The following is a 144,179-nucleotide window of genomic DNA, read 5'->3' as shown; positions in this document are numbered from 1 at the left end:
TGTGCAATGTAGATGTTAGTATACTTGTCGTGTAAACCTAATAATTCGGCTCTGACTTTTACTTGGTAACTAACTTTAGTTTTTACTCTAATTTTAAAATTACTCTTTTAATTATATCGAACAGCGTAATAATATTATAGTAAAACCAGTAATTTATAAAATCTAGAATATATTAATAAAGATAAAATATTGATTACAAGTTTTTTTTGAACCTCTAATCAGACGTTTTGCTCTTACGCACCTCAAAGGCCCTAAAGTTTATAATTTAGTTTTATTTTCTTTAGTATAGTTTGAGTAATTTGTAAGGCATTTATTACAGAGCGAATTTCATGTTTATGTGTAGTGTATGTGTATATATGTATTCTTCATTATATTATATTATATTATAACTCCACATTATAGTGGTTATCTTATATTAGAGTAATGAATAGTGGACTAAAACCCTTTTTTAAATTATTTTATTTCCAGACATATGTTTCGGTGTATAAACCATCATCAGTGTATAAAAGCTATTAGTAAAATAATTATTTTTAAGGTTTTAGTTGACCATTCATTATTCTAAGGTATAATTCAATTTACAGGATAAAGAATGTAAAGAGATATTGCTTCTAATACTTCTGTTTTATACTTTTAAATATACATATTTAAATATACATATCATTGTAAGCCTGACCATTTCGCATTATTATTTATTGATAATAGAAAGAGATGTTAATAAATAATTTTAATACTAGTGTTATCGCAATAAACTAATTTTATATACTCGTGCAAAGTTGGACTAACAATATACCTCAGGCCTAAGTGTATCAATCAACAGTTTAATACTAGTGTTATCGCAATAAACTAATTTTATATACTCGTGCAAAGTTGGACTAACAATATACCTCAGGCCTAAGTGTATCAATCAACAGTTTAATACTAGTGTTATCGCAATAAACTAATTTTATATACTCGTGCAAAGTTGGACTAACAATATACCTCAGGCCTAAGTGTATCAATCAACAGTTTAATACTAGTGTTATCGCAATAAACTAATTTTATATACTCGTGCAAAGTTGGACTAACAATATACCTCAGGCCTAAGTGTATCAATCAACAGTTTAATACTAGTGTTATCGCAATAAACTAATTTTATATACTCGTGCAAAGTTGGACTAACAATATACCTCAGGCCTAAGTGTATCAATCAACAGTTTAATACTAGTGTTATCGCAATAAACTAATTTTATATACTCGTGCAAAGTTGGACTAACAATATACCTCAGGCCTAAGTGTATCAATCAACAGTTTAATACTAGTGTTATCGCAATAAACTAATTTTATATACTCGTGCAAAGTTGGACTAACAATATACCTCAGGCCTAAGTGTATCAATCAACAGTTTAATACTAGTGTTATCGCAATAAACTAATTTTATATACTCGTGCAAAGTTGGACTAACAATATACCTCAGGCCTAAGTGTATCAATCAACAGTTTAATACTAGTGTTATCGCAATAAACTAATTTTATATACTCGTGCAAAGTTGGACTAACAATATACCTCAGGCCTAAGTGTATCAATCAACAGTTTAATACTAGTGTTATCGCAATAAACTAATTTTATATACTCGTGCAAAGTTGGACTAACAATATACCTCAGGCCTAAGTGTATCAATCAACAGTTTTTTGCCACAAACCTGGCTTGCAATGACATGTCTTGTACTATAAAATGTTCAGACTTTGAAAGTCATCATTTTTTTTTGTTATTTGAAATTTATATTATTAACATAACAATAACTTGTTATTTCAGCTTACAAATTCTGGGAATAAAATTGTATTTGTTAATATACAGCCTTGTTATGTGTTATAGTAGTGTCAACAAGTCGTAATAAATTTCAAAATTAATTATATTAAAGGGTTTATAGCCTATTAGAATAGAATAGAAAACTCTCTTTATTGCAGGAATATACAAACTCAATTTCAAATGAAATCAAACAAATAACACATGATTAAAACAGTTCATAAATAAGCAATAATTACTTACAACTAACAATAATTACTACTAAAATATATACTATAAATATATAAATTCCCGCAAAAGGTAGCCCTTACAGGCATAAAGCCCAATTATAAGGGAACCCTATGCCAAGGTTTACCTCCCCGGTAAAACAAAACATTAAATTAAATCCTTATATCAAATTGAATAAACAACAACTTTCATAATAAATCTAATATCTATGTAAAAGAGTCTGCCAAACTACAAATAATGAAGGCCTATTAATAGGCATAAAATTCAGGAAACATTCACACTTACAAATTTGTATCTAACTACATATATGTAAGAGGATCTCTCTGAGGACAGGAAACCATTAGCCAAGTAGCCCTTTCCTCATGTTTAAACGAATAAATGATGTCATGGTTTTCAAGTCGTCTGGGAGAAAATTAAATGTGTTCGAGTCATAGGTGATACTCTGTTCGATTTTTTGAAATATATATACAGAGTGTTCCAAATATTATGCACACTAAATGGATTTTGGAAACTAATAGAGATACAGCAATTATTAAATTATCAAAGATGTGCTTACACAAATATAACAAATCTATGTTGTCAATATAATTATTGGTTACATCGTTCACTCGCTGCGCTCAAAAAAAGTTTTCAAACTGTCACAGATCTCTTGTTAGTACCTACAATAGAACGTTTTTCACACGCTATTTGTACGAAATTTATTCTATTTAAAAAATAATGTAATAAAAAAAATTTCTAGGCCAGCAAGCAGGAATATTTTTAAAATTAAAATTCAATAACTCATGTTTCACTTAATAGAAATAAATTAAGTGTTTTGCTGATTTCTACAATACTACATAATTTTGTTGTGGGTTTTGTCAAAGAATGCATATAATTCCGTTTTATAATGTAGTTTTAAGGGAATTTGTATTCTCCCATTTGGATGGTTGGTAAAACTGACTTATATTTCACTGCACACAGTGTTCGAATTAGCTGTTTAGTGAAATATAGAAAATATCTGATAAGGTCAGTCTCGCTGTTACCGAAATGTTTGTGTCTGATTAGCACAATAGAATTTTAGTTTCAAATTGTATAATATTTTATAATCTTATAAAACATAAACAGAAATATCATCATATAAAAAATAATTGTATAACCTAATAAAATTTCACACAACTTATTTTACTTTAACTAAAAAAGTTCGTTGCCTTGCACATTCATAGGTCTTGACGCCTTGAATGTTTTATTTGGGAACAAGTCACCAACAAAGTTTATAGGCGCAGAGCAACATACAGTGTTAAAATCATTGTAGGATGTGCGTGATGTAGAGAACATATTGACACCTTTTGTACATGAAAAGTTACTTCAAAACGGAGTTTTACATTTAAAGTTTTACATTTAACGTTTACATTTATATTACACTAAACAGTTATATTAATTATTATATTACTTTTTAGTTAGAATAAACAGATTTGCGTTAAAAATTTAATTAGGTTGTTTTTATATGATAATTGTTATGAAATTATAAATTATCGTACAATATGAAACTAAAAATATATAATGGCTAGCCGCCAGTTTATATGTTTTATAAAAAAGTATTATCTTTAAAATTATTTAAGCTAAAGAAATGAAATTTTCCTCATAGGTTTGGATAGTTATGTAAAAAAATATTGTCTTCAATTTTGAGAGAATGGCGACTGTTGACAATTTTTAAAGTCAAATAAAAGAACAAACTAAAAAACAGTACAGTTATAACAATTTAATAGATAACAACTATTTTGAAATCTTTATAACAATTCCAAGGGTACTTTTTCCAACGAAATCCGTCAACGCATAAGCGAACACGACCATTTTAAAGATGCGCTTGTACAAGGCGAGAGCAACAAATAACTGATACCTCTCAACTACGTTATGTTTAACCTATCCAAACCTATGTGCCAAACTTAGTTTCTTTAGCTTAACTAGTTTTAGAGATAATAATTTTTGTACAAAAATACAAAATAGAGGCTAAGCGAGACATTTCTCGAGCCCCCCCCCCGTATATATTAATTGTATATATCATTCATCTGTGTTGTGTGTAGTAAGAATGGTTTAAGGCTGAAAACACATACTTATTTTTTAAAAGAAAAATTAAGCTATTTTACTTTTAAAAACAACGGTTTACATTGTATTAAAACTACCGCGATACCTATTATCCCAAAGTTAAAGTGATTTTCTAAGCCATTAACTTTAGAATTCCTTTATTTCAGATTAACATCCAGAAATATTACCTGAAACCTTAGAAGAATTCTCATTAGATATTACGAAAAAGGAAATTGTTCTGTGGTAAGTAGTTTTTTATGTCTGCGCTAAAAATTTAAATGTGAGAGTTTTTTTTAGAAAACCTTATTGTTAGAATACCATTTTACAAGCATGTTAGACATGGTGGTTAATATTTCCCAATGAGAATTACATGTTTGTAAAATGTTTTTTTGATTATAAGTAATTTTTAGTTTGCATTATAACTATAACCTATTATGATTTATGATTTACTAACTAAGACATCATCAGGGAAGTAAAATATTAACATCAGTTTAACTCAGAAAAGTTTTGCAATACCAAGGGATTAAATTCTATAATGTCCTACCTAATTTCTTTCAAACTATGCCAGTCAATTTGTTTAAGAAACACATGAAAAAAATTTGATAGAGAACTATATCTACAGTGTAGAAGACTTTTTAGATATAGGTGACCTTTTAAATTAAGCATTACGTAGCTTGGCAACATTTTTTAAGCATTACGTAGCTTGGCAACATTTTTTGAGCATTGTTATAATTTGTTATTAATGTTTTTGACGAATAAAGATGATTTCATTTTCTGCGTTGTATACATGCTGGAAGTCACCAGATTTTAATATAAAAGACTTTTTTATTCCTTCCACAATTTAATTTATTATTAATTATGAATTAAATTGTAAAAGGAATAAAAATGTCTTTTATATTAAAATAAAGATTGTCTATTGATACAGCATCAGTTTTACTCAGAAAAGTTTCCAATATGAAGGGATTCAATTATATAATGTCCTACCTAATTTCATTCAAACTATGCCAGTCAATTTCTTTCAGAAACACATGAAACAAATTTGATAGAGAACTGTGTCTACAGCGTAGAAGACTTTTTAGATATAGATGACCTTTTAAGTTAAGCATGACGTAAATTAGCAACATTTTTTGACCATTATTATACATTTTTATTAATGTTTTTGGCAAATAAAGATTGTTTTTCATTTTCTGCGTCGTATACTTGATGGAAGTCACCAGTTTTTAATATAAAAGACCTTTTTATTCCTTCCACAATTTAATTTATTGTAATGATAAAGTATTTATTACAAATTAAATTTTGGAAGGAATGAAACAGTCTTTTATATTAAAATAAAGATTGTTTATCGTCTAATGGTACAACATTTTCTTAATGGACAAGAGCAAAATCACACAGATCTTTGAAATACCTGAGAAATAGTAGATGTCAAAAAACGGAGTATTAGGGCATATTAATTAAGACTAAGCATACCTCATAACGAAATCCAGACCCACCAACATTTATCTGAACACATGAGTACGATGATGCACTTTTTGTTGATAATGCAATCTCTGGAAAAATTAATCAGATGTTGTGATCTTGAATTAAATTTAAATATAACATAAAAACAAGTCTATGTCTGCGACAAACACTGAACTCTGAAATACCAACAACTAATAACGGTGAGCTTACTATTAGTTCGAATGACGTACGATAGGGCATTTTTGTAGATCAGGATCTTTAAATTCAACACGTTCACTGTCAAATCATACGTCACCAGTGCGTGGTGGGACTTCCAAGGTCACTTACTACGTCCCTCGATCAGAGAGAATGGATGAAAAGTAGCTACTGTAGTTTTTCCAATACATACTCACCGCCTGGATCGTGAATACTTACTTTGCAACAGATTTATTACCTAACAATAGCGTGTCTACTTTATCACCTTTGTATATTTTGTTTTAAAGTAGTGATAGCTTACATACGTGTAACGCTATAACCCATTGTCATTTTATTTCTTTTGTTTATTTTACTAATAAATCACTCCATCTTGATTTAATATTAGGATACAGTAAGGCAAAGCTTTAAAACCCCAGGGTTTTGATCACATTATATCTTACTAACTGGATAAAATGTATAGAAATTCCAGGAATCTGATCTGATTATGCAGAATGTAAGCATGGCGTTCCCCAGGGCAGCATTTTGGGACCATTACTCTTCATTGTTAATAATAATGAGCTTGCTGTTACAACTTTCAAAGATACAACTTTCATGTTCAGAGGTCCTCAGTCCGATCTCCAGAATAAAGTCAGTGTCGAAATTTAACAATTGGCTATCAGTCAACAATTTTATGCTAAACTCAAACAAGTCTGGTTTTATGCAATTGTTGCAACAAATTCCTGGAATAATTTCCTTAGAGGAATGTGAAATCAAAGAGTGCTCTTCAGTTAAATGTTTTGAAATAACCTTACATGGTAGATTATCGTGGTTCAATCAGGTATCCCAGTTTTGTTCCACCACTTCTGCTGAAAATGGTGGTAAGATTGATAAATAAAAAGTACAGTTTCGTTATATTAAGTGAAGTGTGGACCAAGTATGAGGACTCGGAAATACCAGCTCCCAGGCTACATTTTACCTCAGCCACCCGTCGCACTCTGGACCTTCTTGTCCTTAACAGGTTAAGTCCCAGACTAAATTTGATAGTACTACCTATGTCCCATATGTATCACTTTTGCTTCACGCTTGAATTATTCTATATCCCATGTGCAGCACATTTGCTCACATTACACATCCTATCAGCTGCATGAATCAGATAGGATGCATGTTTATAGCTTTCTAACATATACTGCCTTGTTGCCTGGGACATGGTTACTGTCCACAAACTATTGGGTTTTGAAAGTTGGCAACCCTTTCCCCCTCCACCACGTTCACCCACACCACTCATTGAGCACATGGTCAGTGCTGTGTGTATACATTGAGGTTATGTGACTTGAAATACATTGATTATTGATAGGAAACTTGATCTAACACCTAGTAAGATATATATTGATGGTTATGAGAGTAGTAGCAGTGAGTATGACAGCGACGTCGACCCAGAATTTAACCCTTCGTAAGAGAGCTGTGTTGTTTTCCCAAAAATGTGCATAGACGAAACAATGGTGCCGTTTCAAGGCAGATTAAGCTTTCGCCAATACATTACCAATAAAAAACACAAATATGGTGTTAAACTATACAAATTGTGCATTGATGGAGGAATTACTCATACGGTCAAAGTTTATGGGGGTAAAGACACTTCCATTTAAAATGCCGGATTGATTTCCAAACATGTTGTATGTGAGATGGTAAAGAAATAAATAAAAAAAAGAAATAGACTGACTATGTTTTGTAGAAACAAAATTTGTGACACTTTTTAGTACTACTAAAACAGTACATTGACTATGTTTTATTGTGGTTTCTACTACTATAAAAACGTAATTTACATGGTATTTGTTAATAATTATGGAATAAATAAAAATTATTTTGTACACTATTTTGAGCATGGTTTTTATTTATATAGGCCTACCAAAATATTCCAAATTTAGGCATGAAGCAATTGTGATCACGAAGAAATTACTTCAGCGTCCCATGTGCAGCAAAAATGTTCACATGTAATTTCTCAGTCAAATATTACACAAAACAATTTTTTTGTTTATTAATAGGTTTTATTGGCCAATAAAAAGTCAAATGCAAGGTAAAAGGTTGTCTGGGATTTGGGAACATTTCTTCATGTAAGGTCCGGGATGTGAGAGTAGTCAGCTGTGAAGCTAATGTGCTGCACATGGGACTTAACCTGTTAAACGTGGCCAAAGATGGATAACTTTTAATTGAACCTACAACATCAACATTGGTATAGTTGTTAAGCTGATAAATTGACACTTCTGATCGTGTAAATAACCTTTTCATGGTAGGTTCTGTAGACAGCTGGTTTCTACCAGCCAGTAGTGATTATGTTCTGCATCCTAACTGCTCGTAGTTAAGGATTAATTTTTCTAGGTCTATGATTTTCTATTTAGGGTCTGTTTATAAATAAGATACGTATTTGAAAACCCCTAACATTTGGCTATTTCTTGTTCGGGTGGAGCATGTAGGAGGAGAAATATTATGTCTAGAATAAGTATGTGTCACTCAAAGTATTCTACAGGTCCTTCGAGCCGGGAGTTAAAGATTATGTTGTTGTTTGTTCAACACTTCAAACAAAATTTGAGTTAATGTTGGCTACAGAATCATATACGTGACAAAAAAACAAAATATGGAGCCTTGAGGAATCCCAGATTTAACTCGCAGCCGACTGCTTGGGTATTCTCCACGATTAGACGAAGTCACCACTTGCTGACACCAGGCAAATAAAACATTAAAGATAATGCTCCTCCATTTACCCTATGCATCAGCAGTTTTCTTAAAAGAACTGAAAGCTCGATGCAGTCGAACTCTCTGTTTTATTTCCAACGATACTAATAGCAAATATTAATTACTGAAAAAAGTGCTATTCTTGAGTTAAGATGTTATAATTATGGATTTATAATTAGAATATTCAAAGTTTAAAACATATCTCCTTTATCACGTAATAATTATTTTGATTTTGAATGAATTTTTAAACTAATACTACACTCCCTAGAGATTTCTATAATATCGGATGGATGAAATAAACTGAAACAATGGTAAAGTAATAATGAATCCAGACAAAACAAGAATCAATTCATTAGACGCCCAAAATTAGTACACCTAATAAACCACTGTCCAAAATAGTTGTTAATTACTATACAGGGAGAACATAAACCAATATCACATAACTGTTATAATTAAAGCCGGCCACGGGAGGCCACTGTTCAGTAAGTAAAATTCCAATATGAGCATTCCGTTATTATCAACAATCGAAACCAATACCCAACGGAATTTGTACATCTATTGAAGCAGTTTACATGCGCGGGCAAAGTTAATACATTGCAGTTTGATTCCCGATCTCAAAGTTACAGAAATTGATAATGATAAGTTGTTTTTAGTTATTTAGGGATAATTTATCATGGGAAAAAATGAAAAAAAGTTTTAGAATTAAAATAAAAATTTTTCTGAGTTTGCAGTAAACATCGCCTCGATCTTTACCCGGAATTAGTAATGCAATGTCGTTAGTAAGACATTGTAAGTTTAACTTGATAATCTTATTTACGTAAAGAAGGAAAGGGACAGGTCCCTGAGTTTATAGAAGTAAGTATTGATGACGGTGTTATTAACGTAATCAATAGTGTCTACCCCACCCCTCACTTTATAGACTAAGAACATTTATTTAGTCCGTTGAATCTTATAACTTCCAATTTGATGTTGAAGTTAGGTATCAATAAGCAATTTAGCCTGGTAAAATGATAGTCAAAGAACCCAACACATTACATTTACATTTAGTTTTTAATTTTGTGACAGTGTGACACGACCCCAACACAACCTAGAACCTAGGAGGATTGGATTTGATGACAACTCAGCTGAACATGTCACACTAACACAGATCGTGGGGCAGCGTGGCACGACCCCATCATGATCTACGATGACCGGAGCTAGATGACGGCATAACCAACAATGCAACACTAACACAGATCGCGGGACAGCGTGATACAACCCAAACATGATCTTCGAGGACCGGAGCATGATGACAACACAGACGACAATGCAACACTAACACAGAACGCGGGGCAGCGTGATTCAACCCCTAAACATTCTGTGAGGATAGGAACTGATAACAACTCAGCCAACACAAATCTCGGGGTAGCGTGATACGACCCAAATATGATCTACGGTAATCGGAGCATGATGACGGCATAACCAACAATTCAATACTAATAAAGATCGCGGGGCAGCGTATTACGACCCCAACATTATATACGATTACCGTAGCATGATGATGGCATAACCAACAATGCAATAGCAAAAAAGATCGCGGGGTAGCGTGATACGACCCCAACATGATCTACGATACCGGAGCATGATGACGGCATAACCAACAATGCAACACTAACACAGATCGCGGGACAGCGTGATACAACCCAAACATGATCTTCGAGGACCGGAGCATAATGACAACACAGACGACAATGCAACACGAACACAGAACGCGGGGTAGCGTGATTCAACCCCTAAACATTCTGTGAGGATAGGAACTGATAACAACTCAGCCAACACAGATCTCGGAGTGGCGTGTTACGACCCCAACATGATCTAAAAGGACAGGAGCGTGATGACGAGGCAACCAACAATGCAATACTATCATAGATCGCGGGGCAGCATGATACAACCCTAACATAATCTACGAGGACCGGAGCGTGATGACGAGACAACCATCACTGCTATACTATCATAGTTAGCGGGGCAGCGTGATACAACCCCAACATGATCTACGAGGACCGGAGCGTGATGACGACACAACCATCACTGCATTACTATCATAGATCGCGGGGCAGCGTGATACAACCCCAACATGATCTACGAGGACCGGAGCGTGATGACGAGGCAACCAACAATGCAATACTATCATAGTTCGCGGGGCAGCGTGATACAACCCCAACATGATCTACGAGGACCGGAGCGTTATGACGAGGCAACCAACAATGCAATACTATCATAGTTCGCGGGGCAGCGTGATACAACCCCAACATAATCTACGAGGACCGGAGCGTGATGACGAGGCAACCAACAATGCAATACTATCATAGTTCGCGGGGCAGCGTGATACAACCCCAACATGATCTACGAAGACCGGAGCGTGATGACGAGGCAACCAACAATGCTATACTATCATAGTTCGCGGGGCAGCGTGATACAACCCCAACATGATCTACGAGGACCGGAGCGTTATGACGAGGCAACCAACAATGCAATACTATCATAGTTCGCGGGGCAGCGTGATACAACCCCAACATAATCTACGAGGACCGGAGCGTTATGACGAGGCAACCAACAATGCTATACTATCATAGATCGCGGGGCAGCGTGATACAACCCCAACATGATCTACGAGGACCGGAGCGTGATGACGAGGCAACCAACAATGCAATACTATCATAGTTCGCGGGGCAGCGTGATACAACCCCAACATGATCTACGAGGACCGGAGCGTGATGACGAGGCAACCAACAATGCAATACTATCATAGATCGCGGGGCAGCGTGATACAACCCCAACATGATCTACGAGGACCGGAGCGTTATGACGAGGCAACCAACAATGCAATACTATCATAGTTCGCGGGGCAGCGTGATACAACCCCAACATGATCTACGAGGACCGGAGCGTGATGACGAGGCAACCAACAATGCAATACTATCATAGATCGCGGGGCAGCGTGATACAACCCCAACATGATCTACGAGGACCGGAGCGTGATGACGAGACAAACATCACTGCTATACTATCATAGTTCGCGGGGCAGCGTGATACAACCCCAACATGATCTACGAGGACCGGAGCGTGATGACGAGGCAACCAACAATGCAATACTATCATAGTTCGCGGGGCAGCGTGATACAACCCCAACATGATCTACGAAGACCGGAGCGTGATGACGAGGCAACCAACAATGCAATACTATCATAGTTCGCGGGGCAGCGTGATACAACCCCAACATGATCTACGAGGACCGGAGCGTTATGACGAGGCAACCAACAATGCAATACTATCATAGTTCGCGGGGCAGCGTGATACAACCCCAACATAATCTACGAGGACCGGAGCGTTATGACGAGGCAACCAACAATGCAATACTATCATAGATCGCGGGGCAGCGTGATACAACCCCAACATGATCTACGAGGACCGGAGCGTGATGACGACACAACCATCACTGCTATACTATCATAGATCGCGGGGCAGCGTGATACAACCCCAACATGATCTACGAGGACCGGAGCGTGATGACGAGGCAACCAACAATGCAATACTATCATAGATCGCGGGGCAGCGTGATACAACCCCAACATAATCTACGAGGACCGGAGCGTGATGACGAGGCAACCAACAATGCAATACTATCATAGATCGTGGGGCAGCGTGATACAACCCCAACATGATCTACGAGGACCGGAGCGTGATGACGACACAACCATCACTGCAATACTATCATAGATCGCGGGGCAGCGTGATACAACCCCAACATGATCTACGAGGACCGGAGCGTGATGACGAGGCAACCAACAATGCAATACTATCATAGTTCGCGCGGGCAGCGTGATACAACCCCAACATGATCTACGAGGACCGGAGCGTGATGACGACACAACCATCACTGCTATACTATCATAGATCGCGGGGCAGCGTGATACAACCCCAACATGATCTACGAAGACCGGAGCGTGATGACGACACAACCATCACTGCTATACTATCATAGATCGCGGGGCAGCGTGATACAACCCCAACATGATCTACGAGGACCGGAGCGTGATGACGAGGCAACCAACAATGCAATACTATCATAGATCGCGGGGCAGCGTGATACAACCCCAACATGATCTACGAGGACCGGAGCGTGATGACGAGGCAACCAACAATGCAATACTATCATAGATCGCGGGGCAGCGTGATACAACCCCAACATGATCTACGAGGACCGGAGCGTGATGACGACACAACCATCACTGCATTACTATCATAGATCGCGGGGCAGCGTGATACAACCCCAACATGATCTACGAGGACCGGAGCGTGATGACGACACAACCATCACTGCATTACTATCATAGATCGCGGGGCAGCGTGATACAACCCCAACATGATCTACGAGGACCGGAGCGTGATGACGACACAACCATCACTGCATTACTATCATAGATCGCGGGGCAGCGTGATACAACCCCAACATGATCTACGAGGACCGGAGCGTGATGACGACACAACCATCACTGCATTACTATCATAGATCGCGGGGCAGCGTGATACAACCCCAACATGATCTACGAGGACCGGAGCGTGATGACGACACAACCATCACTGCATTACTATCATAGATCGCGGGGCAGCGTGATACAACCCCAACATGATCTACGAGGACCGGAGCGTGATGACGACACAACCATCACTGCATTACTATCATAGATCGCGGGGCAGCGTGATACAACCCCAACATGATCTACGAAGACCGGAGCGTGATGACGACACAACCATCACTGCTATACTATCATAGATCGGGGCAGCGTGATACAACCCCAACATGATCTACGAGGACCGGAGCGTGATGACGACACAAACAATCACTGCATTACTATCATAGTTAGCGGCGCAGCGTGATACAACCCCAACATGATCTACGAGGACCGGAGCGTGATGACGACACAACCATCACTGCATTACTATCATAGATCGCGGGGCAGCGTGATACAACCCCAACATGATCTACGAGGACCGGAGCGTGATGACGAGGCAACCAACAATGCAATACTATCATAGATCGCGGGGCAGCGTGATACAACCCCAACATGATCTACGAGGACCGGAGCGTGATGACGACACAACCATCACTGCATTACTATCATAGATCGCGGGGCAGCGTGATACAACCCCAACATGATCTACGAGGACCGGAGCGTGATGACGACACAACCATCACTGCATTACTATCATAGATCGCGGGGCAGCGTGATACAACCCCAACATGATCTACGAGGACCGGAGCGTGATGACGAGGCAACCAACAATGCAATACTATCATAGATCGTGGGGCAGCGTGATACAACCCCAACATGATCTACGAAGACCGGAGCGTTATGACGAGGCAACCAACAATGCAATACTATCATAGATCGTGGGCCAGCGTGATACAACCCCAACATGATCTACGAGGACCGGAGCGTGATGACGAGGCAACCAACAATGCAATACTATCATAGATCGCGGGGCAGCGTGATACAACCCCAACATGATGTACGAAGACCGGAGCGTGATGACGAGACAACCATCAATGCATTACTATCATATTTAGCGGGCGCAGCGTGATACAACCCCAACATGATCTACGAGGACCGGAGCGTGATGACGACACAACCATCACTGCATTACTATCATAGATCGCGGGGCAGCGTGATACAACCCCAACATGATCTACGAGGACTGGAGCGTGATGACTACACAAACAATCCCTGCATTACTATCATAGTTATCGCGGCGCACCGTTAATCAACCCCAACATGATCTACGAGGACCGGAGCGTGATGACGAGACAAGCAAGCCATCACTTCTATAGTATCATAGTTCGCGGTGCAGCGTGATACAACCCCAACATGATCTATGAGGATCTTTGTTTAGCAAAGAAACAAATACACTCATCGACAGATACAAGTGTAATTGAATTGGCATTGAGTACAATAATAATAATATACAGCTACACATAATCATTTTATGTGTGACAAGTAAGTGAAAAGACTTAAGTAAGTGAGTGATGTGACAGTGGACTGTAATAACTAAGGTGTTAAACCGACAATAAAAAGTACAAATAAATGGTGTTGTCATTGAAATGTGTATTGTTAACTAAACAGTCTTACCGTATGCTATTAATAAACAAATACCAACACATTGATATAATAAAACTATAAAAAAAGAAAAGTTGGTACATGAACAATATAAAATCTAGTGGTATTGTCATCAATTATTAAACAGTCAATGTGATATTGTGGTCTTGTAATCGAACAGTGCACTACGGTGTGTTAACCCCTTACTAATATTTTATGAAGCGTTCTATGTGATAATAAAACCTTAAGGCTTAGTAGATGTTTTTCAACATAAAATTGGCAGTAAGACGTGATTGTAAGGTAATGTGTAACGCATGGAGGTAATGCGAGATAAGTTGTCCTGTATGACCATCACGCAGTACATATACTGAGAGATCTATGCACCTGGGAAGTACAATTGTAATGTACATAAACATAAACATAAGATAAGTTTGCATTGATATGAAATTCAAACTACAAACAAACAGTTATATACTTTACGTTATCTTTAAATTTAATTAAATGTGCTCAATTCCATTTAAATTCATAACAATGAGAAATAAGTAAATTCATGCTTGATAACTAATTTTGTTTCAACAATAAATTGTGTTTTGCAGTTTTTCAAAAGAATATTCTTTTGGTTTATTAAAATATGTTTATTCTAATTGTGATTTGCATAATATACATAACCACTTGTATTATTTTACTACTATCAGAATATATTATTATAAATATTTAACTACTAATAAAACTTTTAATATTATAATATTAATAACTAGAATACATAATTATGTCAATTGGATAAGAAATTGTATATCATTGCTATTATTAAAATAACAGTATACTGTATTATATGCTAATAGAATAACACACATAATACCATATAAGAACAATGTTTTGCATGTAAAGTTGGTAACTAAGGTGTTATTTTAGTTTCGTCGTAATAGGAGGTTGTACTAAAATAATAACGTGTTATAATTCTGTTATGTTCCAATACATTATTTTATCATATCTTATCTTATCATTATTCTATTAAGTTAGATCATATATTGTATTGTTTATGAACTTTAAAACTATCTGTTATGTGTTGCTGAGAGAGGAGAGAGTAGTACTGAAAGTTTCAAGCAATAACTATAAACACGTTTAGATTTATAAAATTTTAATTGGGTAAAAATCATTTGTATCAAACTATTTTGTTACTTTAGTATTGTTAGAAGGCCACTTCTTTGAGAGGGCTTTTTTTACCGGGAAACTAAAAAGACTACATTATTAGAAAGAACAGACTTTATTTTACTTATTGTGAAAATTACATGTCATTGTGACCATTGGTTCTTGTTTTCTGCCTCCCAAAAGTAGCCTAAGCGATGTCGGTGATAAGGAGGTCTTTCTGTCCCTATCTACCATTTGTTAGTACAGTATACTATATGAGTAGGCAAATAGTATATAGGTACGTATCATAAATATACAAAGTTAAAGTTGACATTGACGAGTGCTCAAGTGATCTCGAGGGAAGAAGCCCGCACTGATGGCCAGGGGCATTTCCGATGCCTGTCCAACGTGACATCAGAAAAGTTGGATGATCTGGGACGTGATCTGAGATGCCCCTGGCCATCAGTGCGGGTTTCTTCCCTCGAGATCACTTGAGCACTCGTCAATGTCAACTTTAACTTTGTATATTTATGATACGTACCTATGTACTATTTGCCTACTTATATAGTATAATGACAAATAGTAGATAGGGACAGATCGTTACTACCATGTTTTCAAAATAAAAGTGATAATTTAAAATGTTAATTCGGTAATTCCATCAAAGTAAATAAATTTAATTAAAAAAAAATTGAAAAAAAACTATGCTCCATAATAAACTTTGATGAGCAACCAAAATATTATAACCAGATTCGTTGATATTTTAATTGGTTAACTTGTACTACATATATACCCACTCTGTAGTGTTTCTGTTTGTGTTTTCGTTAAGTTTGAGTTTGTGTTATGTTTATGTTGTGTTATATTTATTTTCAGAGCTTACCGAACGATATTAATAGTACAAACTGGGAAAAGGTCTTAAATGTTTCTATTTGAATTTTTATGCGTTTTGTTTGTGATTTTCAATATATATCTTGGTATGAGTGACTCAGAGTCTTATTTCAGTACCTGTCCTTGTCATGATGATTTGTCTCTTGATATAGCCTTCAGAGGTTATAACTTCACTCCCTGGGAAGATCTCCTTAAATAAGCAAAATCAAAACATAGCCTAGTGGAAATTTAAATTATTGAAATGGAACTGAATACGTTATTTATAAAGTATAACCAATGGTGGCCAAAAGAAAACTATGTTTATACAAAGTTTTTAATTGGATGAATTAAAAAAACGATTAATTAAATGAGTGAAAAATCAATATGTGCACCTTATCATAATTATTTAATTATTATATCAATAAAATGAAATTTAACAAACCGTCACAATTTTATTAGGCTTGATAAAAATCGTTTTATTCAATGCATAAATTGAAGTATCAGGAAAACTGTTGTTAAATAGGTGTATAAATTAACGTAATTTGAGAGTATGGTTAATCATATTATATTTAAAAACTAATACAAGTAGCTCTAAACACAGGAGCCATTTGTTGGCAGAACTGGAAAATCTTAGGAGGCAGGTGGGCCAAATACTTTTACAAGTATTTTATTGGAAGACAATATAGTTGGATATGTACGAATATACTATCAAGCATTCTACAGAAACCGAGCCAATTTAGTAGGTTTCTTTAAAACCGTATAACATTTCCATACAAAAAACGTTTATTTTTACCAACAATGTATTTATGTATTTTTACTATTGCAGACAAAACTGGCTATTGTTAAAATAACAGTATATTAGATGCTAATAGAATAATAGACATAATACCTTATTATATTATATAATCTACTATATAGTATATACTATTAATATATATTTAATATTATAGAATATTTGATTATACTTATTTAACTACAAATAAAACTTTTAATATTATAATATTAATAACTAGAATATATAATGATGTCAATTGGATAAGAAATTATTTGTCATTGCTATTATTAAAATAACAGTATATTATGTGCTAATAGAATAATACACATAATACCTTATAAGAACAATGTTTTGCACATAAAGTTGGTAACTAAGGTGTTATTTTAGTTTCGTTGTAATAGGAAGTTGTATTAAAATAATAACGTATTAAATTTCTATTATGTTCCAATACATTATTTGATCATATCTTCTCTTATTATTACTGTATTAAGTTTTATCACGTTTTTCTATTGAGCCATTCTTTGGCTTTCTTGTGTATGTGTGAGACTTGTGCTGTTTATGTTGATCAACAATGTCAGTTTATCTTGGGTCAAAAACCTTAAACGAACAATCCAAAAATGCGGATATGTAACAACTTGCTGGTTGAATATTAATGAAGTATAAATAAATGTTATTAACTAACAAAGCTATATTATGAAATAAATTTGAAACTCTACCTGTACAATGGAAGACGCTCTGCATTCTTGCAACAAGAATAATCGATGTCAGCAAAAGCAAATTCCTCCCATAATTTCACAATGGTATCAACTATAAAATTTTACGGGAAAGGCACAGGGGTTTCACCAGGAAAGTTTCAAAGTGGTCCTAAATCGTTTCTTCCAACGTATGAGTATTTTCACAGAGAGCCAGATATGTTATAAATACTTTCACATGTTGGGTCAAATAGTTTGCAAACCATTTTCCGCATTGAGGTTTCAAGTTCAAAAACTTGGGTACTGGTAAAATCTACTGCATATGCAAGCTTCCAAACCCAGTGATCATCTGGAAGTTGTTATACAAGTTTGACCTGTTCCATCATGAGCATATCAATATTATGTATTTAAAAAACGTTTCTGCAGCAATTTCCCTCTGCTTAGCCTAAACACTTCAAAAATATATGCACTTTTGGTTTAGGGAAAAATTCTTGAACTGGCTTTGTTTCAGAACGTGATACGCAATATAATTCACCGACTTAACAAAACTCTTCATTATTTCTGAAGCCTCGACGTTTTTTACGGTATAAGTCTTATTGGTATTAATAATAATAATCATCTATTTATTACATTTTTTTACAAAATATTATTATATAAAAATCGACAATTTGTTAACCCTAACATGAAAATCTACCCACAGTCGAACTTACAATGCCACACATTCGTTGAAACACATTTACACTAACCTCAGATCCAGCCTTTCCTTATATCATGTATCCCAGCGGTTCATCATGAACTCATCAACATAGTAAAACGTTATGGAAACCAACAGGCGTTTGAGACGAGTTTTAAATTGATTTTGAACTGTTGATCAATCTGACATGAACTTGTTGAGGTAAATGTTGTGACAACGTCAATCCAAACTGTTGAATTCTACAGTTTGAATTCCTCGCCTAAAGTGTCATATCGGTGAACGTCTCCGCCATGTATCAAGGAACTTCCCAGATCTGGAGTACAAGATCACCTCACATCCTCATACACAACTTCCATATAATATCACTTCATACGCAAAACGAGAATGGTGAGGCCATAGTACGCTATTTTTAAACTGTTGGGGAACAGAATTTTGCTAGATGGTGCAGAGTATATATGTCTAAGGAAACCCTAGCAGAACAGTTACTGATATTTTCCCGTAATGGACAGAGAGTAAGGCCCCATTTTGTTCCTTAAAATGCTCTTGACTCGTTTCTTTGTTGAGAACATGTTTCAGCAGTACATGTCAATAATACTGAATTATTTAATTAATACTAATCGTTTACTAAAAAAACTATTGAAAACATTGACCGGGGAGGGTCCAGACCCCTTGGATCTATGTATAATATGGGTTTGATCACAAATGTATCTATAATCTACAAGAAACATGGAAAAATTGAGCTAGAATTGTATTTATTGTAGTAACTAATTAATGATATAGTTTTTAAGTTACATATGCACTATGAAGGAATCGGTTCTTCTCGTTCAGTTAAAATGTTAGAAACTGTATAATAACTGTAGCAAAAACACAATTTATAAAATAAATAGGTGATAGTTTGCCTATAACTATTAATAACAAAACTAGATTTATAACGTATTCTATATCGTCATATATTAGCAATCCCTATAATCTAAGAATTGTATTGACTATACATTTAATACACATTACCAGTAGATATCATATATTCAGATTTATTCAAGGAAATTAAGTATTCATAGTCCAGTAATTAAGTATGTCCAATCCAGAAATCAAGTACAGTATACTCCATTTATCAAAGCAACGACATTTATTTTACATCCAGTTAATTTGTACGATGTTCTATATGGTATATCAAATCTGTGCGGTAAGACTGGGAAGTTCTGGAAATACGACAAATTGTTCTACAGAGTAAGAAATTTTACAATTACGATATATAAGGTCTGAGCTCAGAGAAGCTGCGTAGCCAATTGATAACCACTATCCTGAATTACTAGAAGCCTTAGACCGAGTTCTGGAACACATGTCAGACACTTTGACAAAAGCTTATATCACAGTAGTCAGTATTTCTTTCATTTTGCGTTAAAGGAAGAGGTTCATATTTCTTGAAGTACAAGTAGGTCTAGTCAACGATCTTGGGGGGGGGGGGGAATAAATGTTTTAAGAGACTTGTTTATGAACGTGAAGTAGTCTCAGAATGATTGAACAGCTCACCAACATCCGAAAAAAGAAAAGTATGCTTAAATGCGCGACCCTCTATACCAGTTTTATCGACAACCAAAGCTGAAAAACACGTTTGTGTTTGCTGTTTTAGATAACTCAGTGAAAGGCTTTATGTCAGACAGAAATAGCTTGTATGAATGTCTTTTATTCTACTCTAAACTATCACAAATTAAAAGCAAAAGCTAATGTTTTCGCTGAAACATTCAAGAACGGCTTGGATATAATCTTTGTTCAGGGAATAGTTCACTTGAAATATGTTTATTCAGCCGTGTTTGAATCTAATTGAGAACTACTGAATGGTATTTTTGAAACATTGGTTGAATACGATTTCATGATGTTAGAATCAGAATTTTTTTATTTTTGTAATCACACATTGCAAGAGTAAAGAGCCACATGGGACGAAACCTGTGCGTGGCTTTGAGTTCTACTACAACATTGTGTACTTACTACATAATACATAGAGACAGAGAGAAAACATCATAGCATTAAAAAATAACAGTATGTACGTCATATGTATATATATTGTATATATATATATATATATATATATATATATATATATATATATATATATATACCGTATTGGTTAATATAAATAAGTTTATACTAACACTGTTACGAAATATTTGTAACCACACTTTATTACATAGATTGCAATAATTGACTAGCACTGAAGAAATATTTTCCTGATATATATATATATATATATATATATATATATATATATATATATATATATATATGTTTACTTACAGTAGGGCACTTGCCTTCATTGATATTTGCCTTATGATAGTTGAGGACTTCTTCAGAATCTTTCTTTGACGTTTCGAAGAATTCATTCCTTCATCATCATATACGAAGATATGTGTGGGTTTTCGACGTGTAAGAAATAAAAATAAATAAAATCAAACTTAGAATGCAACAAAACAATGCGCACACAAAAATATCGCACCTACTTTCGGACTTATTCTGTGGAAGTGAAGCTGTTTATCGTGAAAGGTGTTGTGCTGAGAGGTCTCATCCCGATACAGTAACCTTTCACGTATGAGGAGATCGCGTAGTGTAGCGGGTACAACGGTTATGGCAAGATAACCGGATCAAGCACCGTCGAGCGTGGCTGCTGCTTGGATGGGTGACCGCTGAGCGATCCTGTCCTTGCAAGCAGCCCGCCTGCCCAACAATTGGTGGTGGTTTAAAAGTCAACTTTAAGCCGTTGGTCCCCAGGTTAAGTGTTAGAGAGGGATTCTTAGCCCTAAATTCGCCAGGTAAAATAAAACATCTTTACTTTACTTTCTACTGCGGTTACCCAAGCCTCAGGGCATCGTGAATCATACAAATAGTTTCCGTCAGAAGCATGTTTAGTTCATCTCTAGTCTACAAGAAGACACATGGTTAAAATACTTCAGGCATAAAATAAAGCGTAATGCAGAGTTCTGAATCCTTTGTATTCTTTGCGTGTCTTTCCTTGAGATATTGTTTTCGTAAGCCAGATAACAGTAAAAACACTTTAAAGACTAGACATTGCATGGGATCCAGATTTACAGATGACACGTGGTAAAAGCGCTCAGATCAGATTTCTGATTCTAGACAGATCTCTCAGCCTGGCATTTAACCAGATAACACTACCTCAAAAAATAATGGCTTATGAAAAGAAATTATATTTACGCCTTATTCAGCTTTTTAATTTCAAAGATACATAGAAAAGCACAGGCATTTTATAACTTAATTTTCTGTACAAACATGAACGCAACATTTTACAAAAACCTGACAAAAAAGACATTTTATGAATTCACCTGTATTATATCCGAGTCTGTGAATATTTACTCCGTTAAAAGTGGACAGTAGAAAGTGATAACAAGACACGATACTACACAGTACAGTCTTTTGTTGGCCACACAAGCCTGCCTCATCATTTGTAACTTTTTGCGTTGTAGGAATGTTTTGCCTTTGGAGGCGCAATTACTATCATTTTTAAAATAAAACCATACATAAAGTTTTATTAGCCTATATTAAATTATTTCAATCTGAATCTATATCAAGGTAGGAGTACGCTACACCAAGTGTCGCGCCACAGGCTTCGCTGATGTTGCATGCAAAATTTCAAAGCTTAGCTTATTTTAATATCGAGTTGTCCTCAGGAGATATAGACAGACTGACATCAGAAGATGAATTTTTAACATCTTCCCGGCAGACGAACAAAAAGAAATTGTGCCATCCCACTGAGTAGGTTTCTGCGAGACTCAGATTCCACACTTGTACATGCACCATCATAAAACTCATTGTTCTTAATGTAGAATTTAAGTTTATGCAAAATTTAAAATCTGTAGATCTTTATCGAGATAAGCTCAAAGCTCGATCATTGACTTAGGTTTTATAGCAGTGTTTAAAAATAATAAAAGTTCCTGTGAGCTAGGAAGGATACTACAATGCAAAACGACACTGAAATCAAATCTTGTCACCATCTTTTAGTTTTCCTTTCACTCAATTAGTTTTTATCTTCGCTGTATAAATAATCTAAATGTGTTATATCTCACATTTTAAAATGTCATATAACTGTACACAGCTTTTTTACAAATTTATTTATTCTGATATTTTATTGTTCTACCATAAGATCAACCTAAACATATTTCTAACGTTCAACCAAATTCTAATGAGTGACGTACCCCTTCATTAGAACTCAGTGTTACTCGAATAAAAATGAAGCTTCATGCAGAATTTCAAGTCTATGGGTCACTTCGTTTTCGAGATGCCATGCGGACAGACAGACAAATAGGCGTATTTTTCAATCCCATGTGTGGCTTTTCTAACCCTTATCCAATACTTTATCACCTAAGAATTATTCTTTTTATGTATTTCAAATATTTATCTAGCGAATTACACGCTTTATTATGCATAAATAGTTTTAGAAACGTTTTCAATAAAATCTTTTGCTAAGTGCAATGTGTATCAATAACGTATTGTATAATGCGAAAAATATTGTAGAATAAAGTGAAATAACTTTAATATTGGGCTACTGAATCTATCATAGCATGTTGACACTGTAACTAGCCGTATTCACCAAAACGTTTACCTCATAGTCACCCGCGTCCCTGTATCCTGATATATTACAGAATGAATGCGAAATGAGAAATTATTGAGTGCAATATAATGTATTACCATTAGTTCTCGCTATCATAACAATTAATCCAAAACTAATATATATATATATATATATATATATATATATAATTTCAATAAACATTGAATCACAAAAAGTACTTGCTCCGCCGGGAGTCGAACCCGGATCTCTCACTTGCCGGGTGAATGTGCTACCATAACACCACAGAGCGCTTACTTTTTTCCGATTCAATTATTTTGTATTTGGCCGTATCTGTCACATATGCGTTTAAATAAGCAAACTAACATATGATCGGAAGACCAAACACCTGTCAAACGACTTTTATTTACGTTAAATTGTATAAATGGCAATAGCCTTATTTAATTTCAATAAACATTGAATCACAAAAAGATATATATATATATATATATATATATATATATATATATACTATATATATTGGTTTGAAAAACTTTATTTTTTAATATCGCCAAAAGAAGTAATCTAAAGGTGACAGGTTTGGTGATCTAGCAGGCCATTCTATTTTTCCTCTCCGACCTATCCATTAGTTTTATTTATTGTGTTATAAATTTATGACTTAATTTCCTAATTAAAAAAGAGTCAGTGAAAACACATCGGTTAGTAGAGTGAAACGCCGCCTACCGCATCAGAATACGACGATCCAGTCAGAAATGGCAGCGCATAATGTACTTCACAATGTGTACATAAAACAACCCGCCATTTCTGATTGGATAAACCTTTTGAGATGCGGTTTGCGGCATTCAACTCTACTAAGTGAGCTCTTTCAAATGAGGTATCACTCGACCCATGCTTTAATTTAATATTTACATGTTTTCCTCTGTGGGCCGTCCCCCCATGGTTGGCACGTCATGGTAATAGCAAGGCAAAATAGTTTACATAGCCATATGACACTGTGCAAAGTTTATAGACGTTATCTGCTATGGTTTGTAAAATATTAAGCCGTACCCAGACTTTTCAAACACCTTGTATATATATATATATATATATATATATATATATATATATATGTCTAGTATATATACTAGACATTAAATTTACAATTTATTATACTTATAATTATGCTTTTATCGTTCGTGATTTTTCATTTACGTTTTATGTAAATAAAATTGTGCTTTCAAACTAAGAAACATGATAAAGAAATGTTTGTCTACTTTTTTAAGTGGTTTCGCCCCAATTAACCTGTTAAATTGTTATTTTTCTGTACCATTTATTTATAAACTGCTATAGCCAGGTCAACCAAACTTCTTGACATGATCTTATTAAACCAACTTTTTTATTCCTAAAATTAAGTTTATAATACCTTCAGGAATTCGTAAAAACATTTATGTCTGTTCTGAATAAAAATAACATTAATAAACTGGAACACTTTCTTAAATAATATATTTTTAATGGCTATTACACAGAAAATGCAGGTATGCCATACAGAGGAGGTTGAATGGAAGGGACATGTGGAGAAAAACCTTAAGGCAATAAATTTAACATTTTCTGTATAAACTTTACCTGAAGTTCAAATTTTTAAGTCTTTTGGAAATCAAACTAAAATAGAAATATTGACTTTATTCAGATAACAGCATCAATTTCAATCAGATCTATAAAGCTCTTCTTCTTTTTTTCCATGTCTTCCAGGTTCCTGTTATTGGTTTTTGCTGCTACTCTAGCCTTTTTGGTCACCTCATCAGCTTTTTCATTGGCTTTTATTCGTAACATCTTATCCCTTTAGCCCAAGTACACAATGTGCACCAGGCTCACCAACGATTTCCTGCAACACCTTTACCCTACCTAAGTAACCAGGGTTGTAAGATACTATAGAATTCCAACGTCCAAATCCCATATTTTGAGTGTTTCTAGTGCAAAAAGAATCCTTTTTGTGTCCGTTACCATAGGGAATTATTGAATGATCATTTGGACTTTGAGTTTATGATAAAGCATTTGTAGAATCCATGCATTTCTGGAGTAGAGTCTTGTTTGAAAGATCTCTGTAGATAGGCTTAATTTTAGTCATAACTGCCAAAGGGAGTAAAAAGCAATATAGAACAAAATATGAAGTAAACAAATCAATATTTCAAAAGTTGTATTAGTATAAGAATCAAAATTAGAAAAACCAACAATGTGCCATATGACGTTGTAAAATTTGTTTGAGTTGCTTATTAAATTAATAATTATATGTACGTATTGTATTTCAAACTGTTCGTAAAATTATAAAGAACAAAACATATATAAAATGGATAAATAATTGTTTTTGAACAATTAGCGTCCGAATCCCCTTAAGGTATTTAAGTACTTGTATAGTTACGTGTGCACAACGCGCACCTATTTAAATTTGTCATGTATCGTTTTACAACGTACTTAAACAAAACAACATTATCCCATGAAACATAATTCAATTTGAAGTTGAACACCAACTGTTCAATCTGGCTACTGTATAAACACACACACACACACACACACACACACACACACACACACACACACACACACACACACACACACACACACACACACACACACACACACACACACACACACACACACACACACACACACATTTAAAAGCGTCTGCTAGCGAATGAACCAATTTGTAACACCTTCCACAATTCCAAAACTCATCCCTGAGATCATTTCCGGTAAGTCGAATTTATGTTTCCGGTAATGTTTGTTCTTTCAATTTTAGTTGTAAGATATGGTATTACAACAAAAATCCTCTCTCCCGGACAAAAATTCCCGAGGTCACAATTTATTTCTAAAGAGGGACTGACTCCGATGTTAGATATTCATTCAAGAAGTGGTTTCTTTTGTATTGATTACCTTCTCGTAACACGTCCTTTAATTTATATTGTGTAAATAATAATAATAAAATAATTATTCAAAAACAATTTTTTTCTAAAAAGTGTATTTTTAATTATTGCAGTGTTAGGCTTGTATACAAACATTTTTATGTCTTTTATTGGACCATTGACAACAATTTTGAACGATTTGAAAGCAAAAACACAATAAGAAAATTGCACTCTACACTACAAGCACACTATATGGACTATGTTAAATGGTAAATAATTAAACATTATGCAACACTGTACAGCTAAAAAGTAAATAATCCAGACATGTTATGGATTTAACATGGATTCAACATTATAGTATTGGGGCAACATTGAACAAGACCGTTGGTGCAATCAGTGCTTTAACAAAAGTAGGGAATATTACGCTGCGCAACTGTGTAAAAGTTAAATAGTTTGTCAACTGTGTAAAAGTTAAATAGTTTGTCAACTGTGTAAAAGTTAAATAGTTTGTCAACTGTGTAAAAGTTAAATAGTTTGTCAACTGTGTAAACGTTGAATAGATTTTCAGCCGTGTAAACGTTAAATAGTTTGTCAACCGAGTATACGTTAAATATATTTTCAGCCGTGTAAACGTAAAAATAGTTTGTCAGCCGTGTAAACGTTAAATAGTTTGTCAACCGAGTATACGTTAAATATATTTTCAGCCGTGTAAACGTAAAATAATTTGTCAACCGAGTAAACGTTAAATAGTTTGTCAACCGAGTATACGTTAAATAGTTTGTCAGCCGTGTAAACGTTAAATAGTTTGTCAACCGAGTATACGTTAAATATATTTTCAGCCGTGTAAACGTAAAATAGTTTGTCAGCAGTGTAAACGTTAAATAGTTTGTCAACCGAGTATACGTTAAATAGTTTGTCAGCCGTGTAATCGTTAAATAGTTTGTCAACCGAGTATACGTTAAATATATTTTCAGCCGTGTAAACGTTAAATAGTTTGTCAACCGAGTAAACGTTAAATAGTTTGTCAACCGAGTATACGTTAAATAGTTTGTCAGCCGTGTAAACGTTAAATAGTTTGTCAACCGAGTATACGTTAAATATATTTTCAGCCGTGTAAACGTAAAATAGTTTGTCAGCCGTGTAAACGTTAAATAGTTTGTCAGCCGTGTAAACGTTAAATAGTTTGTCAACCGAGTATACGTTAAATATATTTTCAGCCGTGTAAACGTAAAATAGTTTGTCAGCCGTGTAAACGTTAAATAGTTTGTCAACCGAGTATACGTTAAATATATTTTCAGCCGTGTAAACGTAAAATAGTTTGTCAGCAGTGTAAACGTTAAATAGTTTGTCAACCGAGTATACGTTAAATAGTTTGTCAGCCGTGTAATCGTTAAATAGTTTGTCAACCGAGTATACGTTAAATATATTTTCAGCCGTGTAAACGTTAAATAGCTTGTCAACCGAGTAAACGTTAAATAGTTTGTCAACCGAGTATACGTTAAATATATTTTCAGCCGTGTAAACGTAAAATAGTTTGTCAGCCGTGTAAACGTTAAATAGTTTGTCAGCCGTGTAAACGTTTAAATAGTTTGTCAACCGAGTATACGTTAAATAGTTTGTCAGCCGTGTAATCGTTAAATAGTTTGTCAACCGAGTATACGTTAAATATATTTTCAGCCGTGTAAACGTAAAATAGTTTGTCAGCAGTGTAAACGTTAAATAGTTTGTCAACCGAGTATACGTTAAATAGTTTGTCAGCCGTGTAAACGTTAAATAGTTTGTCAACTGTGTATACGTTAAATAGTTTGTCAGCCGTGTAAACGTTAAATAGTTTGTCAACCGAGTATACGTTAAATATATTTTCAGCCGTGTAAACGTAAAATAGTTTGTCAGCAGTGTAAACGTTAAATAGTTTGTCAACCGAGTATACGTAAAATAGTTTGTCAGCCGTGTAAACGTTAAATAGTTTGTCAACCGAGTATACGTTAAATATATTTTCAGCCGTGTAAACGTAAAATAGTTTGTCAACCGAGTATACGTTAAATATATTTTCAGCCGTGTAAACGTAAAATAGTTTGTCAGCAGTGTAAACGTTAAATAGTTTGTCAACCGAGTATACGTTAAATAGTTTGTCAGCCGTGTAATCGTTAAATAGTTTGTCAACCGAGTATACGTTAAATATATTTTCAGCCGTGTAAACGTAAAATAGTTTGTCAGCAGTGTAAACGTTAAATAGTTTGTCAACCGAGTATACGTTAAATAGTTTGTCAGCCGTATATAAACGTTAAATAGTTTGTCAACCGAGTATACGTTAAATATATTTTCAGCCGTGTAAACGTAAAATAGTTTGTCAGCAGTGTAAACGTTAAATAGTTTGTCAACCGAGTATACGTTAAATAGTTTGTCAGCCGTGTAAACGTTAAATAGTTTGTCAACCGAGTATACGTTAAATATATTTTCAGCCGTGTAAACGTAAAATAGTTTGTCAACCGAGTATACGTTAAATATATTTTCAGCCGTGTAAACGTAAAATAGTTTGTCAGCCGTGTTTACGATTATTATTTTTATATCTTTGATATTAATGATATTTTACTTCTGTAAAGATATATTAGAAAGTTTTAGTTACGTTTCCTATGAAATAAGTCGATTGCAGTAACTACTCTTTTGCAGGGCCGTACACAGCTTTTAAGGGCCCCGGTATAGATTATTCGGCCTGGCCCCGTCATGTCCCGCCACCGCTTCACCCCCCCCCCCCCAGTAAAAGCTCGTAAAGAATACTCTTACAACACCATAACTTCCTTGTATTGATACCATCGTTGTATCACGACTACATTTATGTAATTATAGTTTACATGAATTTATTTAAATACAGGCAGGATCTAGTACTTGAAGTATTGTTGTGAATCACATTTATAGATGAGTTGAATATGCTTTTAGAAAGGCTTTACTCTAGAAATACGAGAAAAAAATACTGGTAGTTCAGTAAAATAATTTCCCTTTGTTAAACGAGCTGAAGGGCTGCTTGTTTTTATCTTAAGAGGCACAGATTCCTGTTTCTCCCCACATGATTTCTGACAAACGATATTGCTCCAGTACCGAAGGCAATGAACGAAGAACTTCCCTCGAGATGGTATCTAAAATATTCTGATTCTAGCATGAATTTTCATGTTGAAACAAATGAACAAGATGATGTGAATGCGGTGGTAGCGAATTAACGGAAAAGGTCTAGTATGTTTGTTATGAGTGAACTGTGTGTAATACTTGTTGGTCATGACCTTCCCCAACAGATAAGCGTCACCGCTTTTATGCGATGAGTACACGTAATCGGTATAACAATGTACTAACAAGTGCCTGGTTAAATCCAGAAATTAAAATTGTGTAGAAAATAATTTGTAATTATGGATACATTCTGCAAAATAAATCAAAGCTTTAATGCCATACGAAGCTGTTCGTCGATCACCATAGTATCCACCACGGTACCGTGCTATCCACTCTACGCTGGAAATCTCTCGCGCCACGTTGTTGTTCAGTACTCAGTTTCCAGTAATTGCCGCACAGATCGCAGCACTTACCGGTGAGATAACGTCGGAGAAGATATCAGGAAAGGGAACGGTAATGGACCCACTGCCTTATGGATATCTGCAGCAGTGCCTAATGATAAAAAAATTAATGTACTTAAAAAAGAAGCCAGGAATAATTATGTAGGCTACTGGCATTCGTTTACAAATGAAAAGTAATCTTTCTCCAGAGCCAGATTGTGTTTATAGGATCACATTTTTTCTTTACTATAAAAAGGTATGCAAACAAATGAACTTGATGTTTACAGGGATTGCACGAATAATACAAAAATTAATGCGAATATTGAATTACGCTCCATTTCACTTTCCCCTTAGTACAGCATCTGAAATCTGACACTGGTACAGATTGATTCCTGGAATCAGGAGTCCACGCCGATCTGAAGAGATCCATAAAAGGCGGTAAGAAGATGTCAAAACGATCTCGTAGCATAGTTTAGATATCAGAGACATCTACAATGGAGCTATGTCTGATTCAATCTGTTCTCAGACGCTGCGCTAAGCAGAAGGTGAAATAGAGTATTCACTGAGTAGGTGACTCAATATTCACATTGAATCAACTCTTCCCACCATGGCTGCGTTGGGTGTACAAACGTTAAATTTGACACCAAGTACAGTTGAAATTAATATACTAAATGAGAAGGACCATTTCAATAAAAATCGCCAAGTCTACTTATAAAATACATGTGTGTGCATAGTGTTCCAAACAGCTTAGAGTTGAATTTACGTTTCTCTAATATTCATAGATTATTTAGCTAATTGATAATTTCAATATGTTTTACAATCATAGTATTGCTAATTTATACATTCTTTATATTAGTATCAATTTTACAAAACCTTTCTTTCGTAAAAACATTCTTAATTTAAGTAGATTTTTACGTCAGGTTTTAAAAAAACGTGTTTCGTTTAAGTTATGTGGTTGGGATTAATATGTTGTCTAGACTGATTCATTTATCTTATTATTTTGTTCTAAATACCACTATAGTAATATTGTTATTAATATCAATTAGGCAAAAATGTGCTATGTTATAAACTGAGAATTTACATTATCAAAGTTAAAAACGTTCAAAGCTATAGTTATTCTGGAATGCTTCGCTGGTATATATATATATATATATTTAGATATTGGAAACATTAATTACCTTTATTGCAGCATCGGTTCATTTATGCTAAGGATATTGATTGTCATATTTCAGCTATATTTGCATTATACTATACTATTTGTGTTGTTGTCGTGTACATACAGGGTATTAAAAAAGTCCCGCATAAGCTTTATAATTCCCGCACAAATACGTGTAAAGTAATAATACTTGGTATATCAATACTGCAGCTATAAGTCTACTTTTTGTAGTAACTACAATTTTTTATCATATGAGGGGAATGATCCGCAAGGAGTCATAAGGAAATCTTAAATAAGAGCATAAGTTGAGTAGTACATCTAATTAAAGGTCTATTAGTAGAGTACAATGCCATAAATCCGACCTCAAAAATTTTACTCCTAAAAACAATATGCTGGTTAACATTTGAAACATTTATAATGTATGTCCTGTTCTAGATGGTTTAATATTTTTGTCTTGGCTCAAGTTGTAAAAGTTTAACTTAGTAAATGAAAACTGGACTAAAGAAATCATTTTAAGGTACTTCGTGACTCTTCACATTTGATGGAGGATGATCTACAAGGAGTTCGGCAAAAGAATTTAACTTAAGTATAAATTTAAAGTATAATGTAAGATGTACATCAAGTAAAGTCCAAAGCCCAACCTAAAGATAAGAACTTTTATTTATAATAACGGATACCAGGTTTTCTCTTTATCATTCATCTATGCTAAATAACTTTGTACTCCTTTGTAAATCTTGAGCTATGCTTACGTTAAATTGTTTGGCCCAACTCCTTGCAGACCATCCTCTATTGGAGGTGAAGAGTCACCAACTACCTTAAAAAACTATTTCTTGAGTTCAGTATTCATTTAATAAGTTTAACTACAACTTGAGCCAATACAAGAATCGAAACCATCTAGAACAGGACTTACATTGTAAATGTTTCAAACTTTAGACCAGCGGAATTTTTTTAAAGAGTGAACTTCTTTAGGTCAGATTTACAGCATTGTACTCTACTAATAGATACATTTAATTTAATATACTACTCGACCTATGCTCATTTTCAAGATTTCCTTCTGACTCCTTGCAGGCCATCCCCCTAAAATGACAAAAATTGTAGTTACTTCAAAAAGTAGATTTATTGGTGGAGTCATGATGTATTAGGTTTAATTGCTTTACCTGTATTCGGTCGGGAATCGTGAAGCCCGTGTGGGACTTTTTTAACACCCTGTATATATGTTATGTAATAATTTTGTATAATCGAAATAATTACAAAGTTGTATTAAATCTTTGACGTATGAAAATGAAAGCAAGCAAGTAACCGTACTCGATCTTAAGATTTGTTTTCCTAATTTATAGTGTCAAGACAAGCTAGTTGGCACTTGTTATTTTGTTTCAAACTACTACAGGGCCACCTCGTTAGTCGGACTCGCCGGGACCGCGGCCGCTAATCCGACATAACGATAATCCGGATTAAGCGGAGAATGTTGAAAAATTAAAGAACAAAATGTACAAACAATACAATATTTGTACACACTCAAAATACACAGCACGATAAAGTATAATACAGGATATAAAGTTTAATTTTTCTGAAAGAATTTTGTTAATTTCTGTTGCGTCAGCTTTGAATGCGGTTTTCGTGCCGTGTGGTCACGCATTCTTTTCAACACGAGAAGCTCTACCGGTGTTGTCTCTTCTTGTTGCTGAAAATAAACCATCAACTCGCCCAAGTGAGATGCTGCTTCTGCACGACTTGTAACTGCGAGATGTTCAGTGCTTCTTCATCATTATCCTCCCTGTTACCGGCATATGTATCGCAACAAGTCGCAATAAATGTGATTATTGAGTTCTGCGAACATACCGATAAACAAACATCCACCCCACGTTCGGTAGTCCGACATAAAAGGGTCCGAATTAACGAGGTTGCACTGTAAATAAACTCATTTTGCAACAGCTGGCTCATGATATTTTTCTTACACTTCCGAACATATTTGGTTTCAAACTGTGGAGAGAGACAATTCTCAACGTGATAAGCATCATACCATACCAATAATATTATAATGCTGCATAGTATGAATTCAGGATGAGAAAAATATATTGTCCCATACTAAATTCATTCTAAAATGAAGTCCAGTTTTTAGTAAGTCTGGTAATATTAAAAGTTCATTACAAAATATTCTCGGAGTGAAAGCGCGTCGTTGTAAACATAGCAGTCAGACGGACTTACTGCCCTTTGACCTTTTGACTCCAAAAGTATTACAGTTCTTCCTTGAATCATGAGGAACCTATGTACCGAGTTACAAGTCCCTAGGACCTTTCTTTGAAGGGTTATCGCACATACAGGCGAACAATGATGTGATTTTCTAGGCCCTCGTCGAGTTCTTAGTAATTCAAGTAATGACCTGCAAGTCTGCGGAATCAACACGTTCGTAGCTTCCAGAAAGGACAGACACTTAATACCATACAATTACTAGCATGCTCAACTTTCCATGTTTTATTTTGTATTTGCTCAGACCCTTTCTTACCAAATTTAATTTTCAATTATTGTGGTCACAGTCAGAGTGATAAACATTTATAATTGAAAAGAACATTTTTGAGATGTTCTACATTTAAAGCATACCTCTCAATTAAAGATGATTTTATGAACGCTTTTTTTAAAATCTTGCTTAAATTTAAGTGGTAGAAAAAAATGGAAATCAAACTATAAATGCATAGAAAGTTGACACATTGGTAGATGGATGTGTATGGAATTGACAAATTAAAATTATCTAAGTCAATTTTGAGTGATACGAGGACACACAAAGAGATTTTTATAAAAAGTTAATTAGCATTTGCACCCATCTAAGTGCTTATAAGTATAAGCTGTCAAAGGGGTTTGTTACGTGAGAGAAGGGCCGCCTATACAATTTCCGAGCTCCACCCACACTGTTACAATCCGGGCTTCCCTCCTAAACGAAAATTAATATTAAATACAAAATTAAACACACATATTAATTGTATTACCATATATTTATTACAAGGCAGAATTACGCCACACCACGTGTCACGTAACAGGCTTCGCCGAGGATGCATGCGACATTTCAATTCTATAGCTCGTTTAATTTTCGAGAAGTCATATGGACAGATAGAAAGAGGCAGCCATGAAGAAATTTTAAATCCCCTTCGGCAGGAAAAAGAAAAACTGTGCTAGCCTACAACCCATAGCCTTCAATGACGCTCAGCCAAATTCCATAATTGGACATGCACCATCATAGTCAACACATTCTTGTGTATGGAGAAATGAAATCACGCGCAAATTTTAAATCCACCAGATGAAAACTTTCTCGAGATGTCTTTCCACATAATGGGTTCCCATTCCATTTATTAAAGTAGGTTTCATACCAGTGTTCAAATAATAAAAGTTTCGGTGAGCTAAAGAGTACTACAGTACATGAGCACGCTGAAATCAAATATTGTAAGTCCAATGTTGCCTAATCTATGTCCAATATCGAATCGTAAGGGAGGACCGTACTCTTCTTTACTCTACGTGACAGAATGTGGGTGGGGGGGGGGGTTTCTAGTAGACATCCGAACCATTAAGTATAATGATTTTCAATCTACAATATTAGGTAGCGAGCGACTGCTGTGGTTCCAATATGGTGATATGTAATAAAAATTAAGAAATATAATATCATTATGTTTTGAAGAGAAATGTGCGATGGTTTTATACAGAACAAATCCTCAAATAAAGAGAAAACACTGATTCATAATTTGTTTGGAATATTAGAATCATATTCATTGGTGTCTGATATGTTAGAAATGTTTGTGTTTGTCGGTTATGCTATTCGGTCTAATAATCGACAACTTATTTTGTCATCAATCGAGAAAATCGAGAGTGCTTGAAGTGCTGAAAACCTCCCTACAACATAAGGAACAGAATTATGAAACGTTTTTGTCTGGAAAAAGGCCATATGTCTTAGTGACATCATACATTCTATATAATCTATAATTACACTAATGATGTTTTAGAGGTTACAGTTGAAAATAAATTAAACTCTTAGAGCTATAAAATACATTGGAATTAAAGGAACGTATAAATATATCGATATCTTGTGAGGGTCATTGGTGGATATGGTATTACTTCTACATAATAGTGAAGATATACATTAATATAAATACAAGACTGGAATAATAATACAGCAGTCAAATGTGTAAACACTGTTTTTATATATTTAGCTAAATTATCGACTTCAAATAAAGTAACACTCAATGGGAAGCTGAAAGGTACAATATTACTATACAGAAATCCAAAATTATAGGAATGCTGTTGTAAATGAACTTGGTCACACAAAGAAAACGAAAACAGCTTGGTACTCATATGTTTGATACTTTTGATCATTACCGATCAGCAGATGCGATTTCAAAACATGACAAGTGTTCATAGTGAAGACTCTAGGTTCTTTTCTTCAAAATTATTTGGCTGCAAAAACAAGAAAAAACATTTTCAAGTTATTGAAACGCCATTTAATAAAACCGTTGTTCTTCGTACGATACCGATTTGTAAGAAGCTTTCTAACAACGAGCTACATGAATTCTGCGGTCTAAGTAAAATGGTCTTTCCAATGGCCATTGGTACCTGACCAGTAGAAAAATCATCTATCTAGAGAGCCAAGCTGCTTGCACTAGAAAAATAAGCCTTGCGTAAATCTAGGTGATTGTGAGAGAAAGTGACATTCACATGTAACATGTAGTGTTCGCGTTCCATAAAAACTTTCACAGTCATTACCTAAGATATTAAATTACTAAAGCTGTTGGCAAGGCCTATGTATTTAATTACCGCTTCACATATTTCAAAATAGGGGGAAATAAATTGGGTTTCCATACGAAGTTCATACCCTGAAACTCTTGTGTTTATATTTTTACTTGTTACATCGTGTCTGTGCAGAATTTTATGCAAAATAAAACTTTGCACAGTAAGAAAACAAAGATAGCATAACGTTGAAGCTCCTTTACACATATACAAAGGAACAAAAACAAAACAACTCCTGAACCCATAAAATCCTGAGCCTGTGGGCTCCTTTCGCACATCCAACTCAGAAAACTTCTAGACCATGCACGAAAGTCTTCTGCACAACCTGTATTACTACATGTGTTCAGTTCCAATTCAGACACGGCGGCGCGGCGCATTCAAAATGGCTTCGTACCACAGATGTATAATCCTTCAAAGAAGAATATCTGTTTTTTAACAATTATGCGATCTCCTTACCAAGCAAGTTATTCTTAGATGTCGAAACGATATAACTTATGCATTAATACTACCGTTTTCTCATGTCTCAACCCATACTACAGCAGACAAATAAATTATTGGCACAGCAATATGGTCTGCCACTCCTGCAATAAGATATTATTATTATTAGTATAAAACTTAACAACACTGTTCAAGATAGATTCTATAATGATTGATAAACTAAAACAATCGAATCCAAATTAGAGTATGGTGAATTTGTACTCCATAGACCAATGGATATAGTCCCGGCTTTCTAAGAGAGAAATCACGGAATAAAATTCCGAGGGGACCCAAAGATGAATATATACGTGAAGTTCTGGAATTTGATCCAGGGTTAAATAAGGCCAAGAGAAAATCCAAAATACTGAATTTTTCTTAAAATGAATTTTATTACAGAGCGCGTTTAACCATTTCTTAACATGTATCCATTTAGATGCAACTTTCTGACGGATACTAATCACGGTATTGTCACACACTCACTATATACAGCCAGGCAAAGAGTTAAGAGGATTTTGTTAAACGTATTTGAAAGAAAGGTAGACAATATCTGCCTGACCTCATCACTCAAGTGCAGAACCAGTCGCCACAGAAAACAATTAGTGGTTTTTGGCTGACGAACGACCTCTCATAACGTCAAACAGCTGGAGGGAAGAGATTAGATGGGAAACCCGTTTTTATTTACGAGTGACGCTTACAACAACAGTTGTTCTAAAAGTAAATCAATTTGGGGTTCCTTTACGGAATCGGTGGGACTGAAGGAAATGTGAGACGGTTTCCCGATGGAAGGAAAATGTCCTATCAAGGAATTGCAGTGAACAATCAAACAACAGCTCGGTTAAATGACGAAATATGGCGTTATAAACTCAAATACTGACTTTATGCCAATTGATAACAGGCATTTTAAGTCAGGCGAAATCTCAAATAAACTGACTCCACGGATGCTGATGCTAATAGAAGAATGACTCATGTTTTCTCTGACTACCGTTAGGACATAAGTCGACATGATTGTAATTCTTAATGAATAATAGGCGTTACACCCATGGAGAGGATCTTAATCATAACCCGGATCATTGGAGCCATCCGTAATCAAGATATTATATTTTATGAAGTCAATTCCTCTAACAGATATTCTGCCGTGGATATTACAAACTATAAGATGTGAGTAATTGCAAGAAAACAAATTTATCTAGCTTCTGGAGACACGAAACTCAACCAACACATTTCCTTTGAGAATCACCAGATCCTATATCCTGAGATAAAACACATATCTGGTAACGGTGAGCAAGACACCAGCTTCTGATACAGATACCTAACATCGTATTTTCATCAGTTTTGAAACAAATGAATCTATCTGAGAAGAAGAAGATTGATACATAGTCACGTCGCAGCGACAAAGGTAAACTAGTACCAGTCAATGACGCAAATATCTTATCGTATTTAGTCCGTAGACCACTGAAATTGTGGTACTTAATACCGATAATTGTGATCCATCCCTGTTTACTGACATCTACAGCCTCCTCCGATGATTCTAAAGACGATGGAAGGATTGTGAAGGAAAAAGGAATTTCCGGGCATTTGCCATTGTTCAGTGAAACAAGAAATCAGTAACACTACGTTTCGAGATCTGCAATCTGATCTTTTCTTCAGGTAAATAACTAACCTAACACATAATTAAAAACTAGGTTAAGATTAAAAAAATCATACCAGAGCGTTGTGACATGCATAAGCCAGGAATCACAACTTGAATTACAGAGTACAGAACTGAGTCGTACGTAGGTGGTTGGTCAACTAGTACAGACCTGTTCCTGTATTCTGTAGTTCAGTTTGAATAATTAGTGTTGTGTTTTGTTTTTTATTAAGTGCGTGTTTTAGAGGTAGTGGAGTTGGCACACAACATGGTGGTTGTGATTACTTACTTATGCGTGTCAGAACGCTCTGGTATGATTTGTTTATTTTAACCTAGTTTGTAGTTATGTGTTAGGTTAGTTATTTACCTGAAGAAGAGATCAGATGGCAGATCTCGAAACGTAGTGTTTTTCTATCACTGAATGGTGGCAAATGTCCAGACAAATCCTTTTTCCTTAACATTCTAAAGACCTTTAAATAACAAAAAAAATTCATACTTTATCAACTTAAAAGGGAAAGGGCAAGCCTTGGGTAACTTAATGGACACCTAGAGGTTGAATCAAAAGCAATGCATCTTTTAAAATAAAATTTACAGTATAAATGCTTCCAAACTGGATTCACATATTTCCCATTTCGTAACCCATATTCCAGAGTTTGACTTTTAATAAATCTGGACAACTCTATAATTTATCTAATTGTTAATGCCCTATTCAAAATACCGTACTGCAATCGTCCTGAAACTATTGTTATGTTGTCATTTCATTCCGATATAGCAGCCAGTAAAATATAGTTATGACACGAAGTACTTCTAAAACAACACTCCAGTATTTCAGAAAGACTTTCACTGTACTCTTTTCAGATGTTCAGTATACAGCGTGTATCAAAATGAATGACCTGATTTTAAAACTCAATATCTATTGCTAAAATTGTACTACAAAAATAATATTTATTGCAAAATACTCACAAAATCTTAAAGTTTTAGGTTCATTTTCCAACAGGATGGAGCTCCGCCTCACTGGCACAACAATGTTCGGCAGCTTCTCAACAACACTCTGCCCCACCGCTGGATAGGGCGCACGGGACCTCGAGACAATGCCCTTCATTCTTGGCCTCCAAGATCACCAGACTTGACCCCATGCAACTTTTTCTTGTGGGGATATGTGAAGGAAAAAGTGTTTGTTCCCCCTCTAACTCATGACATCGAAGAACTAAAGAACAGAATAATTGTCGCAATAAGGTCTGTGAACGCAGATACGTTGTGTAAGGTTTATCAGGAATTTAGCTATCGTCTGGATGTTGTTCGCGCTGCTGCTGGTGGACATATAGAACATTTGTAATAACATACCTAAAAATTTAAGATTTTTTGAGTATTTTTCAATAAATATTATTTTTGTAGTACATTTTTAGCAATAGATATTGAGTTTTAAAATCAGGTCATTCATTTTGATACACACTGTATTTATGTGATGCTTGATATAACCTGAGTCTGGATGGTTATTAGTAAATGAAGAAAATATAAAATTATAATTGTACAGAATCGAAAGAACGTCAAACCTGACGACAAAACTGGAGCAGCTGTAGTTTATTGAAAACATGTTTTATAATATTGTTGAGAAGTATAAATATTAAAAAAAAATTGGAAGTTGCCCAAAAACTAATACTTTTATCCATGTAATTTAGAAAGAAACTATAATACATACTTTCAATATCACATTCAATCATTGCTACTCCAAAACATAAACTAGTATTATTTCATCTCATTGTATAACATATTACATCGGTATTAAAAAAACACTATTACTTAAGCTTCAAACACAAATAAATAAATTAAGCTCGTGACAGAATATAAATATATACTTCTGCCATTGAATTTCTGAATCAATATAATGAAATGTTCAAAATCCCTATTTAAATTCAAATTTGTTGTTAAAACATTAAAACCTCCGAGCCAAGTTTAACCAATTGTTTAAATCAATAAGTACTGTCCTCAATAGTTGCATCTCATTTAACTAACAATTAGTTTAATTTAATTCAGAACTCAGTTTTAATTCAGGTTAAATTGAACCCGCAGGTTCATTTTTGTTTGTTTCTCTCATCTTCACTATACATTCATTTGATGTTCAAAGGTTTATATATTATGTTTTTATTAGAAATGAGACAACATTATGGCAAAATGCAACATTATTACATAAAAATTAGTTACCATCATTGACCAAATGTTATATCCACTTGGAAGTTAGCCCTTTACATTATTTATTTCCTTTGAACCACTTTGTTAAGTAAAATTGTACCTTTTGCTGATTTTTTCATGTCCTACAACGTGTACTCCCCAGATGTTATGGATATATTCCGCTGGTTAGGCCTATCATACTATCTTTAAAAACAATATTTTACTGATTCTTAACATAGCTTTTGTGAGAGGAAATGTACAATGTCAGATGTGCCCTATCTTATCTTAAATGTGCTAGACTCTTTTGAAGAAAGGTGTGTCTGATCTTACCCGATTTACGCAAGAGCGTTTGATTGCCTGTGAGATTAAATTCTCTTGAAGAAATTATAAATCTATGGCCAATTTAACGAGGTACTACAGATACATTGGCACTATTTACTACACAATACTCAAGCGATCGCACTCAGAGGTGCTAAACTCTGCATCACTACCTATCAAGTAAGGAGTGTCCCAGGGATGAGTAAATGCCCCAGCACTGTTCTTAGTTATCATCAATGACATGTAATATGTTGTGTTGTATTATTTACCGATGAAACGACAATCTTTTCAAGTGGAAGACACCAGAGGAAGCAATCATAAGAGTCAACGAATCTCTGGTAGAGCTATAGAGTGGCTTTCTCCAAATCGACAGAAACTGAACATGGATAAGGCTCAGAACATCACCTGTACTCGCAGCCATACCATTACTCGAAAGGTAGAAACAGTCAATCTATTGGTTTCCACATTCCGACTTAGGACTAATTGGTATCAACATATTCACGGCGTTAGTATGAAAGAAACTTATCATAAAACACCATATTACGGTTAACTATGTTCAATCCATGGCCAGTTTAGTTACGGTCGCCCACTGTGGGGTCACATTGCTGCGCTACAATCACGTCTTTAGAAACGGGCACTATCATCTCTTTTGGTTCTGCTAGTTGTATAGAATATTGCAGACCGATCTTCATCAGGATGGGAATTTTAACAACTTTTAGCAGTATATCCTGCTGTGCCTTACGGAGGTAACGAGCAAGGAAGGAACACTACCATCCAGGACTGATATCCATATTTAAGGACTCAGAGGGAGGCTTAATATCGACATCATATATTACCATATATCTTGTAAGATGGAAATACATTCCCTACTTGCTCTGACAATGTTCAATGTATTATCATCAGCTATCAGGTGTCTTCAGCTGAAAGCAAATAAGACAAAGGTGACGGCTTGGCTTTTAAGTAAAGCATTATACTTGATTGACGATTATCTCCAAAGCAGTTGAGAGTTTGTCTAGCCACCGCCATTTTCAGTTATGCTGGTCAAAAATGAAATTTCAAGTGTTGAATTAAGGTAACAGTACCTATCTGAGTTGTGGAATAAGCTAATTTCAGTGCTCTATAGGAACAATTTATTATTATGTACCCCCTTAATCTAATCTGTCATATTAGTCAAGGGGGTGGGAAACTCTGCATCGCACAAGAACACAACCTAGGTTTTTGTGAAATCAGAGAGGGGGTTTCCTTTAGAAAGGAATTGATTCCTAACCGTGCTATTTTGTTACACTTTGGCAGGTTATGTTTTTAACTTGATGTACTGAAAACCAACCATCAGACACGTGTACAATTATTTATATCAGCGTCAGCCAACAAGGTGAAGAGATTGAAAGATTGTTCATGGTAATGCCTTCAGAACTAAGTAGATTAAAAAGAAGATTACGTACCTTATGCCCATCTTCAGTTCGTGTTCGTTACCGGTATACCAACCGGTTTCGGAGTTAAACCCTAAACTCCTGGTTTCGTCATGTTACAAAACTTTTAACATTTTGGTTTCTGTCAAAATACTGAAATACAGTGTGGGCCACACGCACGAAACGACAAAAAACGAGTACCGAGATGTTTTCATATTATGAAACTTTCACTTTTATGAACGATAGTAATATAATATAATGGCGCTTGATATAGCTATTATAATGTGACGTGTCTGCCGGTTAATTTCAGGTAAGCCAAGCAAATTCTAAATAAAAATATAATTTAACACAATCTAAAAGGTAAGTCAGTTACAAAATATAACAAGTTAAAAATTAACACTTAGTACATTTTGTTTCGCTATACTACCCTTTTATTTAACTCGGTGAACATTGGCGTGACTGAATATCGAATACTTTCCCAAAGGGGAGTACTCCATCGTTTTTTACGAAATTTTGAGTTGTTTTGTTTTCAATAAAAGTTCGCTCTTATCTTCCGAACTAATTTTATTGTTTGTGATGTTGTTAAATTAATAAATGAAGAATGTAGAGTGTGCAATCAAATCAAGATGATGACGTGTGGTTTAATTTTATTCTGATTTTAACCCGGCGCTGACATATATGAAATTGTACGTTAATTAGTTGAGAGAGGCATGACGTTCCGAAAAATCTTCATCAATCTTTGCTTGGTGGTTCATTTATTTATTTCGTATACCTACGGCACTATACAAATTTATATTTTATAACAAACAGCGAATGGATGGCTATAATATTAAAGCTAACAGCTAACAACATCAAAAACATAGAAATGGAGAAATAAACAACCCTGTATTTCTCGTGTAGAAAGTAAGATATTTAAAAAATTCAAAATAATAATAACAAAAAAGACAAATAAATAAAGTGATAGATCAATAAAACATCGAAAACCAATAATGAACAAAGAATAAAAATTCATCAATAAAGCAATACTAAAGCTAAGAATAAATACTATAACGGTTAACAATAGATAAATAATAACCTACAAATACAGCTGATGTTAACATAAGTTGACAACAATACATAAGAGAGTATAATGACATCCAAAATTACAAAATTAATACCAAATATAATTCGATGAATGGATTTTATCCACAAAAAAACGACAAAGTGGATTAATTTATGACTTTAAAAAACGTCGCCAGAACACAGATAACCTTCCAAAGCATGTTACAGAATGTGTGGCCCTCTAAAGGCACCACCCAAGCAAGGCACAGTATTACTAATATATATAACAGCATACTAAGGTGATGGGCGATTTAGAATGACTGGCTGCACGACATTCCTAAAGTTGCGAAAAAAACTCTTCAAAGAAGTCCACGTTAGAACACGTGTCATTGCCATTTGTCATCAGCCTAGGTATAGCGCTGCATTGAAGATAATTGGTAAATTGGTGGTGCTTAGCAAACAGCTGAATATTGCGAGCACGTGGGCGAGGCACATGGAGCACATGGAGATCTATCGTTTGGAGAATGGTAGGGCAGTCAATTAATGCATTTAAAACCTCAAAGAGAAAAATAAGTCCATAAAGGTTCTTTGAACTGCTAGAGGTAAAAGCTAATGAAAGCTCAACATTGCTTGAACATTCACATGCAACCAATCTCCACTCCAATTGCTCTTAGGAGACGTCAGTGCACACACTCAAAAGCCAAGATGTGTCCAACCTGGTATGAAGACTAACTATGGCCGAATACTCAAGGATTGGCATTACAAGTGCAACGAATAAAGTTTTAATTGTCATCACAAAGAAACAATGGCGAGAATTGCAGGTGACAAATCCCAGAATTGCTGTAGCCTTGCCGATGATGCCAGAAATGCGGTTAAAAATAATCTAGATTTGAAGATAGAATAACTTCGAGATTGCAAACAGAACTAACTCTGTGAAGAAGTACATCATTCAGATTGTAGTCATACCGCAAAGCCACGCGAGATCTGGCGTAAGACATTATAACGCATTTAGCAGAATGCAGGTCCATCCCATTTATCGAATACAATAACCGTAATTCCCTGCAAGTCTCTATACAGAGCCCAATGATCTGCCAAACATAATATCTCACGAAAAACCTCCAAGTCGTCAGCAAACATGATGTGTTGACGACAAAGTGTCAGCAATATCATTCACAAAAAGGCTGAAAAGAAACGGTCCAAGGTGGGATCCTTGAGGTACACTGGGTAATACATAAAAGGACCACAAGTAACGGACCGGTTACGCCAAGAGCTTCCAGCTTTATAAACAAATGCAAATGTCCCACTCTGTCAAATGTATTACTGAAATCCAAGTAGGCACAGTGAAGCTGATTAACCCTCGAAAATGCAGAAAGAACCCCACTGGTAAAGACAACTAAGCTGGTGGTAGTATATCTTCCGTGATGAAACCCGTGTTGTTAAAGAACAACTAGATTGTTGAATGTAAAATCATTATATCCAACACAATGTTTACAAATATCTCAGATAATTCAGATTGAATGACTACCGGTCTATAGTTAACCTTAAACTGTCGCGTTCCTGGATTCGCGGCAACACCCGAGTGCCGGGTATAGTTACATACTAAGAGCCCCAGCGCTGAGCATTCCCCCAACTTTAGGAGTTTTTGATATAATACGTTAAACACATTATTTAAAGTTTAGTAAATAGAGTAAGCAATTAACAATGTTTACAAACTTCTTAATTTATGTCAATTTGTCAAATAATTACAACATTTTACCACTATTACACAACTATCTACGAGTAAACATCGGAAACATCTCGTAAAATATCAAGTACACATTCCCGAACTCGTGTACAATACAAAGCACGTGGTGTCCAAGTAGTTTAATAATTAATGTCCACAAGATTGGACCACAAACTGGACAGCTATCTTCTAGATATTTATAACATAATAGAACACCAAGTAACACAAAATAAGCTGACACAACAAAAATAAACAGCTGATAATATGAAAACGAGTGTTCTCTGGGCGTTGTGTTTGTTCACAAAACTACAGTTGCACGGCATATCTCGGGAATGGCGGTTGTTCACAAAACTAGAGTTGCACGATATATTTCGTTCGTGGCGGTTAAAAGGTTAATCACGTCAGATTTAAGATTAGGAGAAAACACTCCTGTCTTCAGTAAATTGTTAAAATAAATCAATAAATCAGGAGCTAATACTTCAGCGCATGACTCGAGAGCGAGTAGAGGTATCAATCAAACTAGAGCCTTTAGAACTGTCTAGATTCTTGAGATTATTTTCCACCTCAGAGGCCGTGATATGTGCTGAAGAAAGATTACCGTTGTTAAAGAAGGAGTGGTGTGGAGCTGCAGAAGACGGTACTTTGTAGGCTGTAGGAAAAAATCAGAAAACGTTTACACATAGGTTGAGGCTATTTTGCTTCTTGCTCTACAAATTTAAGACAATCAACAGTAGAAGATGTTCTTTGGAGACTACGCATATGACCCCAGAAAGTCTTGGGGTTAGCAGCTAAGTTCTCATCTACCTTTACAATATAATATGAAGATTTACACAGTCTCGCTAGTTGTTACACTGACTACGAATTTTTCTGAACCCTTCGTAGTCTCTGTTATTTATAGAAGTCTTGAAGCGCGAGTGAAGTCTCTTCTTCTCGATGACACATTTACGAAGCTTTCCAGAGAACCAGGTTGGGAAGGAGTTACGCCCAACGCTTCTATAGAGACAGTTCACAAAGACGACGTGTTGAGATTGGGCACCAGAACGGAACTGCTTTTGGAAGTCGATTGCCAAAAGATCCAAGATCTTGGATTCGGTCCAAGAGAACGAATCCAAAAGCAGTGTGGACTAGTTCCTCTTTAATCAGATGATCAAGAGTAAATTTGAAGGCCCGGATTCGTAGCAAATATTAAGTCCCATAACATATCTCTGATGATTGGAACACAATTAACCTGAAAAGGCTGAAGAAAGTTCACCATGTCCATTAAAAGCTGGGTTCCAGTAATTAATTCTGACGTAGTGGTACTAACCCAAGACTATCGTTGTTGGATTGAAAGCCCCGAGGTCAATATTATTGAAGAGTTTTAACCAGTCTATTAATTAACCTCTTCAACCATATCACAGAAATTAGAGTAAACATCATTGGGTGAATTAGGATGTATGTAGGTGGCTCCAATCATTAGATCTTGGTTTGAGATTCTAGCCGACACAGACCTGCTCAACATCAACATATGGTGAATAGATTTTGGAACAAGCAATATCAGAGCAAACTGATATCATGATTTCTTCACCATACTTTTTACGATAGTAAGGGGTAACCCAACCTTTCTGAAAATAGTGTAATCATATAAACTATTTCTTGATTGGAGAATTCAGGTAACAGTTTCTTCTCAGTGAAAATTATTATTTTGTACAAACATGCATCTACTGATTCAATCAGTTCGTTAGGCTTTGTTCTCAAACAATTAACATTCTTATAATAAATACAAAGTGTTGTTTTGTCATTTTTTACTAAATGCTTATTATTTAAGGTGTACTGTTACGGTATATTACGGTTATGTTCTTCTCGCCCTTTTTATATAGGTATTCAGTTCAGATCTGAGATTAGTTAAATGCTGTCTTTCTCCTGCGAATTCACTTAGAGAAAGCTGCCTTGTCTAAATAAAAGTTTGGTTGATATTGAATATTAGGGTTGCTCATACGAATAAGCGACTAATTTATATGAAGTTTGCCGTTCTCTTAATATATATATATATATATATATATATATATATATATATATATATATATATATATATATATATATATATATATATATATATATATATATTTAATCGATTTAAACACAAATAACCGAATAATAGGTTCATTATAAATAACCAACTGTTGCTTGTTCGGTTATTACAATCACAATTCGGTCGTCTCGTAAAGCACTAGCAGAACTAAAAGCAGGATTGGAGTAATAATCACTAATCAGCAGTTGACAAGTAGTTTTTGGTTAGGATTTGTTGTTTTGATTGTTGGACGTCTTACTGTTATAGTGCAATTATTATTAGTTTTGGTATTGCATAACTGTTTCGGTAATTTGTACTCGGAGTGTATATAATTAGTTATTCATATATTATAGGTAATGTGGCTTTCAATTTAAATTCTGCATTGGTTCCTTCAAGATAGAATATTTCCAACAACGAACTAGGCCTATCAGAGAACTGGTTTCATTGAATCTTCCACAGTAAGTAGATTTTATGTATTTAACTACACTAAATTCATTACCTCAATATAAGTTAGTTGATAAATGATATTCAAGTATTCATTACAAATTTGGCTCATGAAATAGCAGCACACAATGAATTGAGGTTATGTTACTAGTTATACTTCAGCCTCCTGTGTTATCATTTATTATAAATTCAAGAATACAGTTTTAGGTAGACCTTAGTTTACTGATAACATTTACTTTGCATAATTATGTAAAACTATCTAAAACCATTAAAATTTATAACCACTTTCAACATATTTGAAGCTTAGGTTATATCCCAAATAGTCCACTAATATAGAAAACTCTCAGACAATTTGTGATCAGAACCTAGGATTTTTATTATTTTACTGATCGGTACTATCTCGAGGGATGCTTTTCTTCTTCTGCCAGTTGTGTAGCGCTACACCAAAGCCAGGAAAATTTGTGATCTGTACATTCCTATGATAAGATTGTGTTAAATGATTTGGCACAAGAAAGTACCAATCACAAATTCCCTAGCTATCACAAAAGAGAAACATCCTTTGACGTATGTAAATTGGTAAATCTGAAATTAACCGCCGGAATGGCAAAATACAATTTCTAATTATTAACCTATTGCTGTCGTTCTAAGGAACAAAACAACATAGGTCTTCAAGGGGAGGAAATGACAAATAATGAAGTTACAGAACATTATTAGTGGAACTACTTTTCTCATGCAGAGTAGTATTTCCTTGTTCTACATCAGCGTTGGTTATCATGTAGTTTAGCTGTGCCGCGAGTCAACCTCGTATTGTTTGCTGCTGACGTTGATTTGCACTGTCTTTGGATACGTAAAATAACAATAATACACTGCAATTTGGGATTTCGACCCAAATAAACAACGTTTTTCTTTAAAACTTAATATCTGGGTAACATGAGTGCTTCCGGCCATTAGTGAGGGTAACCACCAGTTCGTGCTGATAGCGAGAAGTGAAAAACATATCTTGATACCTCATTAATAGATCAAATTCTAGATCACCTGATCATAAATGCTTCCTCCCAATTCTGTGAGCTAGGAAACACAACTTGACAAAATAAAAAAAAATATTGTAAATTCACCTAACCATAACTTCCAATTAATTTGTAAGAAAAGTAGTTTTACAACTAAATTTATTTGTTAATTTTCTTCCCCTCAAACTTTATATTGTTTTGTTCAGGAGAAAAATAGTAAAGGTGTAATAACGATATTTGCATTATTAAACTTTTAAATTACCATAAAAAATGTTATATATACGTAGCCTACAATCTTCTTTTAAATCACTTACTAAATTCCGATCACGTAAAAACATCATTTCCTGAATTAAAATAACACTTTATTACATGACAAACTCATACTCTCGCTCTTAAAAAAGACGATGACCATTTACCAAAGGAATTAATTAATTTCATAATAATTTAACTGCTCTCGTAATCCATACTCAAACACATAAATCACTTCCATTTAACTGAGGGTATTAGAGTCAACATGCCACGGCAGTGTAGGCTACCACATGGGATGATTATTGGTGGTGTACTGAGCTGTTCTGACCACATGAAATTCACAGTAACTATGGGGTGCAACAATGCTGAAAACATGGATACCACTAAGTACAATACACAAATATAACCACTAAAGGTAACTTCAATTTTCGTATTAAAAAGCATAGTTTTTGTGATTTACACCCCCTAAAACCATAGATAGTTTTGTTCAGAAGGATGAGCAGAATATGTTAATAATGTTGATATTACGGTTGGCAACTCTGGCCGTTAATTTCACTGACACCTCTAAATCAAGCTCAGACATTTTTAGTGCTACAAACTCTTAAGAGTTTAAAATTTTTATTAAAGTCAAATTGATTAATTAAGTTTATAAGTTAATGATAAATTTACAATTCTTTCCATCTATAATATGTATTATATGTACTTGCCATCATGCAGAGAACTAATTTGATTCTGTGCCATGTCAGTGATAAAGCGAAAACTTTTCGCTATCGTTCGGAAAAAGCGAACAAATGGTAGGCTATAATTTTTATGTTTCTTACTTTCTATCTTGACTGCCTGATCGTCATGAAAAATATCAAAAAATTTAAGTTAGTTAGCCCAATAATTGTTGAGAACTATCCAACAGAAAATAATTAATATGCCGACAGCCCTGAAAATAAAAAAAAAGTTTTGAAGAAGGAAACAATATTTAAAGCTGATACTAATGCCTTTGGCCAAAATTCAAAAGGTTCTGATAACAAGTGCCTGAGAGACCAAAAAAATATTATAAACTCACCTTGAACTATAATTAGTACAATTCAAAGGAATTCAGAGTTTCGGAAATGTTTTTATTGTTTTTTTTACAAAAATAGTTTGTGAGTGGTGAACATAATTTATTATTGAAATAAAAGTATACTCTTTTAAGAAATTGTTAAAGGATGTTTTTGGATTATTTTAGGTAACATCAGTAAAAAACAACCACAAATGACTGATAGCAGCTTTTAACATATTATGTTGTCTTTAGCTATTGGGTACTTAACAGTTTGTTGACTAGCTGTCATTATATCGCTGTCAAGTTCTTTTACAAATAATGCCCACCGGTGGTGTATCGCAGATTGTGTACAATGTTATTTATACCTTAGGAAATAAATACTATATTTCTTGCCTGATATAGTAGTATTGCAGGGATAACGTTAAGGATGAATCTAAAAATGTCTGTGTAGGCTACTCCAAATTTTGGCCAACTACTGTTCTCTTTGATTGAACGCATTGTCCAATCATCTCCCCCCACCCCCTGTCATCTGTTTTGCCTGTTGAAAATATGAAGTTCCCTGTCACCAGTGAACTCTTTGTTATTGATAATTGTTTTGGCATATAAGTTTTGTATATCTATGGTTAAGTCTAATTCTTTCTTTGCAATGACTGAGCAATGATTCTTCAGTCCCAAAAACTTCAAATTGTTTATGCTTTTGTGACCAGGATCGTGTCATCTCTGTTCTTGAACAAATCTTTCTATTGTATTTGTTGTACAAAAAGTGTTCTGTTGACTGTAAATATATCAGTCTTAATTTTTGTTTTGCTAGGAAATGACTGTAGTGAGGTATGTCACAGGCATATATTTGCAGTCAACTATAGCGTGTTTGCACAAGCTGATGAGTATCCACGTGACCTTGACATTGTGTGAATTGGCTTCAGGCAGCTAAACGCCAAACTCTGTCTGAGCGCTCATCACATTTTTGTTACATCCAATGGACAGTGTACTTCATTTAGAAAGACTAGCAACAAGTTGAAATGATGAAGTTATCAATCAAGTTTGTGTTTTAGTAATGGAGGGTCAATTTGTTACTGTCACTGAACTAACTGTAAGCATCAAAAAATTTGTCCGCAGGACAAAAGCAGTTGTGGCTTAAAATTATTCAGGGTATGTTAGAAAGTACATAGAATGACCCTAATTTTCTTAAACATGGCATAACAGGCAATGAATCGTGGGTGTATGGGTATGACCCAAAATGCAAAGTGCAGTCACGCAAAATAGTCTTGTCCGAAAAAAGCAGGTCAGGTCCAAAACAAAATTAAGGTCAAGCTGAGTGTGTTTTATCTCATGAGTATGCATCTGACGATCACTAAAGTGTACTACTTAGAAGTTATACATCACCCATGTGATGTAGTGCAGTGTAAACATCCTGATTTGAGGACAACAAAGCACAAATCTTGGCAGCTTCATCAAGACAAAGCACTAGTGCATTACTACCACTTTAAAAAAAGTTTGCAGCAAAACACAACATCCCTGTGTGACGTTAGGCTTCCCTACTCCGTTGATGTGGTGCCATGTGATTTCTAGTTGTTCCCTCACTCGAAGATCCTCATCAAAGGGTCCTCATTTGAGACCAGGAAACATGAATGCAAATGTGATAACTGAATTGAAGTCCTTTCTGAAAAAGGCCTTTAAGAATTGCTTCTAAAAGTAGCAGGAATATTTGTACGTGTTTGGAGCCTCAAGGGGATTGTTTTAAAGGATATCGTTTGTTAAAACGTGTTGATGAATATATAAGCTTTTTCCATATTAAGTTGGATACTTTTTGAACACACCTCATTTATATAGATCACAAGGAACAGGAGCTCTGAGTATTGAATCTTGTGAACATTGATTTTGTTTTTTGTGAAATTTAAGATCTGTCATCCTTGGGAACCATCCCAATCCTTAATTTTTGGAGTCCACGGCTGTACAATTTGTATGAGAATGTTAGCGTTTACATAGTAAAATGTACTTTTAGTATGTCACTGAAACAATTCTTCACTATATCTCCAATATCGTTCAACTAACAAAAACATTCACTTCAAGAAAGAAAATAATTTTTCAGTTTTGATTGAGGTCAAAATTTGGGAATGGGAGTATTAAAAGAGATGAACGTGCAATGAAATATTTTTTCATAGGTCGCTTTTTAGTTTTACACACTTTTATATACACAAATTTGTTTTTATAACCAACATTTAAATAATACTCATTCATATCAGTGTCAATAAGATAAAAGAGACAAAATTGTGATTTTCAGTCTTCTATATCAATTGCTTGTGCTGGTTTATTTATTGTGTATATGTCTGATAAGTTGTTTTAAGTGTCTAATATTTTAACCAGCTTGACATCCCTTGGGCTTGGTTGATAACCATCAACCTTATTTAGCCTTTTAAGGGTGAGACTATTCACTTTTTAAAGCCAAACTGCACCTAGAAAAGCCAAACTCAGATCACAGGTTTTTTTGTATAAAACTGTACTTTTTGGTTGATCTCAAAAATCAACTATTTTGAGATTTATTCAAAAGTAGATTGTAAATGTGTTTCAGTCCTTTAAAAGGATGAAAGTGGGTGAACAGTGAAATTGAGGGGCTTTTCAGTACAAGCTAGACTTTTATCAGTACAAAATTACAACCATTTCAAGTTAAAATCCAGGATATTGAATAATAGCGAGTCAAAAAAATCACACATCTTGTAGGGAAGGAGGAAAAACTTTTAGCGAAATCTCCTTTGTGTTACATAAATATTTAGCCCTTACTACCCTAATTTAATTTTTGCTATGCAATGTTTTATTAACCAGATATAACACATTTTATGTGTTCTTCAAATGCTTCATGTACCTCGAAAACAAATTCTTCTAGTTTGGATGACTCCCCATCCTGATTCAATTTTCTGCTAATTTAATATAAAACCCATTAACTGAGATAATAAATTATTCATTAAATCAAGAAGTATTCTTTGATAGTTTGAGATATGACAAAACAAAGTCCTTGTTTAACCAGAATAGAATATTGGACATGCCATATAAGACCAATTTCTATCCTCTCAGCCTGGTAAAGAGCTTTGAAAAATTGTCGAATTTCTTTGACACATTTTAAAATTCTCACTGACTTGCAATTTAAAATTGTATCATAACAGTTTTACAGCCACTAGAGAGGAGGAATTATGTATTCTTTTTGTTAAGAGAATTTGCCCCTCTCAATCATGACATCCTCCTTAAGAAAATTGAACATTATGGCATCTGTGGAAACGTAAAAGATAGGCTCCACTCGTGTTTTTGAAAGAAGACAAAAGTCGTGAATGAAAAAGGAGTCGGATTTTGTTTTTATTCCTGTTGGGCGATCAATGATTGCGCCCCCCCCCCCCCCAAAAAAAAAAGATTGTATATTGTACTATCCAGTATAGAGCCAAGATAGCCCGATGACGTGATGACATTTGAGGCGATGTTGCCATAGCGCTGCTGACCATCAGCTGTTCCCTGATGCTGAGACGGGTCAGTAATTTTTTTCACACGTAACAATGACAATGTTGGGCCCGGGATGTAGAGGGGGGGACTGAAACGCCACCATCGGAGTGTTTTGGGTCGGGCTGCCGTAGCAAAAGCTTAACCGATATATCGATATTTACTGAATGACTACGGACTTCTGTTCAACAACTGATTGCCAATGGCTGTGCTGTAGCTTGCAGTGCTTCATGATCTGAGGGTTGTATGCTGTAAATGTCATCCCGAAAAAAAAAACATATCTGTAAATGAAAACAATACTGTAATCCTTTTGTAACGTAAAGCACTACTACCATTGTGTGGTCCCCCAAGACCCCTGGTTTGGCCCGAGCATCCCTTATTATTGCCATATCGATCGGAAGATGCGATTGTTACGTATCGAGCGCTCGTCGGTTTATGATAAGGAGGGACTTATGTATTTCGTACGCCTGCTTACGGGATTTATGTTTTTGTAACTGATCTTTCGCGGTACTGAGAACCAAAGACTGAAAATGATTCCCATTTCTGAATCAATTAAATTTGATAACTTTATTGTTGGTTTAACAAAAGAAGACGTACAACAATCACCTAGAGCTTCTTGATAGTATTTCAATTATTTTCGTTAATATTAGATATGAATCTAAAAATAAATTTTAAGCGAATAACTCAAGTCTACTAAAAAAAATATAAGTAGGACATTATATGTGTGAAAAATATACAGTTATTTAAAAGCAAGGAGATCGTGTCGTTAAATTAAAGCCGTAATTAATCTTGCAAAGTATAGAAGCGACCCTGTCCATGAAATGTTCTGAGAGCGCTCTTGAATGCCTTTTCATTTTCAGATTCTTTACTTACGGCTTGAATCTGTTAAAGTTGGTTTCCCCAGCAACATGTGGCGATTTAGCTGTAATTATAAAATGAAATCTAAATACAGGAATTTCATAATTTTGTCTTATGTTATATTCACGATGCGCCAGTGACTAAATTTTGTATAGATAATTGCTACGTATGAGTAAAGACATGGAGTTGAAAATATCGGCATCTTTCTAAAGAATTTAACTTTGAGTTTTTAGTTTGCGTTAAGCAGTCAACCAATATTAGAAATATAGGTACATAATTTTCAGTTTTCTCACTGATTCTTTAACGCATATAACGAAGTGTACACTAATTAAATAAACTCCTTTCAGGGCTTGTAATGATAATTTATTGTACGACACTGAATATAAAGTATATACTATGCTTAGACGTTGATTGACTTTCTGATCTGATTACACGTTCTGATTTAATTATTTCAAACATAGTCCTAATCTTAACCTTATTCCTAAGCAGGAACACTTTCTCTGTAATGTCGCAAAGTTCTCCAATAATTTTTAATTAGAAACATTGCCCTTAGCTGGATAATTCTAATCTCTCCGCTCGATCGCTGAGCGTCCTTTATTGTGGTTCGCTTTCCAGCAGAATGAACGAAGGGTGAAACCACGAAAGGTTGGCGCCACGAATCTTAGTTCCACAAAAAGGTTTTGGCACCCCGAATCTTAGCACCACAAAAAGGTTTTGGTACCACGAATCTTAGCTCCACAAAAAGGTTTTGGCAACACGAAATCAAGACTTTGCGGACCCGGCTACAACAACCCCGAATTAATTAGTTTTAAGCAGAAACATTAATAAATAAAATAAAAACTGCTTCATCCGAAAGGTGAAGCATGTGAAAACATGACTTCTGTGTTTAATCATTGTAAATAAAACTTTAACAACTTAATTGCTTTATCATTGACTGTATAGCACATTAAAGTTACTATTTACAATGAGGTATGAGCTAAATTACTATTATAATGCGCAACTATTAAATACTTAAGGTCAAAGGTCGTGAGATTTGACTTCTCGGCTGACACAGACCAATTTTGCCTAACAGAATTGAACAGAACACTTGTACTGGAATTGGTTGTGAACTCATTCACGTAAAACTAGGAAGCGTTCTATATAATTGCTTTATCGTACAATTCCATATTAGAATTTATTATAATCGGTATACGATTTCACTTTACAAATTTCAGATAAAACTCATCTCAATGAAGGGTTCGTAATGAACACTAATGGGTTTATCTTTTGTTCCTTCATATTGTTTGTTAACATGTTGGATATACTGTCAAAAGTGTTCGTCGGTTTAAAAAATATAATTATAGCATTTATTTATTTATAATATGAGGCGAATATGTGTTCTCCCTAATTTATTGCAGGATAATATACGAGTATACGGGTTGTGCTGTATGGAATGCGTACATTTAAAACTTATTCATGAACAGTTTGCATATTTTATTACTTTTATTTAATCTGTGAACAATTTAATAGACGTTGAATGTTCAGTCTAATTTAATTACCAATGCATCCGATGTGTATACAGTCCATTGCATATTTTTAGGTTATTGCTTTATATAAAATACAGTTTGTTCTCCGAAATGTATTAGTTTTAGAGCTAATTTTCGTATAACATTTTTAAAATGTAAGCTATCTAGAATAATATCATTATCCACAAAAAGTATCCAAAATGCATTTAGAGCATATAGAGGAGCGGATTTTACTCTTTATTTTTTATGAACAAACGCGTTAGTCAGTTTGAAACCATTCATCGTGTTGCTTGAGGCAGATCAGTTATAACTTCCACATGAAATTCTCCGGTAAAATCTCGTTGTTAACCGCTGTAGCCGAGCTAAGTGTAACATAAGGTGATGCTTGAGGCAGATCAGTTATAACTTCCACACGACATTCTCAGGTAAAATGTTTTTGTTGACCGCTGTAGCCGAGCTAAGTTTAACATAAGTGTAATCTACGTTTATTTGAAGAATGTTCACACGAAACATATCCTATCCCGCGTAAACCGTAATCTGAAGGTTGTTGTATGTGAAGTGCGGTAGGTTACCAGTTGTCGAGGCGACATTTGCACTTAGCCCGTGACTGATATCAGTGGATTGTGGTAGCACTGTTATCAACCGCGTACTACGTCATTGATGGGAGTGTTACATAGCGCGAACTGCGATACCGTGGTGGTCCCCACAGTGGCGCGATAAGGTACAATTAGTGACCGTGATACACCTCGCCGGGGTCACAGCCGTTCCATGTCGAATTAATAAACAGTGTTGTACCTCCTACGGTAAAATGCACAGTAGCGAGTTGACGGTTTTTATTGACAAGTGACAGTTTAAGAGGCCCCTTAAGGATGCACCGAGATGGGGAAATCCCCGTGATAACTTTATCCAAATAAACCTCATTTGTAAATATTTAGATTGTATATTCATACTTGTTGTTATATACGTGTTTAAAGCGCGCTGTGGTGTAACAATTATCGGGTATTAGTTTCAAGTAGCAGAAGCCCACAGCTGCCCATGCGTTCAGTACATTTGTTGTTTTAGACGTGACATGAATGTAAAACCATCTGATATATAATTTTAGATTGTTTAACATTGCCCTTTGGTTATTTGATATTTTAATATTGCCCTTAATAAAGATTGGCAAATATGTTTGGTGTCTCGCAACAATTTTATCAAACTTTAATTTGTTTTCAGGAGATAAAGAACTAAAAAATAATACATGATTACAGGTGTCCCACCTGATTTATTTTAGATGCTGTCTGTATGTGTGTTTTGGAAAAAAAATATTATGTCGTGAAAGGTTTAGATACATTCGTGCCACTCATCAGAAACCTTTATCATACTGAGTTACACAAACATGCAAAATATTTACTTTCTAAACTTGTTATTTTCAAAATGGTGGCGGTTTAAAATTTTCAAAGTTGAATTTTTTAACCAACAAGTTTAGAAGAAGTCAAAATACAAAATATGTAGGCATCGTCAAGGCAAATCCAATGACGCACCAGGTTATATCAAAGAATAAATGAATTTATTTCAACATCAAATGTACATCAATACAAAATTATAACAACTCGGAATTGACTGACCAATTTTGCAAGAGTCGAGTATAACCGAGAAACAACCATTTTTACAACAGTTATTTGTCTGATAACTAAGAAAAACTCATTGGAGGAATGCATTAATAAAAATTATAGAGGATTGTGGTTGAAATCTAAAACTTCTTTAAACTGTCTTTTATGTTTAGCATTAAATTTACTATGCTGTGGACTCTATTAAAGTTCAGCTATTATAAAAGACTACCATAGTTTCAAATGTACCACTGCATGGTGATAGAGTACTGTCATAGGTTCGTCTCTAAAACCAGTAGCTTCCTCAAAAATACATATCGTAAAAGTCCTAAGAACTATTAGTGGGGTCGAGGGGTCAACAAGAATAAATCAATTGATGCTTTAGACTTTATTCTTTATTCATAAAACAAACTTTATTCAAAGTTGTCATCACCATTAGTGTTCAAGTTCACAAGCTTTCGTGTTGTATAAAAAGAGAACCTGGGGAAATAAGTTTTTGAAAGAGTTCTTCAGGCGTTTTCTTCAGCATGTCTGAAATAGCATTGAAATATACTACTCCCTTTTAGTATGTCCTTCCTCTTAAGGTTAGGTGCGTTTCAAGAGTAAAGTTTATGTATTTCATTAGTAATAGTTTCCGAGTCTTAACAGGTGTTACTGAATGTAAGATTGTTTCAAAGACGCAGACAGGATTTTAAATTCCCTAAAGAGTCTCTTGCAGCTGTCTTGTGTCCTCAATCCAGTAAGTGCAGTAAATGAGTGGGGTTTATGTTAATAATCTTTGTACATTTGTAGAAAACTGACATGCCGTTTTAACCATACATGTATTGCTAAAAGATAAGAGTTAAGTTTTTCAGCAGAGTTTATCAGCATGACAGTTGTATCGCATTTACCTATGTGAGATATCTGTTGGTTTGCGGGTCATTGACGACCAGTTGCCGTATTGCTCTAGTTTACACCTTTTACGCGTTGCGCTTTTTATGGCAGCATTGATTTACCAACTACTATCACTACCTTTCACCTGTATGTGCATTGACATCAAGTTGTTCTTTGTTTTTATCAGCGAGAATAAATTCAGTATAATTGGCATTCATCCAGGTATCGTGGAAAGTCATTAGTTGAAGTGTAGTAAAGCACTAGCTCAAAGATAGACTGGGTAGGTACGCCTCCAGGTACTCGGGAACAGTTCAGATTGTACTTTGTGAAGTGTTCCGTTATTCGCAGACGGAATTGTTTATCGTTTCTCGAGTGCTCTCGACCGAGTCCGCCTCTCTGTTGTCAATCCCTAACGATCTGAATAAACCGCGCTACAAGCGGTCGAGAGCCTTACTGAAGTCCAGGAGAGAACTTTGGTTATACAACCCTCACCTTGTCAATAACGTGGTTCCGGTGTGCCATATACCTAACGATCTGAATAAACCGCGCTACAAGCGGTCGAGAGCCTTACTGAAGTCCAGGAGAGAACTTTGGTTATACAACCCTCACCTTGTCAATAACGTGGTTCCGGCGTGACGATACTTAACGATCTGAATAAACCGCGCTACAAGCGGTCGAGAGCCTTACTGAAGTCCAGGAGAGAACTTTGGTTATACAACCCTCACCTTGTCAATAACGTGGTTCCGGTGTGCCATATACCTAACGATCTGAATAAACCGCGCTACAAGCGGTCGAGAGCCTTACTGAAGTCCAGGAGAGAACTTTGGTTATACAACCCTCACCTTGTCAATAACGTGGTTCCGGCGTGACGATACTTAACGATCTGAATAAACCGCGCTACAAGCGGTCGAGAGCCTTACTGAAGTCCAGGAGAGAACTTTGGTTATACAACCCTCACCTTGTCAATAACGTGGTTCCGGTGTGCCATATACCTAACGATCTGAATAAACCGCGCTACAAGCGGTCGAGAGCCTTACTGAAGTCCAGGAGAGAACTTTGGTTATACAACCCTCACCTTGTCAATAACGTGGTTCCGGTGTGCCATATACCTAACGATCTGAATAAACCGCGCTACAAGCGGTCGAGAGCCTTACTGAAGTCCAGGAGAGAACTTTGGTTATACAACCCTCACCTTGTCAATAACGTGGTTCCGGCGTGACGATACTTAGCGATCTGAATAAGCCGCTACAAGCGGTCGAAATCCTCACTGAAGTCCAGGAGAGAACTTTCCCTATACAACCCTCTACCTTGTCAATAACGTGGTTCCGGTGTGCCATATACCTAACGATCTGAATCAGCCGCGCTACAAGCGGTCGAGAGCCTTACTGAAGTCCAGGAGAGAACTTTGGTTATACAACCCTCACCTTGTCAATAACGTGGTTCCGGCGTGACGATACTTAACGATCTGAATAAGCCGCTACAAGCGGTCGAAATCCTCACTGAAGTCCAGGAGAGAACTTTCCCTATACAACCCTCTACCTTGTCAATAACGTGGTTCCGGTGTGCCATATACCTAACGATCTGAATCAGCCGCGCTACAAGCGGTCGAGAGCCTTACTGAAGTCCAGGAGAGAACTTTGGTTATACAACCCTCACCTTGTCAATAACGTGGTTCCGGCGTGACGATACTTAACGATCTGAATAAGCCGCTACAAGCGGTCGAAATCCTCACTGAAGTTCAGGAGAGAACTTTCCCTATACAACCCTCTACCTTGTCAATAACGTGGTTCCGGTGTGCCATATACCTAACGATCTGAATCAGCCGCGCTACAAGCGGTCGAAGCCATACACAAATCCAGGAGAGAACGTTAGCTATACAACCCTCTACCCTGTCAATGACGTTGGTCCAGTGTGACATATACCTTTAAATGTAGGATTAACTTTTGCAAATGTATATTATTTACAGAAAATAAACGATTTGATTTACTGTTGTGTTAGTAGTACTTTGATAGGTTGTAGTGTAGAAAAACCACACTTTCTACACAGAGAGATGCAGGAGGTCGGGTATGATTCACCTGTTCACGAGAATAAATTCAGTATAATTGGCATTCATCCAGGTATCGTGGAAAGTCATTAGTTGAAGTGTAGTAAAGCACTAGCTCAAAGATAGACTGGGTAGGTACGCCTCCAGGTACTCGGGAACAGTTCAGATTGTACTTTGTGAAGTGTTCCGTTATTCGCAGACGGAATTGTTTATCGTTTCTCGAGTGCTCTCGACCGAGTCCGCCTCTCTGTTGTCAATCCCTAACGATCTGAATAAACCGCGCTACAAGCGGTCGAGAGCCTTACTGAAGTCCAGGAGAGAACTTTGGTTATACAACCCTCACCTTGTCAATAACGTGGTTCCGGTGTGCCATATACCTAACGATCTGAATAAACCGCGCTACAAGCGGTCGAGAGCCTTACTGAAGTCCAGGAGAGAACTTTGGTTATACAACCCTCACCTTGTCAATAACGTGGTTCCGGCGTGACGATACTTAACGATCTGAATAAACCGCGCTACAAGCGGTCGAGAGCCTTACTGAAGTCCAGGAGAGAACTTTGGTTATACAACCCTCACCTTGTCAATAACGTGGTTCCGGTGTGCCATATACCTAACGATCTGAATAAACCGCGCTACAAGCGGTCGAGAGCCTTACTGAAGTCCAGGAGAGAACTTTGGTTATACAACCCTCACCTTGTCAATAACGTGGTTCCGGCGTGACGATACTTAACGATCTGAATAAACCGCGCTACAAGCGGTCGAGAGCCTTACTGAAGTCCAGGAGAGAACTTTGGTTATACAACCCTCACCTTGTCAATAACGTGGTTCCGGTGTGCCATATACCTAACGATCTGAATAAACCGCGCTACAAGCGGTCGAGAGCCTTACTGAAGTCCAGGAGAGAACTTTGGTTATACAACCCTCACCTTGTCAATAACGTGGTTCCGGTGTGCCATATACCTAACGATCTGAATAAACCGCGCTACAAGCGGTCGAGAGCCTTACTGAAGTCCAGGAGAGAACTTTGGTTATACAACCCTCACCTTGTCAATAACGTGGTTCCGGCGTGACGATACTTAGCGATCTGAATAAGCCGCTACAAGCGGTCGAAATCCTCACTGAAGTCCAGGAGAGAACTTTCCCTATACAACCCTCTACCTTGTCAATAACGTGGTTCCGGTGTGCCATATACCTAACGATCTGAATCAGCCGCGCTACAAGCGGTCGAGAGCCTTACTGAAGTCCAGGAGAGAACTTTGGTTATACAACCCTCACCTTGTCAATAACGTGGTTCCGGCGTGACGATACTTAACGATCTGAATAAGCCGCTACAAGCGGTCGAAATCCTCACTGAAGTCCAGGAGAGAACTTTCCCTATACAACCCTCTACCTTGTCAATAACGTGGTTCCGGTGTGCCATATACCTAACGATCTGAATCAGCCGCGCTACAAGCGGTCGAGAGCCTTACTGAAGTCCAGGAGAGAACTTTGGTTATACAACCCTCACCTTGTCAATAACGTGGTTCCGGCGTGACGATACTTAACGATCTGAATAAGCCGCTACAAGCGGTCGAAATCCTCACTGAAGTTCAGGAGAGAACTTTCCCTATACAACCCTCTACCTTGTCAATAACGTGGTTCCGGTGTGCCATATACCTAACGATCTGAATCAGCCGCGCTACAAGCGGTCGAAGCCATACACAAATCCAGGAGAGAACGTTAGCTATACAACCCTCTACCCTGTCAATGACGTTGGTCCAGTGTGACATATACCTTTAAATGTAGGATTAACTTTTGCAAATGTATATTATTTACAGAAAATAAACGATTTGATTTACTGTTGTGTTAGTAGTACTTTGATAGGTTGTAGTGTAGAAAAACCACACTTTCTACACAGAGAGATGCAGGAGGTCGGGTATGATTCACCTGTTTGCCTCCAGCCGTGTCGTTCGGGAGCATTGACCCAAGATCGCAGTGCGGCCAGTAGGTTATCCTAGGGGAGAGAAAGGGTTTCCCAGAAGATCTGGCTTGTTGCCAGTAACAAATATACGTACATTCCATAGGAATGTATCATGTACGATGTTAGTTTTGTAGGTTATAGCTCAAATGTTGTTCCTTCTGTCACACATAGATGAGATTAGTCGCTTTCCATGATTCGATAATGACGTATGCTTTATAAATTTATGCTAGTTTTTTTTTTAAGAAATTTTTAATGTTTATTGAAACACTGAATTCGAATCCGAAAATGTTCAGTGTGCCTCTGTCTGTTGGACAAAACAGGCGATTCGTGTGTTTTATATATATATATATATATACATGTTATACATACATACATAAATATATATGTATATATATACACATGTTAAACATATATATATATATATATATAAATGTTTAACATGTGTATAACATATGTTTTGTCGAACAGCTTAACATTCTCGAAAAAATTCAGTGACATCCGCCGTGTTTCCGCTGTATTCTACTATCTATGCTTGTCTTTGTAAATTGGCTGCTGCCGTTGGAAAATAAAATAAAATAACACACACACACACATATATAAAACAGGTTTATATGGAAAACTATAGTGAAAGTCTATAGTCACTTAGTTACTATTGAGGATTTTATTACAACGTGCACATTTTCTTCTGAAATTAAAATCTCGAAAACATTTCGTTACTGGAAAACTAGTAGATATATACTAAATGTAGCACATAAGTTGTACATTTGTTGTATACTTGCTATGATTATTATGGGGTCTGAGCTTGTATATAAATTGTAGATTGTAATAAGCGAACACTCAATTCTAGCAGCTTTACGCTTGTTTATAATTGTTTTAATAGTATTGTATCCTAAGCAGGATTACAGGCTTTCCGGAGTTGCTTAAGTCAAGCCTACGATTTTCCGGGAAAGGCTTAGACTCATTAACTAAGTTAGCTTAGCACTATCTCACATTTAGTGAAATAGAAACGGGTTGTTTGAAAGCTAAAAATTGCATATACCCTCATTGCGAGTTTTATTTTCTATTGTGCACTAGAATTACTATGAACATGTAAATTAAACTACAACGTACTCGTATATGACATTTTACACCTGTAAAAACTAGTTTTTTCTTTAAACTGTGTAACAATTCCCTTAACCTAGGCTTTTTTCTTATTAGCCAGTAGCCAAGGATTTGTAAATTAACGCGACATTTAGTTATTTAGTACTATAATTGAAATAACAAGCAGTTTGATAAACCTACAGAATATAATTCAGAAATGATATTGTTTTCAATTCCCTTAATGCGGAACTGTCAAGTGCATGATGAGGGTTCGCTGACAATGGCGTCATGGGCGTTAGTGCACATTGTTGTGAAGACGATAACGTTTTTTTTCAGCGCGTTTTTCTTCCCAGACTCGTTTTTTCATGCTCGTTAAACATGCTGCATCGATACCGGCCGTTACACAATTTATTGTTAATGGGTTGAATTAAGTTACGTTAATCCCAGTTGAACGCTTGTTAAACATTTCTTAGTGTGCGAAACAGATAACTTGTATTTGTTGTGGAAAGTGATAGCTACGCCGAAGCAGGTCGAAAGCACAGTCAGGAATTCCCTGAAAGCCCACGTAACCGGCCTGTCCGGCCTGCTGGATACCAGTACATGCACACAGGATCCGCCTACTTCACTGGAGAGCCGAGTATCTTGAGTGGCTTGGCCGAGTAACGAATCTACAACTGTCTGACAGCTACCAGATTATTGAATCTCTCGGTAATTGAATACTGAAATCAGCTCGTGCAGGTTCCTTCCTCTAAATGCAATGCAAGTGTTATAACAAATAATAGTAAAATTTTGTAAGACACACAATTAAGGCATGTCGAGTGGCCTCTGAAAACTCTGTTAGTAATATATAAATATAAAATCTGTTCCATAGTATTTGTTACGATTTGCAGAGTTTCATACAATTTTTATATGGTATTGCATTACGATCGATCTTTGTTCACTTAACAACATATTATATTGATTCAGTGTAGATGTTGCATTTAATTACAGCCATATTATTTTTACACATATGGTGGGAAGGGTTTATTTAATACGAATGTTCCATGTTATCCTTCCGCACTAAGCGGAAATTGAAATGGAGCTGAACTCAACATTACTGTTTGCGGGGTAAAATAAACAATGGGAGCACCGCCGCTAAGTTCATAATGTTTTTAAGTAAGAAACCCTGAAGTCTCAAATTAGGTGACATAATAGTACTGATAAGTAAAGCAACGTCATTTAAACGCGACTATCGGGTAATTATTGTTTACACTACGACTAATTTGAACCATTGATTGTATGTGCGTGTGTATTGCTCCTTGAGCGTTCACACTTGTACAGTACGTGCATTTGAGACTGTGCGTAGTAATGAGAATATACAGTGAATTGACCATGAAATGACTCAATGCAGTGTTTTTAGGCATACGGAAATTAAATGGCGCCGCAACAGCTAGTCTGAATGTCTGGAACAACAAGAGGCTGCTCGTTTCCGGTTTCAAAATTTCAGATATGTTAAATTTCCAAAAATGAACTAAATTTGAATTGAATTAACTGAATTTAACTGCGAGTGTATATTGCAACCACGATTGTTAACATGTATCGACTCGTCTTTATATACTCGACGTGTGCAAAGCATTTCATTGATTGTATTGGATATTTTAGATGAAAGGAATCACAAGTCGTGCAAAATGTGAAATCCCGACAGTGTATGACAAGTATTGGAAAATGTGTACGTATTTAAAAGGAAGAAAGTAAACAAAGAACGTAGCAGGAAAGTTCGATGTGAGTTCAAGTAAGGTATTACGTCTCACACAACGCGGTTGACTGCTTCCAAGGTGTGTTCCCTCTACCCATCCCCGGTCTGCTTCACTGTCACCTTACGCCAGTCTAAAACTCATTTAACCGGTCACTGATAATAATGAACCTTCGAGATTGTAGAGTAACATAAAGTGTAGTTTTATCGATGTTTTGGCTTCAGAAATGTAATTTAGGTTTCGTTTACACATGTTACTGTCAAAAACATAAGGTTTTCTTAACACGGCCAAATTCATATTGCTTTGTGATATAGAGGGAATTCAAAATCTCCAACCCCTAAGTTTACCCTTTTAGAACCATGCATTTTCGTAAAAGCTTTTCTTGGATGACAGTTATTTTATTAGTGAATAAACTTAAGAATTGCTAGGGACTATATGAAATGAGGTTCACTGGTAGAGCGAGCTTGATAGCCCTAACTCCGCCTCTTTAATAAAGGCATTTTTAATTTCATTTCATTTAGCTTTTTGTATTGCATTTTAATGCTGGAAGCCCTCTTTAACAATCGCGTTCTCGATTAAATTTATCAGTGCCCGTAGTTTGGAGTCATCGGTAGCAGTTAGTATTTCTTTAATTCCGATTGATTTTTAATTGTATTTGATTTATAACTTTGTTTTAAATTTAAAGTGGTTTTAATAACTTGTGGCAAAATTTATTGCTTATAAATAACAGTTTCGTATTGTTACGAGAATGTGGGAGAATGTTCCAGATAAACGGACCAGCCTTCGATAGAAAGGGATAATTGTTGGAGAGAGGGCGCCCCGTGGGTTGGGGCAGTTTCTTTATCTGGCCCTGCCGCCCCTCCTTACGTGAGCGGTGGATGGGCACTGTGACCCTTCTCCATTCGTCGGACAAGTTTTGGAACCAATGACCTTATAAGGAGTTGTCGCGACGCAGCGAGTGAGTTGAGCTCCAGAAGTGAACTTGTGAAGTGACAGAATTGGTGGCAATACTCGTGATTGTGACAGATGGAATTGTGTTAATAATTATTTACTGTGTCAGTGTTAAATGGACTCGTGTGTAACAAATGGATAATACAGTAATAGTGGTATTGTGACAGTATAGATTAGTGATAGATTTATAAACAATTTGTATATTTAAAGCCAGCCTAGTTTTAAGTTTGTAAATATTAAAATTAATAAATATTTAGTGCATGCAATATTCGCCGAGTGTTTCATTTAAGCAAATCTGTAACAGTATGTCAAAGCATTTATAATGTAAATTTTGTATTTAATTGGGTGCGCATGAGGTGTTCCAGGGTGATTTTTTGTGTGTGACCAAGGAATCGCCTAATACAAAAACTACATCTATTACTATTTCACGTTGTTTAATTAGCTTTTTGGAATTTGACATAGCATACTGCATTACATGATTACACAAAACATATTTGTTTCTTTAAGTTGGCGTTTTACAAGTGTATTTAATGATTAAAAATGTATAATGTATAAATTAAATTGTTTGTGGTTCATGTTATAATCGCGCCCATTTCTGAGGTGCAGTGTCAACTTGGTGTGGAGGAAACTCATTGTAGATTGGAGCTGTCCTCCTTGTGATTACAACCCGCCTACTCGATCCAGCCGGGTCGATGCAAAACACTCATTAATATGCGTCGGTTCCACTTCATAGACTAATTCCCACAATGTTCAGCTGTTCTGTATTCCCGACACTGTAAGCAATGTGTGCTGTCCGCCGCATAGTGGTTCCATTAGTGAAAAACTCTGGAATATAAGTTTTTTTATTTCATCTCAAAATTATGTTTTTTTCGATTCAAGATACATTTTGAGTAATATACTGTACCTGGATTCTTTTTTATTTTGATTATTTGTATATATATATATATATATATATATATATATATATATATATGAGACCTGGTATAAAAGGCCTTTAATGTCATGAAAAATCTACGTTGTCTCATAATTATAGGTTGAGATTTGAAAACCAAATTATTAAAAAATTGTTTATATATATATAAAATGTTTAGTACATACAATGGAGTGAACAAATGTACATAATATATCCCATGGACAGGCAAGATCGAGTTCGGTCTTGCCTGGAGTCTCATGCAAAATTTAAAGACAAGTCATTTTGTTATCGAGATGAAATACGAAAAACAGAAAGACAAGCAGGAAGAGAAGTTTGCCTGTACATTGAGTGGTAGCAAAATATGCCAAATTTCAAGTTTGTAACTCAATCTGTTCCCGAGATATCCTACAGGAAACTAGGCCGCGCTAACCCTCAGCCCAACTCCCTTGGATGCGCCTAGATAGAATATGATGTTTCATACATAAAATTAAGTCCATGCATCATTTAAACACACTCCTTAATTGGTTTTTATATACAGTATATCGCGGACAGAAAAGCAGACTGACAATGAATTTTTCCATCCATCAGAGTAATAGGCTTCGCTAACGCTCAGCCAATTAAATAGTCCATATACCGTGCAGATAGGAAGATTATTTCTCTTTATTTAGTTCCCTTCCCATCCCGAATGCTTTATTTCTTACTGCAAAAATGTAAATACATAAGTTCAAAGTTTACAATTTTTAGAAAAGAAAATACAGTATAATAATAATAGTATATAAATGATTTTAAAATTGCACCTCAAAATCAGATAACTGTATAAATATATTAGTGTAATATGATTACAATTAATACAAAACCTGACTGATATGGTTGAGCATAGGCTTTACTTAGCGCATGGGCGTTTATCGAGAATTGTGTAATAGCGTAGAATCGGATTAACGTCGAAACGCATTTTCCGTGTTTGAACACCTAAATTCATGGAATTCTAAATACGTTGTTCTATTATATCAGATTAGAATAGTGTTTAAAAGTTACGTGACTTAGCGTCGAATCGTATTACCACTGAAAGTTACAGTTCGAAGAGATAACCGACACAGGGACTCAGTATCATATATATGTTCACTAATATTGCTAATCAGTTATTTAAGAATCATACGATGTATGTACTTATCATATGTTACATTGATAACATATGATATACGTACAAGGATAAAAATAAAACAACTATATCACGTTATATTGATTGCTTTAGTAAGATCCAAGAAGAGGTTGTTGTTTTGTTTAACAAGTTTTTATCGTCCCGTATCTTTTATGCACTGTCCATTTTCCTTCAAATGGTCGGTATCACAAACAACAACAGAAAATTCCTATAGAAATCACTAGAAAGGTTTCCTGTAGTGATTCAGAGTGAGTGTAAAAGATTTAACACGCATATGCTGGCACTCCCATCCAGTGTTTTATACTTTGCTCCTTAATGTCACTAACATGTCAAATACACATACACAAAAATTGGACGGTACTATTGTTTTCTCTCAAGAATGACAGAATAAAATAACTTTTTAATTATATATTTGACAATTATATAATTTTAATAATATAATATTGATAACCAGACCGACACTCAGTTTATACTTTTAGGTGAATAGTAAATTAAAAATATTTTAATAAGTGCAATGAACCATTGAACGTAGTGTTATTCTTTACTGCATTATCACCAGGTAAGACTAACTGTTGGTTGTTGACCGAGTCAAACCACGTCGAGCGTGGCTGCTGCTTGGATGGATGGGTGACCGCTGATCCTGTCCTTGCAAGCAGCCCGTCTGCCCGGCCATTGGTTGTTCGGAAGTCATCTTTTAGCCGTTGGTCTCCAGGTTGTGTCAGAGACCCTAACTTCGCCTGGTAAAATAAGACATTCTTAACCTTTTTTACTGTTCTAAGCAAGTATCAATTTATCGTAAGTAGTGAATTATAAAATTTTTGATTGGAAATTCTGCATTATCGTGCAATTTTCAATCCAAAATAAATTTAAAAACAGTTTCTACTCTTGAAAATATTGTTTTAAACTTGTTTGTTTATGAATTACAGCCTCATACATTTTTTCCATTAAATGTTTGCCATATACTTTTTTCGGCAAGAAATGTTAAACCTACCTTATTTGAAATGGCTACAAAATCTTGAAATTCCAAATATGAATTTTTATTGTCACTGAAAAGTATGTGATGTTACCCATCTAAACTTTTATACACATTTAGTTATTTTTGAGATCACCAAGGACCTCCTCTAAAAATCGCTACAGTACTTGTCACCGTAGGAAACTAGTATATAGTTGAAAAGCAAACATAAATAACTAATATTACTTAATTGTTAACTAAGTTTGTGTAATATCAAGGCTTTTGTGCCCTTGAGTTACCACTAAAATAAAATATGTAATAAATTTAATTATTATAAATTATTTTTTAAAATAAATATAATTACTGACAATAATAGATAATCATACAGATCATGATAAATAATGCAAAATGCTAAAACTAAACAATGACAGATTAGTTAAATTATTAGCTAAAAATATACTACCGCTACTTGATGTGGTGCTGGGTTATTGTCTTGGAAATTTTTCTGTTTATTTGAGCGCGTAACGTGGCAGTAAATGATAGTGTAAAATCAATGATTAACACTTTAAACCATAATACCTCTCCAGCCATTGTATGCATTGTTAGCACATTCGCTGCGCTACGGGACACAGTATGACTTGCAAACTGATAATATATCATATAGCTCCACAGTCTACAAGTAAAGAAGAGACACTTTATATAAAGTGTACAACTTTAGATATAATTAACATTTTAAGTATTATATAGTCTGTACATTTATTTTCTAATAAAATAAAACCTTTCTAAAAATATTAGATGCATAAGGATGACTGTACTTTTAGAATTTGGTTAAGGTCATTTAAAAAATGGGTGGAATGTTTAAAACTATCTGTGTGTCTATTTGAAATATAAACCTTTTAGTGAAACAATGTGTGCGGATGTGTGTGTGTGAAACAATGTGTGCGGATGTGTGTGAAAAGTATGGAGGCGGTTTAATATTTTTATTATTAATTGGGCTACACAGGATTAAAACTTTCCAAATTCAATTGGTAGCTAAAAACCTTTCTTTACGTTCTTGCCGACTCTACCTCCTACGAGGCCTCAGTAGATATTTTAAAAGCAAGCATAGGTTGATTTGCACAACATTTTAAAAGGTTGGTCACCCAAAACAGAATGCCGCAATCCATACTTTAAAAGGTCCATTCTTTAAAAAATGATAAGTATTCAAAGATTTTTTCAAATAAACCGTAAAATTTAGATAAAAAATTGAAAAACCGCGTACGCTTTTAAGAAACAAACGTTATTTGACTAAAGTTAGTGATTAGTCAATTTCCTTGTTCAGAAATGTTGTACACATTGACTGCGGTAGACGCACATTACTGTAGTTGAATTGATTACAAAATAGGATTGGCGTTAGGCGTAGAAGAGAGAGATGCGCAGGAGACACTATGCCCTTAGTCCTATTTAGTAATTTATTCGACTGTACTATCCCGGCTGTCCTAAAGTCGGTACATGATCAAGATCGATGACCGATAGTGAGAATTGAGGGGGGGATAGATCCGAGCACTGATATAAAATTAAAAAGAGACAAATGAACTAAGGATAAAGAGGCTTGTAAGGGTTGATGCCGACTCACCGACGTGATTTTTATCCTCTCTCACACATTCGGCACGGCACGGCTGACATGGTATCCTCTGCAGGGACTCCCATGGGGTCGACTCGGTGTCCATGGGTGGATGGGTGGTTAGCGATGCCGCTGTCATTTCACAAAAGTCACTGGCATCGGGAAAGGGGCGCATATTTTACATAGGAATGCACTTCTCTCGGGCCAAAATAAACCCCACTACATATCTAACGGGTTTTACAAAATCTCTCTTATTGCGAGAGACTGCTCCCGGGATAGAGATATGAAAAGGTGAGATACTGCGAACGATAAGCTCCTACCCGCGGGTTACATCATGGACAGCTTCAGCCACAAACTGCTGGGGGAGCGTCCAGCAGAAGCTGTGGCGACCGATCAGAACACAACGTGACATAATTTTAAAAGTTTTTCTTCAATTTCAATGTACCCTGAAATTTACCTTTAAAGTCGAGGGAAAACAATTTGAACACCTCCTATAACATTCATAATAAGTGATTTTATATCTATATAGTTGCAAACCACTCAGAACATTTTTAAATATAGTAATTACAGCAACCTTTAAAATTTTCAGGTGAATATCCCGGATTATTTTCAAAATCTTTGAATAACAGTAATGTTTAAATAAATAATCCTTTTGAAGTGCGATTTGCAGTATAACTCTTTGCTTGGCCAGTCCTTTAAAATGATGTGGATTTCAACCTTTGCTCACATTTCAAATTATCTAATGACTCCTTGTGGGCCGTTCCTAATCGAAGATGAGAGATGGTAGGGACATATGAATGGTTTTTAACTCCAAATTGAATTTGAAAAGTTTTAACTCTGTAGCCCAATCAATAATAACGTATTGAACCCCAATCCTTTTAGAACCTTTGTATAATGGAATGATGTGCTGTGTTTGCATAATGTGTGTCTTAAGTGCATTAAAATATGACCGGTTTAGTTAATTTTACAAATGTTATTTTGTTTTTTTTTTAGATCATTGAAGAAAAGAGAAACATATCTGAGTTGCAGTGAAGGCAGATTTGGCAGATTTGGTTTCGGGTAAGCAAATTACAGATGATGCTGTCAAGCAAATTACAGATGATACTCCCCAGTCGTTTTCACTTTTTGAATGACCATCAGGGAGTTTGTGCCAGAATCGCTTTCTAAAGAAATTACCAACGATTCTAAAATTTTCTACGACGTTATTCTTGCTCGAATTTTAAAACTTGTATTCGTCTTTCGGCATACTATCTGTTTTACCTGTGGCAGTAATTTTCTTTATATTTTCGTAGTTAACAGTTATATTTTCGTGCTATGCACAGTTTTACTTCGGTTTAAATTAATTTTATCGGATTTAGGACGGGGAGAGAGGTGTTAAAAGTCTAGATAACTCTATAAACGATTGTCCCTATCCTGTTGACGTAGCCTTCTCTATAAACTAGGCCAGTTAAGGAGTGTCTTACGAAACAAAGTTCGTGCATTTGATCAAGTTTGTAAAGTTCTGGGGAAAATATGTCGATAGTAAAGGTGTAAGAACTTTTTGCAAACAGTCTTTATCTCTTAGTTCCTACTTTTTGATACTATCATAGTTAAAGTCTAAGATTATTTATTTTTATTTGCGAAAATATTTGCACAGCCTTCAACTTTGCTTTTATTGTTGTGAAGATAGCATACATAGTTTGATTTATGTGAAATATCAGACTAGATAAATGTGATCTGTTATAAGTTAGATATGTCGTAATTAAAACATAACATGACTTTGTCAGAGTAATAATTGGAATAGTCTGATATTGTAAATCTAAATTGAAACTGCAAGGTACAGTTAAAAAGCCAGGATGAAGTTAGCTATTTCTCAGTAGTTTTGAGGGATTTCTTGGAAAATAGATGGGGAAAGATGGGGGTCAAAGAAAATAACGAACAATTGAAAATATGTTGTCCTACCTTGAAGTTTTATTTGCATTGAAACTCCATAATCTTCGTAAAATATTTGTTTCTACGGATACAAACCAATTGGCAGAGAGCTTTATTTGATAACCTCCGAGCCCGAGCCCTGCGTAAGAAGATTGTGAGAAGACATGGGATACCAGGACATAATCTGACATACCGTTCAGGTCTAGCCTTCCCAAATTCGTTAAACCTTTCTTTATTAATAGAAAACTTGCATGAATTGTGTTCAAGATTACTCCTAGCCTCTCTATGAAGTCTTTATCGATCCCAATTATAGGAAACAACTTTGGTTTCGAAGAGAACTTCACTGTTGTGTTTCCATTATTACTGTTATATCAACGAGCAGTCCAATTTCTTTCTAAAAATGTCCATTTTTGTTGTGGTGTGTTCACTATTGAGGTTTGTGACACGCCAAGATTTGTTATTCAAGATCAAGATTGTATACAATACGTACCATCCATACACTCGACCATAAACACGAAACTTCGTAAATAAGAATGTAAAGATCATATATTATATAGAGACAGAACTTGTGAAGGTGCTGATACGAAAACTCCACGTAAAATGTTTGAGACGTCTTCGTGTAGACACTTTACCGGACCGGAACGGAACGGAACGGTTGACTGCCATCGGGTTTGCTCGGGCAAGTTTGTGCTGAACTTCACAAACACATACTCTATATTTCATAAAACGTTTTTAAATGTACTCGTAGAGTAATACTAAAATAGTTTACTGTACTTGTTGTCTTAAGTACAATGCAATATTGTTTTATGGTAGTAAAGATCCATGGTATTGATAACGCAATGCTTACAATTGATTTATACGCGCATTAGTTGGAAGGAAATAACTGATCACACAGAGTACAAAAAATTATTATACAGGAATGAACGAAGCAACGGTTTAATATATCACTAATTCTCATTTACAATTAATGAAACTTACTTGTGAGGCATTAAATTAGTATTTCCTCAGTATTTATTTATAAATTCTAATTGGCTGTTGGATGAGTCGGCAGGAGGGGCCGGATGTAAGCCATCTTTGTCCTGTCGCCTTTGATGTCTCATCAATGATACGATCCAAGTACAACCGCAAAGATTAATAAGCCATTGATAGTATGCAAGAAATTCTCTTCTGGAATTTCTAGATTACTAAGCTTATTAGAATGTGTACGATCTCGATATACGGGTCTTGTTTTTCCTCGTTCATGAAAATGTAATTATATTTTAAAGAAGCTGTGCAAAATTAATACATGTAAAAGTAGTATTTTATAAATGTTACATTTATACTTACATTACATAATGAAGTTGATTAAATGGTGTTAATCGTAGGTAAAAGTACTCATTAAAACAATAAGTATTGGTACAACGTAGAATTAGTAATAGAGTCCTAATGTTTATAATGCATTTTTATAGTGACTTTTTACCAATATTAAGCGTTATATAGAAATAAACTTCATTTTTTATTTAAGTACAATTTAAGTATCAATGAATCTTGTGTCTTCTTCTTAAATAGTAGCTGCCAAATAATAACAGTATACATAATCCGACCACATCTGTGGCTACGCGAAAATGTCCTGTTTCATATGAATGGTCTCGAAAGCAACCTACCGACTCCTAAGTAGTATCAGTATAGATAATCCGATCTCATCTGTGGCTACGTGAAAATGTCCTGTTTCGTACGAATGGTCTCGAAAGCAACCTACCGACTCCTAAGTAGTATCAGTATAGATAATCCGACCTCATCTGTGGCTACGCGAAAATGTCCTGTTTCATATGAATGGTCTCGAAAGCAACCTACCGACTCCTAAGTAGTATCAGTATAGATAATGCGACCACATCTGTGGCTATGCGAAAATGTCCTGTTTCATATGAATGGTCTCGAAAGCAACCTACCGACTCCTAAGTAGTACCAGTATAGATAATCCGACCACATCTGTGGCTACGCGAAAATGTCCTGTTTCATATGAATGGTCTCGAAAGCAACCTACCGACTCCTAAGTAGTATCAGTATAGATAATCCGATCTCATCTGTGGCTACGTGAAAATGTCCTGTTTCATATGAATGGTCTCGAAAGCAACCTACCGACTCCTAAGTAGTATCAGTATAGATAATCCGACCTCATCTGTGGCTACGCGAAAATGTTCTGTTTCATATGAATGGTCTCGAAAGCAACCTACCGACTCCTAAGTAGTATCAGTATAGATAATGCGACCACATCTGTGGCTACGCGAAAATGTCCTGTTTCATATGAATGGTCTCGAAAGCAACCTACCGACTCCTAAGTAGTACCAGTATAGATAATCCGACCACATCTGTGGCTACGCGAAAATGTCCTGTTTCATATGAATGGTCTCGAAAGCAACCTACCGACTCCTAAGTAGTATCAGTATAGATAATCCGATCTCATCTGTGGCTACGTGAAAATGTCCTGTTTCATATGAATGGTCTCGAGAGCAACCTACCGACTCCTAAGTAGTATCAGTATAGATAATGCGACCACATCTGTGGCTACGCGAAAATGTCCTGTTTCATATGAATGGTCTTGAAAGCAACCTACCGACTCCTAAGTAGTATCAGTATAGATAATCCGATCTCATCTGTGGCTACGTGAAAATGTCCTGTTTCATATGAATGGTCTCGAGAGCAACCTACCGACTCCTAAGTAGTATCAGTATAGATAATGCGACCACATCTGTGGCTACGCGAAAATGTCCTGTTTCATATGAATGGTCTCGAAAGCAACCTACCGACTCCTAAGTAGTATCAGTATAGATAATGCGACCACATCTGTGGCTACGCGAAAATGTCCTGTTTCATATGAATGGTCTCGAAAGCAACCTACCGACTCCTAAGTAGTACCAGTATAGATAATCCGACCACATCTGTGGCTACGCGAAAATGTCCTGTTTCATATGAATGGTCTCGAAAGCAACCTACCGACTCCTAAGTAGTATCAGTATAGATAATCCGATCTCATCTGTGGCTACGTGAAAATGTCCTGTTTCATATGAATGGTCTCGAGAGCAACCTACCGACTCCTAAGTAGTATCAGTATAGATAATGCGACCACATCTGTGGCTACGCGAAAATGTCCTGTTTCATATGAATGGTCTTGAAAGCAACCTACCGACTCCTAAGTAGTATCAGTATAGATAATCCGATCTCATCTGTGGCTACGTGAAAATGTCCTGTTTCATATGAATGGTCTCGAGAGCAACCTACCGACTCCTAAGTAGTATCAGTATAGATAATGCGACCACATCTGTGGCTACGCGAAAATGTCCTGTTTCATATGAATGGTCTCGAAAGCAACCTACCGACTCCTAAGTAGTATCAGTATAGATAATCCGATCTCATCTGTGGCTACGTGAAAATGTCCTGTTTCATATGAATGGTCTCGAGAGCAACCTACCGACTCCTAAGTAGTATCAGTATAGATAATGCGACCACATCTGTGGCTACGCGAAAATGTCCTGTTTCATATGAATGGTCTTGAAAGCAACCTACCGACTCCTAAGTAGTATCAGTATAGATAATCCGATCTCATCTGTGGCTACGCGAAAATGTCCTGTTTCATATGAATGGTCTTGAAAGCAACCTACCGACTCCTAAGTAGTATCAGTATAGATAATCCGATCTCATCTGTGGCTACGTGAAAATGTCCTGTTTCATATGAATGGTCTCGAAAGCAACCTACCGACTCCTAAGTAGTATCAGTATAGATAATCCTATCTCATCTGTGGCTACGTGAAAATGTCCTGTTTCATATGAATGGTCTCGAAAGCAACCTACCGACTCCTAAGTAGTATCAGTATAGATAATCCGATCTCATCTGTGGCTACGTGAAAATGTCCTGTTTCATATGAATGGTCTCGAGAGCAACCTACCGACTCCTAAGTAGTACCAGTATAGATAATCCGACCACATCTGTGGCTACGCGAAAATGTCCTGTTTCATATGAATGGTCTCGAAAGCAACCTACCGACTCCTAAGTAATATCAGTATAGGTAATCCGACCTCATCTGTGGCTACGCGAAAATGTCCTGTATTGTATGAATGATCTCGAGAGCAACCTACCGACTCCTAAGTAGTATCAGTATAGATAATCCGACCTCATCTGTGGCTATGCGAAAATGTCCGGTATTGTATGAATGATCTCGAGAGCAACCTACCGACTCCTAAGTAGTATCAGTATAGATAATCCGATCTCATCCGTGGCTATGTGAAAATGTCCTGTTTCGTACGAATGGTCTCGAAAGCAACCTACCGACTCCTAAGTAGTACCAGTATAGATAATCCGACCACATCTGTGGCTACGCGAAAATGTCCTGTTTCATATGAATGGTCTCGAAAGCAACCTACCGACTCCTAAGTAGTATCAGTATAGATAATCCGATCTCATCTGTGGCTACGTGAAAATGTCCTGTTTCATATGAATGGTCTCGAAAGCAACCTACCGACTCCTAAGTAGTATCAGTATACATAATCCGACCTCATCTGTGGCTACGCGAAAATGTCCTGTTTCGTACGAATGGTCTCGAGAGCAACCTACCGACTCCTAAGTAGTATCAGTATAGATAATCCGATCTCATCCGTGGCTATGTGAAAATGTCCTGTTTCGTACGAATGGTCTCGAAAGCAACCTACCGACTCCTAAGTAGTACCAGTATAGATAATCCGACCACATCTGTGGCTACGCGAAAATGTCCTGTTTCATATGAATGGTCTCGAAAGCAACCTACCGACTCCTAAGTAGTATCAGTATAGATAATCCGATCTCATCTGTGGCTACGTGAAAATGTCCTGTTTCATATGAATGGTCTCGAAAGCAACCTACCGACTCCTAAGTAGTATCAGTATACATAATCCGACCTCATCTGTGGCTACGCGAAAATGTCCTGTTTCGTACGAATGGTCTCGAGAGCAACCTACCGACTCCTAAGTAGTATCAGTATACATAATCCGACCTCATCTGTGGCTACGCGAAAATGTCCTGTTTCGTACGAATGGTCTCGAGAGCAACCTACCGACTCCTAAGTAGTATCAGTAAAGATAATCCGACCTCATCTGTGGCTACGCGAAAATGTCCTGTTTCGTACGAATGGTCTCGAGAGCAACCTACCGACTCCTAAGTAGTATCAGTAAAGATAATCCGACCTCATCTGTGGCTACGTGAAAATGTCCTGTTTCATATGAATGGTCTCGAAAGCAACCTACCGACTCCTAAGTAGTATCAGTATAGATAATCCGATCTCATCCGTGGCTATGTGAAAATGTCCTGTTTCGTACGAATGGTCTCGAGAGCAACCTACCGACTCCTAAGTAGTATCAGTAAAGATAATCCGACCTCATCTGTGGCTACGCGAAAATGTCCTGTTTCGTACGAATGGTCTCGAGAGCAACCTACCGACTCCTAAGTAGTATCAGTATAGATAATCCGATCTCATCTGTGGCTACGTGAAAATGTCCTGTTTCATATGAATGGTCTCGAAAGCAACCTACCGACTCCTAAGTAGTATCAGTAAAGATAATCCGACCTCATCTGTGGCTACGCGAAAATGTCCTGTTTCGTACGAATGGTCTCGAAAGCAACCTACCGACTCCTAAGTAGTATCAGTATAGATAATCCGACCTCATCTGTGGCTACGCGAAAATGTCCTGTTTCGTACGAATGGTCTCGAGAGCAACCTACCGACTCCTAAGTAGTATCAGTAAAGATAATCCGACCTCATCTGTGGCTACGCGAAAATGTCCTGTATTGTATGAATGATCTCGAGAGCAACCTACCGACTCCATGACGTGACGTGACGTCGCCCTGTAACCTTCTCAATTTGATTTGATGTAAACCATTCCATCAGAATTTGCGACGTGGCAACTAAAGGACTGTATCCTGTATTGATCGAAAGTTCGTTGCACAATAGTTCCGAAACACGATAAGCACCAAAAGACAGCTTTGTTATCCATTTTTCACTGAAACATACACGGTTAAGAATACAAAGGTGTTTTCCTAGGTTTGTAACAACAGTCTTATCCTGATGGAAGAGCATTAAAGAAAAGATTTCCAAGAGCGTTGTAATGCTTTTATAACAAGGAAAATCTTCTCAGCAAAGGACAGATATCCTTTCTATGACTCACATTTTCATAAAGCTAAAACCTCGTTTCCAGAAAATAAGCTTATTTAGTTTATTTAGGACATCCATTTCCTATTCCAGCTCGGAAGAGGATTTCGTAATACGATTCTTTGAAACAGGTTTATGACTCACCACCATTACGCGCATGACCGTGCCTCTATATCGACTATTATACATACATTATTTTGATGCGAACATTTTCTGTTGTGTTTTCCTTACGCTATCCAGTAACTTTGTTTTATACTAAGAGCGTTTTACAAGTACGATAAACGACATTGAACATAGATCGCCATACCGTTACCATAACACAGCACGAGTAGAAACACATATAAATTACGTTTTACAATCATGGTCGGTTAAAATGGTTTGATTTGAATACTAAAAACAAAGAAACACAGTGTGTCCAATCAGTGAAAAATGATTAACCTAACTACAATATTTCAAAGGGGTTTTTATGAACATATATGTCATATTAGTTGCAACTCTTTATATCATAAAGCTAATAAATCAAGACTTCAACAACGTGGTTGCAATAAATATTACATTATAGGAGTATTCTTTGTTTTAATTTTATTATTGACGATGGAGGGTTTGAAAGGATAACAGGATTTCGAACATTTACCATCGTTATGTTACGAAAGTTATAACACAACGTTTCGAGGATAGGGACCTTATCCTCTTTGTCAGGTGGGGGAGGTATTAATACATACAAAAATAAAGAACAGAAAAAAAGAAGGGAAAGAAAATTGTTGAAATATACCCCAAAGCTGTTTTGAGTCCTGTCCAGGCGTATCACTTTCTAACCGATTTTCCATTTAAACAGTCTCAATTGTGTTACCCAAGTGGTAAGTTTTCTTTAGACTTGTAGCAGCTTCTTTGTCTTCAGGTTTTCCACTGAGTACGTAAACTTCTTATGCTGCTAGAATTTAAATCTTTAGAGTCCGTGTCATTAAAACATACTCGCCTTTTCTTGAACATTTTTCTGGACAAGCCGTATCTAGAGCATTCTTTACAATTGAAATGCAATTGTTATATGATTCATGTGTGTTCCATGTTCCATACACTTTATCACAGAGTTCTTCAGCTAGGCATGCTATCAAACGGGAAAAATCTCAGAAATAAGATGACTTGTAGTAGAGGATGTTGAATATTTAAAGACTATTTTGGCTACAAAGCTTACCATTGTGATCTGAGATGCCTGTTAACAAGATTTTGATTTCCATTCTACACTCCAGAGAAGAACAAATTGCATCAAAACAAGTGAAGGAATGTGTATATAGTCTTGTCTGTGGGAGGGCAACTTTAGTCATATTGAATTCTGAAGTTGAATGAGTCCACCAGTTAATTAGGCTAGAGGCTACAAGGTCATCAATGTTGACGTCGCTCTTTGGGCAGTTCTTAATATGTAATCTTTCCAGGGTATTTGGCAGGGCCCCATGGTCTGAGTAGAAATATCAAAATTCTTACTTGACTGAACATTCCTAAAAGATAGAGATTTCTTTTTTCTTAATGGAGACTTTCATCCCGATAATTTCACAAACTAGGGATACGTTTAAGTTTTCGATATTTAAGCTCTTGACATTACAGAATTGTTGTTAGAACTTCTGATTTTCCTTCCTTACAGGAGGATATAATAGTTTTGCAGAATCGTATCTTTCAATTTGTATTCTGTTTGGTCATGTTCCGTTGCAGCAATTTAAGGACCAATTTAACTCTCAGTCTCAGTCACTCTTATTTAGAAAATAAAAAAGAATTTTAATTAATTGGGATGTGATTGTATTAAGTGAACAGGCATTCGTGTTAACGGGCCTTGTTTTCTTTCAGAGTATCAGTTACATTTATAAACATGTTGTTAAAAAACGAGGCTATCTCTGATGAGCCGCGTATTATTCGGCCATCCACTTTCAGCTCACACACTCCATGGTCACGACAAACCATCAGGTCAGGTCTACAGCTGCCCTGTGGTGTTTAAATCGTATTTATATTAGTCAACATAGCATCTCCTACAACTCTTGACTTCGAGTCATTGATAAGTTTCCTATGCTGTTTCTTTAGTAGCTTGTACTGAATCTTGAATTCTACGAAAGAAAATAAGCATCTCTTAACCTCTCCTTACTGCTAAGAATTTCTTGGGTAAACCATTTTGGACGTGAACTTGTTTTTGAACGGACTTAATAAAAGGAAATGCAGTGCTGAAATGTGTAACAAAGATGGCCATGAAATCAGAAAAAATCGCACCAGCTGACATTTGTAGAAAAACATCCCCCGTTGGTTGGGTGAGCACCACATTTTGAATAAGTTTTTAGGACTAAATATTCGGACAAATTTAGTTACTAAATGATACATTTAATGATGAGAACTATAGAACCTGACCTTCATGATCTGACGGGCAGAACGTATAAACACGAGGCTTTACTAAGTGTCCAGGAATGTTTGTGACAACATTATCCAGACAGGAAATCTCTCTTCCGGACACACAAGTTATCCCCGCAATTTTTGGCTTCAATGAAAAACACTAACAAATAGACAAAATTGCTGATGGCGCAGTGTAGCGGGTACAACGGTTATCGCGAGATAACCAGATCAAGCAACGTCAAGCTTGGCTACTGCTTGGATGGGTGACCGCTGAGCGATCCTGTCCTTGCAAGCAGCCCGCCTGGTGGCCATTGGTGGTGATTCTGAAGTCACCTTTAAGCCGTTGGTCCCCAGGCTAAGTATTAGAGAGGGCTTCTTAGCCCTAATTTGGCCTGGTAAAATAAGACATCGTTACTTTACTTTACAAAATCTAGATAAAGCAACGAAGACTTCAGCAGATCGATATTAAAGTCCCCTGCAATGAGATTGGTGTGATTTGGATTAATGAGTGGTCCAACCTATACAAGAAGGTACCCACAGTAAAGGCACAAACAGTAATTCTCAGTTCATTGTCAGACAATTTCAACTTGAAATCTGAACTATGCTGTCTTTCTGAGTTCCTCTGTGAAAGATTTTTCCAAGCCTAAAGAAAAGCATACAAATAATAATGTAACAAAAAACTGACGACACGAATCTAATGTACACAAATTCACTAGACTCTTATCTTCATTAATATTACCAATAATAAACTTTGGTACACACAGCATCGAATATAACATAATATACGAAGTACTGCAGTAATATATTATGTAATTAGTCTAAAAGTTCAAAAATATTCTCCTTCTTAAAATGCATCTTTTTAGATTTTTTTTTAATTTTGTACTGCCCAAGTTATGTTGTAATTGTATTAGATAAACGAGGTATGTTAAATATAAAAATATTGAAAGGTATTTAAATTAGCTCTAGGAACATATTGCGGTGGTCGTTAGTTGCGTGCTCTATCAATTTTAACAAGATGTGTTGCAATCTTGATTTAAAATAGTCTACGAATCTTAAATATGTTAAGATTCTTATTGGAATTACATGTTAGTGAACACATAAAGTGTTCTCGTTCAGTGAAAACTATTCGGGTTGTAGTTTTTTGAAGAGTTATTAAATGATACACGGTTACACGTCAGAAACATATAACAATCTGGACCCTACAAGTGCGCGGTAAGCGGATACTTTGACTCCCCGTGGACACTACAGACGTAAACTGGACGGCAACATAAACTGAATAGTCTTGAAATAGTTTGGTTGTATACACTGGCATTTGTCTGGATTAGGCTCTGTTAACGTAATGGTGACCTCAAAGCATAATAAATAAAATGTCTAAACAAATCAAAACTGATTTATCGTAATTAAGTAACTAAATACAATCTAATTTAACTATCTTAACTAATATAAAAATAAAAATAAGTTATAAATACTGAGTATTACGCTACGGGATGGCTAAACCGTGTCGGAACGCCACATCACTTCCTGCCTAAGGACTAGGAGGGTGTTTTCGAGAACATTTAAACTGGATGGATGGAATAGGACGTGACAAGACGTTACCGTTTATCCACCCCTTTCGTAATGGAATTGATGACCGAGCTATCATTTGGACTCGCATAGGGGGCTCGGTCGGAGGGAATGAAATCTCTTCCACCAGCGGATCTTGAATGGTTTACCGATGCCTCTAAACCAAAAGTGGCTCAGGAGCTTGGATTATGGGAGTGAGGCCATGCAGGGGCCGGTGGTTGCTATGGGTCATTATCCCACAGTTTTTCGGGCAGAAGTCACACCCATTACGGAATTATGGAAAGTAAGACTATTAACATTTAAACAGATAGCCAGGCAGAATTGAAGGCTGTAGACTCTTGTGTCTTCAACTTCCCTTTGTAGAATCAACAATGCAACTGTGCATTGGTTTCCTGGTCATGAGGAGGTCTATGGGATGAAGAAAGCTGACGCCCTGGCCAACTTGGGCTCAGCATCCAACATGACGGGACCTCAATTGTTCTGTAGTATTTCTAGGTGTGAATCCTTTGGGGCTGTCTCGAAGTGGGTTCTTGTTGAAGAAGGTGGAGAGAAGGTGGAGACTGTATTCGGGTTTGAGGATGGACAGAATGTTCCTACAGTCACCTTCCCCAGGGTTGTTTCTGATCTCTGGTTTGAGTTAATCGGTGTGTGTGTGTGTGTGTGTGTGTGTGTGTGTGTGTGTGTGTGTGTGTGTGTGTGTGTGTGTGTGTGTGTGTGTGTCCTGTTTAAACACAATATCTTGGATAAAGGTCTTTACCAAGATGTATGTATGTAACTTTACTTTGTCGTGTGCTCAAAAGTTACTTGCATATTATTTCTATTTAGGTTTAAGATGTCGCTGAAATGTCCCACTGGAATTTCAGTTATGTGCATGTTACGTTCATAAACTTTCAAAGAGTAATAATATTTTGCTATAACTGTGTTTTTAATGTAAAAATAATTGTCCGTTTTTGAAAATATTCAGTAAGGTGTTTTTATGTATTTGTCATAACTAATAATACATTGAGTCGTGTGGAAGGTTTGTGTCAATTACTGGATAGAAACAAAATATAACATGAACTAAATCTTAATCACTTGATTAAAACACAACACCAGATGTAAGTATTTTGTAAAAATGCCCAATAAGCTGGTGACAGTGTGGTAACGTGTTTGTAATATTCATATAAAAGGAGAAAGGTCTGAAGATTAAATGAAAATCAACTTGTCGCCAGGGCATAATTCCCCTTAAATATGAAAAACATTCTATTTCCTAAAATCTTCTTTGCGTCATACATGTAACCATTGACTGTGCATAAATGGTGGATGCCAGTTCAATGGCAAAGATCGACTGATGGTCTTTAAAAATTCTGTGCTATTCTATATAAATGCTTCTATTTGACATTTTACAACTTCTTCGAATGGTTACAGATGTCATTTTACAACATCGCAAGTCCTTTTCCCTGTGCATAATTGAATTGAATTACCTGCATTTTACATGCGTATTCACAACTAAAGCGTGGTTCTGTGGAACGACTTTAGGTCCACTTACTACTGCTTCAGTAGTTGCAAGCCTTAATCGACTACAACATAAATATAAGGAACATTTTTATAAAGCTGTGTGTATTGTATTATAAGAGCACGGCAGTTATAAACAATGTCCACTGATTGGCAAGTAAAACACCACAAGCGCCAGAAACTGTACACAGATTTGTGTAGTTACACATTACTTTGTGTACTTGTGCAGTATAATATGTTGTAATTTGCTAGTGTTTAAAATTTACACAAATTACACTTAAGCTTACGCACGTCTGTGAACAGGTAGTTTTGCTTCACTTACTTCGGTCCTTTAATGCTTAACCCTCTTAATGCCCTTGACCTTGCCTTTTTCAGAAAACTTATGAAAGAAAACAAAGACAACTCAGATAATCTTTTACATTTGAATTCTAAAAATCTTGTAATAAATTTAATTAAAACATTTTAGAAATATGTTTAAAACTAAAACATTAATTTTTAGTTAAAATTACAACATTGAAATAGGCTAATTAAAAACACTGTTTAAACTAAATTGGAATCATCTATGAACATTGAATAATTATTTAATTATAATTATTTGTATATGACATTTGAAATTTAAAAAAGAATAATACGTAATAAATATTAATTATTTAGATATTCATACCAAATTATAAACGCATAATCGATTTTGTTATTCATAAAATTTCGTGGTATAACATACTTTCATACGCGGACATATGTTTTGGACAATTATAGAAAATAAAAACCGTGACAATTGTTTGAAGAGATCCACATGTCCAATCGTTTCAAAATGCTATCGCGCGTTTGTGTCTATGCGTACGCACAACACGTGCGGGGTCATCTACATGCACGCACACGGACTTGGTACGTGACTCCCTTACTTTGAATTCGGAATTTCCCAAACGTGACGTCATATTTTACCAGGCCAAGTTAGGACTAAGAAGCCCTCTCTGGTACTTAACCTAGGGACAACGGTTTAAAGGTGACTTCCGAACCATCACTAATGGTTGCTTGCAAGGACAGGATCGCTCAGCGGTCACCCATCCAAGCAGCAGCCACTCTCGACGTTGCTTGATCTGGTTATCTTGCGATAACCGTTCTACCCGCTACACTGCGCCATTGGCGTTAACAAATTCATAAAATTGAAAACTTATTTTTTAACCAACATTTTCTTTTCCGTCTACTTCTGAGTTGATTTTCGTTTTCATACTAAATAATGGTGTAAATCAGAGTATGCCCCTTTAAGTTAAAACTAAAAAAAGACGTAAAATAAGGTTATGATATTTTATTCCACACGCCATGTATTCTCCACCTCATGTCTTGAATATGTTATACTTTCGTAGATCCCATCCAATTTTTGGGTATGCCATTGGTCACTTCGTTAATGTTTAATGCTGATCAAGTAATCAGAGCATAATCAATAATTATCTTTGTTTATTGGGTTTTTTGGTGGGTACCTCTTAACAATTTTTACTACTACGTTCGATAGGCCAGGAATTTTGTACGTTTTCAGTAGTGCAGAAAGTAGTTTTGTCTCAAAGCATCATCTGGGAAGTTGATAAGGACGTTTTCCTTCTTAAAGCAGATAATGTTTTGTCCTACTGGCTAAATTAATCTTTAATAATTTATATTTTGGTCATCGTGTATACATAAAAAATAGAAGATATTTTATTTTTTACCATTTTTGGTTACGCTATTTGAGATGATCTGGAAAGTTTCTTTAGACAAATATATGGTACTTACCTTGTCATCGGTTTCAAAATTCACTTCTGTAGATTCTCAGTACATGTTTCAGGACGAACGTCCCATCGCCAAGTGTATAAAAACGCGGAAGTAAACAAAAGGAAGAAATTAACACAATTTACACACAACACACACAATTTAATAAATAAAACATACACATGTTAAATAATTTACGAAACACATAAATTGTAGGCGGTAGGTGGTAGGGTTCGTTTGACAATTAGACGTTTGTCCAGAAAGAAGTAGTGAGATCTACAAATTGAATTTTGTAACTGTTGACAAGGTAAAATGTGCCATATATTTGTATATAATTACAGTTTCGTGACTTGTACTAACATACAGGTAGATTCATTAAAGTTTTTTATCTTGCTTTTTAGTAAAGTTTCTGTTTTTGTTTATACTAAAACCTTCGTAACTAATTTGTACTTTAAGTTGTAGTATTAACTAATCATATAGTATGTATAAAATCATTAAATGGGGTGCACAAAAGCAATGAACGTTTTAATTGTGTTTAATTAATTAATAACAAATTATTATTCATAACAAATATCATTAATGTTTCGTAATTTTTATGTTCCTTTCTATGTTAGTTGTAAAGTTTAACAAAACAATTTTCAGCGAAATAATTTATAATATGATTATATTCTGTAATATTGTATTTGGATTTAGTTAGATATTGCAAAACGGGCGTTTGGGTTTCGTACACTTGTATTAGAAAATCACGAATTCCGTCAATTTACACCAAGCCAACCACAGTTGGACCTCCCACAGGCTTTACCACAGACCAGTAACCACATAAGTGCACACCAGACCGCAAAAGTCCCATTCGTCAGGTGAGAGAATCGAACCCGCGATTTCAAGGCTTATTGCCGCGTCAGAGAGTAGCGCCTTAGACCACACAGCCATCCTGGCTTCTTGGCTTGAATGTGCAGATAGCTCACTCAGGATTGTCTGCACTAAACCGTGATGTTCACGTGCAATCACTGCAGTCGGTCGTGACTGTTTCACGAAACCCCGTTGATAGGTTAACCAAATCCTATAACTTAATAGTTCCATTTATAAAAAAGAGCATTGGACACGCGAAAAAGAAAACAACCCACTGAAAACCAGATTAAGAAAACTAAATTGTAAAGTTGTTTTACTTTAAAAACTTTCTTAGGAGAAATGGTGAAGGCGACATAAATGACGCCTCTCAATCAAGCGCTTTTAGAAAAGGCGAAGTGGGTTCGTAAGCTAAATACGTTTAACGAGGTGCCACACTTTTCGGTAGGCATTGAAAATCTTTCTCCCGTTATAAGGAAGACAAGTATTGTGGTACAACCTCTACAAAACCCTTTCGAACACTTTTCGTTTCGGGCATTTCGAACATGGGAGCTGGACGTTTCTAACGTAAGATATCTTTTAATTCTAAGTACCAAGGAATGTTTATATGTTTGCCTTTATGTTATAAGACTGTAAAATCATGTTGACGTTTTAGATACTTCATAATCAATTTTAATTGTCCATATTACAGTGAAATCAAGTCTTCCAATACGGATTAAACAGTACAAAGAATACGCCGTGTAACATGATCTATAAACCAAGCATTTAATTAATTAACCAATATAAAAAGGACGGAAAGCTATTAGTTACACACGTATTTAACGGTCACCATTCGTAGTTCCTGATTTAATACAATTACTTATACAGGGCGGTTCCGATAGAAGTCCACATAGTTTCAGAGTTGATAGAAGATGTGAGTACAAACAGTTTTGTTAAATACACATTGGGTCGGAATTGTTCCGTTTCCGAGAAAATTGAGAATTTGTGAAACGGCTTCTTGTAAAAAAACACGTAGTGTTCCCATGGTGATTCGGTCAAAAAACGCAAAGCTACTGAAACAAAACGTCATTTCCTTCGTAATAACACATAATGTGAAGAAGAATGGAAACAATATTATTATAACACTTGTTCAAATTTTGTTATTATAATGTTTTATGTACATAAAGGCTGTAGAGATTTGTTATATTGCACTGTGTTTGCAAACATATCGACTTCGAAACAATTGACAATTACAGATACACCAGCAGGTACGCTTATCTTATCACCGCTTGCTTATCACTGCTCTTATAGTTAAAATTATCATAATGCATCATGTTTTGGGTTGTACGTTTACATTCTTGTTCACATTACGTGGCCCTTTTATTTGTAATTAAGAAGAAACACACATTTAGTTTCAGTAGCTTTGCGTTTTTATGGCCGAATGTCAAAGGGAACACTAAATTCTCAGTTTTCTCGGAAATGAAACATTTTCGATCCCCCTTGTATTGGACAAAAAACGTTTGTATTCACATCCTCTGTAAACATTGAAAAATGCGCACTTTTTCAGAATTATTCTATTATTTGAAATATCCAGTTCGTTAATCGGAATAAAACTTTAAAAAATAAACATAATAACGAGCAAAAGGTGTAATCTAACTATTGAAGTAGAAGAATCTAGACGGAGTTATAATGATACACACGGACCAGATCTTGTCGAGTTCAGGTAGGGCGGGCCTAATGACGTACGATTCTGGGACCACTGTAAATATTGTTTTTCTGTTCCGTATTTTGTCAGCAGTTACATGGAACGAGCTTGTTATGAAAAGGCTGCCAGTAATTGTCTCCTCCGATATCGATTCACATGGCTTGTCACTGTGACCTCTCCTTCTGGTGTATTGTTAGGTCGAGACTGTCCCGACATTGGCGTCTTAACCTCTGTGTGATCCCGGACAAAAGTGACGATATTTTACCTACAGCCAGGAGTGTACCTTGGCAAGTGGGATTTAATTAGCACGGATTCTCCGGGTGTTACTCTGGAATACGTGTGGGAAACCCGATTGATCGACACTGCCATAACAAATCGTTATCTCGATGATTGGATGTGATATACCGAACTATATTTCGCATAATGAGGCCTCTACAAGCGTCTTACAAGTATACTTATCTTCGTTATATCGGCTTTGACGATATCATCAATAACATCGGTTCTAAAATTGTCGGTCTTCGTAAGTCGCACTGCGTTGTATTTATATAACTTGTGTGCGCACTTTTAGCAAAGGCATTATGCGCTTTTTCTGACTTTATTATCTGATCAAAAGGAAAGTACGTGACTTAAACAGTTTTGGGATTCGTTGTACGATTTTGAGGTTACGCGGAAAAAGGTAAATAGCGTGTTAAAACGTTAAAGGCATTTTAATTAATTTTGGTTTATCTCTGAAAGCAGACCTTAGAAATAAAAAATATATAAAAATTATCACTGATACCAACGTACAACGAACCCTACAAAGTGGAGAGCCCATTGCGATTTTAAGAGTTGTTTTTGGTATGTTATATGTTGTACCGAATTAGTGGTCACATATGACACCCATAGTAACTTATAAAACCGAGGGTAAGACATGTTTTAAAAGTAACCGTCCCTTATCTACTGTTACAATGTGTGCTTTTTTGTGGATTAATCTTAAACGTCGACCGATATTGTACCTTTTGTAATAGCATATTCAACGTATGTGCCAATCTATACAATTTTTACTAAAAAAATATGTTTTATAATACTTTTTTATCTATGCGCAACAAGCGCAGGAAGTAGTGGTAGTGCATAAACATTGTTACGGACTGAATTTAATTAAATAAACAAGATGAAACCAAGCAGTGATAATATCAATCACACTGATATTACACAATCGTGTCATAAAACCATTTATAACATTTGGCATATGGGCTAAAAACGTGTAAACAATAATGGATCTATTCATTAAGTGATAGTTTCTAATTAAAGTACTAAACTAATACTGTAACAGTTAGTTGACGTTCAAAATTTCGCAACGTTACCGCGAATATCCTTCTTAAGAGAGAAGTTGGCTTCCTTAATAGTGTATAGATGGAAACAGTATTGAAACAATGCTTTGTCAAAGAGGATGCTAGTAATTAATTTTCGCGTAAATTATTATGATGATACATCATTAAGCGTCTTCGGAGAATATCTATTACGAAAAATAATTTTTTTTAATACGTCAATTCCACGGATGTGTTCCATCCAAATGTCAATTTGAAGTTTTCGACGAGTCGATTAACAGAAATAACGAGGCTTTATTATAGGTGATGCGATATGGCTAGTTACAGTTCGTTAAATGAAATCGATATCTTCGGTAATCTGTCATCACTACTATCATGTATGGACAATCTGTTACTTCAGCAAGGAAATCAATCAAATGCGTGTCCTTATTGCCGGCGTAATTCGGTTACCTCAAACCGAGTCGATTGTTGTTAGCATGGTTGACACATTTAGTATCTTTATTGTTACCGTTGGAAAAAATATGCTGATGGCCACATTAATAAACTGTTATTTGCGCGTTTCGACCAAATTGGTCCTGTGAACATTGCCGAGACAGCACCGCTCTGGGCAGTTGGCGGGTCGTGCCTTCAGATGGGTTAGCCGGCCTCGGTACATAACAAAACCAGTTCTAAAAAACAAAAAACAAAACCAGTAAATATGTTAAACATTTAAATATCGATTTAAAAAAGTACAAGCCCAACATAATGTATTTACGAACTTCTTAATATGATCAATAGCATGATCAACTGCACGGTCAAGAATAAATATTAAGACTGTAATTTAATAACTATTTAATATATAATTATAAAATTACGTATTAAAAACAGCATGTCTGTACATACCTTATGTGAGTGAATTATAAATTTGGTGTTAGTTGGGATAAAAGTTTTCGAGCTATGAAGTTTAAAAGTTCTAGTTAAAAAAGGCAAAACGAGTACCTTTTATCGTAGTTACCGACATCAGAACTGGAAGTTATTGTTAATAAATACATTACTTTATGTGTCTAAACGCAGAAATAAAAAGATATAAGTCCGGTTATTTTAGCTGGACTAGTTAGTTTGTAAAGGACGTTTTTGATCAGCGAGTCGTACGGTTGGTTTGCTTGCCCAGATGTGTTTACACTTCAGCTGCAGCAAATGTACATTCTGTACACTTATTATACACTTCTGACTGTTAATCGTTGGTTGCCAGATGTGTTTACACTTCAGTTGCAGCAAATATACATTCTGCACACTTATTATACACTTCTGACTGTTAATCGTTGGTTGCCCAGATGTGTTTACACTTCAGTTGCAGCAAATGTACATTCTGCACACTTATTATACACTTCTGACTGTTAATCGTTGGTTGCCCAGATGTGTTTACACTTCAGTTGCAGCAAATATACATTATGTACACTTATTATACACTTCTGGCTGTTAATCGTTGGTTGCCCAAATGTGTTTATACTTCAGCTGCAGCAAATGTACGTACAGTACACTTATTACACACATTTTTTTATTTTACATTTAGTATTTTCTGTAAATTAATATTAAATTATATTGAATCAACGAAATCCTATAAACAATACAACATTTACCACCATTCGCCGTTTTGAAAACAGCTCTATCATTCAATGTAAGCTACCGTACTGTTTTAAATAGAAAATATATTGATTGTTCCATTAGAAAAGTTATTGTTACAAAATATGATAAAAGCAGTGTTCTTTGAAACTGTGATCACTGTGGAGAAGAAGTATTGTTAGTAATATCCCGATAGCTGTGCGGCGATCGATGTATAGGATTGTAGAGCTTGTATAGCTATTGTATCGGTGACCGCACGTCGCTAGAACATGAGTCAATCCTCCTACACACTAAGCAAGTATTGTTAGTAATATTCCGATAGCTGTGCGGCGATCGATGTATAGGATTGTAGAGCTTGTATAGCTATTGTATCGGTGACCGCACGTCGCTAGAACATGAGTCAAGCCTCCTACACACTAAGCAAGTATTGTTAGTAATATCCCGATAGCTGTGCGGCGATCGATGTATAGGATTGTAGAGCTTGTATAGCTATTGTATCGGTGACCGCACGTCGCTAGAACATGAGTCAAGCCTCCTACACACTAAGCAAGTATTGTTAGTAATATCCCGATAGCTGTGCGGCGATCGATGTATAGGATTGTAGAGCTTGTATAGCTATTGTATCGGTGACCGCACGTCGCTAGAACATGACAACCTTTCTATGTGACATGTTCATCAATTGTGTACTATAATCGCGTGTGTCGAGTCGATTTATCTTTAATCAGTAGCGCTATAATGTACGGTAGCCAGTAGAAGGATAATTATCGAATCGCAATAAAAGCTTATTATAGTTATAGCGACTTTACAAGCAGAGCCTACCTTTTCACATATACAGTATATATACTTGTCCCGGCGGAGCAAGTACTTTTTGCGATTCAATGTTTATTGAAATTAAATAAGGCTATTGCCACATACAAATTTAATGAATGTGTGTGTGTGTGTGTATATATATATATATATATATATATATATATATATATATATATATATATATATATATATATATCTTTCTTTCTAACTTCATTACTTTACGTTTATGAATTTCTTTCCCACTATTTACCACCCCAAAATCAGCCGCCCTAGGCCATAAGCCCATATGTAAATTTAGCCCTGATTGTAAAAATAACTGAATTACAAAGATGTGTTATCTCTGAACACTGAGGGTAGGAACTGTTATCAGAACATATCATTAATACTGTGATACATATTTGGGGCAAATGAAAGTCTATGCATTATAGTCATATTTCGTTATTTTTTATATATAGATCTTTTAATGATTTCAGATCATTATAACCAAAACAACAACAACCAACGTAACGTATAAAAATTCCAACCAACGTATAACGTTGTTGGTTCCAATTTATAACGTATAACATAGTTTTTGTTCAACTCCCTTTTAATAATTATGTAATATACAAAATGTGATTGTGTTCCGCAAGCAATATATTAGGTGCACGGGACTTGTGTGTTTATGTGTAATGCTAGTAGAATAAAATACTTTTAAATTCAAACTTCAAAAGATCGTGCTAGAGAATGATGAACACATAATTGGATGTTTCACCTTCACTTTACATTGTCAGCCGACGAACTGCTGTTATTTGGTATTTAAATCAAACGGTGCTTCCACTACTCAGAGTTTGTAGTGAAAATTATCATGTATTTTAAGCTTTTATATGAACATGTATGTGTGTGTGTATGTATATAAATATATGTAGAATGATTTTGTGATTTTTTTTTTTTAGGCAAATTACAGTGCTGTTTCAATGTTTTCTTTAAAGTTTTTATCCCTCTTAAAAGAAAATTTTAAAATTGGCCTGAACTCAAATGTGAACTTGTTTAATTTAGTAAGGGTAAAACTTAATCCAACTCGTGTATTAAGTGAAATATAAAATAAGTGCTTTATATACACACATTTTCATTCCAAGCTAGCATTGTTCGTAATTTAAATGTCTTATAATTTTATAAAATGTTGGGAAAATGTGGTTTTATTTAAAATTTAAAAACTTTGCCCAATAACGCTTTAGGTACTGTGATTATAGTGAAAGAAAAAGAGAATGCGTGTAAAAGAGCGATCATTATTTTGTGACACAAACAAAAATTTAGATAGGTGCTCTGTTTCCAATTTCTTTCCCGTCGACGTCCTTATAGATCGCGATTGTATTGCTTGGGCAAATCAATTGTGCTGGTAGGACTCCGATAATCATCTTGTACCATATACAATCAGATTAGATTCACTTATATACTGATTATATTATATCTTGCCCGACGTACATCCTTACAGATCGATATTATATTGCTTGGGCAAACCAATTGTGCTGGTAGGACACCGATAATCATCATGTACCATATACAATCAGATTAGATTCACTTATATACTAATTATATATCTTGCCCGACGTACATCCTTACAGATCGATATTATATTGCTTGGGCAAACCAATTGTGCTGGTAGGACACCGATAATCATCTTGTACCATATACAATCAGATTAGATTCACTTATATACTGATTATATTATATCTTGCCCGACGTACATCCTTACAGATCGATATTATATTGTTTGAGTAAATTAATGGTGGTGGTAGGTCACCGATAATCATCTTGTACCATATACAATCAGATTAGATTCACTTATATACTGATTATATTATATCTTGCCCGACGTACATCCTTACAGATCGATATTATATTGCTTGGGCAAACCAATTGTGCTGGTAGGACACCGATAATCATCTTGTACCATATACAATCAGATTAGATTCACTTATATACTGATTATATTATATCTTGCCCGACGTACATCCTTACAGATCGATATTATATTGCTTGGGCAAACCAATTGTGCTGGTAGGACACCGATAATCATCTTGTACCATATACAATCAGATTAGATTCACTTATATACTGATTATATTATATCTTGCCCGACGTACATCCTTACAGATCGATATTATATTGCTTGGGCAAACCAATTGTGCTGGTAGGACACCGATAATCATCATGTACCATATACAATCAGATTAGATTCACTTATATACTGATTATATATATATCTTGCCCGACGTACATCCTTACAGATCGATATTATATTGCTTGGGCAAACCAATTGTGCTGGTAGGACACCGATAATCATCTTGTACCATATACAATCAGATTAGATTCACTTATATACTGATTATATTATATCTTGCCCGACGTACATTCTTACAGATCGATATTATATTGCTTGGGCAAACCAATTGTGCTGGTAGGACACCGATAATCATCTTGTACCATATACAATCAGATTAGATTCACTTATATACTGATTATATTATATCTTGCCCGACGTACATCCTTACAGATCGATATTATATTGTTTGAGTAAATTAATGGTGGTGGTAGGACACCGATAATCATCATGTACCATATACAATCAGATTAGATTCACTTATATACTGATTATATTATATCTTGCCCGACGTACATCCTTACAGATCGATATTATATTGCTTGGGCAAACCAATTGTGCTGGTAGGACACCGATAATCATCTTGTACCATATACAATCAGATTAGATTCACTTATATACTGATTATATTATATCTTGCCCGACGTACATTCTTACAGATCGATATTATATTGCTTGGGCAAACCAATTGTGCTGGTAGGACACCGATAATCATCTTGTACCATATACAATCAGATTAGATTCACTTATATACTGATTATATTATATCTTGCCCGACGTACATTCTTACAGATCGATATTATATTGCTTGGGCAAACCAATTGTGCTGGTAGGACACCGATAATCATCTTGTACCATATACAATCAGATTAGATTCACTTATATACTGATTATATTATATCTTGCCCGACGTACATCCTTACAGATCGATATTATATTGTTTGAGTAAATTAATGGTGGTGGTAGGTCACCGATAATCATCTTGTACCATATACAATCAGATTAGATTCACTTATATACTGATTATATTATATCTTGCCCGACGTACATCCTTACAGATCGATATTATATTGCTTGGGCAAACCAATTGTGCTGGTAGGACACCGATAATCATCTTGTACCATATACAATCAGATTAGATTCACTTATATACTGATTATATTATATCTTGCCCGACGTACATTCTTACAGATCGATATTATATTGCTTGGGCAAACCAATTGTGCTGGTAGGACACCGATAATCATCTTGTACCATATACAATCAGATTAGATTCACTTATATACTGATTATATTATATCTTGCCCGACGTACATTCTTACAGATCGATATTATATTGCTTGGGCAAACCAATTGTGCTGGTAGGACACCGATAATCATCTTGTACCATATACAATCAGATTAGATTCACTTATATACTGATTATATTATATCTTGCCCGACGTACATCCTTACAGATCGATATTATATTGCTTGGGCAAACCAATTGTGCTGGTAGGACACCGATAATCATCTTGTACCATATACAATCAGATTAGATTCACTTATATACTGATTATATTATATCTTGCCCGACGTACATCCTTACAGATCGATATTATATTGCTTGGGCAAACCAATTGTGCTGGTAGGACACCGATAATCATCATGTACCATATACAATCAGATTAGATTCACTTATATACTGATTATATTATATCTTGCCCGACGTACATCCTTACAGATCGATATTATATTGCTTGGGCAAACCAATTGTGCTGGTAGGACACCGATAATCATCTTGTACCATATACAATCAGATTAGATTCACTTATATACTGATTATATTATATCTTGCCCGACGTACATTCTTACAGATCGATATTATATTGCTTGGGCAAACCAATTGTGCTGGTAGGACACCGATAATCATCTTGTACCATATACAATCAGATTAGATTCACTTATATACTGATTATATTATATCTTGCCCGACGTACATTCTTACAGATCGATATTATATTGCTTGGGCAAACCAATTGTGCTGGTAGGACACCGATAATCATCTTGTACCATATACAATCAGATTAGATTCAATTATACACTGATTATATATCTTGCCCGACGGACATCCTTACAGATCGATATTATATTGCTTGGGCAAACCAATTGTGCTGGTAGGACACCGATAATCATCTTGTACCATATACAATCAGATTAGATTCACTTATATACTGATTATATTATATCTTGCCCGACGTACATTCTTACAGATCGATATTATATTGCTTGGGCAAACCAATTGTGCTGGTAGGACACCGATAATCATCATGTACCATATACAATCAGATTAGATTCACTTATATACTGATTATATTATATCTTGCCCGACGTACATTCTTACAGATCGATATTATATTGCTTGGGCAAACCAATTGTGCTGGTAGGACACCGATAATCATCTTGTACCATATACAATCAGATTAGATTCAATTATACACTGATTATATATCTTGCCCGACGGACATCCTTACAGATCGATATTATATTGCTTGTGCAAAGTAGTGGTGGTGGTGGACACCGATAATCGTCTTGTAGCATAAACAATCACATTAGATTTACTTACACACTGATTATATATCTTGCCCGACGGACATCCTTACAGATCGATATTATATTGCTTGAGTAAATTAGTGGTGGTGGTGGACACCGATAATCATCTTGTACCATATACAATCGGATTAGATTCAATTATACACTGATTATATATCTTGCCCGACGGACATCCTTACAGATCGATATTATATTGCTTGTGCAAAGCAGTGGTGGTGGTGGACACCGATAATCATCTTGTAGCATAAACAATCAGATTAGATTTACTTACACACTGATTCCATTTCTTGCATGTCTACTACCTCCAACTGAGTTCTATTTGGACGGTAATCGATTATAAACTATGAAACCTTTAACGTTATGTACTTTGTTTTAAGAACTCGGTAGATTTACTACTCCTAGTTTATCAGTTGATTTGATGATCTAGAATGACCATGAATATAATGCGCATAAAATGCGTGCTGACTCAGTTACAACGTACTCCCAGATAACTGACCACTGCCGCCTACCTCAACCCGATCTCCCCTAGGCGGTCGCAGCTGCTCCTTTCGCACTTCACCGAGTCTGCTGAGGAAAAGAGGCTGCGATAGGAGGAGATAATATTGCGGAAATGCCCATTACGTAGAATTCGCCGACTGGTCGACCTTGAAAGATAGAGCGGCACGGCGGTGGCGCATGCGCTCTTGTGGCGTCACGTTTTAGCCAGAGCCGCGCGACCTCGCGAACTCAGTTAACTCAGTCGCTTTCTGTCGTTGCCAGTGTCGTTTGTAGCTGCCGCCAGAGCTCGTCTAGCGGCGAGATATCGGCGGATAACGTAAGTTCTCACACTTCTTCCAATTCACATTTATTCCCAATAAATAATCCTACAACTTGACACGTGAAGTAGTGTTCCCCTCTATGACGCTCTTCTGTATGTCGCACGATAATTTTCATGCCGACTCAGTTTCATTTTAGCACAGTAATTAGTGTCTTTGGCTCTTGCTTTATGAATCATCGAGTAACTCGTAGTGATTGACATTGAATTTCACCCATAACCATGTTAACTCGGCTCATGTTCACATAGTTTTCCAACTTTGCGTTTGTTAACTACTTTTTTCAATAATTGTTACAAACTATCAATTCACGCTGATAATTCTTGTACTTTGTTAAGAATTCGACTCAGTGACATCCACTTTTTTAATGATTAATTTTTATTACATTTTACATTTAGGTAATTTATTGAAAGATTATTAAAGTTAGTAACAAAATTGAAATCCTATCTCTCGTTTTCAGTTCTTACAACATGAGAAATGATAAGATATAATATTTTCAAATTTATGCACCAGTCCAATGTAATTTAGAGAGAGATTATTCAATCACACAAATGTGTCTACCTTAACCTATTCATATTTCACTTTAAAGTGTTTAATATGAAATATATGGTCTTTTTATGACACCATATCAAAGTATACAGTTGTGTATTATCCGTGGGTTAAGTAATTTTGTTGAGCAGTATTATATCAGATATCTACATGGAACACTGAAAAGTCACGAATCAATCAGGGAATTCTGCGAGAAATTACTTAAAGTCAAGGAGCTTCGCTCTACCCCCTCGGTCTTGTTGCCCCGTCATGCCACCCTCAGCAAATCCGTAATGTTGTGAATGTGTATTATATCTTTTCCAACTGTAAGACAAACTAAAAGCAACAAATAACAACATTCTGAGAGCCGCAAAAGCTCATAAAATATTGTGAAAATTTATCTAAAATATTTTAAAAAGTAAAATATTTAATCATTTGAAACTTTGTTGTTTAAATGATCAATAATTTAAATAATTGGAACTGTCAAAAATAAACTTTTAAGTATGTCCAGAAGACATTTCAATTTCGATTCATCAAGTTGTGGTCCCACTTACTATTTATTTATTACACAATATTCCCAAACTATTATTTATATGTTTGAAAACTGGTTTGAGGGAGAGAGCTTTGTAAACAGCCCATTTATTTGAAAAGTTTGTAGACGTTTTGATAATTTTTTCTTTTGATGTGTTTTAGTTATTTTTTTATTATTCCCTTGCATTGTACCGTGTTTAGAAATATATAATTTATATTTTTTGTCAATAGAGTACACAATCTACTTTTACATAAGAAAAAACTAAGATACTCATTCTAGTAAAATGGATGGTACAAATTTAGGAGAGGTTTTGGTTGAAGTAAATACGTAACTGCTGATGGAAAACATGAGCTGATCCATCAATTGAAATGGGATGGGGATATCTCAGAAAATAATATAGTAGTACATCTTAAATAGTTGGAAAAATGCATAAATGAAGGGCAAAAGAGGTCTGCAATAAGTATAAAATTAGGCCAATGTATATTCAGTACCAAATTTGGAATCTACACAGGACCAGTGTGCATATTAACAGCAGATGTAAAGAGGACAATGTACAACAGATATTAAATAATTCTGAACTATATCTAAAAAAAGAGGAAAGAATGTTAGACTAGTATGAAAGGTAAAAGAAATGTCCTACAGCTAAGAGTTAAACTACAATCTGTAAAGCTGGAGGAAATAATTGAAAAAAGAAGTGTTAATAATGTGGGAGAGGAGGAACTAAAAGATCTATTTATAAGTACAAAGGATAATATGAGCGAGCAGAGCTAAAAGAATATAGTTTACCTTCGGTTAGTATATCAAATGATTGAAGAGTAAGAAGTAGGGTTTCGTAATAGTTTATAAACAAACCTGAGGTCTGGAAATGAATAATCTTTCATGCTTTGTGACATGTCATGTTGCTTTTGAAGTTTTTTATAAATTGGTTTGTTTTACTAAAATAATTGTTTTGTTTAATTGTTTAAGTACAAAAAAGCAACTACCTCAAAAATGTTTTTTTAAAAGAGGGAATGCTGGAAGTTGTTTTTAATCAGAAAATGCTACAGATGATATTTTTCTATGTAGATATATATTATATTCAGAATAGTTTTGTTCTTTTGTGATATTAAGCAAATCAGGGATAACTTTCATCCTTTGTGATGGCACAAGATTTTAAACACAACAGGTAATTCCATGCATTATGTCCTGAAGAGTTAACCAGTGAGTGAGTATGATAGCTAGTTAGAAAATGATTAACTTTTATCCACTGTCGGGTTTTTAGACGTAAATATTTTTTAATATTCTTTTAACTAGTTACATTCTACTAAATGTAGGTGTTGTATTATTTATATACTCTCCTTTGTACATGTTATAAATTGATTAAATTACTGACAAGGATGTCAGTAGAACACGTTGTCGACATTGAGTACAGTTCAAATGCAAGGCAAGTAATTTTAAAACTTCTTCAATTAATGGATCATTAGTATACAGGGTGGCACATGTGTCAGTTTCCCCAGAAGATAAATTTAAAGGCATTATAGATTAATTGAATAGAACACTTTTAGGCAAGAAAACAAATCCATTATATGAAACTACTTACATATTACCATATACTATGTTATAGCAGTTGTTCGAAATGTCCACCTTGTTTTTGTGTACACTTCATAGAACGACTGAGATCAGAATCACAAATTTTTTAGCAATAAAGGTTTATTGTTATTAACAAGTTCAAATGCATTTCTATAATTAGGTTCGTCAAGATTTTGCGGTTTTGATGCATACACAGTCTCCTTTATAATACCCCACAGTGAAAAATCACATGGAGTCAGGTCTGGCAAACGCACAAGCCAATAGATTGTACCACGGTGACCAATCCATTCATTAAATGTGTTATTTAAAAAATCTCGAACTTGGAAACTGAAATGTGCTGGGGTACCATTTTGTTGCCACATGAGCAAAGGAATATTGAAAATAGGATTGTTTCTGAGCTATGGAACTACTAATTCTTACAGCAACCGTAAGTGACTTTCTGAATTAACATTTCCTTGAAGAAAATAAGGACCAATCAGCGCAGTACTCGAATTACCTCCCCAAACCATAACATCAGGCACATTGAGTTCTGCTTGGATTATGTTAAGAGGATTTACATCTGACCAGTACACGCAGTTATGCAGACCAACACGTTCATTTAGTTTGAAACATGCCTCATCATATCACAAAATTGATCGTAAGAAATTTGGATCAGCCTCTGAGTGGATAATTATTGTCTCACAGAATTCCAATCGCCTATCGGAATCATCCTCGTGAAGTGCTTAGAGTAAAGATGGACAGTATTGCTTAAATTTTGATTGCTTTAACATTCTTGGCACGCTTCTTCTTGATATTTCTAGTTCAGCAGATACCTTACGAGTAAATTTACCGGGACTGGCTACAAAAGCTTGAGCAACTGTCTTCAGGCTTTCTTCATTGCAAATTAATCGTGGACGACCACACTTCGGGAAATTTAAAACGCTTCCTGTGTTTTCAAATTTCTTATTTAACTTCCACATATACTGTCGAGTGGGTATCGCGACACCTGGATATTTACCACAAAATTCTTCAATTATTATAGCAGTATTTTTATTATGCTTCCACCACGACTGAAGGATGTAAACTCGTTGTTGGGTTGGAAACATTTTTAAAATACACATGAACAAATAACAGATGTAAAGAGCGTCACTTTACACTAGCCACTGGAACAGACAATGAACTTACTCCGTGTTGCTGCCAACTTAACATTTTTACCAACCTATCGAAACAAAATATCCCCATTTATGGGGAAACCGACATATGTGCCACTCTGTATATCATATAAATAAAGTATTGTTGCCCAAATATAATAAACTGTTTTATAGTTATGAAAATAATTCACCCAACCATGTATCTATGGTAAAGTGAGAAAATGTGTTTTGGTGCTTACAATGCTCTTGACAACATGTCATTTACGTTGTCTATCAGTGTGTTTAAATTTGTGTTTGTTGTAGGTTTGCAACCACCCACTGCCACTGCAACCACTACCATGAAGGAAAAAGTACAAAGGCAGCAGGGTGGTGAAGAAATCGACCTAACAACTACTACTGTATGTACAGAGTCCAGGAAATTGCATGACACGATCAACTTGCCAATAAACTTCTGCTGCAGCGACGACTCTGCTGAGTGAGTTATTCCTTTTCTTCTTTTTGTGCATATTACTTTAACATTATATTTAGCAATTTTCGCTCTTTTGCAGTTTTCAATTACATTCAGGAAAGCTTATTCTGAATAGTACCTCTACTTTTTCTGATGTATACATTTGTACAGTGATACTAGTTTTACTATGGGAATTGAATCTTAACTACATGTATGAAATCATATGAATAGCATGATCTGCTGTTCGAACATTGCATTTTGTCAGGCTGTCATTGTGAATCGTAAGTATTATTATGTCTTTCTGAGCAATTGCTAGTGACAGACAGGAGGAATTCAAATGCAAACAGATTTACGGTGTTATACTGTTGATGACTGTGACAATCGGAGAATACGATATTGAAAGATTGATCCAGGTTATTCACTAACCTTAATTTGGTAAAATGAAAAATGTTTAAGATATAAGGATTTGTTGTTGTAGGAATTACTTTTCAATGATAACTCCTTAACTACCCACTCCACTGTCTGGGATATTGTGAATGAATATTTTAGGAGAGGGTACCTAGTTCAGGGCTTTCGTATTTTTTAGGACTTGGGTAACTTTGATGTTTGCTATATGACCAAGCGTTCTAAACCCTTGACAAGATCTCATGGAATAACAAATCATAACTAGACCTCACATCCGTAAAAACTTGTAACAACCGTATGACACTGTAACATGTCTCAATGATATTGTTAATCAAGTATATTGTCTATTGTCTGTTTGTGGACTTGCGGCAGGTCTAGAGAAGGACAATTATGACCTATCCTGAGGTGTATAATGAGTGTAAAGTGTTTTATAACTTAGAAGCAGAATGTAGTGGAGGCAAGTCTTACAATCCACAGTTAAGATAACCTCAGCACAAAATTTGAACTAGATGCTGAATGACATGATTGAGCAACAATTCAGATACAATATCAGTAAGGATTGCGGTAATCAGTTGCTGATCATGAGTCGTGGTATCACTACCTCTACTTGACCAATTTTAGTAAGGATGCAGGTATTTCCTAAACATTAAGGATACCAACTCATATCGACTACAGGTATCCAGGCATCTTTAGTTAGGGAGAACCTCACTGCTACCACTCGCTGAAGGTCAGTAGATTGGCATTATTCGATCACAACGTACAAGATGTATCTTTAAGGGAATAGGTGCAATACAGTGGAAATTAATAAATCTTTTTATAAACAAATTATGATAGTTAGGTGTTAGATCAAATCACATTTAGATCAAATTCGAAAAATCCAAAACAAGAAGAATTAAAAAAACTGGCCAATTTTTCTTATTTTGTTAAATACACACGTTATTAAAACTGTATTCAAGCCAGCTCAAAAATTGAACAACTGTTTAAGAACAGCGAAGGACATAATTCTTCTGTGTACACAGGATTTTATGAAATTCCATGTAGTTGTGGTTCAGCCTACACTGGGGAGACAAAACATTTCATACGTGCACGATTAAATGAACATATCAGGAACATGAAACATCAAGATATGGACAAATCTGCCATAGCGGAACACAGTTATAGAACTAAGCATGCAATAGAATTTGACATAACATAAGTACTTGCGAAAGTTCTCTACTATTCTAAGATGATAGTAGAGTCTCAGGAGTAATCAAGAAATAAAATAGCTCTCAAGGAAGATAACATTAAATTGTCAAAAAACTGATAGCCAGTGATAAAGAAATCATATTGATCATAGTTGATCATTGATTTGTTAAACTTAGGCCAATCAAAATAAAGCTCTGCTTCCTTCAACTTACCTATACAGACAAATGTGTATTATCAGCAGTTTTGTATTAACATCTCTTGACTGCTCCGCAACAAGGCTGAAATATTTAAACTTAGATGATAGTTATGATACGGCTGTGTAAGCTTAGAAATAAGATTTTAAAATAGTTTGTGTCTTGTTTGTAAACATCTTAACTATACACTTTTCAACATAAAAATATAGTTTATTACTACTAGACGATTCTTTTAACTCTCGAATTATTTTTGCACAGTTTTATCTCATCAGTTTTTACACATTGCCCTATGGAAGATACTACTATCACATATACATTAAAAACATCATTTATGAATAAATTAAAAGACAAGGACCCAAATTTGACATCTGTGTGATACCATTAGTATGTGAACATTAGTTTGTTGAACTGTATCCATTAAATGTCACATACTGAAATCCATTAAAAAATATGAATAAAACATCCTCTAAGATCGACAAAAAACCTAAAATGTCCATTTTTCAATAAATATCTAATGATCAATCCAGTATGAAACACTGCACCCTACTGAGAAGTTAAGTCTAATTGTGTGTAAATAAATTTTGTAAAATTCAACATGACTCAACAAGTCAGTAATGTTGTGATTTATTATTGTATATCTCAGGCAAATTTTATTTTTTAAATAATTCAGATTTATACCTAGTAATATTTCAGTTTAGCTGAGGCGATTAACATTGGGTCTAAATTTATTTGATCAAATCAGGATCAACTCTTATGAATACAGGCGCCACTCCTATCAATTTAAAAATATCTAGAAACCCTTTTTACCTTAATAAGTTATGGTTAAGTATTTATGAAAATGTTAATTTGGCATTTAGAGGAGATAATTGGAAGTTGATTTAAATGGAAAGCATATGTTTTAGTTATCTTGACTATCCCCTTTAAATACTTTACCTCCACCTCTATTACTTTGTTTTTGGTATGTTTAAATAAACATCATTACTACTAAATTTATTTTTTTCCTTGACCTTTTTTAGTTTTATGTTCCTTATTAATACTATCAGGTGTTATCAACAACACTATGCAATGCTTCATAAAATTTACCAACGCCGAATTAGGATTTTTAAATTTAACTGAAAAGTCCTTTCATTAGTACTCAGCTCATTGTTAACTCGGCAAATCTCGGCTTCTAGCAGGAAAACTGAGTGACAACTATCCTTCTTCAAAGGTTCATCACAGTGAAAAGCAATACTGTGCCGTATCGGAAACAATCAAATCCAATAGTTTTCTCTCTGTTGGACAAAATATTGTGAATGGAAAAATGTTGTAAACTTAAAAAATTACTCAGTTTATTAGAACCAATAACCCTTACTCAAGTCTAAATGACATTTTACGTTTAAATTAAAATAATATAAAATGCATGATTAAAAAACTATATTTGTAACTCATACTCTCAAAAACAAAAAAATCAAATATAGATATTAATTTTGTATTGAAATTAAAAATAAATTACTCCATTTAACGTTATAAAACCTTTACCATAAGTAAATTTTTGATATTTTCTGACTGAATATCAAGGAGAACTCCACCTTCTCTACTAAGATGTAGTTATCTGATGACAGTGGATCAAATTTTAATGTTCTAATGTTAATCCTTATCCCTCTAATTAATGTCATATAAGAATATGTTTGTTTTATGCCTAAAACATAACTTGCAACCTAAAGAACTTTATGTAGTATCAACGGGAATGTAACACATTAATCATGTTCTTGCAATATTTATGTGAAATAAATATAGTTGTTAGCCCGTTTCATAAAAACTGGAGTTCTAATTTTAGATTACCAATGATACAAGCCAATGAGTGGGTGGGAGAATTTGGAACTATAATTTAGATCATTAAACATGCTTAGATATTGTATGAGGCATATATACAATAGTTTTCAAATAAACATGCTTTGCAGCATTATAATAAATTACATTAGATTTACAATAATCTGTACTTAAAAAAAACAAGCTACACTATAATTTTCTACATGACAATAACTTACAACTTAATATGTTTACAATAAGCAATTGGTTTTTCCATATTATTAAATCTTCAAGAACAAGTAAAGATTGAAGAATTAATTGGCTTAGATTATATAATATCAATTACAGCAGGATAATATATTAATTAATGAAAAATGAGCATGGTCCACATTGATAGTAAAGTAAAGGAAGTTATGTTATTAAATGATGTAAACATAAAATTTAAATATTACTTTCATGTTGTTTTAATTCATGTTTAATATGAAAATTTGACTAGGTTAATTAAAAAACTTCAGGTAAAAAAAAAAGAATTTGAAATGTTTTAATGTTGTCATCGTCGGACATGTCTATTTCATGTATTATTATCAATACAGCTTTAAAATAAGAAATATTCCTGACCACCATTGTATTATTTAGTGAGGAGTGTTCCTCAGAGGATGAAAATGATGGAGTCATTCAGGATACAACCAGTCTCCACATACCCGTATCCGACCTGGCTACCAATGAACTGAGTCGCCAATTCCAGGATAAAACCAGACTCCACACACCAGTATCCGACCTGGCTACCAATGAACTTAGTCGCCAATTCCAGGATAAAACCAGACTCCACACACCAGTATCCGACCTGGCTACCAATGAACTCAGTCGCCAGTTCCAGGATATAACCTTCGATGAAGGCTTCCATGTAAATGAAGAAGCATTGAAGAAATTCTCTCGTCTACCTGTAAATGAAAAATATGATAGAGTATTGGAGATAATTCTTGAACTTTTTGATAAATCCTCAAACACTGCTGATTCCACAAATAAAGGTAGGATATACTCTGTAAAACTCAAATCTACTAATACAATGTATAAATAATCATAATAACTAGTTGGTTTAATTTTTTTGTTTAAGATAAAATAAGGTAATAGAATTGAAATAAATAATTACCTTTGTAGTAACAATTCTTAAGATAGGTAGATACTTCTTGTACCAGATACAGTGTTTTAATCCTATGTTCGAATATATGTTTCTGAGGCCTTTTGTGAAAAGACCATAAAGCATATTTATTAAGGTGACGATATAACATAACCTCATCGGTGGAAGAGTCCTTATGTGCCAGCATATTATTTCTGTATTTTTTACTTAATTCAAGGTCACTAGATAAATTTTTAGATACAGCTATATTTAAAACAACAAATAGATAAGAAAATTACCATAGGTCATGTCAAAAGGATTACTGGATTTGTTTTGAATTTGTTGCATCTAACACATCTTCAACTCTGATGGAAACTTTAAATAATAGTAAAATCTGTGTTAAATCCATGGAAGACATCATGCAAGGGTTTCGTATCATTTTAAAGTGGTTTGAGTGAGATCCCTTTATTGGTTGTCACCACCTTTTGTGGGGTATTTTCCCTTTGCGTGTTGTTGTGTTTAGTTGGTTTCGGGAGTTTAAAACGTAAAGTTACCATTTTCAGATAAAGAGCATAGTGGAACACCACCAACTGATTTGACTGTTAGAAAACATTGCTGCTGTTGAGAAAATGATAGAGGAAGATCAACGATCTACATGCCAAGATGTTGACGTAAAGTGGTGTTAGTAAATGCTTAGGAAAATTAGCAATGATGCCTCTGTGGATGGATACTTTTACCTGTACATATTAATCTTTTATTTATCATTTTAACCCTGAAACAAAGTTTCAATCAACCTAGGCTCTTTCCTAATGAATTCCCACTTAAAATCTCAAGTGCCCTCGAAGTGTTGGGAAGGGAGTGGGTGTCCTTATTTCATCTTGTGAACACATTGCCATTGTTCTTGAAAACCAGTTTACTATTACCGCTAAATGGTATACTAATACATGCTTACCTCAGGCATTTAACAAAACTGAAGAGGAATGGTGATCAAGAACAAACTGAAGGGAAATTCTGCTTCATCACAACAGTGTATTGTTCCACACAGTGCATCAAATTGTAGATTTCATTCAGCTGTCTCAGCTTGAATCACATACCCGTCCTCATAAAGTCCTGATTTGGTGACACCCTGTGACTGTTTCCTCTTTCCAATAGTGAACAATCAAATTTGTGGGAAGTTATTTTGAATGCTTGAACATGATGTTGCAGCTTATGAAGAAGAGATAGGGATGTTGATAGAAACATAGTAGAGCCAGTGCTTCAGAGACTGCTTTAGGAGGATGAGTCCTTGTGTGGAATTTCAGGGAGATTAATTTTTAAATTGTAACACTCAACACTAAGCTCACTTTGTTTCAACTTAGTCTATATCAAAACTTTTCCAATGACTTCTATATACATATTTCTTGAAAACAGCAGTTGGCAAGAGGCTTTTTTTTAATACTAATATTATTTAACATTATAATTATAATATCCATAGAAATAAAGTGAATATTTTATTACCAAAATACTTTTGATGAAAAGTGTCAGTCTTTAATATCATACATTATAACGTTATAATTGTAATAAATTATAACTGGTTGACATAAATGAATTAATTTTCTTCCCCACCTGAGCATCCAATTTTTTATGTTGAGAAAGGTGCTTCTCAATATATTAAAATATGGATTTTTAATATTTAGAAAGAAAACCTGTTATTCTAAAATGTATCACTTTAGTAAACAGTTATGCTTTGAAATTGCTGCAATATTTCTTGGTAAACTCCAGCTGTCAGTAAATCACTGACAAATCTCTAATGGAAGCGTACTTTGAGAAGGCTCTTCCTCATTGTATCTGGGTTTCTTTGTACTTCAACTGAATGTTGTCAAATATTTTCTGTGTACTCTAGAAAGGTTTTAACCCTCTCTTTTTAATCATTGGCTTTGCTACACTATTCTAGCTGTTAAATATAAAATCGAATCGTACTTAATTCACAATTTGTACATAAATAAACGTGCAAACGTCACCACATGTTTTGCTTGAATCATTTACAATAAACTATATTAGCAATAGCTTAACTATCCTATTAAATGTCATAAAAGAACATCAAAAGAATACAAAACCTTTTCATTAAAGCATTGTTTCAATTCTTTCTTAAAAATAAAATCATTATTCATACCTAAAATATGTTGTGGCAATTTGTTATAAAAGTGTATACCAGCAATCAGTGGGGTTTGTAAATTGTAAATTGATATATGGAGCTGCCAATTGGTTCCAATTTCTTGTTAAGTAATTATGATAGGTGCCAAGTTTTGATAATCTACCACTGGCTTTCCTTACTGCTAAAACGGTTTCCATAATGTATATGCCATAAAGTGTCAACATTCCTAAACTAAAAAAGAGATGTAGAGTACTCCACAACTCTCTTAGCTAGTACTAGAGTAGCTATCTTGTGGTTTTAGACCTAAACTAATTTGAATATCTCTCTCCTGCAATAAGAGAATATTTTGCAGATTTCTATTACTAGTTTATATAACCATACAAAACTGCACCAAATGAAATGTTGGAGTGATTATGAAAAAGTATATCATTTTTAGTGTGTCTGTAGTACAATATTTAGAGATACATTTTTGGGAATATAATTTAGAGGATACTTTTTTAAGAGCCCCAATATGGGTGTCCTATATCAAATTTTTATTTAACACCAAACAAAATATTTAGTCTGGTGTACTTTGTTTAAGTTTTATACCATTGATTTCAATGGATGCTTTTGGTTTATATTTATTTTCTTGAGTCTGAGATAAAATAAAATTAGTTTTATCAGGATTAAGTAAAAGATTCTTATCTCTGAAGTAGTTTTTAAGTTATGTTAAATTTTGCTTGGATATTCTTTCGATTTCATATAATATGGTTAGAATCAGCCACGTTTAAACATATTTTGTTTTTTATACCTATGAAAATTGTTGGCAATACTTTAATATAACACAAAAACAAAACTTGTCCCAAAATATACCCTTTAGAAACTCACTTGGTTTCCATGTGTGATTTAGCACTGGTTAATTTATTCATTTTATCCAAATATAGCAGTTCCACATGCTGCTTGCTATTTTCAAGGTATGAAGTAAACCATTTTAAAGAAATACCCTTTATACCTGGCTACCATGGTATACTTATCAAAAGCCATGTTAAGGTCTATAAAAATCTCTACAGCTTGTCACCTCTATCTAATGTATCTGCTATTGTATTCACAAAGTCAATGCCAGCAGTTACAACAGACCTACCTCCTCTAAAGCCATGTTGTTCATCGTAATATAATTTTTTAGAGTCAAGAAATTCCACAAGTCTAACATACATTGGCCGTTCATAAATGTTGGAAAAATCTGGGAGTATAGAAATTGTACTGTAATTAGTAGGGTCTGTTACCTTTCTACTTTTAAGTACAGTTTTCATTTTAGAGATTATTAGTTTATTCGGAAATGTACTACTAATAAAAAAAGAGCATGTATCAGGGGCTTAATTAAAAAGTTTTATGTTACAGTAATTGGTACTTCATCAAGCCCTGCTGTAAATTTGTTTAAAAAAAAAAAACAATATAATTTTGTCTAGCTCCACTTCATCCCAAGGTTTAAGATGAAAATTTCGTGTTGGTGAATTTTGGATTATATTGGGATTAACATCAATGTTTACATTTACATGGTTTGAAAGATTTAGACTCACATATTTATGGATGGTTTGCTAAAACTACCCGTATCAGTGGAAGACATCACGTAACTAAATAATACAAAACAAACATCGAGTTTTGGTTTCTACAAAACCAATAAAAGGGAGCTTGTAGAATGCCCAAATGAATTACAATGTCAAATAAATAGATAACAACTCTAAAGATTCATGAATTATTATCATTATTAAGATTCTGATGCATAAAATAGCATCAGCCAAAAATTTCAACATCATAACTTAATTCATTAATAGATATACAAAATCAATAGATTATTAATCAGTATATCAATTATTAGTCAAAACTCTCATATAGGTAATTTTTCTTTGTTTAGTTGGCAGTTTGTAACTTTAGACAACAATTTAAATGTATTAAAAAGGTTCAACAATCCTGAGAACATAGATTTATTTCGGTTGTCATATAGCAAATTAAAATACATAATTATAAGTATTGCTGTATCAATGAGTATTTGACCGGCAAGAGAGTGTTTTCTCAAATCAATTAAAAACTGCCAAAGTTGTAGAATTCAGAGTTTGCCACATTCATTTTTTTAGGCTTATTTTACTAATAGTACGCAGAAAGTAGCAGGGCACACTGGAGATTCATGTAGCTTGACTACTGTAGAATTCCACAGGGTTCGATTCCTGGCTCCGCGTTATTTTTACTTATTTAACCAATTTACCTGATTCAGTACAAACATAAACAGTTTTGTACTACTGATTGCATGTACTACGTTTTTAAATATCAATTCTACAATGAAAGAATTGAAGTTACTCTTGAATACGACAATTTAGGTGCTCCTCAGTGGTTCCTGGCAAATGGGTTTCTACTGAAATGAAAAAACATAAATCGTATTGCTTAGCCAAAAACGTTTTAGAGATAAGGATAACAACAGTGGCCTGTGAAAAAAAATGTTAGCTCCTAAAGTTTGATATAGATAATAATCTCATCTGGGACTTTATATATAACATACTTCCAAAAGACTTTCAAGAATCATTTATGTCTTAAAATAGGGAACTTTGCGTGCTTTGTGTCATAGACTTTAATTTTGAGAAAACCCAAAAAAAAAATATATAGGTGAAAGGTCAGGTGAACGTGCTGTGCCGGCCACTCTACCATGGCATATGACCTACCCATCTGTCCGGAAACGTTTGATCTAAGAATGTTCGGACAAGTACATTGTAATGTGGTGGAGCACTGTCCTGTTGAAATACAGGCTCTTGAGCACCTTGTAGGAACTCATTTATTGCTTGAACAATGCCGTTTTGTAACCTGTCTATTTATTTAATACCAGTTAAGTTGCCATCAGTAAATAATGACCTAACTCAATGAATTAAGGACAGGGATCAAAGACGCCTGCCACCTTATCACACCTGAAATCTTACAAAATGTGAGACACAGTTTTGAATCCAGGCTTTATTGTTGTCAAGAATTGCATGGTAGCCATTTTGAGTATCTCATCTGAGTGACATTGAGAAGAAATTTCAAGATTTTTACCATTTTTTTCATAACATAATTATTCACAAGTAATAAGGTTTTATAAAACAATTCAAAATTTAATTAGCATTAGAGACCTCTAGCTTTTGCCATTCATCTTCTTTTTATAATACCTTTAAAATTATGTGTCATTTGCTTTTACAAATGAGGTATCATTGGAAAGGAAAAGTTATTTAAAAACTTGTTTGTGTCATAAAATTGTGATAAAAACAGTAGTTCATTAGATATTTCTTAAAACAAAAATCAATGGGCCGCCATTTTTTAATATTAAGACTGGTTTTAAAATATTTATTTCTGATAGTTAATCTAAAAATGCATAGGCTATATGAATATAAAATGCATAATATATATATATATATATATATATATATATATATATATATATATATATATATGTATATATACACATATATGTATAGATTTTTTTATGTGCATAATTTTACTGCTATGAATAAGAACATTAAGCTATAGTTTTCTATTGGTTAAGCAATCATTTCAATTTGAAAGTTCTTCTGTGATTTGAAATGGGTTTCCCAATAACCAGATAATAGTGATGTAATATTTTTTAATTAATCATGTTGTTAATTCTCAATAAACGGTATTACTTGTTTACAAACTTCAAGAGAAACAATTATTTGAATATTTATCCTAGTTATCTTTTTTTGAAGACTGAGTTTTCCATCATTTGTAAACATCCAAGGTTAGTCTGTGAGGTTAGTCATCTAGCAACTTGTGTCAGACTACTTGTACAATGTACAATTTTGTTGATTAAGGACATATTGATCTGTGCAGACCTGAAAGCCCGAAGTCCGTTCAGAAACAGAGTTGCTCTACAGACGCTGCACAAACAAACACCATTTGATGTAAGTAACATGTCATTAAGGCATTCTTCTTGTAATATTGTAGATGTTATCTGTTGATTCTATTAACTGAAGCATCCTACATAGCATATGCAAAACCTTTGACAAAACTGTTCCAGAATGGAACAGTCTGAGTGAGCTGTGTGTTTTACAATAAACAGTAAACTTCCATTAATCTGGCTCGGTCAGCACTTGAGGTGTACTGAATTATTAAATATGCTGAATTATTGTATATTCAGTATATATTAGAGTAATTATGTATACATAATAAATAAACTATCACAGTGAAACACGTTATTATACAAATATAACTTTCAGGTAGTCCTTGTTATATGTAGATCTATAAGAACTATTTTTTTAAATGGTCTATTTAGAGTGCATAGTCTTTGCATCACAACAATTGGACAGAACACGGTCAAGGTCGAGTTTGTGTTCATCCCGGTTCATTACAGCCATGTACCGTACTGCTACTGTCAGCCTCTATATTCACCGCTTGCCTATCTCAGAAGACAGTTGGCAAGACTTCAATTGTTCCAATTGTACTTCAAGCACAGGTTTGTGATGACAAACCTGTGCTGAGCACATTCATTGTGAAATTGACCTACCATTACTAGACTCAATTGAACTGACATGAAAATACGAAAGTGCAACAGGTTGCAAAGGCTGACAACCGACGGCCATGTTCAGTCATGTGACTTGAGTCTAATTGATATCACCCAAAGTCGGCCACACCTCAAACGGAATAAACCATCGTTGCGTATTAAATGGTTTATGTTTTGCGTTGTTCAGGAAAATGTTACTTTTTCTAAAAGGCATGGCGGATTACCAAGCGTGCTGAACTATAGGATGCTGGATTAATGGAATTTTAATGTACTCAACTGTTGATTGGATAACATAACATTACCACATAGCTAATCCAGAAACACGAGTATATGATCAAAGAACTTGAATATTTAGTATAGATCACCTAATCCAGAAACTACTATATTTATTATTGACTCTGATCCAGAAACGTAGTATTGACTTTGGCTGCTAATGTTTTGTCCTTAGCACTACTTCCTTAAAACTTGAATACCTCATATTCATTTAGAAGTAGGGATTAAATAATTTTATCACAAGTATTGTAGCAAAGACAATTTAACATTTATTTTTGCCAAGGACTGAAATAAATAGATGAGTTCAAGTCCAGCTTAAAAGATGTATAAAGCTTAGTAACAAACTGTTTTAAATTATTGTATTCATTATGAATTATAATAGCTAGATACCTGTATAACTAATTATGAAAAGGATGTTTTTTACATAATAAGTACTATGAGGCCACTGTGGCTCATCAGTGCCAACAGTAATATCACACCTCAAAATGACCCAATATTGATGATAAAACTAATATAGTATATATATATAGTAGTGTTCATATAGTATTAAAATTGCTAAATATAATCATTTTTATGAATACAGTTTTGTTTAACATAATTACAACTATAACGCCACAGTGTGTAATCTGGACAAAAAAAGGTTCAAATCATCGCAAAATTGAACAACAGAGTCATGTCGAAATGCCTCCAGGGAGCTCAACTTGCTAAATCTACCCAGTTTGTATATTTTAGAGCTTCGTTTTACTGTCGATTTCAGTTTATATTGGCACAAGGCAGTGATATACACAGATACGAGACAAGAGCTCGGGAGCGCATAGAACAGCAGCATTTGAAGCTGGGATCAAATTCATTAACAGTCTCCCTGAAACACTAAATTTAGAAAAAAATCCAAGGAAATTTAAAACCCAATCAATTCACTACCTGGTGTCTTGCACCACAAACTCAGTTGGTGCTTGTAACTCAGTTGGCGAGTTCATGGAGCACACTTGGGATTTATATTCGCGGCAGTGTTGCAATCCTGGGGGTAGATCCCACGAATTTTGTTTGTATGTATATGAATGTATGCCTGTGTGCAACTGTATGGAAACTCGAGTGAATGGAATTGTCTACGCAATAAATATATTCTAATCTATTCTAACTAACAGATTTATTATCTCATACTGATTTGATATTGGTGAAGAAACTTAATTTAGTGGCAATAGTTTGTCATATCATACAGAATATTGACTTCATTATTTGGTAGCTATTACAGGTACTCATATTGTTGAAGGGTCCCATGTTCATAAGAAATGTAAAATATAACACCTTGTTAAATCACGGAATGGTAAAAACACTGAGGAGTTCAGTTCACTAGCAACAACTTAGCTCAATACTGAGTGAAACAAATAAGATACATGTGGCAATAGAATCAGCTGATCTACCTGAACAGTTGATTTAATAGCTGAAACTCAAGTCAGAAACTGTTAAAAACTACAATACGTTGGGTGTTAATTTGCAGATGCAGGTCACATTGGGTTTTTTTAAATATGTAAATAAACATCATTCATAGGAATAAGTAAGATACATTAATAAATAGTGAAATATTCAACAGCATAAATAAAGGCTTGTAAAATTAAGATGGTGCAATAAATTTTGGGTTTGGAAAATATTTTTTATGTGGAATTTATAGCCCTTTAAGATAGCTTTTCTGAATACAGAAAAAGTATGAAACAATTTTTTATCACTCCGTCAAATTACAGGTAGGCCTATTTAAAGTACGAAAGTTAAACAATTTGTAGTTAGGCCCAAATAAATATGGTTTAAGATACAAATGTGAATTTTGTTCAGTATGTACTTTAGTTCTAGTTTCAGACAGAAACATGTTTTTATTTATTAAAAAAATAATTTCTTATAAAATTGGTGGTGGTGCAATACTTTTTTGTTAGTTTTTTCCCCAGTAATTTTCCTTTAATGTATCTTATAAAAATATAAATATGTATTTTTTTTACTTTTTATCATTCCATGAAAGTTTATGAGCATTTAAAATACAAACTGTGGGTAATTTTGTAATCAAGCTTAAGTGAAATTGAAATAAAAATTGCAAATAACAAGTTGATATTTTACAGTATATACGAGTTATAACATCCGGAATTCACATGTTTAACAATTATTTTTAACTTAAGAAAATTATACTTATTATTTAAATTAAATTTAAGAAAATTATAGGTTTTTTAAATAAATTATTACTTGAATACATTCAATTTTTTCTGAAAAACCCCATAATCCTTCAGTCATATTTTATATACTATGAAAATGTATTCTTATCATCATGTGTTCTTTTTTATTGGCTTCTTATTATTATGGCTATTAAGCCAAAATGGTCGGCAGGGTATGATGACATACCTATAAAGATTATTAAAGAGGCAAAACATGCACTTTTAAATCCTCTTTTACATGTGGTGAATGTTTCTATAATAACAGGAAACTTCCCAACTTAATTAAAAATATCAAAAGTTGTTCCTGTATTAAAAAAAGGAGACAGCAAAAATCCTCTAAATTATAGACCATTGGCAATACAACCTGCTTTATCAAAAATATTTGAAAAGACTATGATGATTCAATTAGTAGACTATTTTGAGAAGGGTAAATTGCTGGATTTGGAGCAGCATGGCTATAGAAAAAATAGATCAACGGTAACAGCATTAATTGATTATATTGAGAATGTGCTAGAAAATTTGGATGAAGGGAATCATACTGTTGGAGCCTTTCTGGATCTGACAAAGGCATTTGATAGTGTCTGCCATAAAACCTTGCTAGAAAAATTAGAATCATATGGTATTGAGGATAAAGAATTAAGCTGGCATCAGTCATATCTGGAAGGGCGACAGCAGTATGTTAGTATTAAATATCTAGGTAATAATGAAATAAGAAATATTAATTCAAGAATAGAAAAAATACAATATTCTGTACCACAAGGTTCAGTATTGGGCCCATTTTTGTTCTTATGCTACTTGGGAGGTATGCCACAGATTTTGACAAATTTATCAAATAAAAATCATTTATGTTTGTTTGCAGATGATATAAGTATGTCAGTTTCTGGAAAAGATTTACAAAGTGTAATAAATACAACAGAATATTCAATGTCACAACTAAAATGTTACTTGAATGATAGAAATTTATTACTAAATTCTGATAAAACAATTCTAATGAAATTTAAATGTAAACAATCAAATGAGATAAATACAATTGGAAATAAATTTGTAAAAGATACAAAATTCTTGGGTCTGGCTCTAAGTAATACATTAAGTTGGACAAAACAAGTAGAAAAAATTTGTCATAAAATGAGTTCTGGAATATTTGCAATCAGGCGGTTATCCTTCTTCCTAGAAATAAATGCACTGAAATCTGTTTACTATGCCTTGATACATCCACACATTTCATATGGCATTGAAATTTATGGTGGAACCAGTGCAAATAACTTAAACAAAATATTACATTTACAAAAAGTGGCAATAAGACATATTCTACACCTTAAAAATAATGATAGTTGTAAAGACCACTTTATTAACCTAAGAATAATGACAGTATATAGTTTATATATTTATAAAACTATATTACATGTCAAGACAAATGCAGAGTCTATACCAAGGCAACAAGATTATCATAATTATAATACAAGAAATAGAGAAAATTTTGTAGTAAAGAAACATAATAAAGAAAAATATAAACAGTGTCCGACATACATAGGAATAAAATTTATAAATGACCTTCCAGGCTGTATTAAGAATGAGAATTCTTTTAATAATTTTAAGAAAATGTTGAAACAATTTTGTACAGATCATTCATTCTACTCTCTTGAAGAGTTTTTTACACGGTGACTTGAAAGTAATTTTGTTTGTATTTGCCTACCATTACAAAACATATTAACACTATGGACATAAATATTTAAAATATTATATGTATTATTATACTGTATTAAATATAAAGTATGAATACTCTAACCTGAGTCTTATGTTTTATATTGTAGTAAAGGTAATTGACGCAATTCATGTACATTATGTATAAAAAGAATAAAGGAATTTTGAATTTGAATTTGAATTTGAATTTATTCTCTTTTTCTGTGGGGAATGCCTCCAAATACTACTTCAAATGGCTACAATTGGTAGTAGAGTGACCAAAATGTTTTTATTTTCCTGTTTTCAAGAAGATAAGTGCAAACGTGAAATTTATATGTATCTTTTAGTTTTGTAATAAATGAAGAAGTTACATAAATTGCACAGTATTATTTTAAAAGATGAGGTATGTGTATTTGAAAAAATGCTACTGTTCTCTATTGTACATAGACGTTATATATATATATATATATATATATATATATATATATATATATATATATTATATTGTTGTTAAAAATGATAAACAATTAAACTGTGTAATTATTGTAAACTGGAATTTGTTACAGAGGCTAGATTTGCCTGTGACATCTCATCTGGGAAATGGGGGAAACGTTTATGTCCAGAACCTTGCGGTTGATACTCAGGTGAGTTCTTTTTAATCATACTTGTACAAGTACAGTGTAGTATTATATTATATATTATATTTGATGGTTATACATTTTACTACCTAATTTTTGCCATTAGAAATATGACAAATCTGTTTAAAAACTACAATTTACATCATAAAATTTTACTTTGATGTTCAATTACGCTGTATTTTATATGTTATTCCACTTTTTCACTGAAATCTGAATTTTATTATATAACTGTTGTTTTTTTTTTTTTTTTTTTTTTACTAATTATGTTTTGACCTGGAAGAAGAAAACTTATGACTGACATTAAATAAATGATTAACTTCAATACTTAAGCAGTTCTATATATATTTACAGCCCAGTATCATTCCAAAAACTGTGTCCAGTTTGTCCAGTTTGTCCAGTTTTACTTCAGACTCCCTCCTACAGGATGATGAACTCCGGAAACTGTTGGAAAATCCGATATTTTGTCAAGGATTTCTAGGAATTGTGTAAGTTGTATCACATCTAATAACCAATCACTTCTTTTTGCTATTGCATCCAAAATCCCACTTAACATTCAAAGTTTTATTTAATTAAATCCTGAAGCTTATTGCAACTAACGAATAATATTAAATCTACTCTCCATTAATTTGTAGACTGCTTTTACTGTTTATGCATTTTTGGTTATAACTAAAATCTCTTTTAACATTTCTCATGCAAATCAAGAATTCCAGTTATATTGTTAAAAGAAGGAGTGGAATTGTAATATTTTCCATACAAATTTCCCATATAACTAAGTTTCATATTTGAATTATCTCTTTCTTTAGATAAAATACTTCTGTCCAGTAGGACTGTATAAATTTGTGCTAGTGCATCAAGTGTTGTAGAAATTATACAATTTTGTATAATTACACGTACATACGAAAATATATCATTCATATCATGTAATTTTTAGATTAATTTTTTTGTATATTATAGATTTTATAAAAAAAAGAATTCTTTATATTTTGAACTTTTAGTACATCGTCCTATTCAAAACTACATATCACTTTATTATACATAAAGCGTTAAAATATGCTATTGCAAGCTTTATTAGAATAAGTTTTTTTTTTTTACACTTGTCCGAGTTGATCGACAGTTGCTGTTTTAACATTTTGAGCATAAACAGCTGCACTGTTTCATAGTTAAAAGATTTAACTGCCATAACACCAAGTTAAAAACACAAAGGTGTGTGGTAAAATGCATACTTTAAAATTCACAGGTTATAAAAATACAAAAGCAACAACTTAGAAACAGTCATACCATTGTGTTTGGAATAATCATGCAGTAAGAAAACCCACCTCCTCAATATTTGCAAGTTGGTGTTAAAGGAGTTAAATCATATTTCAGCTTGTAGTAGCAGATTTATGTTCTCTTAGCATTCATAACAACGTTGCTAGACAGTCAAGTATGATCTAAGCTAAAATAAATTTAACAATTTGAGTTATTTTAATTTTACAATATCTGAGTCTTTAAATAAAGCTGGACTAATTTGTTCTGACTTCACTAACCATTAACTAAAATTCTCTTAATTTATGAAGTTCCACAAAATATTTATTATTCACATTTATTTAAGAGAATTGATGATCTTTATATTACAAGTTTATATTACGTAGGTGGCCCTAATAAAATTACTTTTAACTTTGGTCTATAAGGGCCATGTATAACCTAAACTGTTTTTTTCTCACAGAGTTTTGCAATGTCTTATTTTAAAAGTATGAATTACATACATCCCAAAGCCTCTGGGAGTTTGTATAAAATATCTAATATTATTTCATAATTGAAACTTTAAATATAAAAATGTGAGATTTGTTTGCGAATTGACCATTGCATAAATATTATTCAATCAAAATGTGATGTTTATGTGTATAAATAATACTTTTAAAATGAGACATCTACTAATATTTTATAATTAAAACAAATGTAAAATGGTTTAAGGTTTGTTCTTTGTTCTTATGGGCCAAAGAACAAGATAGCCCCCAGTATTGTCCGCTTTTGCTTCCGTTCCTTTAGCTCTCCATTGAATTGTTTTGAATTCAAGCAATTGTGTAATTATAGTGAGCAAATATTTGACTAGATATCGAAATTTGCTCCTAATGTTTATCTGTAAATCATTTGTAAAGGTCACTTTTATCAAAGAAAGTGATGCAAATTTTTGTTACAGTGAGGAGATGTGTAAAAAAGCAGAAGATATGTCTGAAGTTCCAACTGATTCAATGGATCAGAGCCTAATATCACCGATGATGACATCACCCATCACTTCCCCCAGCACAGAACTCTACGATTCAAGCTATGAGACAGGGTCCCCTGGCAGCACGGTGGGGACCTCCCCTGCACCTCGCACATCTGTCAGTTCAGATTCAGATCTGGAGCTAGATCTTGGCATGGAAAACCGCTCCAACATCGTCATCATCTCTGCACTGCCCAACAGCCGACTCGAACACTCCATTCCTGTTAAGGCAGAACCTGACGTCCAGCCTCTTGGAGAAGTCGTTCACTTTGTCAAAATGAGTGCCACACAGAGACTAGATGAGTTCTCAAAATCCACATCATTTTGTGAGAAACACTATGCCATTCAATTGGTAAAAGTTGTTCTCATTTCGAAAGCCAAAACAAGTGAAGAAAGGCGCATCCGTTTCAGCAAGTAATTATATTCATTATTCATGAATTGTTTTAATTAATTTCTTTTGAAGAAAACATACAAGAATAATTTTTATTTTCTCTCTTGGTATAATTTGAAATATTGCTATGGTCAAAAAAATCACCATTTACTTTTTAGTCTTTTTTTTATCTTCCTCCCAAGTTTAAAAGTTGTGAATGCACGTTAAGATCTCCATGAAAATAATAACTGTGGTACACACTATTTAGCAGCAATTTCTTTACTCAAGTTATTTAATCGGAATGGAGTTAAATTTTCTTACCATTAAAAACATGCTATTCATAATAAATTTATTTATTTTACTTCATGCCATATTTTTAATATAGAAGTAAAAAACTACATTTTGTGATAAGTAGAATTTGAAATTTTAGTGGAAATAACTTCCTTAGGGTGCCTTAAGGTTAGAAAAAAGGAATCTCATGGAATTGTCTATCCATATGTGTACTACCCCATCCATCTATCCATGGACATTGCTAAAGATTATACGGATTGTTTGTATTTACAACATTTGAAATGGTTTTTTAGGCTTCTGTTAAAATGAACAGATTTTTAAGACAGTTGGAGAATAAAAGCTAATAATAAACAAACAAAAATTGTTCTAAAGATGGGTCTAATCATTAACTCTTTATTAATTAACAGATTTTAAGATTTATGAGAGTAAAGCTCAAACTCTCAATATTTACAGTAAGAGAGAAAGCTGTAGAGCTTATTTTTGTTGACAAATCAGTAGTTAGAGTTAAATAGCCACAGAAACCTAATACTTATGAAGTAGAATTAAAAAAAGTCTATAAATGATGAACGTCTTTGTAAAATTAAGGACCCTGCAAATCTTTAAGTGAACGTCAATCCATGATACCGATACGAGAGTGTTTAATCCTTTGACTGCTGTAGATTGTGCAGCCGGATGAGCCAGTTGTGCTAAGTTTTTCTGAGCCAAAGTTGCGCAGACAGTGCATGGTGGCGCGATCATTTTATTCATCTTTGATAACCATATATATCGTATACAACAATTTTCTTGCTTTTGTTAATTATTTTCTAGTGTATTTAGATTTCACCCTTAAAAAAACTTTAATAGTGTATAGGCCTATTTCGATCAGGATATAAATAAGACAGTTTATTACACAGTTCAATACATTTACGTAGCGAGATTCACTTCTTGTTTTTCCCCGCCAATCTCCCTCACCATGCAAAATCTCACTCAGTGAATTAGTACACACAACCAGACAACTGATTGGCACGGCAAAATAGCCCACGTGATTTTGCCAATGCCAAAGCGTCAGCGCGATAGTGTCGTGCGAGTATACTCGTCTACAGTGGTCAAAGGGTAAATAACAACTATCCAATTGTATGGGGCCAAATAAGAGTTGTCCAGGGTGCCGGGTCACAGAACTAGAATTGCAGGCCAGCTTATAAAGCAGCCCCTGTACTGAGACTATCCTCTGTCTTACGTAAGCCTCTGACATTGGCTCAAGTTATGTCTTCTTGGATTGTAGTTTTATAGATAGTTATGCCCATAAAGCTACTGATATTTAACTAGTCTAAGAGATGTACAGGTAACTCTCTCACATCCGTCAAACAGGAATGAACAGTTCTTGATAGTTGAGCTCTACAGTATTGCTGTCCCAGTGGTTACATCAGTCACAAATAACGATAACAAACAAGACTTAGTAATATCAACCACCTAATTCGGTTATTCATATTCGTGGACAATAAAAAGCTGAGGACAACCTAAATAAAAGGCTGCACAATCAAAGGAGGCAACAGAAATAAAGATGTTCCCCACAATACGGCTAACCTGCTGTTCAAGGTTATAAAGGATTTTCAAAATTCTGAAATGTACATAAACTACAATTATAAGGTGTGATGTTGGCTATAGACAACGATTTTATTTTAATAGTCAGCTGGAATGTAGATGTATCAATTTTTGCATAACATTTTTGGATGTCAATTGTTGGATGTCTAAGATAAACCATGGCTGAGACGGCCGTCACGTGAACAGAACATGTGTCATAGCTGGCTATTCTATATGACTGAATATGAGGCTGTATTACAGCAAGGGTCTCTATTGTCCATACTGACTCCAAACTATAGATTGAGGTCATGATGTCTGATGCCTTTGATAATCCCTATCTGGAGATTAACTAGGTCTTGGGTAGAAATGTAGTCCACGAGTTAGTTCAAAGCATTATTTTAGCACATGTAATCAGTTCATATTTCAGGAGGAACTCAAAACCCTATGCAGGAATTTTGTTCAGGAAATTTCATAACCGATCTCTTCCATCATACAATTATTTTAGACATAAATCTGTTGAGATATGGTGTGTTCACCTACATACATAGGCCTATTTTTTGAGCTGATAGAAGTGGACAGTATAATTGAATATGCCTCTCTGGTTGTCAAAATCAGTGTGTATATACAAGGGGGTGACTATTGTTTACAAACTTCCTGATGTCAGCTACATGTGGCTCAAGTCTCTTCATCCTACATGATTTTCAACATAGCTATTTAGATAAACTCAGACTCTTTTTAGATTATGTAAATATTGATCTGTTCTCCATTAATCGAAGGGTCTGAGAAGGAAGTAAAGGCGATCATGAACCAAATGATCTCCTTGTTTGCTGCCGTAGTTGGGATTGATACAATGAAAATAGTCAGCCGGTTTACAGTTGAGAACATAAATAATCTAGTGAATGGATAATTCAGTCAGGGAGAAGACAAGCATAGTACAACCCTAGCAATAAAGTAAAAAGAGGCTCTCTCAGTGTCAGCCTTAGGCCTATACACGTTTTGTCTATACATAAAAAATGTGGAGAAGAGTGAGTTTATCCAAGTTTACTGTCACTAAACTTCAATCAGATTTAAAGAATACCATCAAACGTAGTCAACTATTTGATGACTTCTTTGGAGCAAGAGATAGGAGAAAAGTTGTAATGCTGGACTACTCTCGAGCATTTCATTTATCTAGTCACAGTTTGCTTTCTGCTAAATTAAACCTTTTTGGGTTCAAGGATCGTTCAATAAGCTAGTTTGCCTCAATGAGGATATTCCAGTAACAACAGTTGGTTTTAAAGATTCTGAACCCCTAATAGTAAAGAGATGTTCTCAGGGAAGTTGCCTGGGGCCTGTCTTTAGGCTCTAATTTAAGCAGTTGTTCTCATCACTGCAACACTTACATTTATACAGACGACAGTTAGCTCTATAAGTCCTGCTGTTCTTAAAATACAAACTGCAAATCTTAACAAAAATCTAGAGAATATAAAGACCGTTGTTGACACAACATGGGTTGTGAAGCATGAACAGGTTCCATTTAGCTCAACCGGAGAATGTGAAGTATGTCTTCCGTTTCTTGTTCTATAAGTATTTTATTTTCCTCCATATGGAAATAATATGAGATAAGGCACTGAAGTAGTTCACAAGTGCAAAACACTGCTAATGAATTGTCGGATACAGAACTATTTGTCTCCACTTCAAGATGCTGCCAATCTCATAGATATGGATACCATGTGTAGGGTTTAAATTTGCTGCGTAATTATCTTACAGTAGCTAGCGGATGCTTATACGGTAGGAGTCTTAAGTACGCAACTGACAGACTACACTACTGAGATGAGAGAACTCTGTGCAACACCTGTCAGGAAAACCTAGCTTAATTTGTTAGAAGTGAGGTGGGAATTGGCAAAATTGGTTTCTCGTTTGGTCAAAAATAGTAAAATGACGTTTCGTGCATCTGTGTGACTAGAGTATAAGGGGTAGAACTTTAAAAAGAGTATTATAAATCTTTTTTCGCAAGCTTAATCTAATAATACAAAGTAGTTCTGAACTTTTTTGGTAATAAGCAGTTGTAATTTAGGTGTAGTTTAGAATAAAAAAACAAGTCATTCTGAGAAATAGTTTTTATATTGACTATCGTTAAAAATAAAGGTACTGTGTTATTATTATTAATCTCAAAATCCTAAAATGAATTTTGCCCTTCAGAAATCATTTCAATGTTCCACCCTTTTTAATTTGGTAACACTAAGGCAGGTGAAACTTCCTAATGTTTAATAAACAATCACTAGTTTGACGGGAAACTAGTCTTGCGTATTGCTTCGACTGTCAGTTGTGCTGGTCAGTCCATACTGGCAAAGGAGTCACGAAAGAAAATAGAAGTGCTTGATTTGAGGCGAGTTCATTGGTGATTTAAAAAAAGTATCTGACTAGAAATTCATATTTTTTAGATTTATGTTCATGCATTGGAGAAATATATTCATGAATGACAGCTGATCAACAGTACGCAAAGTACCGAATGCTACATTGTATTTTTGTTGTACTTTGTGTCTGAAAAACCATAGATAGATAACCTATTTAACAAATTATTGTTGTTGTATGAATAATACTTGCTCTTTTCTTTATTTGTATTCGAGTATCGACATGTGGCTGCTGTACCTATTCGCAGATGATTATTGATCAGCATTTTGTAAATTACCAATCGCTAAAACCTGTTTTGCAGAAATAACTTTACAACAACAAACTAAGTTTATGATGATTTAACCAGATATAATCGTCCCAACACTTGTTAGATTCAAATTGATTAGTGGATATTTCTGTTTGCCACTAGCTAAGGAAAAACTGTTTTTGCTGATATATTAGTCTTTGAAAGATTAATAAATTATGATAAATAATAAACGTTATTACAAATATGGTATTCTCCAGATATTACATTGATTAATTTTAAATGTTTACTAGCATAAGTTATGTGAAAAAGCAAAGAAATAGAAGAAAGTTATGCTGTTTTAATACATTTAAAAATGTATACAAAAAATTTCATTTAACAGTTATTTTTACAAATTTATTTTTCAGGAGCTTGTTGGAGACAATGAAGGTAAAACCAAGTAAAGCTAATGACAGTGATATATGGCAATTATCGATATTTGCCCATATTGAATTCTTAACTGCTAAGGATCGAATGCAAGAATACAGTTCCACACTTCTGAGTCGTGATGAGCAGTTACACTCACTACTGTATATCGCTGCTGTCGAGCGTTTTGACAAGCCTATGATTGCCCGCTATGTAGCCGAGAGTCTTGCCAAAGTGAACTACAATCCACTTGAGGTGAGTGCTCGGCAAATACTGGCCAAGAGGTCTAAACTTCTAGTCTGATCAAAGTGTGTTGTGATCTACAAGAGGCGAGTGTGTGGTTATCGGCCAAGAAATCTGATCTTTTAGTTTGGTCAATGTAAATTACATTCCACTAGAATTTAATGAGTGTTAACCGAGTTGCAGAATTCTGTCCAGTAAGTGTGAGCGATACAACCAACATTTTTCTGGTTAACCCTGTGCTGAAAGATTGCTTAACATTTATAATCGAGAGATGTTTCACAACACAAGAAATACAGAAGATTCTGCTCACTACAAGTCAAGTCAAAAAGGTTTTGAAAAACAAATTATAAAAGCTAGGTGTCAGAATGTGCCACAGTTTGATCGAAATCAAAGTTAAGAATATCTGAAGAAATGCCATAAGAAATCAGTATTGTAATCTTATGGCATGTTTCCAGGTCTATAACGAGGGAAACACCATCCTGCATGTGCTGGCGGAGCTGGGTGACTCCCACAAAGACGTGCTGAGTGAGCTGCTGATGGCTTCTGGTGCTGATGGCAAGCCACTGATGGATGTGGCAGTTACAAATAAGAAGGGTCAGAGTGCACTGCATACGGCTGTGCTCTCTCCCCATCAGCACCTATCCACTGTGCTGCTTCTGCTCAAAATGAGAGCCAACCCCTTCCAAAAGGTTTGTTTAAAAGGGAAAAATTACAAGTGTACAAAGTTTATGTTTTATGTTAAAATGTATATTAAAGTTATATAAATTGTTACTAAAAGAAATTGTTTGTAATAAAATAAAATATAAACAGCAAAAATGCTACAGTTTAACTGAACTAATTAACGCGCATTAAGTATCAACAGTTACGATTTGTAGTGTAGCCTAGTTATATCAGTTATAAAATTTAGATGATTTATTTGAAAGAACTCAACACACCCATAACACACGTTATTCTAGATCAACAGGAATTCTACCACTGCAATTAACTAAATCTTATTCAAACACCAACTCATACTATCTAGCTCACGTGCTTTTTATTAATATAAGTAAACAGTTTCCTAATTTTAGTTTTTTCAATGAAATTTCTACAATTATCTTTAAAAGGAAAGTTAACCAGTGGATATTATCATTGTCTATTGAGGAGGCCGAGGCAGTGTTGTCTACGAACTACGGGCGGACAGTTTGACATGTGAACAGCCACCACTCCTATTCCATCATTATTCATTATCACTACCCCATTATAATCTGCGGTGACCCTGCTTATTTACCCTTGTTGCTAATATGTAAATGTTTTTAAAATTAATAATATTCAATTCTTTAAAACAGGTACATATTAAAATTACACGGTGTTTTCCTTTTAATATATTCATTCCAGATTCACGTGTGTATGTGGTATATAATAGTGTATTATTTTGTATTATATTTTATATTCATTTTTTTTTTATGTATATCCAGTCCGTTATTTCTTCAGGCGTGAGCAACTCGAGTCTGCGCACAGGCATCATAGCCCATGCAGGCTCATTTCCCGAGGACAATGTTTTATACATGATGTTATTTTTATGATGTTTATTTTATGATGATTATTTCTTATGATATTTATTCTTTGTTCTCATTTCAAACTCCGTTCGGTAATGTAATAAACATTTTTTAGAAGTTAATTGTACAGTTTGGATTGTAATATTGTACATATATTTGGGAAATAAAATCAATTCATTCATTCATTCATTCATCAGGAATGAATGAATGAATGAATGAATTGATTTTTTTATTTCCCAAAAATATGTACAATATTATAATACAATCTGTACAATTAATTTCTAAATTGTTACAATACCGAACAATTTTGAAATGTGAAGAAAGAATAAGAAATAATCATCATAGAATAAACAACATAAAATAAACATCATAAAAATAGCATCATGTATAAAAACATTGTCCTCGGGAAATGAGCCTGCATGGGCTATGATGCCTGTGCGCAGTCTCGAGTTGTTCACGCCTGAAGAAATAACGGACTGGATTAATAAAAAAAAAAAATGAATATAAATATAGTACAAAATAATACACCACTACACACCACACACATACATACACACACACATACATATATACATATATACACATATGCATGCACATACACATGCGAATATGCAATGAATATATTAAAAGGAAAAAACCGCGTAATTTTGCTTTGTACCTGTTTTAAAGCATTAAATATTATTAATTTTAAAACATATACATATTAGCAACAATGGTAATTAAGCAGGGTCACCACAGATTATAATAGGTTATTGATAATGAATGATGATGGGATAGGAGTGGTGGCTGTTTACATGTCAAACTGTCCGTCTGTAGTTCGTAGACAGCACTGCCTCGGCCTCCTCAATAGACAATGATAATAACCACTGGTTAACCTTCCTTTTAAAAATAATTGTAGAAATTTCACTGAAAAAACTAAAATTTGGAAACTGTTTACTCATATTTATAAAAAGCACGTGAGCAAGATAGTATGAGTTGGTGTTAGAATAAGATTTAGTTAATTGCAATGGTAGAATTCCTGTTGATCTAGAATAACGTGTGTTATGGGTGTGTTGAGTTCTTACAAATAAATCATCTAAATTTTTATACATGTGTATTAAAAGAGATTTTATAAAAAGTTGTCTTATTGTAAATATTTTAGTTTCTTGAAATAAAATGGATGTTGAAAACCTATGACATTTTTTAAAAGCTACTTTCAAAATTGTTTTCTGAACCGTAAAAAGAGGATCAAGATTTGATTTATAAGCTGCCCCCCAAGAAATTATCCCAAATGCAAACAGAGATTGCACGTATGCATAATATACCATTTTCATTTCTTGAACAGCAAGAATATCCCTAAGGTTCTTAAAGGCAAAGATATACTTTCGGGTCTTTTGTTTGAGATATTCAATATGGTCTGACCATTTCAAACGGAAATCTAAAATAACGCCAAGATATTTATACGAGTTTATTTTTTCGATTGCTTCACAAATACAGGTACTGTTACTGTGATTTCCACAATTATGTATGATCAGATTTCCTAAGACATAATCCGACTGAGGATTCAAAGAAATTGGCATAAATTTTGTTTTAGTTATATTTAGGGAAAGGACATTCTGATCAAACCACTTTTTCAATAACATTAAATCACTTAATGCTTCTCGTCTCACATCCGCCCATGTATTTCCTTTCAGAAAAATAAGTGTGTCGTCGGCAAATAATGTTATTTTTCCGTTTAAATTTAGCTTGGCAATATTATTTATATATAATAAGAACAGAATTGGCCCAAGTGTACTCCCTTGAAGTACACCGTAGTCTACATTAATTGCATCGCTACTAACATTACAAATTGAGACATATTGTTTTCTATTGGTAAAATAACTTTGAAACCAGGTAAGGGCATTGCCCCTAACACCTAATTGTTCTAATTTATTCATTAACTTATTTCTATCAACAGAGTCAAAGGCTTTTTTGAGGTCTAAAAAGATTAGCATTGATTTTTTGTTTTCTGAGATTGCACTATTTAATTCTTTATTTAAATCAAACAATGCATCCGAAATACTCCTGTCGTCCCTAAACCCATACTGACACTGAGAAAGTACATTATTTACCTGGAGAAAATGTACGAGCTGTTCCTTAACTACCTTCTCCAGTACCTTAGCAAAGACACTCAAGAGGGATATCGGACGGAAGTTGTTTTTGTCAGTAAAGCTGTTTGACTTGTGCAAAGGGTACACTTTAGCCAACTTAAAATTGTCAGGGAATATTCCCTGGGTTATACTTAAATTGATCAAGTATAGCAGTGGTTTCATAAAAGTGCTTAAATTGTCCTTGAGGACCCGTGCAGAAACGCCATCATGACCCGGGGCAGAGCCTCCACGTAAATTTGTCACGTGCCGTATTATGTCCAGTTCTGTCACCGTACGTAACGTAAATGTCGCATCCAGTCTATAGTCGCTATCGCTCACCACTGGGTCCCCTACCGGGTTAATTGTATCGGCTAACGTTTTCCCAACAGACGCAAAATAATTATTGAAATCATTTGCTACTTGAGTAATTTTATCGTTAGTAATGTTTGAATTTGTCGGCAGAAACTTTCGTATTGGAAATGTATCCCTGGTTTGCACCCTACCCGCCAATTCGTTTACTATTCCCCAAAACATTTTAGGGTCTTTTCTGTTTTCAGTAATTTTAAAACGATAATATTCTCTCTTAGCGTGTTTTAATGATGTGCTTAGAGTTTGTCTATAGTTGTGGTAATAATGTTTTAATGACACATTAAAAGGTTGTTTTTTAATTATTTTACTTAACTTATCCCTCGCTCTTATTGAACAAATCAATCCCGCAGATATCCAAGGCTTAAGTTTCTTAGATCTAGTAGATATTTTATTACTTAACTTTGTGGCATTCTCGATTGATTTCTGTACTATATCGTTAAATAGAGTGGAACAAGTATTGGCCTCCAAGGACTCAAGTACGGGTTCCCAGTGGGCGCGTGTCAGGTTGTCAGCAAGTAACATTCGGTCTACGTACGTAGCTGTATCAGTCTGTGTCTTGTTAGTGGCCGTAGGTCCGGTTATTGTCAAAACAGTGCTGTAATGATCTGTGAGGCTTGTCTCGACCACAGCTGCTCTAACTCTACTCATATCTCTATATCGTACAAAAATGTGATCGAGACAAGACTGAGTGTTTTCAGTTACTCTAGTAGGTTTGTCTACACATTTCACAAGTCCCGTTCCAAGTAAACAATTCATGTATTTATCCGTCAGCACTTCGTTCTTAAGCAAGTCTATGTTTATGTCTCCTATCAATACACACATTTTGTTTCTAAACGTTCTCGAATAATAATTTTCTAACTCATCTATAAATAAGTGTAAATTGCTATCAAAAGTTCTGTAAAGTGCAAGTAAGTTGAACTGTTCTCCTAAATAAATAAAATCTAAACTAATTCCAAACACCTCCCCCAACGTAATCTGCGTGGCAGTGGCAGTCAATCGCTTGTTTACATAAAGTATTGTCCCGTCATTCCGGTTCCGTTGCTTATCTGTAAAGTAAATGTCAAAGCCATCAATGCTCACCCCCTTGAATTACTATATATACTTGAATTACCTGGAATTACTAAACGTTGACTTTTTTATCTCATTTTCTAGATTAATGGGCTTTACTTGGTACCTAGCAGTACGTAGTCTTATACATGATGTATTAAAATTATAAATAATATTTTATGGAGATAAACATTTATTTCATACTTTCATTATTAGTTTTGGAATGTTATTTGGCATTAAATTCAATTGAATATAGGTTATTCTGTTTAATAATAAAAAGTCAGGTATTTTGTAGCGGATCTCACTTTTTGTTATGTTAAATTTCAATTTCGATTGAGTTAATTTAATCTTTAAAATTGAAAAATATGATTTTTATGCTGCTGGATGTTTGTAAGTGTTTAACAAGAATGTAATCTAACACTTATGTTTTCATAAGTAATATGTCAAGAATAATATTTAGAACAAATGAAAACTATTTGAACTGTATCAGGAAATTAACAGTACCTTTTCGGAAAATTGTAGTGTCAGGATAGTATGTGTCACTATTAGTAATTTTTGCATCACCCAGAAAATCTTTTTATGTACTGTGTTGTTACACATTTTCTTGTGCAGCATCAATTTGTATCTCGTGACAAGTCAGAATATCTTTGTGAAAGTCAAGAAATTGATGTAGAGACAAACATTGGTATGAGTCTGATTCTCTCAGAAGATAAGTGTTAGTGATGGTTATAGGATGTGCACGAGAAGACACCTCTGCACTATCAGATGATTGCTGCAGCCAAAAGGGAGCCCAGGAACGGCAGAGATCTCGAAGTTATAAGGAAAATGATCCAAGCACACCCTTTACGCACTAAGGAGGCTGTAAAGATGTTGGAGGATATGTGTGGTGACTCCTTTTTTCCCAGTGACCTCAGAGCTACCATCCAGGCAGAAATCAGCTACTTGGTCAAAGTAAGTCACTCCTTCAAGTTTTCTTCACAAAGAAATAATATAACTTATACATCATACTCTACATATACACAGGGTGCTTAAAGTACAAAAATTTTATTTGATGATGTACAATACTCCAAGCATCATTTCTGAGACAAGAGCCTTGCATAATATCTTTAGAGAGAAAAAAATACCATGAGTTGGTGGGTGTGACCCAGAATCAAAAGTGAAGCGAAGTTTTTTACAATTAAGTAGTATATAGACTGTCACAGAGTAGTATTTAGGAGTGTTTTGTTGCCTTTGTGCTGAAAAAATTCTGACTAGAGGGAAAATAAAACATGACAACTTTGTGAGGGCAATATTCTAGTGCATACTTTTCACCTTATTCCAATTTTACCATGGTTACATCAAAACTTTCTCTAAATTACAGATGATGGTTCTATGATTTTGGTAGTTCATTCAAAAAGAGGTTTTACAAACTTGCATTAAAACTAGCAGGCCGCAGAATATGCCTGTAGATTCCCCAGGAGTATATTTAAGGGGGTTAATAGTTAAAGTATGTTGATGAATGATCAAACTTGTTCAAGACAACATCGATGAGATGACTTTTTGTACCTGGAAACATTATATATTTTCAATTTTTCTACTATTATTATATTAAATTTAACAACCACACGACTAATTTGATAAACTGAACATAACATTGGTAAGACTTACACTGAAATACCATAATGGCTTGGTCTTGTATGCATTGAACAATTCGTGAGCTCATATTTTAATTTATTTTAAGCAACATTTTTAATATGAAGATATCACTTAAATGAGTTTAAGGAATTAAATGTATGGTTATAAAACTCAAGAATACTGTTCCACGGAAATTACTAACATTTATTTTACAAGAATTAGTGTTCTATAAACGAGTATCTACATTAGCTCTAGTATAAGTTTTCACTGATAACTCGTTTTAGTTCAAACATGTCTTATAAGTCTTAAGAACCTGTTGTTCTACTATGTTGAAACATATATTTTGTAATATTACAACATTTTTTTTATTTAAAAACTGATTTCATATGTAAAATGATAGTGTATTTTGAAAACTACTTGAGTAACAACAACCAAAAAAATTCAAAACTGTCTTTAAACATCATAATGTTTTGAAAACTACTTCTGCCAATTTATTTGGGTAAAGAAACCACATTTTGTGAATTGTTTACTGCCGAAATAGTCTGCAATGTTTTCTTCTCAGATGTTTTTGTATATTAGCAAAGTTTAAATGTGCTGATGTGTGTTCCAGGAAGAGAAAACCAAGAAGTTGGAGAGGCGTTAAAAGTTTCAACAGAGTTTACTTCCATGTTATGTGTTGGACTCATGCCCATGGCAACACAAAAATTTGTTATGTTTTGTTTAAAATGTCTATGCAAAATGTTTGTGATTTTAGATCCATTAAGTACTTAATTTACTTAAATAATACCAAATATAGCGTTTTTAAAATGGTACCACTCTTTTACTTCTATTTTACATTTTTATTTGCTGCATGGGTAACTGCATGTTTTGTATCATTTTACTTATAATTTCAGCGATTTTTCAGTCACAGTAATAGTAAATAGTAAAAGAGAATAAAGTTGTAAATAATTCAATAAAAATTACAATACAGTAAACTCTTGATTATTTGCGAGCAACTTATCTATTTTGCAGATTATCCATTACATCACAATTATAAACTTATACATTTAATATACTAAAAACTGCACAAAACGAGTTTTACAACTTTAAAAATACCTTTGGCTAAAAAGGTAGACATGATTTGAAAAGTGATGTACAATGTTTATCAAATATTGTAACTCATTACAACTGATCAAAAATAATATAAGAATAAACTGCAATACTGTACTGCATTTATGTGAGAAAACTTAGATGGGACCAGTGGTAGAGGGTGAGGTTTATCTATAGACATGTTAGGTTCACTCATTGTTATCAACGGAAAATGAGGATGCATCGCTTTTGTGACAAAGTGTTGTTAGAGAAACTTAAATCATGGATAAAAAAAGAGCTTAAACACGAAGAAACAAAAGCGATTGACTGATTTTTCATGAAAACTATACAAAAGTGCTGTAATGTACATATTGTATGTTTATGTTATTCAAGCTCAAATGTATGCATATTTTGTTTTTTTATTACCGTATGTTCTTCCATTGTACAGTAATATCCTGAATTAAATTATTAGTTACACTATATATAGCCATGATCCTACTATCAGCAATTTTGCGGATTATCTGCTCCAATTGATTCCATGGATAATCCAGAGTTTACTTAAGTTGTGATGAGATGTATTTCAAAGAAGAAAAATTCAAGCAATATTTATATTTTGAAAAGTTACACAAAACATCATTTTTTATGTTGTATATAATATATACATACAAACCCTTGATAAAAGTATCTATACAGCAATAAAAGCTAATGGGTTCTATGCTCAAAATTAATTATTTGAATTGCTATTTGCTGAAAACGAGGATTATGTTTTGCAATATATATTTTTATGATGTTAGCTTTTGGATTACAGGTCAGTTTGTACTAATACTTGGTTAAATGGCCTATGGCTTTCAAATTATACAGTGTTGTTTGTCCAAAAAATGGAATATCTCTGAAAAAGTGTTTTCATGTTTCATGTGGTTTTAAGAGATATTGCTTCAAGTTTCAGACCCTAGTAACCAGTATGTTACATTGTATAACTCAATGGCTAGTAGTTTAACTATAACCTGCTATTATTTGTTATTAGTTTGTATTAATTTGTTTGATCTATATATTATCCCCATTGTATGGCTATCTTGATCATTTTTCATCATACATGTTCTTGTCTGCAAGTTCTTTCTTTTTTAAGAAATGCAAAATACAATGAAACAGTTTGGAATACTACTATAGCAGGTGAGCAGCGATCATTAGACTTCCTGCTGCTGATCGTTCTTCTTGTTGTCTCAATGTATTTCTGTGTGAAGGGACACAAATACATACAAACAGAATGGCAGTTGAGCAGGTAGTCATGTGATTTCCTGCTGATCATTCTTCTTGTTGTCTCAATGTATTTCTGTGTGAAGGTACTCAAATACATACCAACAGAATGCTACTATGGCAGTTGAGCAGGTAGTCATGACAATATCTCAATGTGTTTCTGTGTGAAAGGACTCAAATACAATACAAAGAAACAGAATGGCAGTTGAGCAGGTAATCATGTTATTTCCTGCTGATCGTTCTTCTTGTTGTCTCAATGTATTTCTGTGTGAAGGGACACAAATACATACCAACAGAATGCTACTATGGCAGTTGAGCAGGTAGTCATGACAATTCCTGCTGGCTGTTCTTGTTATCTCAATGTGTTTCTGTGTGAAAGGACTCAAATACAATACAAAGAAACAGAATGGCAGTTGAGCAGGTAATCATGTTATTTCCTGCTGATCGTTCTTCTTGTTGTCTCAATGTATTTCTGTGTGAAGGGACACAAATACATACAAACAGAATGGCAGTTGAGCAGGTAGTCATGTGATTTCCTGCTGATCATTCTTCTTGTTATCTCAATGCGTTTCTGTGTGAAGGGACTCAAATACAATACAGAGAAACAGAATGGCAGTTGAGCAGGTAATCATGTGATTTCCTGCTGATCATTCTTCTTGTTATCTCAATGTGTTTCTGTGTGAAGGGACTCAAATACAATACAAAGAAACAGAATGGCAGTTGAGCAAGTAATCATGTGATTTCCTGCTGATCATTCTTCTTGTTATCTCAATGTGTTTCTGTGTGAAGGGACTCAAATACATACCAACAGAATGGTACTATGGCAGTTGAGCAGTGAGTCATGAAAATTCCTACTGATTGTTCTTGTTGTTATTTAAATGTTTTTCTGTGTGAAGAGACTCAAATACATAAATTGAATGCTACTAAGGCAGTTGAGCAGGGAGTCAAGAGAATTCTTGCTGATTGTTCTTCTTGTTGTCTCAATGTGTCTCTGTGTGGAGAGTTTTAAATACAAACAGAATGCTTCTATGCAGTTGAGCAAGGGTTATGAGAATTCCTGCTGTTTGTTCTTGTTGTTATTTCAATGTATTTCTGTGTGAAGGGGGGAATCAAAATACACATAACAGCTTAGAATGTTTCTAAGGCAGGAGAGCCTAAAAGGTCATGAAACTTCTTACTGATTGTTATTCTTGTTATCTAAATGTGTTTCTTTAACTCTATAATATGTTATGTAAATATACTGTCTTCCACATTTAATTGTTGTATATTTGTTGAGCTACACAAATATAGTCAATTATTATCTCTGATAGCAGGTAATTTATACCCATTATGAGATGAAATTGTGTCGTCCCAGGTAGCTGAGTGGTTAAGACCTCAGCTTATCGCTCTATGGCCCGGATTTGATTCCCAGCTTGGACTAGGCATTTCCACACACTAACAAATATTCATCTCAACCTAACCTGAAGCCATATGATACACACTTTAGGCTAAAACTTCAGTCATTCACAGAAGAAACGATATTGGAACTGCCTTACCTAGACAAACCTTTTTTGGGGTCTTAATTTTCCTGTCTTTTACAGTCATAGCCATTTGAAAGGATAAAATGATTTGCCATCGTTATAGGTTATAAAAGGTATAACACAACTCTTAAACAAACCTCAAGCAACAAAATTCACACACACACCAACACAAGGCCTAAGACCAAAACTAAGACCGGAAGGCGGTGCCGATGAAAGAGCCGACATCGCCATTCCTGTTAGTATCCCACTGTGATGTGTGATCGTTATCCTCGTACTTGTGATTTGTGCTCGGGCCTTGCATCCTGTAGTGACAACATCTGGACTGGACTCTAAACAGCATTAGGTATGTTTGAATTCTTTTCTTTCCCTTCTCGACTTCTCCCTTATTTTTGTATGTATTAATACCTCCCCCACCTGACGAAGATGATAGATTCCAATTCCCGAAACGTTGTGTTATACCGTTTATAACCTATAACAATGGCAAATGTCCGAAATCCTGTTATCCTTTAAACCCTTCCATTGTCAATAACAAACTTTAAACAAAGCATAGCCATTTTTTATTTACACAATTTACTTTTGTATAAACACAACATACATTTTTTTCAAGGAAAACAGCAGAAATTAAATATAAAACTCCTCTATATTTTGTCTAATTAGACTTTTTCAAGAGAGAAGAAAGGGTGTATAAGGGTTTTATAACAAAAACATAATAAACAAAAATCACACACACACAGTTATAGAAAGTAAATTAGAATACACTGCATAAGAAGGAATGGCAAGTTATTAAGTAAGTAATAAGTACTAAGAAAATTTTAAAAATCTTACAATTTTTTATTATATAAAAATATTGCCCCTGTTCCATGAAGATGACCTTTTTATAAGGTATTGTACTAATATACAAGTTTGTTAGATACCATATTTGTGTTTATCAAATCATGGCCTCTATATTTATAATGTAATTGTATAAAAATATCTTTTTAGACAATTTTTTATTTGATTTGAGCATGGTGTATTTCATTGTATTGTTATAACAATAATATAATTGTGCTTTATTCGTCCAAGATAACTCAGCGAAGAAATTTAGAAAATTTGAAGGAAGAGATGCAGATTAATTGTCTCATTAGTTTTTTATTTTAATTTGAGACTATATCTGTGCACGAGGTTAAAAGTTTTACGTACTTATCAGTATTGTTTGTAACATGTTATTTTTAATGGGACATAAAATAATGAAGAAATTCATTTTTCAATTAAAATGAATAGTTTTATTTGAGTTTAATAACATCTTACAAATTTGATTTCTGTAATAGTGATATCCAACAATTGCAAAACTCTAAACACATTATAGATTAGTTAAGCAGTAGTACCTGGGTTCCAAAGGCACGGATGGATTTCAAGTTTAGCGCTGACCTGCTTTAGTGGTAGAACCACGATTGCTGAAACGGAATCAATTTGGAAAATCAATGGATCATCAAGCCTTCAGCATTACCAACTCAGAATCGAAAGGAAAATAAGGTTGGGAGTGAATAGGTGGTATAGGTTTATTTCCTTGTCGATAAAATCTTTCATAAACCAACCCAAAGGAACAGGAGGTAAAAAAATACAAAATACTATTGGAGACATATATTAAGTGATCCAGTAGCCTTGAAAAGAATTATAAAATAATGAATTAATGTGACCTTTAGTTCATTTAAACTCCCACCTACCTTCATTTCAGCTTGGTGTCAATGTACGTCAAGCAACACAGCAATTTTCACAAAGAAAAACAATAAATTAGAAAATAAATGTGAGCTGTACTTTGCTTAAAATCCCACCTAGCTCGATTTGAGCTCAAAACTAAGGAATGCTGGTACCACGTACAAGGGCTCAAAAAAGGAAATTACTTTTTTCTTTATTTTGTCTAATAAAATACACAACTTTTTCATGCATCCATTTGGTAAATTGATTACTTAACATTGACAAATATAAGTCCAAATCCTTTGACTGTGTGCAAAATTATCAGCAAAGGTCTTTTTTATGGGAGAAGAGTCTAGGATCCTGTACTTAGTCCTAAAAGGGCCTTTGTACCCTCAAATCTGAGGCTTCTCCAAAAACCAATTTGTTTTGTAGATTTCTATTCCTGTCCTTTGGGATCAAGAGGTGAGCTCGTAGGAATTTTTCTTGGTTTTACAAATAGCAGGACAGTTCAGCAATCTATGCTCCGCTGATTTTTCAGCTTTTCCTCAGTCTACATTTATCATTCTAGCTTAAACCTACCTTCATCAGATTTTTTTCCAAGTGAGCCATGTCCTTTTATCATCCTAAATACTTGTTGTAAATCTTCCTTGCTTAGATCTAGGATTTTGTTCCTACCTTTAGCATTCAGAGATATAAAATTTTCGATTGCCTGAGTCTTGAGGCATTTCTCTCGTCTCAAATTTGCTCCTTCTTTTCCCAGGCATTTTCTAGAGCTTTACTGTACGAGAAACTTTACTCCACAGCCCAGTTCTGGCCTTACCAAAGACTTTTAGAGCCTATCTTGGTCAGGATGTCTGCTTTTTCATTCCCAGAAACGCCTTTATGGCCCGGCAGCCAGCCAAGGGCAACTTTGTTCATCTTTGCCAGTTAGAGCAGTCCCAATCTACCATTGAGTAAAAAGTAGGTTTATAGCTACAAAATAGATAGATAAAACCAATATACGAGTCTCTCTGTGTCAGTATTTAACTGGTGTGGCTTTTGTGAAGAGCTCTCCCAGCAATACACAACTGGTGTGCTTGTATGTGTGGTCTCCAAGCAATAGGTGTGGCGCATTCAAATTGCCTTGTGTTAGTACCAACTGATTTATTTATGTTGTATATAGGTTTATTGTTTTAGGGAATAGGAAGCTTTCTTCACTTCTTGTTTTACAATATTAGGTTGATTGCTCAGTTATGTATAGAGGAAGCATAAAATGTAGATGTGAATGTTGAAACAAAATTTTTATTTGTTTTTAAACCAAGGTGGAAGGAAGGCACTGGCCCACGGTACAGTGGAGGAAGGAAGGAATAGCTCGTAGCCGATCTCATAGTTAAGGTTGATGCTACTCATGTCTAATCAGAATCAGAATTATCTTTATTTACAATAATTGAGATTTCAGATAATGCCAATAAAATTTATACATAATATATTTCAATATAATCAATAAAAAGTGAATAAGTCGTGTTAACTGTGACATGGTAGATTCATAAGTTTATCGAAGTGACAGTATGAGATGTTCTGGAATAATTCTTCAATGGAGTAAAGCAGTGAGTGTAACAGCTATGAGTGCGGTGTAGTCTTCAGCTCCTAGCCCATCTTGTGATAAGGGGTTTATTATTTTACTTCCAATATAAGATGGTTTCTTCTCATACAGCATCATAAGATGGATTTGCAGGGTGTATAGTTGTGCATTTCTGGTGTTATAAGGTTAGATATCTTGTTTTCACATTAGATGTTAGCCATCTGCATATATTGCCACTTCCATTTTGTACATTGCAGTTCTAATCACAGTCAGAACTTTCACTGGTCTGAAAGCATCTCTGCAACTGTCTATAGAGGTTAGCTAGTATAGGGTGGCTTTCTTTTATATCACCAATGCCAATGTTGTAGGCTTGACATAGCTGATTCTCCACAAACTGGTAGAAAATACTGTCCACCAAGTTAGAAAATCATGTAGCCTTTAACACTGAAAGAGCAAACTACTCAAGCTCCTCAACGGTGATAATAGGGTACGATGCTCAACTCTTGGACATCCATCAGTTTGCCCAGATCTAAAAGAGAAAGCTCATTTTAACTGTTGATAAGTTACTTTAACTGGTCAGATGCGACATTGCCATATATGAAACTTTTGAAATAGATGTGGTAGGTTAATAGCTTTGTTGTTTAAATACTTTTTATCATTTGAAAAGGTGCAAACAAAATCACGTAATGGAAGATACCGTTTTCAAAACTCTTACATCCCTTCCTTCAAATATTTTCTTAGTGTCATTGTTTGAAAATGTGTTATTCATCTACGACTGTTTTGTTATATCTTTGTAATAGGTTATTTAACTGTTGTGTTAAGTAGTATGTGACTCGTGATTTCGAGTCAACACACGGGCAACCGCTGTTTAGAAACAGCTGTTTAATTGCCCTCAACCGCGAGTATCCTTCAATAGTGACGTGGAATGTAGTACTTGCTATTAATACCAGTGAGCTACTACAGTATCATGTTTTGATTTTACCAAGTGCTGCAATATTTCAGGTTGAACAATGCCTGTTGTCACTTATAAAAGATGCTAGTATTAGCAAATTTATAAAAATATATATACCAACTTGTGTAATAAGATGGAAATAAATTATTCTTAATAGCTTTGTGCATGTAGTTTTTAATTGTTAACAGTGCAGTCGTAGATAAATTTATATACCCAATTATCACGTTATATGCTAGAATGAACGAAGTTTGCAAAGTGTGTTCAAAAAGTACCAAAGTTTCATTTTGCTGACAAGTTCTTTGGAAGAAATTTTGCAGTTACTCTGTACATGGCCAAAGCTTCTGTTAAAATCAAATTAACTGAACCACTTCTGATCCTTACCTCTGTATTTACTTCACCCGTATCTTTAACGTTTTGGTTGTTGCCGGTCGTGCAGAAGTAGGTTCACTGTCCACAGAATTGCAGTCCACTTGTTGTATCACTCCTTTATGTGTATCACACACAAAGCAACTTCTCCAAAGGCCTGTTGAATTTGTCTAATGGTTTCAATTTGGCAATCACCAAGTTTTTGACAAAGTCTGATGCAATACCACTGCTCCTTGTATTCTGTTGTGTTCTTTAAAACAAAAATACGCCAAGCACTCAGTACAAGGTTTGACATCAAACTTTCTGAAGTTTACTGACATAATTCCGAGGATAAGTAACTTGCCTGCACATGTGCACTGGTTGATTGCATTTAAACTCCAATCATTTCCTGGCATAGTAGAAAATGAGATCTGATACTTTATGAACATACTTGATATGGCCTGCATCAAGTCAAGGCTGTAATTCCCTTGAAACTAGTGTATTAATGTTGACATTAATACACTACGCATAACGTGACAGTTGCGTAAACACAAATGCTCATACGTCTACTGCTATGCTGGAGTCTGCCTTGTAACTGGTAGATATTTGTCTGTGATGTTGATTATTGTTAGTTATTGAGATTTTAAAGCTTGTTGATTGTTTAGTAAAAATATATATTTAATGTAGTTAAGACTAAAGAGATGTTTGTTGTTGATTTTAGTGTTCAATGTAGGATACGTTAGTCCTAGTTTTTCTATGTTCTGTGATTTGACTCTGAGGTTTTTCATGATTTTCAGTCCATTTCTTTCACAATATTGCCAATTATAAAGCAAATAAAAACAGTTTGAAAGTGAGACCCCTGTCTTCATCCTGCTACACAGTTATTGCTCACGAATTATTCTAAAGATTAGAAACGTAATTAATTCATGATTGTGTCTGTGCTACATGGTTTTACCAATTTTAATAAGCCACAGTTTTTTAGCAAAATTTATTGTAATGGGTCATTAAAGATAAATTGTAAAGAATACCAAAAACTACAGTAACTCGTAATATGACAGATTCCCAGATGTTTTTTTTAAATTTATATAAAATTTTAAAACATATATCTATTCACAATATACTATTGTAGAAGAAAGTATATAGTTTAGTATACCAGAGGATACAATAAACGTAGGAGTAAATCAATGTCACTAACAGTTATTCAACGTGTTGAAAACAAGAAAGCCTTTACATACCTCATTGAAAGTATAACGTGTCAAAAAATATATAACTTTTATTTGTTTATGATTTTTATCATAAAACAACCAGAAACATGTCAACAGACGTAAGACTAATTAGTTGAAAGCAACGCCTGTAAATTTAATACCTTACAGGAATTGATCCGAGAATAAGTTATATCGATCTTCAAGCATTTGTTTCTAAACATGTGCGTTCAGACTTATATGCAGTACTCCCATGTAGTACAAAATGTAAGTATTGGCGAGTTTTTAATTCCTGTAAGTACCCAGTGTAATGTTATAGTCTACAAGGAATGGGCAGAACAAGGTTAACAAGAAAGGGAATATTTGAAAATAAAAAAAAGTTGCTTTAAAAATGTATTTTAGCATTTTATAAATCAATTACTACTAGTTACATTGAAAATAGTTAATTATTGTATTGTGTCTTCTATTCAGCCGGTTGTTTAAATTAGTTATTAGCTTAGCTAACAAATATAAATCTAGCATTATAACATATGTTCGCTGTGAGAGTGTTTTTTACAGATAGTTATAGTTAGAGTTACTAATCTTTGTAGCAAATAAACATTCTTTAGTTAGGCATATTTTCTACTGGTTAGGGAACAATTTTGATGGTTGCCACAACCATATTAGTGTATCAAGCAATATCAATTATTAATATTGTACAAAACACTCAGGTTTTAATTGTAATTGATTCTGCCCAGTAATACTGCACATTTTGGATCCCCGACCCTCATTCTTAAACCAGAATGTAAAACTTTAAATTTATGTTATGCTTGAGACTTTGATACACAATAGTATGCTTGACACTTTGGACACAATAGTTATCTCCATTTACAATAAATACAAATCATAGTGTATGAAATTTACTTCAATTTTGTATCTATTTATTTTCATTCAAAGAAATTTATGAAAACTACATATCGAGCTTATACAGTTTTAAACCATCAGGTATTAACTAAGTGTATTGTTTCTTTATCGTGTTACACGTAATAATTGTGTAATTAAATTTTATTACTGCTTTCTGGTGATTTTAAAATATGTTAACATAAATGTTTTACTGCTAGTTTTTGTTTTGTACTGTGAGAAAATTGTATTGAGTTTTTTTATCTTACTGTATATACAATAAAGGATATATTTGTATCAGAAGCTAGCATTAATTTGTTGAGTACCTGATCCATAGACGTTCAAGTGGGGTGCAGTAAGGCATTAGTACACCGGCAACTGTTATTTTTGTTATTATAATTAAATTCTTATACTAAGTCGCAAGTGACAATACCCTTGCATCTTATTTGAGTTAAGTCTGTTATTTTGTTCATTAACTATTGTGATTTTAATATTTATGTGGCTTCACTTTATGTATCCAACGATTAAATACAAGCCGTAAGACATACTCAATTTCGACAAAGGTAATACTGATGTACGTACGTAGTGTGGTTTTATCCTCTGATGGATCGTTTTCCATTGCAGTAGATTCACTTTTGCCATGTGCATAGGTGTATCCAGGGTGTTTTGGGGGTTATAGCTCCCCCCCCCCCCCCCCATTGATACAAATATTCAAGCTATATTTTAACTTGCGTTCAACTGAAAGTATACTCGTAGTCAAACCGTGTCTCTTAGTTCAGTTTTGTTTTTATTTGTTTCAATATTTAAACTAAACTGCTGACAAAGATTACAACACAAGACACATGCTTGGTAATTTTTCCATATGGATAAGTGATAACAATCCAAAATTATTTTCAGCAAGTAAACGTTAAGATTATATTCAAATAACCTTGATGACCATGTAAACTGTAGCAAGCCTTTCCAATCAGATACCATCCAAATTTTAAACTAGATAATATTACACTTGGAGCTATTTTCATTTCAAGAGGCAAAGAGTCAACTAATTTAGATTGAAAGTTGAGAATTTAATCTTTTTAAATGTTTAACTTAAATTTCTCTATTGTAAATTGATTTTAGTTTCTACTATTGCAGCTGTAACTTGAATTTAACAAAAATTTGGTTGCTAAAAATGAAATCAATACGAAGATAAAATGATAAAGGGGGCAGTGTTAAGACGCTATGTGATGAAAAATATTCACTGCAACTCTCTTGCAGTCCAAGACTCCAGACGATCCACAAGGTCATATAAAACAAAATATTAAAATTCAGAAGAAAACAACATCCTTGGAAAACCATGCCATATCTCAGACATGTCTCAAATATGTCACTCTACACAACCCTGGGAGTCTTGTGGTTGGTTAAAGTTGAGAAACAAAGGGATGCAACCCGAATTTTGCCATATAAGTATATAAAAGCCTAATAAGATCACAATTAGATTACTGTTGTGCATTGTTTGGTCATATATTAAAAAGTGATTGGAGTAAACTAGATTTAATTCCAAACCAGGCACTCAGACTTGCCTTAGGCTCCTTTTGCTCCACACCAGTTATAGCACTACAAGCACAAGGGGCTGTGATGCCACTAGGAATCAGAAGTATTTTTACAGATAACTTGGTGTATAGTATACTCTTAGAAAACAGTTACCCAGCATTTAGAAATATGTGTTGCTTAAATATGTTAAGTCAAAATAATGCTTACTGGCAAAAGAAAGTGTTTAATAGTGTAACTGGAATAGTGCTTAACATCATGGAAAGGGAAGGATTTTTAAATGGCTGGGATTTTTAATTACTCTTATTTATTGAAGAAAATTATGTATAAGGCGATACCACATTAACAAATTTTGAAGTATCAAAAAAGAATAAGAATAAAGAAACTCTTAAACAATTGTGGTTAGAAAACAATGTCACAGTCTTATTTAGAATATGTTTATATTGATATTGATTGTGATTCCTCAGACCAATACAGAATTTTCCTTATATTCTGTTAGCAAATATATGTCCATATGTCCCTTTAAAGTGCCGAAT

The 144,179-nt window shown here is 34.7% G+C and overlaps 1 protein-coding gene across 3 annotated transcripts; it reads left to right on the top strand.

Annotated features, from left to right (window-relative positions):
• The first annotated feature begins 46,623 nt into the window (after nucleotides 1-46,623).
• Nucleotides 46,624-132,473, top strand: LOC124369872. 3 transcript variants are annotated; one of them, XM_046828006.1, is made up of 12 exons: nucleotides 46,624-46,903; nucleotides 70,875-70,940; nucleotides 100,967-101,138; nucleotides 105,320-105,711; nucleotides 111,781-111,851; nucleotides 117,165-117,242; nucleotides 117,588-117,721; nucleotides 119,416-119,895; nucleotides 124,748-125,000; nucleotides 125,444-125,677; nucleotides 130,780-130,998; nucleotides 132,272-132,473. In XM_046828006.1, the coding sequence occupies exons 3-12, from the start codon at nucleotides 101,002-101,004 to the stop codon at nucleotides 132,302-132,304; spliced, it is 2,031 nt and encodes a 676-aa protein (XP_046683962.1). In that variant the 5' UTR covers nucleotides 46,624-46,903; nucleotides 70,875-70,940; nucleotides 100,967-101,001; the 3' UTR covers nucleotides 132,305-132,473. The 3 variants fall into 3 exon arrangements, with proteins under 3 accessions (XP_046683962.1, XP_046683963.1, XP_046683961.1); XM_046828007.1 differs by lacking the exon at nucleotides 70,875-70,940; XM_046828005.1 differs by lacking the exons at nucleotides 46,624-46,903; nucleotides 70,875-70,940 and adding an exon at nucleotides 96,768-96,906.
• The last annotated feature ends 11,706 nt before the right edge of the window (nucleotides 132,474-144,179 follow it).

This window comes from Homalodisca vitripennis, chromosome X (assembly GCF_021130785.1).
Source record: "Homalodisca vitripennis isolate AUS2020 chromosome X, UT_GWSS_2.1, whole genome shotgun sequence".
Taxonomy (NCBI): Eukaryota; Metazoa; Arthropoda; class Insecta; order Hemiptera; family Cicadellidae; genus Homalodisca; species Homalodisca vitripennis.
The sequence above is the reverse complement of the archived record's forward strand: the minus strand, read 5'-3'. Positions and strand labels throughout refer to the sequence as shown.

Bases quoted from the DNA above. Each gene is read 5' to 3' on its own strand.
- LOC124369872 (XM_046828007.1), top strand. From the start codon at position 101,002: ATGAAGGAAAAAGTACAAAGGCAGCAGGGTGGTGAAGAAATCGACCTA. The intron at 111,852-117,164 runs GTAAGTAACATG...AATTTGTTACAG, and splicing joins ACAAACAAACACCATTTGAT to AGGCTAGATTTGCCTGTGAC. The intron at 130,999-132,271 runs GTAAGTCACTCC...TGTGTGTTCCAG, and splicing joins AAATCAGCTACTTGGTCAAA to GAAGAGAAAACCAAGAAGTT.